General features: G+C 37.3%; 1 protein-coding gene across 1 annotated transcript; it reads left to right on the top strand.

The window, feature by feature from the left end:
- Positions 1-1,422: 1,422 nt before the first annotated feature.
- LOC139710581 (cytidine monophosphate-N-acetylneuraminic acid hydroxylase-like) lies at positions 1,423-63,194 on the top strand. The gene is made up of 15 exons (XM_071622505.1): positions 1,423-1,628; positions 5,021-5,112; positions 6,634-6,743; positions 7,361-7,551; positions 8,082-8,229; positions 8,969-9,050; positions 16,434-16,571; positions 18,206-18,341; positions 24,776-24,913; positions 26,074-26,121; positions 33,765-33,891; positions 49,565-49,687; positions 59,526-59,641; positions 61,115-61,242; positions 63,031-63,194. Exons 1-15 carry the CDS (start codon positions 1,423-1,425, stop codon positions 63,192-63,194), a joined length of 1,947 nt encoding a protein of 648 aa, XP_071478606.1.
- Positions 63,195-121,896: the final 58,702 nt, after the last annotated feature.

Raw genomic sequence — 121,896 nt, 5'->3', positions numbered from 1 at the left:
TAGCTTTACCGTCATCATTGAAGGGTACCTTAAAACGAGAAATGAATGTGGGGATTCTCAATTAAAAGTTGAATTTAATTTACCCGAAAGAGATGGACTTCGTGACGTACCATCACTGCTGGGCGAAGAGTGAACGCAACGTCGTCATCGATATTACTGCCCTTCCAGAGCTTCCAGGCCTCAGATTGATGATTTTAACATATTTCCCTGGAATATGACTGAATGAGTGGATTGAATAAAGGCAAATCTGTCGATATTTTAAAGGAAACCTTTCAGTGCAATTTTACGACAGGCTGTCTAAATTATGATCAAATCACTGAATTTCAGGTCTGAAAATGCAAAATCACCCTCATATGGGAGCCATGCCCTCCCGCTCGATCACTCCGCTCCCTCGCACAAATATTCCAACTGCAAGTTTTGCCCCCCCCCCCCCCCCCCCCCCCCCCACTCGTGAAAATGGATCGGCGGTGCTGTCCAGTATTATACCCGTGCTAACCATATGTCGTCTCAAAATAACTGACTACCTGTAGAACACAATACAAACAACGTATTGATAGTTATCTTGTGCACAAACAGACAGATAGATTGACAAACAAACAGGGAACAGAAAACATAACCTCCGCCAGCCACACATATTTCAGGTGCTAATAGACATAATCAAGTCTTCCGGTTTTTTTTAATTTTTTTTATTACACAACTTTGTGCGGCTTTGGTTTCGCGTTCATCATAATGTTACACATAACACATTATATATAACATAATATTCCAAACCCGATCATGTTCTGCTTGTAACAATCCCGCTAATATCTTTTTAAAGGTAGAATGTTAGAATGGGAGTCGACTATTCATATTATTATACACGGTCTCTTATGATGATCATACTGACATAATCATGCTCATGTTCTCAATCGACTCAGATTTAGAAGAATTAACATGCGCAGTAGATCTAAACTTTCTTATCAGTTTTGCAGATATTAACACACTGCTTTATCTGGCATTTTCATTTTCTATATTTCGTCAAAAAGTCGGACAAGATATGTATTTTTTATGACATCTCACGACCATCAGTATGCACTTTAATGTCATTGGTAATAATGTTAAAATTCTTCAAGTGTCATGGGGAAATTATGTCACTCCTTCTATTCATGATATTTTATTCTCACATGAAATCAATAGCATATCAAAAATATTTTCATAATAAGTATGAAAGAGATTTCATTAATCTATTTATGAAATGAGGCTAAAATTCCCTATGTCGGACATTGCCAAGACCGACATTAGATATTAACTTTATCATTTTTTTTTAAGTCATGACATTTTTGTCTTGCCTGAACAGAATTCTAAACAATTCGGAAGGATAACACCGATTCACCAAAGCAACAGGAGAGTCAAGGGAATTATTTGGACTGCAAGCATTTATTGATGGCGCAGCGTCAAAAGACTGTTTTGAGACTCTCCTACGAGGAGACTCAGACACTCAAAGATGGCGTCAATCTAGTGAACCGCTCAGAAAACGAGAAGTATGTCATTTTTAAAGAACCAGGGAAGGAGGAGTACAGGGCGTGCAGGAACAAGTGCAAACATCAAGGTGGGACCTTCATCAAGGATATTGAAGATGCTGGAACGTGGTGAGTCAATTCTTGCCTTTTTAAGGTTTCACGCCAGTTCATACAGTGGACATGGTGGAATGTGGAGTGTGGAGGTCAAGCGAATGTTCTCACCAAATTAAAACTTTTGTCGGTACATGTATTAAGGCTTCTCTACATATTTGCGTAAAGGGTATTACTGGTGATAAAAAGTTTGGGTAACACCTAGGAAGTTGAAATTTGAAGTCATCTTACAAGGGCACAGAGGGAGTAAAAAAAAGAAATAATCAACTCAGAAAATTGCCATTCATAAAAAAAAAAAACATTAACATTTTTTTTTTGTTATGCAAGGTTAGAAAGCGTTGTTTATCCAGAAACATTTGGCATCATCTTTGTGTTAAAGTGTTCACGCTTGGATGATGATGAGGAGCCTACTGCACAAATGAAAATGCATTGCATAGCAATTATTTTTGTTTTGCCTCGATGTGTATTGATTTCATTCATGAATTAAATCTGGGTGTAGCATAAAAAATGAAACACAAATACAATGCTTATTCAAAACACAAACAATCCATTCTTCAATTTATACTGCAAATAATCTCTCTTCAATATGAATAACTCAGTTATCAATCAATCCCACTGATAATTTCTTCACTAAGAAAATATTGACATATGCCAAACATGATGCCAAACATGATGCCAAACATATATCCCTTAAGTATATCAAATCATATAACTCTACTCTATTTGTAAGAGCATAATTCGCATAAAAAAGAAACAAGAAATTTTATACAAGTATATAATAAAATCCTTTATGAAAATCCAACCAGCCTTCCTCCTTCAAACCAAAACAAATCTTCATTTATCCTATATAGATATTAAAGCCTACATACCAAATATCTTTCTTACAAATTTTATTTATAACTATCCTTCAAATCGAATCCCAATTTCATAAACCCACTATTCACCAAACCCAGAAACACACCTACATCCACACCCACCAACCCACATACACACACACGCACGCACACACACACACACACCCACACACACAGCCGAACCGATACCACCTTCCTTCCTGATGAAGCCACTTCCAAATTAACGCACAAAATACATAAAACATAGTGAACAGTATGCATAAAAGCAACATCCGCCTGCAAGCACCCGCTCCGAATCCAAACACAAACCCTTCAGCAAACTGGGGGGCATTTCATCAACGAGTTCGTCGGAGGTTTTCACCGACAAATTTGCTATCAGCCAATCAGATGCAAGCATTTCAATAGCTTTTAACAGTTGTCAGTGTAAATCACTGACAAAAAGTTTCATGAAACAAATGGTCCCCTGATCAAACTCAAGCAGTTGACAAAAACCACCATTATACCTAGCCCTTCATACTTGAATCCCCTCCTGCCCTGCCCAAACAAAACTCTTACGATTCCAACAAATCGGTTCTTCACGCCTGTGTGCACAAAAAACGAAAATAAGTTTGATCTGATATATTCGATAGGTCATGACATTGTGTGTGCGGCAACATTTCCTGACCCATAGCAGAAATAAAGTATTATGTGGCACATACACACACGCACGCACACACACACACACACACACACACACACAAACACAAACACACCACGGCACACACAAGGAACGCACACACTGACCCACACATACACAAGGAACACGTACACCAACACACGTACACATACACACACTAATACACAGTCACAGACCGACCAGTCCTATGTGCGACTTATTCCTTGTAATGTTGATGTACAAAACATTCATCATTATGTAGCTATATATATATATATATATATATATATATATATATATATATATGATTGATTTTACATTCCATTTTCGAATTAAAGTGCTTATGGGAAATTGTGATTTTACAAAAAATTTTCAAGTCGTAATTGTAACTTATGTAAATTATGTTAAACAATAGCACGTTTTTATCCAAGCGTTTGCCCACACCTTGCACACCATTCAATTGTGATAACGAATGATTCGGATAATTTTTTTTCTTCAAAACATTTATGATAACATTTCGTTCATAGCTGGTTTGAAAAACAAATCGCAATTTTCTGTGTGTGTATGTGTGTGTGTGTGTGTGTGTTGTGTGTGTTTACTCACACTTATGTAACTACCAAGATATGAAATCAAAGTTTTGTACCAGAAGTTAGACGTAGCAAAGTAGCAAATATACTCTCTGTGGACAAGGGAGTCAAACAGTTTTCATCCTAGAATATGCACCGCAAGAGGATGGATTATGTTTTTGAATTGCATGGTATACTCTATAACGTCATCTAAGTTGATACTTTTACACGCTCTGCACGTTGAAAAATCTCTATATTCACGTGATGTGCGTTGTAACCACTCGATGAAAGAAAACAGTGTATGGTAGAATACACAGATATTTGTGGGTATTTCGCTTGGTTAGTGAAATCTATGAATGGTCTGGCATGAAATCTTTCTCCAAATTTTCAGTCATTCAAAAACATGATACGCTGAAAGGATCTTACTCAGTGATATTCAGGGACCGATCCAGGAATTCCGTAAAGGAGAGAAGCCTTTCAAAATGGAAGGGGGGAGACGCACGCCCCCATTTTTTTATTTTTTGTTTTGTTTTGTTTTGACAAACCGCCCGTTGCGCCCCGTCTGGATGCGCCACTGATATTACATACCCAATGTCTTTTTGAATGATAGGAATGTATGTGTGAGTGCTTCCGATTGTAAGATCAATGTTAATACATAGTCGATAATGTTGACATGTATTATTGTGCGTGTACTTCGGTCGTTCCGATTTAAAGTGGAAAATCTAGCATTTCAAGCATTTTTTGTATTATCGTGGCCTTCTTTCCGGTTTGATTGGCATGTGTGAAGGATATAACAACATTACATGTGCAAAATGGAGCAAATTCTTTAACTGCTTTAAATGAGAGTCCACAGGAGATAGGCGTGTATTCGGTTTCATCCGTAGTGTTCCGCCAAATTATTGACAAAATGTGCATTGCAATGAGATAACGGGTCACACACGTGGAGGCACACAATTCAAAGTGCACATCTACAAATCAGCAGTTTGTGACATAATCGCAAAATATAACCTAGAAAGGAATGAATACATCAATTATTCATCCTCGCATAGATACCGTTTTTAAATATAGTTTTTGTTATGCTAGATTACGTAATGAATGTAGACGTCTTGGGTTAATCTTCCTCCCGACCTCTAAAGAGCTCAATAAGAGCGGTGTATTCATAACATTTTATTTCTTCTTTCTTTTGTTGAAATATGTATGTGCCATTATAGATTTAATGTCTGAGATTCAATATCGATTTATTATAATTTTGATGACAATAAAGTCCTTTACTTAGTTGGATTGAGCTACTTGTAGTTTTATGGAGTTAAAGTTGTATGAGCACGCTTTCCCTAGTGTGGTCAAATGTGTGAAACACGGCTGGAAGCTGGACACGAGGACAATGCACTATACCAACCCACCAGAGAGCTTTCAGCAAGAAGAGCTGGGTAAGCTTGCGATTCATCGCGTAATTCTTTAATCGTTGCATGTGGGAATTCATTGGGCATTCATTACGCATCGTCGTTGCTGCTTCCATAACATTATACAGTATGTTATATCGTGAATGGCGATATAGAATTGTATTTTAAGATAGTTTCGTCTACTGTGGTGTAAGTTTATCTGGGGCCATCCTCCTAGTCAAGCTCTGCTTATGAAGATATCCCTAATGGAAAGAACACAGTGTCCCACAGTGTGATCACAGTGTGGTCACATAGTCGACTATGTGAAACCGCTCAAATTTACTAGTGTTGAGATGATTTCGCACTGTGGTTTGGTTTCACAAAGTGTTCACATGGTAATGTTCTGTGTCACACTCTGAATTGATGATTCAGAATGTTTTCACACTGTTAAAACGCTCGAATTTAACAGTGTGAAGAGATTTCAAACTGTGCAAAATGTGTTCACATTGGGACACAGTGTTTTTTTTCCAGAAGGATGGTCCCCTTCATCTCCAATTTCACGTGATATCGTATATATATTATTTACCCCCAATTTGAACTGTTCCTTTCGTACAATTTACATTCAATTTGACATTGTTGTATGTTTTTTCCTATACATTTTCTTCATACAATCGTACCCCATAATCTGTATTGATGAGTTGGAACAATTCATATGATTCATGCCACATCGTCAAATTTTGTTATGCCTTGTAATGAATACGGAATACAGAAATGAACTGAACATAATGTTTACTCACAAGACATGACTGAACGTCTCTCATCTATCATGTCTATTTGATCTCTCTTCCTGGATTTTCTTCCCTGTCACACCCATTTCTTCTTGATTCTCTCTCTCTCTCTCTCTCTCTCTCTCTCCCTATCCCACGACGTGGGTTTATCCTATTCATGTTCACGTCCTTCTTTCACGTATCTACCAAAGTAAATGCTGTTCGGCACCCTTTCTAATCCTTATATTCATAATCCTGTAAAACCAAGCATAAATGTATTTGCACAATCGAATGTGTGCAGTAACGAGTAAGACACAGATACGGACACTCCGTACGCATGAAGCAACATTGGAAACTGCCAAGCCAGTCCAAACGAAACGAAACGAACGAAAATTCTTGACTTAACTAGTGTTCAGGTGGATGTTAATTCATTTTTTTTTCAATTCAATTGAGTTAAATTAAAAATTGTAATTTATTTCAATCCAACTAAACTTGAAATGAAGCAAAATACAAAGCATACATTAAAAAAATATTATTTTATCATTTTGTGAAGCAGCCTACATAATGTGAGGATTATTAAGTACCATTGTAAAGGCCCTACAGATGAAATTACGTAGAACAACTAAGAATAGCAGTATATATACTTAAAGCCAGGAATAGCAATGTGCGTTTTAAAATCTTTGATTTAAAAATCAACAAAACGCGATAAAATTTCCTACCTTTCACCGTGTGTTTTTAATGTGTTTTTTATTCATAGGAAAATGTAGGTGCGTGTTCATGTGGTTTTGCTTTTTCTTATCAGTTCCACAGTCAGAATTCAATGGTGATGTGTCGTTTGTTGAACTTTACCCTCCTCAACCGTGGGAGAGTGACGTAAGGCCGAAGCAACCATTACGTGTGGGTGAGGTGAAGGTAAAAACATGATCTTTTACCATTTGCTAGGTTCCGTGAACCCGCAGAATTGAAACTGAAAAACTTTAGTGGCTGATATGGCAACATTGTCAATGTCGTCATTCCTTTTATGTTTTCCAAGTATATTTGGCCCGAGCATAAAGCAATACAAGAAATATCAAATATCAAATAAAGATCATATTTAATAATTAATAGAAAGCCATTCATATTCAATAGAAAATCACCAGGATGGGACTTTTACTTATTCAGTTTAAAGAATGTTAACTAATTGGACTCAGATATTTGTTAACACTCTTCCAAAGCAGTGCCGAGATCACGTAGATAACGATGCAAAAAAAAAAAAAAAAAAAAACTTCTTACGGGTTTTGACAAAATAACAAATGTGCATATAATCACAGATATATACCGCAGTTGTATGCGTTCAATTGAACTAAAAACCTGACAAACTGTAACCCTAATTCAGAAACGAAAAAAAGAAGAAAAAAAACCCCACAAAAATCACACACACAAAAAGTTCATGTCCTTCATAAATGACAAGCAGGCTCAAAGACCAGAAAAATCCTTTCTTCTCTGCCCAATTATGTGCATATATCTTACTTCTTTCTTTCCTTTCTTAGTTGGCATACTTTAACCATGCCTGCATGGAGTTGAATCTTGGTGGTACAGTCATGTTCACCGACCCGTGGCTGACCGGCCCAGCCTTTGCCAGAGGCTGGTGGCTACTGCATGAACCTCCAGCTGACTGGCTTGGCCGCTTGTCCAAAGCTGACTTCATTTATATCAGCCACCTTCACTCAGACCACCTTAGGTAAACCTAAGTCTTGACTGCTGTGCTAAATTCCCAGAATAATCATCAAAATATCTTCATGTATGTTAAAAATCCGACCAATCATACTATAAGGAAATCACATCGTAGTATGACATCATGAATATCATTGCTGACTATAGTTGAGTAAGAACAATGGCAAAAACGGCAATAATCGAATGTCATGACTTGCTCCAATATGTATTGACAAGAAAAGCCCAGAAAATTGTAATAGCAGCAACGGTCTGTGATATACTTTTACCCCTTTACAAGTTCTATTCATTCTTTATTCATCATCCACAGTTAACACGCAAACGGAAGTTTAGCAAGAACAACGAAACAATACCTTTTATGATTTTTATTGGACCGTAAAGACTATTCAATCGTGAGATCTGTTGGTTTTTTTTACTTTCGCAGGTCATTCCAAAAAGACACTTATGACTTCATTGCCCCAAAACGAAAACAAACAAAAAAAAGAAAACAATGCTTAAATGAAGATGTTATGTATTCTGTGTCCATGTTTAATCTTGCAGCTATCCTACTTTGGAACTGCTGTCGTCTAGAAATCCGGACATTCCGATCTACGTCGGAAATACGTCAATGCCAGTGTTCTGCAAACTTGAAGATAGCGGGATCCAGTTGAACGACATTCGCATTCTCGAAATTGGAACCTGGCATTCGGTGAATAAATATTCACATCACAACATAACACGAACGTACACAAGCAATATATATATATTTGCCCTTTTCATCATATTCGTTTCTGGCTCAAAACGTCTTGTGATTTTCTCCAGAAATCTTTTTGATATTGTCGATGTTTATTGCCGATGTAAAACACGTTTACAATTCTACTCGTTGGAATTATTTTTATTCCCACTATTTTGTGTGTGGAATGTTATATAATGAAGAGAAAATGTGAAGACTGTTAGATCTGACGTCTTAAAGGAGACCTCCGGATGATTTTCAGATTTTTACATTTGAACAACTATAAATTAGATATACTGAGGACAGAGTTTCAGAATTTGTGATAATTGGGATAAAGAATAAGAATATTTTCAAAAATGCATGAGTTGGGGCTTGAGGAAGCAGAACGAAAGAAGAAGGCATGCATAGATTATACACAGGTGAACTCGCAAGCAAGCGGTATTGTAATGAAATTACACTGCTACATTTCTGAAATATGTGAGCCTCCAATATCATCATCCATGTTCAGTGTAATTTGTTGAAGGTTTTTCAATGTATTGTTTCTCTGCTCAAGAACCACAATAAATTCCACAAATCTATACATGGAGTTGTCGATTTATGTACTACATGATGTGAAATCATGAAATTCGTCTGGAATGTCCCTTTAAAAGCTCCGCGATCTGTATTTCAATAATTATGTATACGAGCGTATGCTACTGATTCGATCTCATTCAAGGTGAACAAAGACACTCGAATTATGATCATGATGGACGGAGTGCATCCTGACATGGATACCTGCATCCTTGTCGACTACAAAGGTAGGTCGAAATCATTAAAAACGTGTAATACATATTCGTATTCGCCTTCGTTAAACATCCCTGCTGAAAAGAACACAGTGTCTCACAGCGTGAAACACAATGTGAACACGGTGTGAACATATTGTGATCACAGCTGTTTCAATCTGTTCACATTGTTAATTTCGAGCGTTTTGATAGCGTGAAAGCATTGGGAGTAATCAATTCACAGTGTGAAACACAACTTTACTTTGTGAACACTGTGTACGCACAACACAGTGTGAAATCATTTTGTACACTGGTTAATTCGAGCGTTTTCACATAGCCTACTGTGTGAGAAACACAGTGTGAACACAGTGTTAACACAGTGTGAAATCTAGTCACACTGTTAAGTTCGAGCGTTTTAACAGTGTGAACACATTGTGAATCATCAATTCATAGTGTGACACAGAACATGACCATGTGAACATTCTATGAAAACCAAGCCACAGTGTGGAATCATCTCCACACTGTTAAATTCGACCGTTTTTACATAGTTGACTATTGCGTTAAACAAATACATACTGCTACTGAACATTTTCGACGTGCACTTTGCTCGTTTTGCTTATATTGTTATGTTCGCGCTTCTTGTTTCATACGTGCGGTTTCTACTCCGAAGAGTGCACGTCGAAAACGTTCAGTAGCAGTATGTATTTGTTTTGAACGCAATTTTGAAGTTTTGTACCACCAGCATCTCTTTGTATAGTTGACTATGTGACCACACTGTTAACACACTGTCTGACACTGTGTTCTTCCCAGTAAGGTATAGATAAGTACATTAGACAAGAAGTAGAAAAAAAATAATACGTTGAAAACAGCAGGTGATCTGAACTTCGAATGTTTTACTTCTTATACTGACAATGTTTCGAATGCTTACCTCTTATAGTGACAATGAATTGCAGATCAATGCTGCTTATACACAGTAGTGACCATTTCTTCTTGTACATTATTTCCTCACTGATCGAACAAGTAAAGCCTTCACTTTCCTATTTCATTTTCACAAGAAGACAATGAGGAGAGAGAGGAGGAGGATGAGAAGGAGCAGGGTATAATAAAAGTAAAAGGTTGAAGAAATGAATGTTTGTATTCTGTTGGTTTTCAAGGTTTTTTGTTGTCGTTTTCTCTAGTAGAAAATACGGTGATATGATGGAAAAATTGATTAGTTTTTTTATTCTTCTCCTCATTTCCATTTTGTAATGAAAAAGAAAGAAGAACAAAAAATATTTGCATATACTTACCTTTTATACTGATTGTAAATATTGTATATCAGTGCTGCCTATACACAGCAATGACTACTTCTCTGTGTATATCCTTTCTTCATTGATAAGATAAGTTAAGCCTTCACAGACCCACTCTTATTTGCACACACAAAAAAAAAAAACGATGAAGAGAAGGAGGAGATGAAGGTAAATTGGATTTAGCTTTTACCTTACCTGTTATACTTATCATGAAATAGGTTTATAGTGAAAGTAAACTTAAAGCAGGTTATTTGCTGCGTGACATCATTTTACACCTTTTCTTCTTGAATTATTTCCATTTTGTAATAAACAAGGAAGAGGAGAATGAAGAAAGAAAAATCCTTTTATTTGTTAAAATGACTGGAACCTGTGTCAAAGCTGACTTCAAAGTTTAATACATTTTGTGTTTGTATGTGTGTGAAAATTCCCCAAACATAATACGCATATGAAGTTTTTTCTTTTTCCCTTTTCATTTCTATTTTCTAGTAAAGACAAAGTAATACATACAGTACGCATTTATTCATAATATCTATTCCACAATGTATGTCCATGTTGACATCAAAGTTCTTTATGTTTTGTGTGGAATGCTGATTCTCATGTATGACCTTCAGTTCAAACCCAGTATTGAAACAAAAAATATTCAGATGATAAGGAAGAAAGGGAATAGGAAAATGATCCACATAAACCCCAGTTATTTGTTTATGTAATGTATGATAACGTTGATCATAAATTAAGATATATATGTATTTGTTGTATGAGCCCCCCTTTTCCGGTACCAACCAGGTTTGAATACATGTTTGTATTTGTAATAGTTTCTCGGTAATCAGAATTATCATTTTATTTTTTGTTTTTGGTAACAGTTCAGGGAAAAGTTAACTCATATAATCATTTTTGTATATAATTACAATTAACAAAGATAAAATGTCTGTTTGTAATGTAATACGATAAGATTGATTTATAGCTCTGCTACACGAAGATGCCTCAGTTTATCTTATGGTGTGTTTTTTACTTGTACACGGCCGGAAGTATGCATCCGTTTAACACTAATGAAGTAATGTTTGACAAAATTGTTATATTTCTGGAATGTTGTTATTATGAATTTTGCGGTAGCTGGGGGGGGGGGGGGGGACACGGATCACCTGTTTTGGGACACCGTCGCCCATCAACCTTCGTTGCTGTACTACTAAGTCTTCGGCTTAATTACAGGTGCTCTTTATACTCATGGATAGTTATGGCAATTTATTGTATCATATCAGGTGATGTTGGCCCTTTGACTGCCGTTGGTTGTCTTAAAATTCAAAGCGATAACATATTCAAAATAACTGGAGATTGGGAGGCGTTCTGTTGTCAGAACGTTGTTTTTACGCAAGAGTGTAATGAGGTAATAATTGTGCAAATATTTTTCCCAGGTGACAAGTCGCCTTTATTTTTTCATCTATTCTCGGCTTTGCTTTTTGCCTTCTTTTGCACACACACACACCTGTAGACACATGAAGTCCCACGAATGTTATAAGTTAATTGTATAGCCGTTCTGTTCAGTTTGTCAAGGTTTGTTGTCTAGATTCTCTTTTCATTCCCCCTCTCACTCACTTCTTTTTTCTCTCTCTCTCTCTCTCTCTCTCTCTCCCTCCCTCGCTCTTCTATCTAGGGTACTCACTCCGTGAGACAGATTGGGCTATTTATCATTCTATAAATTATATTTACACATTGTGTACTCGTATTTTGGGCAATTTTGTTTGTATTTGCATAACAGTTTGATGAAAATTTTAACAATAACAATGGAATTGCATTTTTTGTGTGTATGTGTTTTGCATTACTTTGATATAATTGTTCGTACTGCTTATAAATCCCAATGGTATAAGAATTAGTTATTTGGGATAGGCGATCCGACTACCAAAAGAAATACAACAATAACTGGTTCCTTATTTTGTCATTAAGTGGTCGCGAAGTTTAATATGGTCGTATACGTGTATAGTGACGAATTTGTTATTTCTCTCTCTTTTCTCATTTTCATCATCCCATACGTGTTTTTCTTTTCTCATCCCCATCATCATTATCATCTTCATCATTGTCACTCACTTCTCTTTTCATTCATCCTTCACGCACAGAAACCTCTTGTGTAACGTCATATTGAATTGAATTCAAATTGGAAAGATTTCAAAATACAGTTACGTACTGTGTAAATGGATTTAAGACAGCAATCATGCTTTGAGTTAAATACTTCAACTTCTGACAGTAATCATTATACAACTACGGAATTCGTTGAGAATTTCAGAAACTCGAAGAATTTTAGTATGTTACATGTTAACTCTAGGAGTTTAAATAAGAACTTTGATTCTTTTGAAACCTTTCTTCATACTGTAGATGATTTTCCTTTTTCAGTTATTGGTATCACAGAAACTTGGCTGCATTCTACTTCAGCAAATCTATTTAATTTAACAAATTATCATATGGTTAGAGCAGACCGTGAAGGAAGAAGAGGTGGAGGCGTAGCATTTTACATTCATGAAAACCTGCAATATAAAGTAAGAGCTGATATTTGTTTTGAAGAATTTGAAGTATTATTTGTAGAAATAGAACGTTCCAAGAATAAAAATACGATTGTCGGTTTGATTTATAGACCCCCGAATACTAATAATGAATTATTTTTGGAAGATTTGGAAAAATGCTTTGCAGCGTTTTCACGTGAAAATAAGCAGATATATCTAATGGGTAATTTTAATGTTAATTTGATATGTGATTATGACAAAGATAGAAACTCTGAAAAGTCCCTTCAATTGATGTATTCAAATGGATGTTATCCAAATATAAACAAACCAACAAGAATTAATAACATTTCATCCACTTTGATAGATAATATTTTTTTCTAATATTTCTGATAAAGAAATTGTCAGCGGTTTATTATATTTTGATATATCTGATCATCTTCCCATATTTGTTATATGTTATGATGAGTCTTTTGTTGAAAACTCATCCAAACCGGTAATGTATAGAAAGAAAACGCCTCAAAATATTAAATCATTTCAAGCAGATTTGGCATCTGAACAGGGGTTTGATGTTTACAGTGAGTTTGATGTGAACACCTCTTATGATAATTTTAATAGAAAAATACAATATTATTATGATAAAAATAGTCCTTTGGTAAAGTGTAAAAAGAATAATAAACATGGGAAGAGGCCTTGGATAACAAAATCGATATTACATTCAATACATACAAGAAATAGGCTTTATAAGATTTATATAAATGATCCTACTGATTCTAATTTGAGAAAATATAAGATATACCGAAATAGATTAACAACTGTGATAAGAGATTCACGAAAAGTATATTATTCTGATAAGTTGAGCCAAGTTAAATCAAATATGAAGGCCACATGGATAATTATAAATGATTTGGTTGGGAAGAAAGAACAACAATTACCAAAAACAGACTTTAAATTAAACGATTGTATTATTGATCAGGAAAATGTAGCAGATGCATTTAATTCTTTTTTTTTTTGTTAATGTTGGTCCTAATCTGGCAAAAACATTTGATGATGTAAATGAAGATTTTTTGAAATTTTTGCCAGACCCGATTTCCTCATCGTTATATTTAAACCCTACAAATCCCACAGAAATTATTAATATTACGAAAAAGTTGAATTCTAGTCAGGCAAGTGGATGTGACAGAATAAGCACATTAGTACTCAAACAAATTATATATCAAATTGCTGATCAACTTACTCACATATTCAACCTTTCCATACTGTCTGGAAAATGTCCCAATTCTTTAAAAATTGCTAAGGTAAACCCAGTGTTTAAGAAAAACGATTTTTGTCAAATTAGTAATTATAGACCAATTTCTATTCTTCCTAGTATTTCCAAAATTCTTGAAAAAATGATATATGATAGGTTTTATAAATTTTGCATAATCATGCAGTTTTGAATTTACATCAATATGGTTTCAGAAAGAATTATTCTACAGATTTGGCTTTGGTCCAGTTGTATGATCAAATTACAAACGCAATGGCAAATAGAAAACATGTTATAGGAGTTTTTATGGATATATCTAAGGCGTTTGATACGTTACAACATGATATTTTACTTATAAAAAAAGTTACAGTTTTATGGTGTTCGCGGTGTTGCACTCTCGTGGTTAAAGGATTATTTATCATCTAGACAGCAATATGTTATACATAATGACACGTCGTCAAATTTTTTACCGATAAAATGTGGTGTGCCCCAGGGCTCAATATTAGGTCCCCTTCTCTTTTTGTTATATATCAATGATATTGTTAATTCGTCGTCTATATTATCATTTATATTATATGCCGATGACACGAATATTTTTTTTTATTCCCACGATAATATAGAAACGTTGGTATCTACACCTAATGCTGAGTTACCAAATGTATCAAACTGGTTTAAGAATAATACATTATCACTTAATATTGATAAAACAAATTATATTTATTTCAAGCATATGAAAACTCACACAGATGATCTTGTAAATAATATAAGGATTGATAATGTATTTCTTGAACGTAAAAGTTCTTTTAAGTTTTTAGGCATTTTTATTGATGAAAACCTAACCTGGAATGATCACATACGTTATGTTGCAACCTGTATTTCTAGAAATATAGGTGTTCTTTCAAAGATGAAAAGTTATCTTCCTGAACATACTCTTTTTATGCTTTACAATTCTTTAATCCTACCATATATTATGTATTGTAATCTAGTGTGGGCTACAAGTTCAAAAACTAAACTCAACCCTATTTAATTACTACAAAAGAAAGCCATTCGCATCTGTACTGGATCACAATACTTAGCCCACACCAGTTCACTTTCTTATCAGTTAAAAACACTGAATGTATTTGATATAAATACATTACATTCTTTGCTTTTTATGTTTCAGTATTTGAACAACTTAATTCCAAACATTTTTCACGATTTCTTTAAACTGAATCATACCGTTCATTCATATCCCACTCGTAATTCGCAAAATTTTCATTTAGTAAATCCCAGATTATTAATTGCACAAAAATCTATAAGACACAATGGACCAAATCTTTGGAATACACTCCCAGATTATATTAAATCATGTAAAACCTTATATTCTTTTAAGGCTAGATTGAAAACTATATTACTGTCCGATTACAATCTATGAATATAGCATTTGAATATATATATTTTGTTTTGTTTGATCACAAATTGTAAATTGGATTTAAAACTACATTAAATATACGCAATGTTCCTGTGTCTATCATTTCAATTCATTCCCATTATCTTCAGCATCACCACTATCACCTTCATCTTCATTATCACATTTTTCTTCATCATTATCCTGTCAACATCATCATACATCATCATCATCATCATCATCATATTTCACGTTACTCTTATTCGTATCTATGCACTAGGAATATAAAAAACATAATGTATTTACAGTGTTTTATATTTTGTAGTATTTCTCCATTCCGCAAACAATATAATTTTTTGTGTGTATTATGTAGATAGGTCCCTGGGCTGCCACGTGCTCAAGCTTTTGCTTATAGTGGCAGTCCTTCTTCCGCATAATTTCTCAGATAATTATTTGGAAAATTGGTAATACGATTTATAACTTGTTAATGAAATTGATTTACACATCGATTTTCCTTCTTTGAATTATGTACTTGTAATCTGCGTACTGATATTCCATGTGATATTACTGAAAATAATTTTGATTTATGTATGAAATTGTGTTGGAAGAAAAATAAATCAAACAAACAAACAAACAAACAAATGTCGTTTCATTTGCAATGACATGATGATATGATAAACAGAAGCAGTTCCCCCGTAATTTTTTTTCTTTCTTGTTCATTCTTACAAAATTGGGGGTAGGGCATCGCCGGCATTTTCCAGATTTATCTTTTCTTATCATCGCCATACATTATTATGCAAACAAAGTAAGAAATAGAACACAATTAGGGAAATTGCACAATCACCGTAAATCAGTATATAGAGTTATGTTGTAATCTTACCAAAAAACAACAACTAAACTTGTCAATTTTGAAAAATATATGGTGGCCTCTTCAGACTCTAACGTGTAGTTATCATGGTTGTATAAGAAATGATGTCCATTTGTGACCATGCTGTGTTCAATCGAATCCAGGCCATCTGATCATGAACACCGTGGACTGTACGAACCCGAACGGGGGACGCCTCCCCATAGGCGTTGACGTGTTGCTGAGCGACTTCGCCGGTGGTGCCTCGGGGTACCCCATGACATTCTTCGGGGGGAAATACACAGGTTGGACACCAGATTTCCTTTTCCTTTGTCTCATCGGTAAATCTAGCAAATATGTGTACAGGCATGCATCATGTACATAAATACCTATATTCACACAAATCCTTATGTATCAAATATAATGTAAAAGGTGCAAGATATATGTTTATATTCCATAACTGTGGGACCATCATGTCGGACGAGGCATGCAGTTGCTAGGCGGAAAGACTTACACTATATACGTAGGTGTTCTGAAAACCTCGCTTTGTCTCTTTTTGGCAAGCTTTGCTATGCCTTTGTTAAGCTTTCTTTAGAACACACACACACACTCATAATATATATATATATATATATATATATATATATATATATCATACAATTAATGCGCTCAATTGTGTAGCTTAGTTACCTACTTGAAAATTAGTCGCTTCATGCTTTCGTGACGCTAACATGCATCAAAAATATTCTTATTAAAAAAAGAAAATAACTGAACAAATATTATGACATCAAGCAATAAGTATAATAAAAGTGATCTAAATCGCATGACAATCTTTTCATGAACGTATTCTGTTATGTTAAAGGGTGTGTACAGTTCTGGTCGAGGTGAGGATTTAGCTTTTAACATTTTGCGAGATATTCAGAAACCACTCTATGAGATGTCACAGAGCATGCAATTGTAAGGGGTATCAAACGTTTATTTGATGAAAATCGGTCTTGAAGTGGCCGAGATATCCAAAAACAAGGTGAAACAAAGAGATCCTAATAAAGTTGGGGCATGTAATCTTTCATTATTATCACTTTTTTGGATATCTCAGCCATATGAAAACCAATTTTCATCACATAAACGTTCAATCATTCGTAAAATTACATGCTCTTTCATATTTCATAAGAGGTTTCTCATTATCTCACTTAGGAATATTAAAACCATGATACCCCACCTCAACCAGTACTGTATAGCCCCTTTAATTTCATATCTTATTCACATTCCTTTTAGGCAGTATTTAAGAACCTGAGCTCAAATCGGTATGATTTTGATAAGCTAACAAGTGTACACTGTACAACTACAAGAAGTAGGCAATATGTACATGCCATTTTAACGTGGGCACAGCATCAATGTGCACTATAAGCACACAGTGTAACTGTGGAGCGAGAATATAAATGATATCCTTTTGCTGGCGTTCCAAATCTTTGAAGCCTTTCTTGAAAACGAATTCTCTCCCCCTTTTTTTTTTTTTTTTTGTTTACAAAAGCATGCCACAGAAAAATGTTAGAATTGCCTTGAGAATTCACACCGAGAGATACGCCGTTAAAATGTAAATAGCATAAAGGCCCCGGAATGATTGCCCATGCAGCAAGGAAAATCGACTCGAGCGAAAAGCCAGTGGTATTTGCTACAAAAGAATGATTTTTACAATCCAATCCATTGAAGAAAGAGTTTTGCACTGCGTTTCAACCGTGCACGTCACAATACATTCTCGACGTTAGCCAATTGAAACGCACTGCACTGTGCATTTACAATGTGATAAATATGTGCAGGCAGCACATACAGTGTGTATGTAAGTATGCGTAAATGTATGAAAAAAAGATATCGAAAGAATGATCACGTGTTATTGAAATGCATTGCATGCCTTACCTTTGATCTGTTTTGTACTGCTCAGACGAATGGAAAGAGCAATTCATTCGGAACGAACGCAAGAAATTACTCTCCTACAAGGCACAAGTGGTGCACGATGTAAAGCCCGTCGTGTTCTGCCCAATCGCTGGATACTTCATAGAAGCGCATCCCTCCGATGAGTAAGTCACGGTAATGAATGTGAAACACTCACAAACACACACACACACACACACCAACACACACGAACCACACACCGATATATGTATATATATATATATATATATATATATATATATATAAAGGGGTGCTACCCAACACCAGCCACGTCTATATTATGTGCAAGATTTGCTGTCAATAGGTTTACTGTCCTTGCACCGCCATGTTGTGGTTAAGTCCTTTGATGTCAGTATATATATATATATATATATATATATATATATAAATATATATATATATATATATATATATATATATAAATATATATATATATAAATATATATATATATATATATATAAATATATATATATATATATATATACATATATATCTTGTGTGTTTATGAAATCTATACTACATATGCATGAATACATACAGTGTGTATTTACATATATACATATCATGAACATGTGAGATAAGATGATCCCTCGACTGAAATTGAAATTCCTCTTACTGTTCCCCCTCACCTTCTTTTTTTCTAAATAGCACAAGCTGTAAAATTAGTCTCCGCCGGGAGTCGAACCCGGGTCTTTGGCATGGAACGCCAAAGCCTTAACCGCTCGGCCACGGGAGACTTCAAAGCGGTTCAGGCAGACCTAAGCTTGATTACCCAGCAGACCAATTCTTCAACCCTTTATGTGCGTATCTGAGTGACCACTACCTTGTATATTGCACTTGGGGTACAAAGAACAAGAACCATAAACAAAATGTACATATAATAAGGTGTCTCGAAATGCTGGTAAATGCAATAAGAATAATGGAACCACGTAGAAACATACCATAATGTTATTAAATCATATCATGAATTTGAAAAAAAAGAAAAGTTATTAAGTGTGAGGAATGAATTTGTACCGCTTAAAAAGAAAAGCGTAAAGACAAAAAAAAATCTTCTTGGATAACAGAAGAAAGTTTATATATAATGCGTCCAAGAGATCGACAAAAACTCATTTCTAAATCATCTAAAACTCAGAGTGAGTGATAGTTTACGAAGTTTACTTTACACGAAGCTTAGAAATGAAGTTACTCTGAAATGTCGTCAGACGAAGAAAGAATACATAAGTCATGTCATTTATTCCAGCAATGGTAACTCAAAAGATGTCTGGAAATCTTTAAAGTTTATCACTCCTGCAAAGAATACATTCAAGCAAATAGAATACATTGTGAATAATAACACGCAATTCAAGGATAAAGTTGATATGTCAAATTGTTTTAATGCATATTTCACAAAAATAGGAGATGCGATTTGCAAGAGTCATGATCAAAGAACAGAGGAAGAGATTGCAAAATGAGTACCGAAATGGAGCTCCTTGTTCTCGTTTGAATATGTAATTAAAGACACTGTGAAGGTGGTTGAAAGTATGCCAATGAAAAACTCCTATGGAATGGACACTATACATTTATAAAATTGATAAAGCCTGTTATGAGTAAAATTGCAAAGTCACTTCTATATATATTTGATTTTTCTTTGAACAATGGAAGGTCTCAAAAGTTGCGCCAGTGTATAAAAGTGGTAGTCGAAGTGAAATGGATAACTACAGACCCATATCTTTTTGTCTGGTGTTACAAAGAAAATTGAAAAGCTCATCTTTTATCAGTTGTATGATTATCTGAATAGAAATTATATCATTAACCCAAATAAATCAAGCTTCAGACCTGCCCATTCCACTATGACTGTTTTACTTTGTGTCAGAGAAGAAATGCTCCATAAATTAGATAAGGGTAAAATGGTTGGAATGGTCTCCATTGACCCCAAAAAGGCATTAGACACAGTCAATCTGCGACACTTCTTCATAAGTTATCTCTCCTTGGACAATGTTGGACTGAATAGTAATTCGTGTAAATGCTTCTGTAAATTTCTCCGTGATTGTGGTCTGTATACTGGTATTTACGGCTCCATATCTGAGCCTAGGTATGTAACATGTGGAATCCCACAGGGCTCTACGTTAGAGCTCTTGTTATTATGTACATCACCGATTTGCCTGATTGCATTAAGGAATGTAAGGTCCATTATACCATGACGATACGTGTCTTTATTTACCTAGCAAGGATCTCCGTCAAATACAAAGAGGTCTCTCAATAACGACTTGACGTGCTTGTCACAATGGTTGAAAGTAAACTTCCTCGCTCTGAATGTGAAAAAGTGTGAAGTGAAGTTAGTAGGTTCCAGAAAGAGGAATAGGAACAAGGTGTTGAGAGTCAGCATTGATGAATCTGAGGTTCCCTCTGTTACTTGCTGTAAAATTCATACTTAGGAGTTTATCTTGACCAACATCTTGATTGGAGCAAACAGGTGGATAGGGTGACAAAAAGCACAGTGAAAAGTCTGTATTTATTGAAAAAAAAATACGATTTTGTATAACTGAAAAAAAAATGCTCTTGTATTTTACAAGTCCATTATTAGAGTAAATTCATTGTATGGGGTAATCTGCAAAAAACGGATTCTGAAAAGTTGCAAATTATTCAAAATAGAGTTTTGAAAACTGTCCTTTTGGTTGAACCAATGTACTCAGCAATCTACAAACGTCTGTCATTAGATACTTTGGAAAACGAAGATATAAACAATTACTACATGTTATGTATTGATTTGATTGATTTTTATTGTTCCACATCTCAAACACAAATAACATGATACAATCGATTGAACATAAGACTGGACATAGTGTCGTAATTAAAGAATACAAGAGAAGACAATTAAACATGAAATGTGGGAACCTACTAAAAAGCAGAGCTTGTAATTTATAGGTCCCTATATAGATGAAAATGTTGGTCTTCTTACACAACCTAGTAACGAAAACTATGAAAGGAAGGAAATGGACGTAAAGGAAAAGAGAGCAAAAAGAGCAATAGAAACAAATAAAATACATGAGAGCATAACGAAATAGCCGCTGTATTGCGCTTGCAAGATTCCTCGTCACCCGAGCAATTTAGTTACGTAACTGTAAGAATGCGCAAAAATGCATATGATACATAATGGTTCATTAATTCAGGATTAGCCTTGACATAAATGACTCAGTCAAAAGAACGAAAAGCAAACCCGGAATACCTAATAAACAACGAATCTGATAAAGAGGAGGAAGTCCGGATGAAGATTGCATGTTGTATGATTAGACATAAGCCTGCACGAGGATTTTTTTTTTAGTTTGCGTTTGAAGCAATTCAGTAACAACAATTCAGTGATGTTAGAGTCGAGGCTATTCCAGAATGTCGGACCTGTATGAACTAATGTTTTAAGAGCAAATGCAGTTCTTTTGGGGGAAAGTGGAATAAATTTTCCTGTCTTGTAAGGTAGGAGTGTAAAGCTTTATTTTTTGAACAAACATGGGAGTAAAAGCATAAGGTAATTCATCCTTAGTTAACTGGTACATAGATATCCCAAGGGAGTAAGAATATACATGTATATCAAAAATCTTTAGTAGGTTATTACTTTCAAAAGTTGGCTTGTCGGTGCTAAATAATTCGTACAATTGATAATCTTTATAGCTCGCTTTTGTATTCTGAAGATAGATTCCATGCATATTTTGGAACAATTCCCCCATGCCAGTATACTACAATGAAGATAGGGAAGTAATAAAATCGAATATAAACTATATTATACGTAATATATATATATATATATATATATATATATATATATATATATATGGGGAAAACCTGCTTAATCTTGTGCATAACTCCCAAATTTCGTGAGAGTAACTTGCATAGATGTATAACATTTCTAATGGAATGTTTTCAGATTGTGTATTGCAATTTTTTGAAGAACATACAGCAAATTATTTTCTTTTTAGAAACAGTACAAAGAAATTTGTATTGTGTAAAGCAAAAAACAGCAGTTCGAAAAAGAACTCTTGCCTTTACAGGAGTCCAGAGTTAGAATCAGTCAGCATATGACTTGAAATGTAAGCTCTCGAAGATCTGTCCAGTTTCAAACGAGCTCTTGATATATTATTTTTTCTCTTTTTTCTCCTTCTATTTGATATTGTTGAATTAACATGTTACCACAGCTGTACTTTTTCAAATGTATCGTTGTTTTTTTGTTACCTGACACTTGTTCCTTTCTTTATTATAATTGTATATGCCATTTGTATGTATTTCTGCTATTTTGTATGTTGTTCACGGATTGGCAGAAGAACAGCTTTCTTGCCGTGATTAAATAAAATAAACTGAAACTGAAACTAACATTTTTGAAGCGCCATGAGCACTGAAAGGTGGACCTTTGCGTTACACAAGTAGCCACTTTTATAATGATATAAATTATAATTGTGTATATGTGTATATATATATATATTTATATATATATATATATAGGCCTTTACTTGCATATTATACGCACCTCATGTCAATGCGTTTGAATGCAAATGTTTTCAGCCACTTGAATCATCACATTTATGCAACGTATGCGATGATGAAGCAAGCATATTCGACCAACAAAACGCTTTCCATTTGAAATATGGAATGTTAACAAAGTTATGAATTGAGAATGAATATTGTTCATTTTACAGATACTAATAATGTTATTGGCTGTAAATATTATATCGCGTCAAAAATAATGTTTGTGTGCAAGCGTGTTGGAAAGCAAGTATCCATTCGATGACAAGCGATTTCAATGTTCATTATTCTCAGAATGTAATTATAATGAAAATACGACGAATGAAACACCTGCCATGTACTGGTTATTTTTTAATCAAAGTACCTGAAAGGCATTATTTACCATCTTGCAGATGAAACAAAAACCTAGTGCTTCAAAATTGTTCGAAAATGTGAGTTAGGGATAAAAAATTTGATCATTATAGTGTTATGCATGTTTAAATGGACAAATTGTGAACAATAATTATAATAAAATTGTTTTTAGACTAAACCGTCTACAGTCAGGTTTTTTTTTTAGAACAATAGTGATATCTCCTAATATTTCAGACTTTATTGCACATTTTTTATATGGTAGGATGTTTTGTGATACCACAGACCTACACATGCTATGCATCAAATATGATAACTCAAACATTTCTTAAATCACTGCTCCCAATGGTAAACAATACCTTTAACATAAAGATGGTAAATGATTAAAAAATTATGAATTTAAATGTAATATTACTTGGTCACCGTATTCAGTAATTCCTCTGCAAGATTGGCTTTCCATGTGCTAGTTTAGATATAGAACAAGGCACATTATAGTTCTAAAGTGTAATATTGACGGTGTTGCTAGTGCCTATACAAGATTCGACGAGAAGAAGTTCGTTAATCACGTCAGGGAGAATCTCAATTTCATGCTGATACTAAAGCATTCTGGGTTTTTTAGTATCAAATAATGATTATATTGTGAGGGAAAAGTACAATTTTAAGGCGTCGTTTTGCGCAATACCACTGGTATCTTCAATAATTTCTGTTTCGAGGAATACAATCCCCTAACTGAAAACTCAGTGATCATGTACTTGGTGTTCAAAAAAAAAAAATCCCACTATTGATCCTAAATATCTCGAAAACTATATATCAGATAACACCGTCATTGATAGTTGAATCAATAGCTGAATAGTGCACAGTTTACTTGGAGGTGATCTGAATATGAAAACATGAATCAGTTTCATTAAATCCATAGGTTCCAGATTTTGGTCAAATTTTAACCCTCTGTGCAAAACCTGAACTTTATACACAGGAACCAATGATGTGTATATGAGTGTGTTCTTACGACAACCCTGACCAATGTACATGAATACTACTTGTTTAGAGCTCTGCTGACTAGACTTTCTTCGGTCTCTTGCTCTAAGGCACATGAATGCTTTAATTGATAATTCATGATGGATTGCCCTTGCACTGCTAGTCTCAATTCATGGTAAGAAGTGAAATGCATACACAGGAAAAACGTAATGTGCTTGCATAACTTACATTTCAGGATGAATAAAGACTAGCTGTGATAGTTGGGGTAAATACTGAATCTAGAGTGATACACGCAATTAAAAACAAAACAATAACAACAACAACTACAACAACAATAATTGCTCATGAATGAATAATTAAGTATCATTGTCCAGGACCATTGTCTGGGTGTTAACCACGCACTCCCATCATACACACAAATTGACCCCTGTGCAAAGTTACCGTTTTGTACAGAAGTTGAAAATAGAGCACAATCTGAATCCTAACTAACTTAAAAAATGAATCCCGAATATAATGAAACTGATTTATGCCTTCACTTTTAAATAGCCTAAACAATTGTACTATTCAGCTATTGCTCATATCAATGTCAGTGTTACCTGATATATAGTTTTTGGACTATTAAGGATCAAAAGTGGGATTTTTTTTTTGGAACACCTACACGGCATTCTACTGCTTTTTTTCAATATCTACAGTGTTGGTGGTTACATTGTTTGTTGCAACTTCTGTTTTACCCTCCGCTCCCCAAAGATATCTTCGGAAAATCAACATCAGAAACGAACCAGATACCCTCAACGCATTGATCAACAAGCGCTGTCCACTTGTGAAAACATGGACTCCAAAACCAGGGTCCGTCTTGGATCTACAGAAGGCTATCCAAGGAGACAGGTACACATGCATCCTGACTTTTGTGGTTGACTAGAAGTTGACTATAGAAAGGAAATTAAACCCAAATAAACATGTTGATTTAATGAATGCTGATATCTTTGAAGGAGAAGAGTACTACATTTCGTGACGCCACGCCGGGACAATAATCTAATTAGAATTTAAAAAGAATTCCACAATATTTGAATCTTGGGGAAAGGGGGAATATACATTCCTGCGAGGTACTATTGACACATGTTGAGGGTAATGTCATTCCACCTGCTTTTTGAAAGAGCGTTATGCTAGAAAAGGAAAACATGCTGAATTTTCTGTATATTTTCTTCACATCGTTTTTCCTACATGAAGTCATAAACTGTAGTAGTTTTCCCACCCAGCGATGGAAAATTCAAAAATGCATAATTTTTTGAGACATTCTTTTTAGACTTCCCTCAAACTTTCACGTCATTTCATTTATCTTTTCTTTTTTTTGCATGGTACAAAGAATCAAAGAAATCATTGTGACAGAGGACAGAGATATGAAAAGAGGAAACCAAATCAAAGTACCATACATGATTATCCCTAGCAAGCCTAACTTAATATTAGGGCCTCGTTAACTTTGCTGATGACAGTGTTCTACTGATATTGTTTCCTCCCTCAATCCAATTATATATTTGGGGTTCATTCTCCTAGAAAATAGAAAGAACTTAAAAATCACAAAATTTTGATGGCAAAGACAAATTAATGTTTCTCCATGAAAATCGGAACGTCCACTCTCCCCGAAAAAGATTATATATCATTTGACATCGCACCGATACATCATTTTACCTCATCAATGAGACCTTTGAATTATTTTGCTCCGGAAATATGATGTCCGCATTGAATACTATTGAATATTTGACTAAAAATGATTCTAACGCTCACCAATGTGAGATGATGACGTCACCATGTGCAATTGCATAACAAATAATGTGCATAAAGGTGAAAGAACTTTGTTGAAAACAAAAATTAATAAATACACTGGCTTTGTCCTGAATCATGAATTGATTTCTCATTAACATGATTAGCCTAAATGGAATGATAAAGATTTCCAGAGATGATCTTTAAGAATCTGAAAACATATTGTTTTCACTACATCTTATTTAAAGATGTTTTTCTTCTGCCTTAAAAATTCTTTGACGATGCAGAGACTACATTCAAGATCCGCCTGCCAGTACCAAACTATTCAAAGATAGGTAAGAGTTGCGCGTCAAGTCGTGTTTTTCTTTTTAAAAATCTTTAATTTGTCACCCTGAATGACGTTCCTTCTATCTTCTGAGGTCTGTCTTCCGTCCATGTTCTAAGCTCTTAGTTTATTACATGAATCATTGCCTAGTCTTGGATGGAGGTTCTTTTGCAAAAGCAAACCCCACTCCTAGAAATCTTGTGGATATATTCAACAAAGTGATTTTGTTTTCTATACAGTATTCTTAGTTTCAATAAGTACAACACACGAAATATTATTTTTAAAGTAGATCTAAAATCATTTCATAGAATGCACATACTTACACATACTGGAACTTCATATGGAATTCTTTACCCGTTAAAGTTAAAGTTAAAACCAGCTATTTGTGCCCTCAAATTCTGTCACTGTGTCTATGACCTATTGCATTTTCTTCCTTCTCTAAGACATTTGGGGCGAGGTAACAGTTGGTATTTTAATTCCTTCTGCACTGTAACTGGTTGTTGAATGTCTTCTTTTTTTCTGGGGGGGGGGGGGGGATTTGCAGGTGCATGTGTTCCCTCCTTAAAACACGCAATGTATAAATCTTTGATATTTTTTAACCGTATTATTGTTATCATATATTGAGTCATATTGTTATCGCCAGAACGACAATGGTTCATCCGCCTACAGCATGTGGCTTATCCGACCCCAAATCTGTATTAGAGAAGAATTTGCTATATAACTGTATAAATGTACTTTTTTTTCCTCTATGTTTTGGTCAATGTTGTACCCGTGCTCCCTATCTTAATCTTTAACTCGATTTTAACTGGGACCTACGCTCAACAAGCTCGCTTTTAAGTAGGTTCCTTCATATTTCTTTAGCATCCATTCACAGATTCAAAACGTCATAGATCGACCACTATATGTTTTATATATTTGCAATATTTTATGTATGTCTCCAGCTTGATATCATGTACTTCATTTAATTTTGTTATATTTGATGTATTTTTTCATCAAGAAATATGAAAATAAATCGAAATCAAATCGAAATCAAAGTTACAAATTCTCCCCATATTGATATATTTAAGAAGAATCTTAAAAGATATTAATTTGTTAGATGGTTAGATTTTCTATTATGGAATGCATGATGATTATGAATGATTTTGTGGGTTTCTTTTTGTTCTCTGTGCGTTTATAATATGATTAATCACCATTACAAGGGATGGTACATTTTCGGTTGAGATGGTGCAATATAATACCTGTACAAAATATACCAATACTTTCGCAACGAAAACGAAACGAAAAAAGAATGTTGTATTGTAATGTATTTTAAATGACAATAAGGGATTCTTTTTGTGTGTTTGTTCAAACAAGAATAAACATGTAGAGAAAAAAAAATCTCTTTGTTGCAGACAAACACCACTCGCATATTTGTCATTGCCATGATTACAGAAAAAAACTGATGTATAACTTACTTTCATCGTTCAGCTCGATTGAACAATAATTCACCTTCCTGCCTTAACAATTATTTACATTTGTCTGTTTGAAACATGCAGATTTTGTGTCTAGCTTCATGTTGATGTATTCAGATTTTTTTCTTCCGTTTTTGTTTGATCATTATTGGTATGTAGAGTGTAGAAAACTTCAAACATACCGAATCGAATAAATGCACATTGAATTCTTAAGTCGACAATCATAAAGGACGCTTCTTTGTTTTTGTAATGCTGGGGTTACGCAGTCTATATATTTGCATATTTGTATTACTTTGATGCCAAAGTGAATGACATAGAGTTATAGAGAATTTATCTAGAAGAACAATGACACCGAAATCATCCGATTTGGTTGAGTAGTTTTCATTCTACAGATGACTTTGTAAAGACGGGTCGAGCGTAAATTTCTTGGCTCAATTCAACAAATTTCAGCATCGAACAAAAGCCACTGCCTTGGGAGACTAACAAAGAATTGAGGCCGCACATCACAATGTGAAATACTTGAATAGGATTATTGTCGAAAATTGGCCTTCAATTGTTGGGTTACAGTCTCCGTTGCTGAGCTTTGATAAAATAAAGTAAGAAATTAATGATCAACAAAAACATGTCTAGAAAGAAAAGTACTCAAGCAAAGTGGACAATTTTGTTTTGGTTTTGAAAAAAAAAAAATCTTTTCCGTTTTCTGAAGTGCCACCCTGTAGATACCCTCACTTGCCGTATGTATTGTCCCGTTGACAAGAATCGTTCACCTATTATTGTTGAATGAACCTCCTTTTTTGTTGCGGCGTTTAGATCTTTATTGTTCATTGATTGTTGTTGATCGACCATACCCCTATCACATTCACTATTCAAGTAGGTATTGAACATCACATACAATGTAAGTACAATTGTTGCATACCTGGAATGTAAGTGTCATAAGAAGTTTTAGAAGTTTTCAGCGTCATGTTTCAAAAGAAAATAGATGTACTATATTGATTGGAAACTATGATTTTAATATCATGGTCCAGGGACCAGAGAAAGCGAGAGTCCATATTTCTAGAAAATTTATAACCTTGATTAATATGTACTTCAGACATGTAATTGTGAAGATCATGTTTTTCACTCTCAATGTACACACCGAAATCCTATAAAGGAAGTTGAGCATATTTTCCAAAATGTTTACAAAGTTAACTATGCCCAGATGTTCCACATTAGAATACTAAAAATGAGTGAACAAGTAATTGTTGACCCCTAAAACAAACGTTTACACCAGAATCAATCCCCAGTGGGCATCCCGCTTTCATAACACTCGTACGCTATATAACTGGAGGGAGGCCATATTTATTAAATGGCCGCCAAAACAACGGATGTGATGAACCTATTCACTTCGCTAAAACATCATTATATTGAAAACCTTCACCCCAAAACTATACTTGTACACTTGAATCATGATTATGTATCTTTTGAGTTCGAAGATAGCCTATACAATATTCATTATCTGTTGTGTGGCAGCCATATTTATTACAATGGCCGCCAAAACGTTGGATGAAACGATTCATATTCACTTACAGTTGAATTTAACGGAATCCTTGACATCAAAAACATATAAATTGGTACCAGAGTCATGACCCTTTGTCCATACGTTTTAAGGATATGTTATATCTAGCATGGTGGCCATATTTTTTCAAAATGGCAGCCAATATAGTAGGTTGCCATGGTTTTATCCTCTCACAGATTATTTTATTGGAATCCTTGACCCTCAAAACCTACACATTGGTACAAGAATCACGACCATCGGACTTATAGTTTCCAAAATACACAGCATTGCTATATCACATGGCGGCCATTTTGAAAAATGGCCGTCACGGCCACCAAAGGGAGAATCAGAGTGGCTTCCATATCAGAAATTACTTGTATTGGTGTCATGTACATGTGTACCAAGTGCGGTGCTTTTACCATTGAGTGCATGATTTTTCTATATCCGCTGGACTATCTAGTGGTGCATTCTTTAATCTGTGTGTATTTCTCTCTTGTACATCGTATTGTACCAAATTTGGGAGCGATAGCATCTATATCTTGCAGGCTCTGACTTGCGCCAATGCAACTATTGTTGGATAGTGAAGTTGCTATCATTAACAATACCTTGAAACGACGCCAAGAGTGCCTTTATTAAAAGCAAAAAAAAAAAAATGATACATAAAAATCCTCGACTTTTCTTGCAAAACAGTAAAATCCGAAAGGGTTAGTCTGCGTTAAGTGATCACTTTGGGAAAAACAAAACAAAAAGAAATGATGGATTTAGCTATGAATCTTTGATGTTCCTGTACAGCCTTAGCTGGAAGACTAGAACAGTTTGCGATCTCACATTCTTACCACGATATAGAATGAAATAATATAAGCAGAATTCAATCAATTTTCATATTTCTAGACAAACTTTATTTATTCACAAACGAATCAAAATATGCAATTTTTGACTTGTTTGATTCTAAAACATTCATTTCTATCTTCTTTTCTGTCCCTCGTACTAAGTCATTCTCTTATATACAATGTATAAGCAGAACATTTTTGCAATAATTGCAAAAACGTAATCTAATACATGTGATAATGAATAACAAAATAATTAATACAACTATGTTTTCTTCATTTAATGAAGAAAATATAGCTGTATTTTTTCTCAAATATATACATATCAAACATTCTTAGATAAATTACTTTTATTACAAAAGAGGTCACTCCGTATTATATGTCATACTGCATTTCTGTCTCATACTGACCCGTTATTTTTTGAAAACAAAATATTGAAAATGAAGGATTTGTATCTGTATAACCTAGGACAATTTATGTTTAATGATGATAAAAAAAAACCTTCCAAATATATTTGAAACAATGTTTCCAAGAAATCAGTCCGTTCACAATTACCCAACAAGGCGTTCGAATGAGTTTCATTTGCCCCTTTTCAGAACTCTGCTGGCTCAGAACACCTTTATTTACGATGGGCCAAAGTTTTGGAACTCACTTTCTAATGATATTGTAACAGCACGAACTTTGAATTCTTTCAAGAATAAATTGAAATTATTTTTATTGAAATCTTATAACATATTACCGAACTAGGTTTGTTTCATTAACTCAATTAAGTTATCACTTATCTTTATATATATATATATGTTATATATATATATATATATATATATATATATATACACACTCAGCAAAAAAAGTAATTTCCCCCTAACATTTTTGAATATATCTCAAAAAGTGTTTCACGGATTTTCATAATTCAAACGGGAATGGATAGGAAATTTCATTACTCATAACATGAATGGCATATAATTGCCACCAGATATCATTATTGGTGTAAAAAAAAAACGCATTTTATGTCAAAATGCATGGGGAAAAAAGTTGCACTTTAATAGGCTATATGAAGCATATTGTATACATTTCCTATATAAGTTAGCAAATGACCTTTCAAATTGTGTAATTCTCAGGAATTTCTTCAGGTACAATGTGCCTCCCTATTAAACAGATGTTATGCATACTTTTTAAACAATAGCCTTTTCAATATGAAAATGTTGGGAGAAGCCATGTGATTTGTAATTCCAATTTGGGTTGATCACATTAATGTGCCTTTGGCCATTTTGCATCATGCGCTCAAGCTGTAGATCAGTTTGTTGAGGGAAATGGCATCGAAAGTATGGAGTGGCCTACAAGATCCCCTGACTGTAATCTAGTAGAGAATCTTTAGGATATCATTAAGCGGAAAGCAAGCAAGGAGGTGAAAATGACACTTTATTGCAATAATTTCAGCGCATCTTGCAGAGAGCATGGGCCAACATTGAGCAGCGCCAAGTACAAACTTCAGTTAACAGTATGAGGACGAGATGCCGGCTGGTCATTGAAGCGGACGGTGGACATATCAATTATCAAATACTTGACTGTATGCTCATGAAAAGAAAGAGATAGAAAAAATATGCAATAAACCATGCTTAAATGTTCAGAATCATGATTGATTGTTTGATTATTTGTGTAGAAGTCACTGCAAATCGCTAAAGTGCAACTTTTATTTCCATGCATTTTGACATAAAATGCATTTTTTCACACCAATAATAATATCTGGTGGCAATGGTTTGCCACTCATGTTATGAGTAATAAAATTCTTTATCCATTTCCGTTTGAATTCTGAAAATCGGTAAAATACTTTTTGAGATATATCCAAAAATGTTAGGGGGGAACTTACTTTTTTTGCTGAGTGTATATATATATATATATATATATATATATATATATATATATATAATATGCATTAATCATTACACATCAACTATTTTCTATCATGAGAGTAAAATAATCTGTCGAATATAAGTTCTCCTCAAATATGACAGTCATCGAACAATGCATCATTGTGTCTATTCTTTGCTTTTAATATGTCCGCCCTTTTGTAGTCTTTCTGGTATATGTACCATTCCCATCCGTGTAATATGCATATGTATATAGGCCTTATAAATGCAATTGTGTGTCGTTACTCATCATCACATGTATCTTGTTGATGTACGTTTATCGAAATCACTACAAATTTGTTTTGTTTATGCATTGAATATCATTTCTCCTGTTTATTTAATGGAAATGAAAATAAAGTTGAACTTGAACTTGATTATACATGTAGTTAAAATTAAATAAGGATGGGAATGGAAATGGAAGGTTCCACTAAATAGCAAAACTTGTACTATATGGGACCCTCAGAAAATGAATGCGAAAACGAATAATGAATTAAATTAATGAAACTACAACACATATAAAACAAAATCAAATAAACCAATGTCAACTGACAAGAAATCAAATTAGGAAGGAAAAAAAAAGGGGGGGAAAATGAAACTACAACACGTGCCATCGTGGACACAAGCAAACTGGATTCCATGATATAAGAGAAATAATAAAATACTACCTTGATTGAATATAATGCAAAGAATTGTGTACATGATAATACCGGTATAAGAATGCAGAAGAGCGGACATAAAAGAAGGAGAAAATACACACAATGGTAAACGATACTGCAACATCTGAGGACAGATTATTTTCCTCTAAAAAAATATGATTCATATATATATATATATATATATATATCAACACTTGAGAAAGGGCGGCGAGACGCTCGAAAATTTGTGTGAAGAAATAAACCGTTGGTGAATACAGCATGAACTTTGTTGCAGCTTTGTTACTTATCTTTTTATCTTGCCAACACGTGGACTACCTTATCAACATATATATATGTATATATATATATATATATATATATATATATATATATATAATATATACCGATGGACATATACCAAACGGATATAGTTGGTTTACAATGTTTTTACGTATTGAATATGCCGACGTCATACTGGATTCAAGTAATGAATGAATGAACAAATCGATTACAAACACTTCAAAATGACGAAGGAATAATCACACTGAAACCCTGATCACCTATATTATGAAATGCCCAACTTTGTCCAATACGTAATGTTGTTATCCAGAATGACGTTGCAGAGGTTTGTGCTCCTTCCTATATAAATCGGTCCACAGTTTCATCATCATTATTATTACCATTATCATTAGAGTTGTTCCATTTTGACTATCCGTCTTTCCAAGAACATGAATTAGCCCGGACTCCAAAATTTGTCTAATGAACTTAATGTAGGTCATAGTTTATGACGCCACAAACGACAATGATTAATTCTACATCACTTTTTTTCTCAGTGGGCCGTTTGGGCAATGCTCCGTGCTTGAAAATTTATACCATTGACTACATAGTCAGTGATTTAAAGATCTTGAAGGTCGAAATAAAATCCAAAGAGGGAGGGGGGGGGGGGGTTGGAAAATGCTATTTCATCCTGACCCCTGTGTATAACATCCATATCATATTTGCGCTGTTGAGTAATAGGGCCTTGCCTTTTTACATGTTTTACTGCTTCTGCATATCAAGAATTGATGTAAATGAAATTTGTCCTCCATTCGTTCATTATTGCAGTGTTAAAAGAGTAACGACAGGTAGATACGTGAGAAATTTGAGTACCATGGTAATTTTAGGTGGATGGCTTTTACTACTGTCAACAATCAAACTGCATGACAGAGAAAAAAATGACTACGTCACTAAGATTTTGGTAAAGTTTTCGATATTACCCTTCAGCACTTCAGTTTGTATTTTCTTTTTATTTTGTAGCTGGAATTTCACGAAATACGTGAATGCCGTGAATGACAACATTTCAAGCGAAATCTTCTCATACCCGGAATGGATCCATGCATACTACGAGTGGGTCGGGTTTCACGACTACGACCTCATCGTGAGAGTAAGTCGACTCTCTCATCTGGCAAATTTGGGGCTTTCCTGATTATATGTCAAACCGATATGCTCATAACTTGAGTTAACTTGAGTTATTTGAGTTTGAAGTCTATGAAAACAAGGAAACTAAATAAAGTAGTGCATAAATGAATATTTTTTTATAATAATTTCAAAATGTTTCTTGTTATGTATCGCGTATCATAGAAAATATTTATTTTTCTATTTGATGATGACCTTACAACAACAACAAATAATACTAATTTGAAAATGGCATTTATCTGTTTACTCTTCATAATGCATATAGACAGCAACACAATCTATCGCATGCTGTATATTATACTCAAAGGTGTAACGTCTCTCAATCTTTTCATTTTGTTTTTGAGTTGGAGCGCTCATTTATAAAATTTTCCTACGTCTCATGCTTGGTTTTCAATGTTCATGCCCTGGGGGTACAGTAGATGAGGTTGTCTCTGTCGGGTCTATTTGCCTTCTAATCTTTGAATTAGGGACAAGCCTACTGGAAAGAACACAGAAAGCTGCAGTGTGTTCATAGTGCGTTCACATAGTCGACTATTTGAAAACGCTCGAATTTAACAGTGTGGAGATGATTTCACACTGTGGTGTGGTTTTCACAGAGTGTTCACATAGTAGTGCTTTGTTTCACACTGTGAATTGAAGACTCACATTGTGTTTGGTCTGTTAAAACGTTCGAATTTAACAGTGTGAAGAGATTTCACATTGTGTTCACACTATGTATCTCACATTGTGGAACACTGTGTTCTTTCCAGCAGGGATATGTAAGCCATGGCTTGGAATTCTGTAAATTCACAGTAACCATACATCGGGCCTACTTTAATACTTTTTTTCCTGTGTATTTGTGTGTTGTTGTTGTTGTTTTTTTCTTTGGGGGGGGGGGGGTGTGGTTATAGTCTGAGAAATACATCGATATGAACATGAGAGACTCTCTTGAAATGTAGTTGCAACAACCAAAACGAAACCCCTCCCCCTCCCCCTCCCCCAAAAAACAAACAAACAAACAAACAAACAAAACAAAACAAGGAGAAACAGTTGGGTACTCTATGATTATACTCAGCCACAATCTCACAGCAGCTTTGTCATTCCTTTTTTTTTTTCTGTTAAGTTCTGGAAAAAATTTGTGCAAATCTTGTGTAGTTTCTAATCCGTAGAGGTAGAATACCACTTCGAATACAAGTTTCCCTGCAATTTTTATGTCCTGTCATAAATTTCTTTGAATGCGCGTATTGGTCTATTGTATTCGAATGAGACATATTTTGATACTATATCCTTTAACTGCCTGTTACGGCCCCCTTTTTTATAGATCAAACCTGAGGTGAAAGCTGAAATCTATAAAAAAAAAAAAGTATCTTCAGATTCTTATGGCAAATACCATTTTCAGGAACTGCAGCTGAACAGACCAGATTACCTGCAGGAGAAGTCACAAAATGTTTTGGACTTGTGGAAGTTTGACGCAGAGTCACACGACGGGGAGTACCGGACAAATTTTGAGATAAACACGTTTTAGCCAGAGAGCTAGCGACCACTCAATTTACCCCATGAAGCCCAAAAGGTTTGACCCCTCAGAGTTGCTGGGACCACCCTCCTCATTAACAAAATGCGCATCAGCCTGTTCCCCGAGGGTGGGTTCGGCCCCCAGGGACCCCCCTAAAAGGGCCCTTGGCGGGTGTAATTTACCCCATGGAGCCCATGGACCAAACTTGGTCTAAAAGAATGTCCTATGGATGTACATCATAAAAACATAAAAACTGACAAAATATTTGGTTGGGAAAGGGGTTGCCAGACCGGTAGTTTGCAGGCACAAACCCTTGCTGGTCGTGAATGAGTCTGCTCCAAGACTACACTGTCCCATAGGCCCTGTACTGTAGCGTCTCCAAACAGTCCGAGGGACAGTGCCAGTTGTTGGCGCAGACCCCTTTACTCCCAACAAGGGTTTGAACCTGCAAACTATATCATACCCGGTATATCCTGGGACCCAGGGTAGTTTGCAGGCACAAATTGACCTGGCACAATAGAACACACACACACACACACACACACACATACACACACGCACACACACGCGCACACACACGCACACACACGCGCACACACACGCACACATTTATGTTCGCACACGACTCCAAGTACATACTAGTACACAAAACATGTCACTTGAATTGGTAATCTAATTGTACAGCCACAGAACCTGCACATACTAACAGGTCAGACCTAATTAAAGATGTTCATACTTTTTGAATGTTTTACATGGATACTATCAATAAACCTTCAAGCAAGAACTCGAAAGCAAGATCTCAAACAAGATGTTGTTGTTATGTTTTACTGGCCACACAGCCTGCTTATCCTTTATTATGTTTCCATAGTATGTATGTCACAAATACTTTTTGGAATACATGCTGAAACAAGCCCTTTGTTGTCTTCCTTACAGTATGATGCATGACTTGATTTGTAATTGCCAGGGTTAATGGCAACTGAATTATAGGCATGAACTGCATTGTAACTGCATAACTATAATAGTATGTGACACCCTGAAAGTTGATTTTTTTTTTTTTTTGGGGGGGGGGGGGTTGTAGACAAAGTATCTCATAAATGAGTTGACATAAACGTTGATATAAAAGGCAACACAAGAACAATCATGTACCAATAGATGCTCTCAACATGCATGCTATAGTTAAAAGAAATCAAACTAGCATTTCATTCAGTTGGTAATTTGATTTTTCAATTTTGTGTGTAATGTCGAGGGTTAATGACATATGCTATCGTTGCAGTATGTGACACCAAAGATTGAGTTTTGTTTGTGTGGGGATGGGAAACTAAAGATGATTATAGAAATAAGGAGTTGACAAAAATGCTGATATAAAGAGAACACATCAAGTTAACACTCTCAACCTGCATGCTATAGTTTAATAGAGCTTAGCATTTCATTCAAGTGATAATTCAGTGTTTCAACTTGGTGTGTATTTACTAACCAGGGTCAATGGCAGTGTTTGCAGTATGTGATAAAAAAAAAATGAGTTTCATTTGTGTGGGGATGGGAATTATCATAAAGTTATAATGTATCTCCAGAAATATAAGTTATAATATACCTCCATTATAAAGTATCTCCATGAACAAAAAATCGACAAAAGTGCTGAAAATTAATAAGCGTTCTATAGTGAATCTTGTTATTTGAAGTTTCAAGGAAGTTCAGCAATACATCTTCATAGTTTATATAGAACACCATTATTATGTTCATTACTCTTATTAATTTGCAGATATTTGTCCAAGACTAAGAGGTGACACGCACTACTGATTATGAGAATGAATGGATATCATTTCTGAAACCATTTCTTCTTTTTTCATGTTATGCAGTTTATTCTGATTTGGAATTTATTAAAATCAAACAAAGGAAACATTGGCATAAATGTTGTAATCCTTGCCATTTTTCATACATAAAAGGTGATATCCATTAGCCAAAACATCAAAAAGTTATTTTTATGTTTTCAAAAAAAAAAAAATCATGTAAGGATTGAGACTTGGTTTTGCATTTTAAACGCAAAATCATTCATGAGAAAAAAGAAGTACTCCAAGCTATATCCAACTTTCTTTTGTTGACACGAACTTGTGCTTCTGTGGTTGGTCTGAAACTGAAATCTCTACCCACAACAAAGGGTTCATTTCAGCATTTTCTGAAAAGCTATGGTGTCTTATGAGGTGAATACATAATAAAGGATAAGTAGACGGTAGGGCCAGTATAACATAATACAACTTCACACAAATTCTAAATTCTCTGCAGTGTTCCTGCTTAAATGTCCATTGATAGCATTAATGTAAAACATTCAAAAAGTTTGAATTTCTTATAGGTCCGACATTTATTATACATGTGCAAGGTATCATGGCTGTAGAGACCTTTGAGACGTGTTTTGTGTAAAGGTATGTATCAGATACATGGAGGAATATGTGAACGTATGTGCGTGCGTGTGTGTGTATGTGTGTGTGTCTGTGTGTGTGTTCTATTGTGCCTGGTCAATTTGTGCCTGCAGACTACCCTGGGGCCCAGGATATACCGGGTAGTTTGCAGGGTCAAACCCTTGTTGAGAGTAAAGGGGTCTGCGCCAAGACTACTACATGCACTAAACTGGCACTGTCCCTCGGACTGTTGGAAGACGCTACAGTACAGGGCCTATGGGAAAGTGTGGTCTTGGCGCAGACTCATTCACGACCAACAAGGGTTTGTGCCTGCAAACTAGCGGTCTGGCAACCCCTTTCCCAACCAAATATTTTGTCAGTTTTAATGTTTTTATGATGTACACCCATAGGACATTCTTTTAGACCAAGTTTGGTCCATGGGCTGCACGAGGTAAATTACACCCGCCAAGGGCCCTTTTAGGGGGGTCCCTGGGGACCGAACCCACCCTCGGGGATCAGGCTGACTCGCATTTTAATAATGAGGAGGGTGGTCCCAGCAACTCTGAGGGGTCAAACCTTTTGGGCTTGATGGGACAAATTGAGTGGTCGCTAGCTCTCTGGCCATTTGGTCGAGGAGAATCGCTGAAGGTTACTGTACTCCACACGTCTCCGTAAGGGTGGGATTTCACGGAGCACGCGAACGATTTGCGAAGGACGCGAATGGCAAAATCCAGCATTCGTATTTTAGTCTGCAAAAGATCGCCAAACGAACGTGAGGGTTCGGAAGCGTCGTCAATTGTTCGCGAATGTCGTTTTTACTGCGGCGATGATTTCAAAAAAGTTTGAAATTTTTTGCGAACCTTTTCCGCACACTTCGTCGTGATTTGCTCGTGAATTGTTCTCGAAAGTGTCTTTAAAGCCTCGTCATATGCGCCAGACCTTCGCAAGACACGCGCGATGTTCGCAAAATGTTCGTGAAACCCCAAACAGACTCCGAAACTGGAGAATGTCTCGCGTATGTTACGCGAAATTTGCGAGGTTTTTCCGATCATTTTACGACGTAATCGCAAACTGTTCGCGTACCTTTTGAGACATTCTCGCGAACGTTTGGCGCACGTTTGGGGATGTATGACCTATATGTTTTCTACAAATAAAAATCGTACCATACATCTAAACATCAAACAATCATTAACAACTACAGTAAGAAAAGAAATTAAAGACTACCAAAGAAAAAGACATGTTTGATATACAAAAAAAAAAAAAAAACGCAGAATACACTTAATATTAATCTAAAGTATGCAAAATTTCATTTGAACTGTATATAGAGATTACGTGTTGGAGGAACTGCAAAAAAAAAATGAAATGCTTTACTAGTGGAGATAGGTCCTAGGGAAAAAAATGTAGGCAAGCACACGATAGAGAAATGAGAGAAAAAGAAAGGAGAATAGAGGAACGAAAAAAAAAATCAACTTAAGACAGCTTCCACCTCTCCTTGGGTACATTTTCTCCCATGATTATTGAACATTTTTCGTTGTTCGCATTTCCTTCGCGTGTTCTTCGTGTACGTAACATGCTGTACTTTAGCAATGATACATACGACCTTCGCACATACGTCGTGGAAACTTCGCGCAAATTGCGCAAGAATAGTTTTCGGCTTCATTGTCGGAACACATTCGGAGAAAAACTTTTCCGAATGTTGTATTTTGTCATTCGCGTCCTTCTCAAGTCGTTCGCGTGCTCCGTGAAATCCCACCCTAATGCATAAATTCACAATGATTAATCAAATTGAGTGGCGGGCAAGGACACAAAACCGAAACCTATAAAACAACGAGTATTTATATCGACTCACAAAAACGGATTTTAATAATTTAATCGCGTAACTGGATAATTTTACGTGAGAGACAAAACCTTCTGCAGGTTATAACGACGTACAGCAAAGAAAATGTGCTACAGACATCAGATCTGCTTATTAAATCATCTCATTTCATCTTGCATAACATATGTAAGACTTCTCTTCGAATCACTAACACATTCAGGGCTGATGCAGGAAACTAACTTTTATCTCCAAGGGAACTTGCCGTCAACGTAGATCTTTATACCAAGGTAAGTGGAAACCAGTGACAAGAAAGTGTATATTCACGCTTTTCGTACGAACAAAAATCTGATCGAATCGAATCAAATCATATCAAATCAAATCAGATCAAATCAAATCAAATCGTAATTACCAGCTGATGTTAAATTTTGTACAACATATATTACGGTAAACTACGAATGATTGTTCACCTTCATGGACATGTGGGTTGAGAGAATGCAGCAATATTAGTAGAACACATCAGTGAGAGTTTGAGGAAAATCCGACAATCCGTTCAAAAGTTATGAATTTTTAAAGTATCTGCTCAGTCATGGCTGGATGAGAAGACTACTATAGCTTGTGATGTCACATGAGTACAACGGTATAAAGAAAGTATAAAGAAAATTCACCTTATTTTCACTTTTCTCGCATAACAAAAGAACACTCGACTTCTCTCTTTCAGAAGGCAAGGGGAATAATATTATCCTTAACATACATCAGTAACAAGTCCGAGAAATGTGCACTTTTTTAAAGTAAAATTTTGTGAAATTCTCTTTTTATTTTCATTATATCGTTGTACGCATGTGACATCACACACTGTAGTAGTCTTCTCATCCAGCAGCAATTGCGCAGATACTTAAAAAAATTATAACTTTTTAACGGATTGTCGGATTTTCCTCAAACTTTCACTGATGTGTTCTACTAATATTGTTGCATTCACTCAATCCACATGTAGAGAGAATGGAATGCTACTATGGAATTAGGGGAACTGTTCTTCAATGGTTCTGCTCCTATTTGAAGAACAGAATGCATACAGTTCAGATAAAAGATGCCTTTTCGGAAACCGGCAGTGACAAACTAGGGGTTCCTCAAGGATCCGTCATCGCGCCCCTTTACTTTACGATGTATACAGCACCAATAAATGACATCATAAGAGCTCATGATGTGAATGTAATGCTCTATGCAGATAATACTCAAATGTACATAATGTTTAAGAACACCGAGCGTGAAGAGTCTTTGGAAAGATTAAACGCCTGTATTGCTGATGTCAGAGCTTGGGCAATGAAGAACAAGTTGTCTCTGCATGATGTCAAAACGGAAGTGATCCATTTCACATCAAAGTTTTGTTCTCAACCCAACCCTTTGAATGCCTGTGTTGGTGATGGTCAAATCAACCCTGTGCCTCATGCACTGTCATGCTAGGAATTTGGGGTCGTCTTTGATCAGGACATCAGTATGAAGGAACATATAAAAACTGTCTGGAAATCGGCTATGGCAGCAATCAGATGCATCAGTCAAGTCAGAGGTTTCCTCACAAATAAAGCTACACTCACTCTGGTTCATGCATTTGTCACCAGCCGGATAGACTCCTGCAACAGCTTGTTGTATGGCATTCCTTCTACCGACATCTACCGCATGCAGATGCTGCAGAACATCGCAGCCAGGCTTGTCACTCGAACTCCTCGTCAGCAAAGTATAACCCATACCCTAAAAAGGATTACACTGGCTACCTGTTGACAAACGTATAATGTTCAAACTCATATTCCTGACCTACAAGGCACAACATAGTTCTTCCCCAACATATCTGCAGGGGCGTCACCAGCTTTTTTTCAAGGGGGGTGCGTTTTGACACTAAATGTTTATGAGATTTTTTGGACAGACATCTGTAATATAGGAAGCTCTCAATCCCTAGACTTTTACTGTTTTTTTTAGGGAAACCAAGCGGGGAAAGGGCACCGGCGTAGCTAGGATTTCATCTTGGGGGGAGGGGGAGTGGGGGGGGGGGGTGTTAGTATGCGAAGGAGCGAGCAAGGGTGGGGGGAGGGTGTGGAAGTGCCGGATGGGCTTGTACCCCCTATAAATGGATTATGGAATGACGGTGTGAAACGACAACTGGCAGCGATTTCAGGAGAATGGCATAACGACTACATGCGAGCGAGCGGAGCGAGCGAGCTTGAATATTTTGTCATTTTACAGTCCAAAAACTGCCGTTTGTAGCCATATTTTTTTGCTTTGTAAATTAAGGGGAGGGGGGCGCACCAGGCGCAACTACTGGCAATTACTGGCAGCAACATCAGGCGAATGGCATAAAAATTAAATGCGAGCGAGCAAAGAGAGTGAGCTTGGAAATTTTGACATTTTACAGTCAAAAAACTGCCATTTGGAGCCATATTTTTTCGCTTTGGAAATAAAGGAGGGGTTGGGGGCGCAACGGGCGCAACTGCCGGTAATTACTGGCAGCAACATCAGGAGAATTGCATAACAATTAATGCGAGCGAGCGAGCGAGCTTGAAAATTTTGACATTTTACAGTCCCAAAACTGCCGTTTGTAGCCATATTTTTTTGCTTGAGAAATTAAGGGGGGGGGGAGCACCGGGCGCAACTGCTGGCAATTACTGGCAGCACCATCCGGTGAATGGCATAAAATTTAAATGCGAGCGAGCGAAGAGAGCGAGTTTGAAAATTTTGACACTTTACAGTCCAAAAACTGCAATTTGGAGCCATTATTTTTTCGCTTTAGAAATAAAGGGGGGGGGGGAGCACCGGACGCAACTGGTGGCAATAACTGGCAGCAACATCAGGAGAACTGCATAACAATTAAATGCGAACGAGCTTGAAAATTTTGACATTTTGCAGTAAAAAAAACAAACAAACTGCTGTTTGTAGCTATATTTCTTCGCTTTAGAATCTAAGGGGGCGCATCGGGCGCAACTGCTGGCAAATACTGGCAGCAATATCAGGAGAGCATAATGACTACATTCGAGCGAGCGGAACGAGCGAGCTTGAAAATGTTACATTTTACAGCCCAAAAACTGCCGTTCTTAGCCATATTTTTTTCGCGTTGGAAATTAAGAGGGAGGTGCACCGGGCGGAACTGCTGACAATTACTGGCAGCAACATCAGGTGAATTGCATAACGATGAAATGTGAGCGAGCGAAGAGAACGAGCATGAAAATTTTACATTTTACAGTCCAAAAACTGCCGTTCTTAACCATATTTTTTCGCTTTGGAAACAAGGAAAAGTAGAAATTACGCGGTGCGTAATATATGTCCCCGCCGGAAGTAGCATTTAGTAGCAAAATGTACAATATAGGTAAAAAGATGAAGGTCAAAGGTCAAAGAAGTCAAAGGTCAAAATTCTATGTAGAAGTTCTGAAGCCCTCACCTAGTGCCATCACATAAAGCAAACGGAATCGAAATCGGGTTAGAAATGGCGAAGGAGTAGCATTTTGTAGCCAATGTACAATATAGGTAAAAAAATCAAGGTCAAAGGTCAAAGAAGTCAAAGGTCAAAATTCTGTGTAGAAGTTTTGAAGCCCTCACCTAGTGCCCTCACATAAAGCAAACAGAATCAAAATCGGGTTAGAAATGGCGAAGGAGTAGCATTTGGTAGCAAAATGAACAATACAGGTTAAAAATCAAGGTCAAAGGTCAAAGAAGTCAAAGGTCAAAATTTGTGTAGAAGTTTTGAAGCCCTCACCTAGTGCCATCACTTAAAGCAAACGGAATTGAAATCGGGTTACAAATGGCGAAGGAGTAGCATTTTGTAGCAAAATGTACAATATAGGTCAAAAATCAAGGTCAAAGGTCAAAGAAGTCAAAGGTCAAAATTCTGTGTAGAAGTTTTGAAGCCCTCACCTAGTGCCATCATATAAAGCAAACGGAATCAAAATCGGGTTAGAAATGGCGAAGGAGTAGCATTTTGAAGCAAAATGTACAATATAGGTCAAAGGTCAAGGTCAAAGGTCACAACTGAAATTCTGTATAGAAGTTTCAAAGCTCCCATGTAGTGCTATCATATAAAGCAAACAGAATCAAAATCGGGTTAGAAATGGCGAAGGAGTAGCATTTTGAACATTTTGATCACACACGGACGCACACACGGACGGACACACGGACGGACGGACACACGGACACACACACGTACGGAGCCCGTTTCATAGTCCCCTGCTCGAACTCGTTCGGCGGGGACAATTAAGGGGGGAGGGGCACCGGGCGGAACTGCTGGCAATTACTGGCAGCAACATCAGGTGAATTGCATAACGATGAAATGCGAGCGAGCGAAGAGAGCGAGCTTGAAAATTTTACATATTACAGTCCAAAAACTGCCGTTCTTAGCCATATTTTTTCGCTTTGGAAATTAAGGGGGGGGGGGGAGTGGCACCGGGGGAACTGCTGGCAATTACTGGCAGCAACATCAGGTGAATTGCATAGCGATGAAATGCGAGCGAGCGAAGAGAGCGAACTTAAAAATTTTACATTTTACAGTCCAAAAACTGCCGTTCTTAGCCATATTTTTTCGCTTTGGAAATTAAGGGGGCGCACCGGGCTCAACTGCAGGCAATTACTGGCAGGAACATCGGGTGAATTGCATAACGATTAAATGCGAGCGAGCGAAGAGAGCGAGCGTGAAAATTTTGACATTTTACAGTAAAAAAAAACCAAAAACTGCCGTTCTTAGCTATATATTTTCGCTTTGGAAATTAAGGGGGGGGGGGGGCGCACCGGGCGCAACTCACTAACTGCTGACAATTACTGGCAGTAACATCAGAAGAATGGCATAAAGATTAAATGCGAGCGAGCTTGAAAATTTTGACATTCTGTACAGTCCCAAAACTGCTATTTGAAGCTATAGCTTTTTTGCTTTCCAAATTAAGGGGGAGCACCGGGCGCAACTGCTGGCAATTACTGGCAGCAATATCAGGAGAATTTAAATGCGAGCGAGCTTGAAAATTTTGACATTTTACAGTCCCCAAACTGCCGTTTGTAGCTATATTTTTTCGCTTTGGAAATTAAAGGACAAGTTCACCTTCATAGACATGTGGGTTTAGTGAACGCAGCAGTATTAGTAGAACACATCAGTAAGAGTTTGAGGAAAATCGGACAATCCGTTAAAAAGTTATGAATTTTTAAAATTTCTGCTTACTCAAGGCTGGATGAGAAGACTACTTTAGCTTGTGATGTCACATGAGTACAACCATACAAAGAAAGATTAAAGAGAATTCAACATATTTTCACTTTTCTCGCACAACAAAAGAACACTTGACTTCTCTCTTTCAGAAGGCAGGGGGAATAATATTACCCTTAACATATGTCAGTAACAAGTCGAAGAAATGTGCACTCTTTTCAAAAAGTAAAGTTTTGTGAAATTCTCTTTTTATTTTCTTTATGTCGTTGTACGCAAATGACATCATACACTGCAGTAGTCTTCTCATCCAGCAGTGACTGTGCAGATACTTAAAATATTTGTAACTTTTGAACAGATTGTCCGATCTGCCCCAAACTTTCACTAATGTGTTCTACTAATATTGCTGCATTCACTCAACCCATATGTCTATGAAGGTGAACTTGTCCTTTAAGGGGGGCGCACCAGGAGCAACTGCCGGCAATTACTGGCAGCAACTTCAGGAAAATGGCATTACGACTAAATGCGAGCGAGCGGAGCGAGCGAGCTTGAAAATTTTGACATTTTACTGTCCAAAAACTGCCGTTTTAAGCTAAATTATTTTTTTTCGCTTTGGAAATCAAAGGGGGGAGGGATGCCCGGTGCACCCCTCTCCCTGGATCCGCCACTGGTAGTGTGGGTTTATGTTCATGACTGGGGGAGGTATGACCAGCGAGGTGGCGTCGAAGTGACCAAGCGGGGGAAGGATGTCCAAAATCTGCACTTTAGAGCATCCCCTAAACTAATTGTGCGTGTTTGTTTGTGTTTGTGTATTATATACATGGAAAAGTTAGGAATCAGCCCAGGTCAAGTCTTTTTATTGGCAATGCAAGACATCTTATATAGACTAGTATGTAAAGCAACGCTGCAAAATCAATGATCTAGCTTTGATATTACGAAGCGTAAGGTACAAAGGTGTACATTCTACATCACATTGCGCAACATTGTAGCGACTCTTCGTTCGGATGTTCGGAGTACACTGCGCACATCCTGCTTATATGCAGAATGCCAACCAGGAATCACGCTGAATCACAATCTTTTGTCAGGTCCGGGCTTTTTGAACAATGTTTCACACTATATACCTATTTAATTATGGTAAAAAGAAAGTCATAGAAAAATATCTTATTTCTTGATCACCCTTTCATTCAAAAGCAGTTTACTAACACTTGAATTACTATTTCGGTAAGTCTTTTTTTTTTTTACCAGCGGATTGCGAGGGGGGCGCACCCCCCTCCGTAGTTAAGCCACTGCTTTTGGGTGAAATAATTGGACAGATTTCTTGAATTCTAACAAAAAATCAAGAAAATCGCGGGAATTATGATTATGTGGGGTGGGGCAAATGGTGCGCTTGCCTTCTAATACTTTTATGGGGGCAACATTTTTGTTTTCTTTCAAAAGCAAGAAAATCTTCTCATTTCGGGAATTATTAATTATCGGGGGGGGGGGACAAAATTAAAATATGCCTGCCCCTCCATTGTTTTTACGGGGGTACTTTTTGTTTTTCTGTCAAAAAAAAAAAGATAAGAAAATCTTCTCGTCTCTGGAATTATGGAGGGGTGGGCAAAATGATTCGCGTGCCCCTCCATTTTTTTTTTTTTTAATGAGGCTAAGGCTCGCTCTTGGGCTGGCAATATGGATTGGTCAGAAGCAACGTACATAGACCCTACATACTTGTAAGTAGGACACGTACATGCAAACGTGTATATAAGTGCTCCGTATCGTACGGATGTACAGTACGGTCGATAAATAGTAAACACTGTAGAATACTAGTAGATATGTATAAAATCAGTGCTGCCAGAACCAGGGGTGCGAATTGTTTTTGTCGACAATTTTTTTTTTTTTTTTTTTTTTGGTCCCTGGTGCAAAATATAAAAAAGAAATAGAAAAGAACAATTATTTAGCGTCCGGCGTTGAGGTCGCTCGCAGACAGATTTTTTTTTTTTTTTTTTTTTTTTTTTTTTTTTTTTTTTTTTAGGATCTGAAGGGGGGTGCGTTCGCACCCAACGCACCCCCCCCCCCCCCCCCCCTGGTGACGCCCATGTATCTGGCAGATTTGCTCAAGCAGTATCACCCTCCTCGCAACCTTCGCTCAAGCATCCAAGCGCTTCTTCACATTCCCAGAACCAACACTTCATATTACGGGGGCAGATCTTTTGCAGTTGCTGGACCTACTCTTTGGAACAATCTACCACCCAAAAAAAAAAAATTCGATGTGCACCCAGTTTTGCAAATTTCAAATCCGGTCTTACAACTCACTTTTTCGTCTTCCTTGATAAACATTCATTAATCCTTTTGTTAATTATTGCATTTATAATGTTGAGTGTTACATTAAGTTAGTCATTTGTTTGTATGTTGTATCTGAAATGTACAGCGCATAGAGAAGCACGTGCTTATTATGTGCTTTATAAATGTAGTAGTATTATTATGTACATGAAGGTGAACTTGTCCCTTAATTCCATGCGGATACGCTAGTTATTATCGAAGCATAGGAATTTTGCTCGTAAAGGAATAGTGGTCGACCGCATGAAAAGTTTGGGCAGAAGGTGCTATAATCCAAAGGGGGAGCCATATATTCCCAAACGGTCACTTTTAAGCACAATAAGGTACAACTTGATCTCATTTTATCGATGCTGCATGAAAGAATTGACATATTTTTTCAAGGACTGTCTGAGTTTCTGTGGCTTTTGAAATATTTGACCTCTACAGGTCAGTGGACTCAAGAGGCGGCTGACCTTTATTGTTCAAACTTCTTATATGATACGGGTTGGTTGCAATGACTTAAAGGACAGGTCCACCTTCATATAGGCCTACATGTGGATTGAGTGAATGCAGCTATATTTAGTAAATACATCATCCTACTGGAAAGAACTGCACAGTGTCCCATAGTGTGTTCGCATTTTTTTTTTCATTTATTTATTCAAGATTTCATGCGTGTTCACAAAATAGGAATGCATACAAATGTATGCAAGTACATCTCATATAGGCAAGACAGAATATACAATAAGTATACATTGATAAGAAGCAGTTACAGGATATTATACAGCTCCACTAAGAGAGCTACATTATTCAAGGTAACGAACACGCAAAGGAATTGCAACATAAGCTTAAAGCATGAAAATCGTTGCAACCCCCTTGCATACAGTCTATATGCTTGCAAATAGTTTAAATGATACTTGGTAGGAGTTGGGGGGGGGGTATTTACAAAGAGAGCATGGGAACATGAGGGGGAAAGAAGAAATGCATGTGTGGTGCCTATTTGTCCTGTCGGACATTGACAAGAGAGAGCAAGAAAAAGTTTTAAGTGTCAAGTCATTATAAGCAAATTACACTGATTAAATTTCTCATAAATCCCATTCAAATGTCGATTTCAGGGGAAATATATGATCACAGCAAGTTTAATATTATAGTATCCAGGAGTTCAGCGTGAAGCTGATAATAGAATATGCTTGATCGACCTTTTGAAAGTAACTATTTTTTTGTAAATTACGACCATGCTGAGGTAGCGCATTCCAGACATCAGGACCGCTATGCGTTCATATAGTCGACTATGTGAAAACGCTCTAATTTAACAGTTTGAAGATGATTCCACACTGTGATCACACTGCGTTCCCTCTGTGGTTCTCACACAGTGGGACACTATGTTCTTTCCAGCGCGGCAGTGAAAGTTTGAGGGAAATCGGACAATCCGTTCAAAAATGATGATTTTGTTTTATAGTATCTGCGCAGTCACTCCTGGATGAGAAGACTACTGCAGTGTATGATGTCAAATTCATAGAATGATATAAGAAAAATATGTAGGGAATTTCATCAAAAAAAAAAAAAAAATTGGAAAAGAGTGTATGTTTCGTCGACTTGTTACTGATGTATGCTTGTTAAGAGTAATATCATCTCTCCTGCCTTCTGAAAGAGGCAAGTCAAGTGTTCTTTCATTTTGAGAGAAAAGTGAAAAGTTGAGTTTTCTTTGCATTTTCTTCAATATCGCTCTACACATGTGACATCACAAGCTGTAGTAGTTTTCTCACCCAGCATTCGGTGAAGGGGCAATTTGTTAATCAGTTGCAAATAATGCAGTTTGCTTAATTTCTATCAACATCTCTGTTTCTTTTTAACCCCAAGCGTTAATTACTGTCACTCATTGGCTCCAAATCGTATATTTGCCTTCATGTGGTGTTCCGCTGGATGGATGATGGTAATGCTAGAGCTAACCGAAAAATAGGAATGCAATCAAAGGTTCTAAACAACACTGAGCTTTATTTCTTCTTTTTCACAAATGCGATCTGTACATATAGTCCTCATGCCCGTAATGTTTCTCATATTCTTAAAAAAGTGAAGCTATGGCAATGCGATTAAAAGACAACTAGTGTTCACTAAATGCTTGCATGAAGCAAAGAAAAATGTGCATATGTAGTGCTGCGTATTCATAACGCTGTTTTACTACGAGTATACTCCATTGATACTGATTACTGTCCAACAAATATGTCCGATATGCTTTGAGTTTATTTCAGTTCACTTAAACGAGGGTAGCCCTTTGAAAAGGTTAAAACTAAATCCTGTAAATTTTGCGGGATATCCAAAGACAGGAAAAAGTATGAACAATAGCAACAAAATCATAACAGCAGTAATATCTTGCCCGACCAGAGAAATCTTTAAAATGTTATGACCTGTCTCTTTCAGAAATGTTATCCTCCTATAAGTAAGATTACATAAAGTGTGATTCGCATTCGTCTTTTTTTCGTGCAGGTAATTGAGACCGATGATCATTTTGAGGAAATTGAAGGAGGTTACAATTTCCTCGTAGACTTCAGAGGGACAGCACCCACCTTTCCCAAGAGCAGACCAAGTGGCCAACACAATTACCTAGAGGTGGGTACAAAACAACTATAGTTACAGATCTTTCAAATTCGAAATGTTGTATAACGGCCCCTCTCTTTAGACATAAAAGTATAGATTCTTACCTGAAGTCGTACATAGGGATCTTGTTTTTCTGCTTTTCTGATTTAAGGTTGGAAGACCAAGAAGAATAGTATTGGTAGAATTAGTAGTACATTGTATTGATGTTTGCAATTATTGGGGCAATTATCAACACAGCATATGAATTTGTCATATTAAGATCTATATCACAAGTTTGGCAGCAATAATTCCCCACTTTCCAAACTCTGTACGTCCCAAAATAAGAAACCTGGCGTTTCACCTCAGATAGTTGTACATTGAGAGAACACCAAGGTATTTGAGTTTGCAAGAATACAAGGACCCGAAAATGCGACGCATTTGATACCCAAAGGGTGGTATCGCGTTAACTCCCGTGGGTCATTGATACGTCTGTGTAAACACAAGTGAGGGTCGCACACAGCAGGTGCATGCAGCATAGATGCGGCAAGAGCAGTTGACACCTTGATGTTATGAGAGTCGGCCTCTTTGAATATCAACGTCATTGCGGATTTACTTTCTGCGCATGAGCAGATACAGGTCATCTGAGAAAAAAAGGCATACTGAGAAACATTTGAAGTAGGACATGGACGTGGCCTGAATGGTTTCTTTACGTTCAAGTAAAAAAAAAAAAAAAGAAACGCAAAAACAAAAAACCGAAGTACTTCAACACATTTTGCAATACTCAAGGAAATGTTCGGCCTGCCCTGACTGTCATTGTTTTAAATGCAGAGAGAAACTACCGTCTCATAAAGATATTAAGGCAATTCTTTCCTTATCTTTATAGTTTCATGACAAATGAATTGTCCTAAAAATTAGTAAGACACAATGGGCTTGTTTCAAAACGACTGTGTGCAGCAGGGTATTGGTAATTTGTTAAGGTAGATTCTGAATTTTCACTGTTTTACGATTATGTTATTTTTCTAGGTGTTATGTAGACAAGCATACTGTAAGTTGGAAGAATATATCAATACTATAGCATCAAATAATAGTATCTCATAATAACTGATAACAATTTAATAACTTCTGATAATAAAGATGATAACATCTAACAATAGATGCTCCGATGGCTGGCTGATATGTGTTTGTGTGTCAAATATATCTGCTCTCCCAATCTCTCGTAAAATTCGTGTGTGAAAGGACATTTTCTGCGAACTTGATATAATAATGTAGCATTCAGCAACTTGTGAGTATGTAGATATTACATGATTCACCCCTCAAATGGTGTAGTTCTGGAACTGAAATCTTTGGAGTACTCGAGAGCTCCATGAATCAACTTTGAATGTGTTGGTCCCACATACTGACACTTCTGTGACACTTCAGCCGTCTACACTGTATCTGCCAGTCCTCTCTTTCTTCATTGCCTGGGTCATCCTAGAAGGAGACAACAATATACTAATAATGACTGCTATGAGGGGCACAGTTAAAAATATGGCCCAAAGGTACGTGATGTCAAAACCATAACCATAACCATAACCATGATTTCACATCACCGAGAGCCTACATAATTTTAACTGTGCCCCGAATACCAAGCTGTCATTATTGTTTTATATACCGAAAATATAGATTCTTCCTATCTGATTGGTTAAAAGGTTACCTGAATTAAACACAAAAGGACTCGTAATCAACGCTGATCGACAGCGCGGTGGTCGGATCATTGGTGCGTACATATGAGCGATCTATGTGTACGGGGTTGCGACTGTCTCCAAAACTATTTACAGGGCACAGTTGATTCTATGTTTTTTCCGTCTGGTCTCGTTTCTGTTTCTGTCTTGTTTTTGTTTTCCATCGTCCAACCCTCGTGTATCGTTATCTCCGATGTGCTAGTCTTGCTTCCTGTCGTAGCCTCTCTTTTGCGTTTTACTATAGCCTCGTCGATGTCCCAGTGTGGCTTTATGTCCGTTTTATATGTTAATGTTGTCATTATGTGTCTTTTCCTTTTTTGTCTGACTCTTTATGGGCTTCCATTTCTATTTCTATTTTGTCAATGTTTTTAAACATTTTTTCTCTCTATTTTTGTTCTTTTTCTGCTGTTACAACTATTTCGCTGTTGTTGCTTCAGACATTTTCGTTGCTGTTCTGATGCCGATAATTGTTACCAATATTTTTACTGATTCTTTCTCTTCCAAGGGGCCCACACTCTACAAGCTTCGTCTTTTCAGTGGGTCCCTCCGTTTTTCGCCTTGTGTACGTTGATATTCCACTTTATTTCAATTTACTTCAGGCATTGTAATGTATCTTTACTGCAAGTATACAAGTACTGTTTTACTCTGTTAAACTCACTTTGTTTGTTTTTTGGATACCATTTTTATCACTGAAGAAAGAGTGATGTTTGTTATGTTATTTATTTTATCGTCGAAAAACGGAATAAACTTGAATTTGAATTAGAATTTACTAAATTTGAATTTGAATTACTATGCCCCGGGCACAGTAAATCATGACGTCATTTTGATAGAAAATGGGGCACAGCTATTTTTATGACTCCACTTTTAAGCAATCAGATGAGAGGAATCTATATATGAGGTATATAATACACACTAATCCTGTTGCCTATTGTCGAGACACAATGGCCACTACCACTGGAGGACTCGGTACAAAAAAATCTGTAGCAGTGACATGCCAAGTAGTGAAAGAGCTTGTGAGGATTGACGAGTTCAGCTCACTCCTGAAATCCATTGTACGCGAGGCCATGGAAGAAAAGATGGGAAAACTGCTGCAAACAATCCAGGTTGTTCAGGGTGAGATGCTGTACCTGCAACAAAAACTTCACATGAAAGAAAAAGAGATCAATGCATTGAATAAAACTGTGTCAACCCTCAATACGTGATCTGCAGAAAGTAGACAATACAGTCAAAGACCTTGAGCAGTACTCTCGATGGTCCTTCATTCCAATCTTCGGTGTTGAAGAGAGGCTTGGCGAAGACGATGAGACCACTGCAGCAGACGTCATCCCTGACCGGCTTGGCATCATCGTGACGCCAGGAGATGTAGATCACTGCCACCGCACTGGAAAATCACCAACGACAACACCAAAACAGGAAGCTATCGGCCTACAAAAAGCGACGTGAAATACTTGCGAACAGGAAGAAGCTGAAGGGATTTGGAATTTCCATTGTGGAAGATCTGACAGTCAAAAACCAAGCACTCCTGACAAAAACTCGAGAGAACAGAAAGGTTCTGACAGCGTGGACAGTAGATGGCAAGGTCATCGCCCTTCTGCCTGCCAGTGGTGGAAAACTGTGAAAAAGATGATAAGAAATGAAGATGACCTCATTCAATAGCTGTAATCTACCAATATTTCCACAGAGATCTTAATGTTTGTATGTATTCTGGGCTACTTCCATGTTTTAAGCCACATTTTGTTGTACAGATTGTATTGTTTATTCCTTTTCTAGTATTGGTTTATAACTTTGCTCAGTGAATGCGCGCGCGCGCGTGTGTGTGTGTGTGTGTGTGCATTGCAGTACTTCTTCTACTCAGTTATGGCTTTGTATATCTTGTGTTTCAGAAATTCTGCCAATTCGATTCAGCGAATTCATATAAACTCTTTATCAGTATATTCAATTGTCAAAAAATATAGATATTATCAAAACTTTATTCACTTGTAATGAACCCTTTTGAAATAAATCCAGTGAATTTGGATAATGAAACATTGTATGATACAGATACTAAAGATGGTAATCAAATATCAGCAAAACCTAAATGTCAATATGTGTGTGATGAATATTTCCGTTCCAGATTTGCTCATGAGCAATCAGATTTTTCAGTTTTTCACTTAAACGTGAGAAGTCTCCCAAAAAATTGGGATCAGTTTAATATGATGCTTTCATCACTTCATTATAGTTTTAGTGTTATAGCACTTTCCGAGATTGGGTTTAATGAAAGTACAAATTTCAAATTTTAAAATATCGATAATTATTCTTTGTCTTATATGTTTAGAACTTGGTGGATTTGCTATGTATATCCAAAATGATTATCAGTATTACGCAAGGATTTGTAATGTATTACAACAGATTATGAAATGGTTTTCATTAAAATTGTCAGCAAGAAAAAGTCTGTAATTGTAGCATGCATTTACAGGCCACTAAATACTGATATATCATCTTTTTCTGATAAAATGCATAATATACTTGAAAAGGGGGAAAGTTAAAAGAAAGATATTTACTTCACAGGAGATTTCAATATTGAGTTGTTGAAATCTCCCGTACATAATAAAACAATTTTTTTTTTTTTTTGGGGGGGGGGGGGACATGATGTATTCGTTCAATTTATACCCTTTGCTTACAAAACCAACTCGTGTATCTTACCAACCATTCTTCTTTGATTGATAATATTCATACGAATGTTTTAGTGAATAATCAGTTTCAGACTGGTATCATCTATGAAGATCTTTCTGATCATTTTCCAGTTGTTTTTTTTTTTTTTTTTTTGTATACGTAAAACAGAATCTATGGTTGCGGTACAGGAAAGATATATATTCCGGAGAGGTACATAACAAATGAAAATATATCATTATTCAAACAAAAATTGATGTTAACTGATTGGTCAAATGTTTGCAATCAGAATGGGGTAAACAAAAGTTATGACCTTTTCTTTAAAATGTTTTTCTCCATATAGTTGTTTTCAACCGCGGTCTATTCCTTTTGATTTTAGTTCACGTTGTAGAAAGCCTTGGATCAATAAAGGCATATTGAAATCTATAAATCATTAAAATCAGTTGTAATAATTGAGTCTAAAGAATCCAAGTGCCATGTATTATGAGAACTATAAGAATTATAGAAATAGACTTACAAATATACTATATTCAAAATATGGATATTATACTGATAAGTTTATACCGATAAGTTTACTTCTTTAAAATGTGATATGAAGAAAACATGGCAATGTATGAACGATATACTTGAAGGTAAGAAAGATAAACTCACTACCTCAATATATGTATCATGATGATGTGAAATGTTCATCTAGAAAAGCTATTGTGCAACAGTTCAACTCTTATTTTGTTAATGTTGGGGTAAAACTCTCATCATCAATACCGAACACTTCATGTGATTTTACTGACTATTTTTCATATCAAAATGGTAACTCTTTCTTCTGTATAAACCAGTATCTACTCATAAAATGGTAGATACTTCTGTATCTATATTCAAAGTTCAAAGGCAAGTGGTCCTAATGATATCTCCCCAAGAATTATGAAAGAATCCATGCATTGTTTTGTTAAACCTCTTTATTATAAACCTATCCTTGCAGTCGGGTGTTGTCCCTGATAATCTTAAAATAGCCAAAATTGTTCCGTCATTCAAAAATGGTAATGCAGAAAGTATTGAAAATCACAGACGGGTTGCAATTCTTTCTATCTTAGCTAAAGTTTTGGAAAGACTTATGTACAATCGTCCTTCTAATTTTTTTAACCAACAACGAAATATTGATACCAGAACAATTTGGATTTCAAAAAGATTTCTCTACATGTTCTTGCATAACATCCTTCACAGATTATATTTTGCAGAAAATTGATGATGGTAATTATTTTTGTGGAGTATTTATGGATTTGTCAAAAGCATTTGACACCATCGACACAAGGTTCTGCAAAAGAAATTGTATTCATATGGAGTGAGAGGTATACAATTACAATGGTTTGAAAATTATTTGTTGAATAGAAAACAGTACAATGTATGTGATGATCGATGGTGTCAGATCCTCTTAATGAACCATCGCTAACTGCGAACTGGTCTATAGGAGAAGTAATATACACTTTTAGAAATGTCAGGGGTTTTGGTGTGACCTTTGAGTAACTTCTGCGTGGCTTGTGTGACTTTTTTTAGGGTTTTAATTCAACAACTTGTGTACCCACACTGCCAGCGGAAGGTTATGTTCAATAGCTCTGTTGATAGTCTCACGCAGTATGGGCGTAAAGTCATAGTCTCTGACCACAGCACTGAACCGAGTGTGTTTGCTTGCGTTACCAGTTGTTTAAATGTTATTTGACATTCCCGAGCGTCCCCGTCTAATTTTAACATGTTTCTATTGTTTCAATCAGCTTAATTCATTTGTTCCAAGTCTTCGTATTTAATCTTATCAAGGACGATTAGGGGTCTGTCCTTGATGGCAGCCACTGTAAAAATGTTTGCAAGAGGGAGGGCTGGCTGCCTTGAATACATCTTTTTCCTAACTGTTGAATTCTTCTTTTTTCGTCGTTTTCACTATTATTCATGTTCTCATTATTATCTAGCTTCATTGTAATATCAAATTTTCATTAAAAGGAAGGTATGCTGCAGGATATTGGTACTTTGTCTGTTAAAGAAGAATCTCATTATTTGCTGCTTTCATGACTTTGCGATTCTATTAATTTTCTCTGTGTTATGTTGACATAATTTGTACTCTAAGTTGGAAGAACATATCAATTTTTTCTCCCCCTCCCGAATAAAAAATATTTTAAAGAATAATTCACATCGATTGAAATTATATGTTGTACTAAAGCACCCATGCTCTTTATATGATTCTCATGTTGTGTCATACCTAATAAACTGTACCTTTTTTTTTGGGGGGGGGGAACTCATATTCTCCTTATTTACGAAAGTTGACAGTTTTACGACAGAAGACAATACGTATGTGCACTGACTCTGTATATCAAGCACTTAGATTACCTCAAAGTCATTAAAATCAAGGGGGGGGGGGGAACTTTAATTCTTCGCATTCATACAACTTAATAGTTGGACAAAAGAAGGAAATACGTAGTCCACTGGCTTCTCAATCAAGCAACCACATCCAACTTATTTAAATCGTTAAAAACTCTGGAGTTGGTAGATACAAACTAGTTGCAAATTGCTTCTTTCATGCAACGTTATTATAGGTATTCCCGGCCAATTTCGCACTTTTGTCAGTCCAATTCCTAATTACTGCATTCAATTTAGCAAAATTTAGCGTAGATGACATGTTCGGTATTTCAATTTTGTGATCTCTTCATTCAAATTCATTTTGGAGCATTCAAATTACCTAAAGTCTCATTCTTATTAACACTTTTTCAGTTGAAATTCGTAAAACAAGCAAAATTTCGTTATTCGTTCATTCAATTTAGAATGATATCGTCACGTGATCACGGACATGCTGCACTCGTTAACTCGAATTCATTTTTGGACATCCAATTTAACATCTTTCGCAGTCATTTTAGCACGCACGTTTATGCTTTGGTTCTTTCTTCCTTTTTTTTCCAACATAGTCATTGTTTTGCAAGCGTCATTATATTTCATATTTTCGTATTAATTTTAGAGATTTTGGCAACAGTTTTTTTTTTCTATGTGCTTAGTGAAGTCTTCCAGTCCGAAGATAGTGAATGTGGCCACAATTATCTGGCCGTTGAGCGCTTTATTCCAAGTGTGTCGGCCAGTTCTGGGAAGTCAAGGTTATGATGATCAAATGTTCCTACAATTCTTTTTTTTTTTTGGTTGGTTGTCTTTTTGAGAAATACGTCGGTATCTAAGTTGTGCTGTCATGACTGTAAGAAGATGAAGTTAATCTGTAGTTTTGGTACATGTAGGAGTAAAATGACAAGTATGAAAGAAAAGGGGCGTTACAGAACAACAAACTCGAGTTATAAAGGTTCAAAAATATATGATACTTTTACTGCTTAACAGTGCGTGGAAGAAACAAAAAGTCACATAGAAATACGCGTTTAGATGTTCTCACCTTTTCAAGAAAGAAAAAAAAAATAACATGACGTTAATTTGAATGAACATGTTTGGAATTTGACTGCCCATACGCGAAATTGAATGACTGAAATAGGCCCTTCGGCCAGCGCTGGCGACTTTGATTGACTGTTTTACGAATTCGAAAGGCACATGTGCAAATTTCATTGATCGAAATCCTAAATTGAAAGACAAAATGTGCAGTGACGAGGATTTTCGCTAAATTGAATGAACTTTCTATCAAATCGACTGACAAAAGTGCGAAATTGGCTGGGAAAACCTACATTGATTGAAAATATGTGTGACCAAATGCTCATGTGTACACTGATCACACTCGATTACGTCATCAGTTTCTCCATCGGGCTACTTTTAAGGGAAATCTAAATATTCATTACGCCACGCTGGACATGTATTTTTGACTGATTTGAATCTAAAGGGAGCGCACAGTTTTGATTGAGACCTAACTTCAGGTTTTTAAGTTCTTTTTGTGAGATAATGAGAATCCTCTCATGAAATATGATAAAGCATGTAATTCAAGAGGGATTCAACATTTCTTGATGAAAATAAAATGACTGAGATATCCTCAAAAGAGCTTCTTAATAAAAAGAGGGACCCACCTTTTATTAGGATCGCTTTCTTTCGCTTTGTTTTGTATGTCTCAGCAATTCCAAAACCGATTTTCATCTAATAAACTTTGAATTCCTCTTAAAATGGTATGCTCTGTACAATTTCCTTTTTTTTTGTATCTCACAAACAGTTAAAAGCCCAATTCTCATCTCCACCAATACTATACAATCCCTTTAAATAATGATACCATACTCGCTGAAAAGGTTCATCTGATTGGAAAATCAATTGTGATAAAACGAACGCTCATCCAATGATACCATAGGTTAAAAAAAACCTTGTCCAATAAAGTACTTCTGAATTCATACTGATATTCTGTGTCAGCTCTTGCAAACTGGATTATGTAAGTGGTTGATTTCTAGCTTTGAAACTGTTTGGTTTCAATGACTTTAAATTCTGGGCCATCTGACTGAAACATCTCTAACTGTGAATTGGTCTATATAACAAGCAAGATACACTTTTAGAAGTAAAATACTACATTACTGCATTATGTACAAAACAATTCAACATGTGCCGATTACAGAGATAAACATCAGCTTTAGTCTTGTAGAGGCTTTGGCAATTTAAGAACTAGCTGAAAAATATGGCGATTTAGAGACCTCGATATTCTGCGGGAAGGAAAAACAATGAAGGAAAATTACTAAAATAGGGCTTAGAAGAGAGAAGTATTCATTTTATCTTATCAAATCCTTTTAATGAATATTGTAAGTTATTGCATTAAGATACAAAACCACACCACAGAAACGTCGTTTGTTTGTTTGTTTGTGTTTTTGGTATGACTTTTGCGTGGCGTTTGTATGACTTGTATGACTTTTGTTAGATTTTATGCAACACTTGGTTTATCCTTACTTCCAGCGAAATGCTATGTTTACTACCTCTGTCTGTTGTTTCGTACAGTGGGCGTAAAACCATAGTCTCCGGCTTTTTCATTGTTTTCGTTGTTTGCTTACGCTGCCAATTGTTTTAATGTTATTATTGAATCCCCAGCGTCCCTGTTCAAATTGTTAACATATTGCTATGGTTTCCATCAGCTTCATTCACTGTAAAAAATGTTCGCAAGAGATAATTTGCCTTGAAAACATCTTTTTCATATTAAACTGTTGAATTCTAAGTGTCTTTATTCAATTGTTAGCATGTCTCTATTGTTCCCATTAGGTTCAATTATGCCAAGGACAATTTATTACAGCTCTGCCAGAGTGCAGGTAACCATTGCGAAAAAGATCGCAGGAGAGAGGCTGCCTTGAATACATTTGTTGTTGTTGTCATGAGTGTGAAGTTCTTTTTTTTTTTTCGTCGTTATCACCATTATTCATGTCCTCATCATTGTCTAGCTTCATTGTAATATCAAATTTTCATCATAACTGGCATTGCCACTGATATTTTTGATCTATTGGTACTTTAATGGCCATCCGTTTTTAATCTGAATGTGTATTTGCTTGTCTGTCTATTTGCGCGTGTGTTTTCTTCAGACCAGAAACCGCATCGGGGTCCATCGCCAGGTTGTGCTGCGAGGCTTCTTCTGGGACGACCTCTACAACGGTTTCAATAACAACATCTCGAGGGATCCGGACATTTTCCACTTTCAGTAGGTTACACTAGTGCCGTATATAAGGGTGGTTCCCACGTACACCAATTAGCGGGATACAAATCTCGAGATTTGCATCGCGATCGGTATCTCGAGTTTTTTTGCACGTGTGGACAGAAAAAACCCGATAATTATAGCGGGATAAGCATCGCGATGCTAATCCCAAAAAATCTTGCGCTAGTTCATCAATTAGCGGGATAATTGGCCCCGCGCTGGTACGTGTGAACGGTCGAGATTAGAATCTCGAGTTTTTATATCCCATCATACTTCACCTCTTTCACCTCTTTGGCGCACCACAACAATCGCGCGCGAACCACACCACTGACGCGCAAAAAAAAATGGACAAAGGGAAGTGCGCGCAGGTAGTGATAGAGAAGGGCGCTGTGTGACCCAGTTTGCAGGCTTTGCTGTTATCTCTATCGGCAATTAGCGGGATAATTCTGTACGTGTGGATGCTTGCAAAAAACTCGAGATTCCGAGCGCGATCGCTATCCCGCTAATTTGGTACGTGTGGACGCTCGCAAAAAATCTCGAGATATGGAACGCGATTGTCATCCCGCTTTTTTGTACGTGTGAACCCGGCTTTAAAGAGAGTCCAGTCCGGACAACTGCTAAATTGGACGCCATGTCGTTACCGCGCGTATTACCCCGTTACAGGGTAGCGTGTGCACGCTCGTACGTAATAATGAGAGCAAACCAAACAAGGGGTAGTGAACAATGGACACAGCGTATGAGCGCACTTGGTAACGACATGGCTCCATGATGATCACCGGACCTATTTTGACCAACCACAGGCTTCAAACTCATAAGCTAATATGTATTTTAGGGGGGAAATTGGTTTCGTCCTGTCTACAAGGTAAAGTTTTTGAATGAGATAAATACCAATAGCCCGCCCTCACCTTTGCTCGGATTGTAGTGTCCATCAAATTAACCATGGTTATGAATCCTTAACTTTGAAAGTTCTGTTCTTCAAAGGAATGAAAAAAAAGGTATCCCGATAACTAAAATCAGTACGGTATTGGCATCTCAAATTGGATATAGTTATCCTTACTTTTGGAAGATGCCCAGAATAGCTTTTGCAGAACCCAAGGAATAGAATCTTTCTTTCAGCTATAATGTCGGAAAACGTAATTATTGGTATTTTGCGTAAAATTGGGTGTACTAAACTTACACACTTGCACACTGCTGTATCCCAGGATAGACACAAGAAACCAGGGCCTATGCATCACTTCAGTACTATGCATATCATTACACTACGCAAAGTTGAATTAACAAATACAATTTACAAATAACTGTTTATATTTGTTTTGTAAGAAAATTGCCACTGTACTCCCCCTATCTATACACCCTCGCCCACTACGGGGCCTTTTTTTTATCTACATGCAAACTGTGATATCATGGGCATAATCATAAGAAAAGTTTGGTGACGTTGTTGTTGCATTATAGATTGTATCTTTCCTTCATTTCTGGCAGGTTTTGGAACCACATGCAGGTGTTCTTGCCAAGGGAACCTCCAGCTTGGGACGCGTTTCTGCAGAGAATGAAGGCCAAGGGTGCCCCGAAGAAGGCGAACTGGAAACCCCGCCCAGAGCTGATCCGAGGTGAGCAGTCTGTCGAGAGAACGTAGAGGGCGTTACCACCGTGTCTCCCTCTCTTTCGATGTTATAATCCTTTTTTCCCCCATATATTCATATAATCATAATAAAACGTTTATACAATAATCTGTTGCTTTTTTTATACAAAAGAAGTAGAAACACAATTTATTTTTTGATTGTTTAAAAGTAAAACGATTATGGAAGGAGGTAATTATGAAGTTATACTGTCTAATGGAAGTTGATAGTGATGATTGAAAATTAATTTTTATGGGGCATCGGGCAAAAATATTACAATAACTGTAAAAAAATTGTGCGTTTTCTAAGTAAATTATACTATTTTTGAAACAAGAAAACAGCTGATTCTGCAATCTGCGCAAAAAGTAATATTTATTTATTATTCATTTATTGTCTTCTTTAAAAATTAGGGTAGTCCCACTCAGATATAGATATGTTGGTTCAAGATTGTAGAGATGAAGAGAATAAAATAGCCAATAAAAAGGAAAATTGGGTTTATTGGAGGTACATTTAATGGGAACATATCGATATTTTTCATTTTAAACGGATTTTCTTTGTGTGTGTGTGTGTGTGAGTGTGTGCGTGAGTGAGCGCAGATGAACCGGAACTGGATTCATGCAGGGTGCAAGTGTGTTTGGATTTGTATGCGTGTGTGTAGGGTTGTAAAAGCTTAGGTGTATGTGTTTGTGCGTGCTTGCATTTTTTTTTTTTTTTTGTCCGAGTGGATGTAGGAGGTAGGGGTCTATGAATTTGTTTAGAGTGTTGATTAAAGGTGTTTGTGATGGGAGGCAAGTGTAAAAGTCGTGGTTTGTCCTTTGGATTGGTATTGTGGTGGGGGTATGATTTCACACCTTCCTCGACTTCAATTATACGCTATTTGAATGGGGGAAAAAGGACATGATTACGTGAAAGTTTGGATTGCTATGATCATTGAGTGATATGATTTAAGAAGATATTTTTTTTTAGGCATCTTTTTTCAATATTATTTAGTCAAAAAATGAATTGAGTAAAACAATGAAGTGTTTTCGAGACTATATTCTGTACCGAAGATCTCGTTTTTGTTTTTTATAATGTTACCATATTTTGTATTGTGAAATAATCATCATTTTGTGTATTGTGAATGTATGGCAAGATGAAGGAAATAAAACATCACTTAAACAAAAATAATCACAACATTCAGAATATTCACATTCAGTTGTCACTATTATAACATGCTCATGATAGTTTTCACCGGTATTTCAATAAGCATACCAATTTGATGGAAACAAAAAAGGGTAATTCAATTGCCCAGACTTCCAACAAAAATGATTTTGAAAACAATTAGGCTTTGTAGTAGAAATACACAACAATTTTCTTTCTATATTTTCTTATCCTTTCTACTACTATTGTGACATCATGTACAGAGGGCGTCATGTGAATTTTACTACACCTTGAAAAAATTATTACATTTGTACTGACTATCTGATTCTTCATACGATCACGATTTTGTTATTTGAATATTTCACTTTGCTGTACATTCACTGAATCTGTGTTTGGAAGAAAATGCTTGTACATGAGATTTTTTCCTCATATTGCGCTATCCGTTTCTCAACCATAATAAAACATAGTTTTCAAACCTTACATAAAGATTATTCTTAGCCTAATTTTTCTACGCAACATCAAACATACATTGCTTTTTTGTTTATCATGTATTTTGTTTTTACGAGACATGGTTCGAGAAACTCTTCGACAACGATCTCCTTCTTTCTTTCTCAATCTTTCCGCCTCTTCTGCTGACAGATTGCACTGAAGATAACACGTCGAGAGAGGGCGTGGTGCTCCCCTCCAAGCCTCGCTGGTCCCTCCCGTCCAGGCATCACTGGTCCGTTCTGGCGATGCTGCTCAAATGGTTCGTCGTCCCGCTTGCGTCATATGTCGTCACGACATTCGTTCTCGACCGGTGAAAGAGCGCCATCTCATCAAGGTGGTCGACTTTTGACAGGCCCTACAAAACACTTGCTGCAGTTCTCACACATGTAGAATTAATGAATCTACAAAAACGATATTTCCCCAGTTGTTGCATGGGAGGCTTCAGGTTTTCATTTTTTTCGTTGTATGTTTGTTTGAGTCCCTACGTAACGTTGTGTTTCGTAACGTTACTGTTCATTTTACTGTTAGTGGCTGTACGTTGGGACATATTATGTTACAACACTTTTTCCCATGCGCACCATCAGATAGTTAATTGTTTTGAATCCACTTATAATCATTTTCTTTCATTTTTACCTGTGTAATCATATTTCATCCCATGAATTTAAAAATAGTTTAGCGAGAAAAAAATTCTAACGGTTTACCGCGTTATCCTATCTCTACCCAAGTCATCCCTCCCTCCTATTTTTATATCATTTATGTCATTATGTACGAGGGATGCTTGCTAATCAAGCTACGTTTACGCAGCTGTAGCCTTTCTATATTATTCATTTCATTGCTGCTGCGTTTTACTGCACATTGATAAGGCAGTGAAGAAAAATACTTTGTTAACAACTTATGTTTATGCATATGTATGGCACTAACAATGTTTATATCATGTACATGTATGTGCATGTACAATAATACAGGAACCAATAACTCAAATCACAGGGCTCAAGAGAGAGAGAGGGATATACATTATATATATTATATATATATATATATATATATATATATATATATATATATATATTATATAATCTAACTATACAATGAACCATGACAAACAGTGAGTAAAAGGAAAGATGAACATTAAAGTGTAAGATAGGAGTGGACCGAGAAGGGTAAAAGAAGAGGATATTGCAGTACTCACGTACCTTGAGTCGTGTCTTATCATATTCCATTTGGGAATATACCAGCCTACCAACATACTCAAATGCCATCCATCCGTCCAGCCGCCATTCCGATCCAAACCATGCCCAAAGTGACAGTAATGGATTCACGGATTTCATACCTCTGCATGGCGTTCTATAAGAACTGATAAAGTTGAGATCTCGTCGCTGCATATTGAAGAGAATGCATCCAAACTGTGAATGAAAAAAAAAAGTACTGTACCACACTCTTCAACCATGCCCACGGTGACATATAGCCCAGCCAACTAACTATTCAGCCAACTTTAAGATTTTTTTTTCAGTCAACTGGTGGCGTGTTATCTCTTGGTTTCATTTAATCACATGAAGGAGTTATCGCAACCCCTTGGCTCATAAACTTCTTCTGCTACACATATTATTTGGCACCATTGTGTCAAACTTATTATTTCTCGTCAGTATCGGGATATAAAGATATGAATTATGTTACTATCATACGAGAATAATTTTATGAATACACCACTTTTCATTTTTATGTTTGTATGTAAAAGTTATATATCATCAAAACGCATATATTTCATATTACACACATGCATATCATACGGAGCAAATTATAAACAGTTGTTGTACACATTAAAGGCATTATCTACCATTTGCAGATGAAACAAAAACCTAGCTTTAGCGCTTCAGAAAAGTTGTAAAATGTGAGTTAAAGATAGGAACAACCAATGTAAAAATGTTAATCAATATAATTACTGTCAAGTATTGTTAAATATACACAATGTGAACCGATAGTCCTGATAAAATCATTTCTAGATTAAACCGTCTACCGTTATGGTTTAGTGAGAAAGATAGTGATATCAACTTATATTTTAGGATTTATTGCGAAATGTTTCTATGGTATATATGATTTGTGATGCAACTGACCTACACATATGCATCAAATGTGATAACTCGAATATTTTTGAATCACTGCTCCCAATGGTAAACAATACTTTTAAAGTGGAAAGAACAGGGGAGAGATAGAAATATATACATAAAGCAAATGCAACAAATAATCAACCAAACAAGATGAGAACTCATTTGACTTCAGATGCTTTTTAAGTATTTCTATGAAGTCTGCGAATCGGATCCTTATGATAGAAGAGCATTCCAGAAAGATGTTCCAAAAATAAACATTCAGAAACGATTTCCTCAGCTCTTACAAACACTCACGAGTTGACGAAAACCGGTACTGTGTATGAACAAATCCACTTATTGAGTATTCGAGTATGTCTGGAATATCGAAGCCAATATGAACATCAAATCTTGAACATCAAATGCAGACAGTCACTTTACGAAAATCATATACAGGTATTGAATTTCCATTTCCTAAAATTGCAAATAATCCAAGATAAGAGGATACAACATCTTCGAATGATATATCTATAATAGAAATGCGTTGCGAAAAGAGTGTAGCTCAAATTCTAGATATGATCACATGAAACTTGGGCGTTCTTGTGATATTTTTGTGAGCAAACAACTGGCAAACAGGCAAGCAGTTGTCGTCATGGCCACCTCACCAGATTTCATTCAATCCAGTTCATTCATACTTTATTTCCGCCGATCAAAAGGTTATACTTAATACAAAAGTATACATTTGAAAAAAAGAAGAAGCAAAGTTTGATTTAGTACGTCATTGTTATAACATAATATGCAGTTTAGCCATTTAGTGTTCTATGTATAGAAAGCAAATAATTTTCTCAGAGTAAATTTGAATGTAATGGACTTAAAAGATTCTCTTTTAAAATGTTATATCAGATATTCCAAAATCTTGGTACAGTAGTATAAACAACTTTTTCGGCGGTTTTGTTTTAAAGATCCAAATCAAGATAAGTCATTTTTGTAGTCTCTAAGAAGAAGGAAAAGGAGAAGAAGAAGAAGAAGAAGAAGAAGAAGAAGAAGAAGAGAAAATGCATGCTGGTAGTGAGGGAAGCCTCATGCTGAAATGTTCCTTTCTTGTGATCGGATAAAGAATTAGGTTAGTTTACCAACCTTTTTAGTCAGATTTTAAACCAGGCAAAAGCCACAAACCACTGTTTTTATTCGTGTCGAAGCGTTCACATTTTAAAGAAGGGTTGTATTTTTATGACGATGACAAATTTAATAAAATTATTGTATGTTAATACCACTTCATTGTTATAGGCCAGAAGCCTTAGATTATTACATAGTGATAAGTAGGGTCATAGTACCGTAGACGTCTTCATAGTATCATACTCAAATGATATTAGATGAGGACAAAGGCTTTGTTCCATCTCATTCTCAATTTAATTTAAGTATGATAACGAGAGATTTTGTATTGAGACAGATCGAGCTTCTTGGCATAGATAAAGCAACCGGAGAAGATCACATTGGCTGCAAACTTTTAAAGATGACAAAGAATGTTATTGCAGAATCTCTTTGCGATATTATCAACAAATCCCTGTCTACGTTGTTCCACGTGAATGGAAAAAGGCTCGGGTAGTACCAATGTTTAAAGCAGGAGATATTTCTTCGTTGAATAACTACCGCCCCTTCTCAATCTTACCAACAGTGAGTAAAATTATCGAAAGGACCGTACATCAACAACTGAGCGAATTCATGAATGCGAATGATTTACTACACCCTAATCAATCTGGTTTTAGACCATTTCATTCCACATCAACTGCTCTTGCAAAACTTGTGAATCAGTGGTCTTTGAATATAGATAATAATCAAATTTCTGGAGTTGCCTTCATAGATCTTCGGAAGGCATTTGACACTGCAGATCATGACCTACTTTTACATAAAGCGTATAGGGTGTAACAAGACGACTGTAGATTGGTTCAAATCCTATTTAAGTGACAGACAGCAAGTGACGCAATTCAAAGGAGCCAAGTCCCACCCTTCAACTATCAAATTGGGTGTACCTCAAGGGTCAATTCTTGGTCCCCTTTTATTTTCAATTTATGTCAACAGTCTACCCGAGTGTACTTCAGAAGGTGTTATAGATATGTACGCTGACGATACACTGCAAAAAGTCCGGTGTTAAATAGTGAACACCGAGCTGGTGTTAAATTTTCGGTGCTCATTTATGGTGTTAAATTAACACCACCGGGTGTCATTTCCAAATTTCAAACTGTTTTTTGAAGAGTTTCTTAGTAACTGCACTTCTTGTTGATTTTTTTGATTTAAGCAAGACGTTCAAGAATTTTACATTAAAATACTACATTTTTGAAAAAATGTGAAAATAAATTTACACCAAAGTAACACCAGCTGGTGTGGTCTCTTATTGAAGCTGGACGGGTGTTAAACCACTGATATTAACACCAACAAATATCAAATCACAACCATGTGGTGTCATTTTTGAATTAACACCAGTACAGTGTCAAAATAACACCAGGTACAGTGTCAAATTAACACCACGAAGTGTCAGGTGAACACTTTTCAACACCATCATAGTGCATTTTCAACACCTGTGGGTGTGGTCCTTTATTGAAGTTTGATCGGTGTTAGATTTAACACCCGTGGTGTTAAATCTAACACCGATGTTTTTACAGTGTACGACCCTCACTGTCAGTGCTAATGACGCAACAGTTTTAGAAGAAAAGATAACTGTTGCACTAAATAAAGTAATGGGGTGGATTAAGAAAAATCGGCTCGTCCTTAACACTGACAAAACTTCTGTCATGATTATCGGCTCCCGTGCTAATCTCGGGAAAATTGAAAATTTCAGTATTTCATTAGATGGTAGTCGGATTAAAAGAGTTCAGTTCACTAAATGTTTAGGTGTTTTAATAGATGAAGAACTGAAATGGTCTAAACAAATCGAAAATGTATGTAAACGTACCAAAAAAAGTGTCTGCATGATAAAGAGAGCGAAGGCCTTTTTGCCCCAACAATCCCTAAAATTACTTTATAATAGTCTAGTGTTACCACAATTTGATTACGGTTCTGTTGTCTGGTCAAACAGATTCCAATCCCATACAACTAAGTTAGAAAAAAATTCAAAAGAGGGCAGCAAGAATAATTTTGGACAAAACATATGACACACCGTCGGCTGATTTATTCAACAGTCTTAAATGGATGACACTAGACAAACGTTTTGATTTCAGCCGCGTTATGATGATATATAAATGCGTCCATAACTTAGCACCTTCGTACCTTCAGGTGCACTTAGTTAAGCCTAGTGATGTACATGAACATCATACAAAGCTAATAGACAGTGGAAATCTATGTGTGCCAAGATTTCGCTCTGATTGTCACAAGTGCAGCCCAATCGTATCCTCTGTACTTAAATGGAACAGGCTAGATCATTCAATTAGATCAGCTTCTTCCATATATTCATTTAAGAGATTGTTTAAGCAAAGTTGCTATTTGTAAGTAACACGAAATTCATTCTGGGCTTTATCATTCCTGTATAATCAGATAATAGCGTTTTAATTGTTATTTCGGCATTCTGGTGAATTCTTGCTGTGGCATGTACTTTTTTATGTTACTTTGCAATGTACAGTATGCTGGTATGTATCTACACTGTATTATGTCATCTTCTGTATATAAACGTTTTGCTATTTAATGTACATATGTTCATCAACATTATTCAGGGCTCCATGGAAGACCACTATTTATTGGTGAATAGACTACCCTGACAAAAGATTAGAAATAAATAAATAAATAAATAAATGAATAAATAAATAAATAAATAAATACTCAAAGGTAATTTCTCAAATACCACCTTGCTTTTTAGCTTGCATCCATCCTCGTTTCTTGTTTTAAGGATTACTCGTGCATGTCTCATGTCATTGGCATAGTTATGAGGAAAGCAGAAATTGTTAAATGTAAGGCGGGGATTTGGCTTATAATCGGTAGCGCGTCTGCCTCCAAATCCAAAGGACCGGGGTTCGATTCCCAGGTCCCACTGAGCAATGTTGCGTGTAATCATACCGTCACTTCTAGTAAGAGGCAAAACACTCAATCCCTAGGATAGGACATCAAATGGAGGTCCTGTGTGTGAGAGTGTCACATCTCATGCAAGTAAAAGATCCCGCTTCATTCATTCATCGCAAAGAGCAGGGTGTTCAACCCGTTGAATGTTACATGTTACATCCAATTGGACCCCATGGAAGACCAGCTAATGCAGCTGAATGTGGGCTATCCGGCTATCTTATCAGATGGAATAATGAAACAAAAACAAACAAGCAAACAAACAAACATTTTAAGACAAAACAAAAATCAGAGAAAGAAAACTGAATCTCCGTTGGGATGAATTGATCTAAGTGTGTCCCTCGATTCGAAGTGAAATGTGTATTTGTATAATTACTGAAATATCTTTGAAGTTGTAATATTCTTCTTCTTCTTCTTACGTATGAGGCAGCGGCAGCTTAAGCAAAGTCTCTCAATTGTTCCAGCCAAGTTACAGTCTCAGGGGTAGGGTGTGTTAGGGCTATGTTGTCAGGTGGTCGGAGATCAGGGCACTCACTCAAGATGTGTTGAGCAGTCTGTTCTGGTGCACCACACTGGCAGGCTGCTGACGAGCGTATTCTAGTTGTAACGGCACATTATATCAGTGTTAAAAACGGTGCAACATCAAGTCGAACAGTTGTTATATTGCTTTTAACTTGATGTTGCACCGTCTTTAACACGGATGTAATGTGCCATTGGTAACTTCACTGCCCCTCGTGGTGGGCCGATTACTAATAGACTTTTCACTTTTCATGGCAATCTAGCAAGGTAGTGTGGTCCAATTAGAGATAGAAGGACCCACTGCATTGCCATACTTTGAAGACTGAAGATCCTTCGATGAAACTCTAGAAATGAAAAAAAAAACACTGAAATTGTAATGCGCAATAAAAGAAATAAAAAAAATGCAATAAATGAAACACAGTAATGCAATTCTTTTCATAAACACAAAACTTACGTGATTCAACGTTCCTTTGAATATCATGTACTCATGTAAGAATTATGTATATTGTATTATTTTATATGGAAATAAAATCATTTTGAACTGAGTTGAATTGAATACCTCCTAAGACTTATCTCCATCGCTCGAAAACAAAACGGATGTTGAATAATTTTGAATGTATCATAATGCATATCTCTTGATTATAATTTCATAAGTTCTTTCATATCTTGTGTCATATATGGAATGTAATGCCTATGTATGAATACGAATGTCTTACCTGTTCAAACTGTGTTTACTTTATGTTTTAATCCAAATATTAAGTGTAGCATCTGTAGGATACCATGGGTTGAAAAAGAAATATATTCTCTTTTGATGTTTTTAGTAGTACTGCGGTATATTGTAATCATGGTAACTGTCGTTTGATATGCTGTTTCATTGCTCTGAAATAAAACAGTAGTGCGGAACTCGCCGGGTATTTGAGTGGAATAAGCATTATTGGCCAGTTAGCATCACAACGGGTATAGTTACTATGTTGAAAGCCTTTCTGACTATTTCGTCGGTTTGAACTTCTCAATGTTTCACTGATTTTCATATGGAGAAAGCGATTGTTTTTCAAGTTTCTCTTGACCTATCTGTGCCTACGTTGATATAACAGTAGAAAATAGAAAAACAAGGCTTAAAAACCAATACATCTATAATATAGTAATACATCTGAAGGGTTAAGTGAACTTCTGGTTGGTGAGAGTGCATTCTATGATAAAGACAATAATCCCAAAAGGAAATAAGGTTCGTTATTCCGAAGTTTCCTTAATGCGAAAATGGAAAGAAGATGCTTACTAACGAACCTTCGGAACAACGAACCTTCGTAATAGCAAACATAAACAGGAATTTAAGTTTTTCCATAGGATGGAAAACAAAATGCAATATAAATGACATAGTTACGTTGTAGTAATTTTTTAAGTTACGTTTTTGGATTAACAACCCTTCAGAAGTATACAGGAATTAAGATCTCAGTTTTCGATGGAAGGTCATGTACGATGTAGATGAATCTATTATGAAGGAGACCAATTATATCATTCCAGAACCGATCTTGAAGATAAACAATAAGATAGACCTTCTGATCACCTTTTATCCGTTTGCTTTTTTGATACCAACCTGAAATTTATAGTTCTAAGTTATCACCAATATCATGCGTATAAACAAAAAGTAAGTTTTGTGTGTACATAATTTATATAATGATGTAAGACGTGGTAAGTTATAATCATCTTAGTATCGTAGGGAATCTCATATATACTTTCCACAGTGTGTACTTTTTTATTTTTGGCAGCAGATTTTATCATCAAATCGCGTATAGTAGACATGTTTATGGCATACCCTAGGGTAAGTCCGTGCATTTGGTGTGATCTGCAGGGATATAAGCTGGAAGTAGACAACATTTTGGTGTTTTGGTGTGAAGTGAAAGCAACTTTTGATCCTGCACGTTGTTCCAATAGCAAAGGAACAAAGAATTCGTGAGATAAAACGTACACTCATAGACAAGATATTATGAAACTCGATTAAATCGTTATTAGGAAGTTAACACAAAGGTGGCATTATATCCGTCGGTTGTTTAGCAAAATAATCACAGAAACTGAGTTACACAAATCCAGGATTCATGTTACTGAGCCCTTTAAAAATCATACAGTTTCAAAATACAGAATACACTTATTTAATATGTCCACAGTGAATTTGTTTCCCATTATGTTGAATTGATTTGTGTTTTTGTCTCTTTTATAGACAATCCCATATAATTTCTACAATGTATCTATCAATTTTATTTTCGACAGCTGAAAATCACGCGTAGTAAACATGTTTATAGTATTCCCTGTATGGTAAGTCCGTGCATTTGCATTGATCTAGCTGGAATTAGACAAAAATCTGGTGTTTTGATGTATTAAAGGACAAGTTCACCTTCATAAACATAAGGATTGAGAGAATGCAACAATATTAGTAAAACACATCAGTGAAAGTTTGAGGAAAATTGGACAATCGATGCAAAAGTTATGAATTTTTAAAATTTTTGTGTTGGAACCGCTGGATGAGGAGACTACTACAGCTTGTGAGTCATATGCGTACAACAGTATAAAGAAAATGTAAAAGAAAATTCAACATATTTTCACTTTTTTCGCATAACAAAAGAGCTCTTGACTTGCCTCTTTCTAAAGGCAGGGGGAATAATATTACCCATAACATTTGTCGGTATAGAGTCTGGGGAATGTGTACTTTTTTCAAAAGATGGCATTTTGTGAAATTCTCTTTATATTTTCCTTATATTGTTGTACGCATGTGACATCTAAGTTATTCATACACTGCAGTAGTCTTCTCATCCAGCGGTTACTGCACAAAAACTTCAAAAATTCATAACTTTTGAACGGATTGTCTGATTTTCCTCAAACTTTCAATGATGTGTTCTACTAATATTGCTACATTCTCTCAATCCTTATGTTTATGAAGGTGAACTTGTCCTTTAAAGAACTAATGCTTTGTATAGATCAGTATAATTATTTTGTGTGTGGAATGACAACTTGTGATCCTGCACATTAAGGATTATTCCAATAGCAAAGGAACAACGAATTCGTGAGATAAAACGTTTAGCGCCTACACATAGACAAGACATTATGCAACTCAATTAGATCGTCATTTATCAATAAGAAAATTTAGACATGTGTGGCATTTTCCGCAGGTTGTTTAGCAAAATAATCATAGAAACTGAGTTGTACAAGTACATGATTCCTGTTAATATCGAACCCTTTTACAATCAAACGGTTTCAAAATATACCAACATGTACGCAGTGTATTTGTTTCCCATCGTGTGTAATAGATTTGTGATTTTTCTCTATCATATAAAGTATATAATATGTGAAGAGCTTGCTTCCAAAGGGTGCTAAATCCATTGAAAAATGATGCATTTAGCGCCTTTTGGAAGCAAGCTCTTCATATATATATATATATATATATATATATATATATATATATAATGTATATTATCATTATTACTATTCCGCTGTATTTTCTTTACATATAGATATGAAAATAAACTAATCTGAAATTGAAACTTATTTTCGTTTTAATTCAGATCTCCAAAAAGTAGACAGCAACAAATTCACCACCACCACCACAAACACAGAAAAAAAAAAACAGAACTCGAAGAGTAATACACGCTACGAAAATGACGATGCTTCTGAAGTCTGGGTCAAAGGTTAGGCGAAATGTGGTAGCTGCACAGCTAATGGGTGTAGACTTTGATGTACGGTTTCAAAATAGCTTTCACAGGTTTAGTCTCTACAAAAGAAGACAATCAGAGACAGTGAAAGGTGTAAAGAAAGAAATATTTCAGTTCAATTCAATTCAATTCAATTCAATCTATTAAATGAAATAAAATTAGATTCATTTTATTTCAATTCAATTCAATTCAATTCAATTCAATTCAATTCAATTCGATTGTGTGTTTCTTATTTCCATCCAACAGAAAGGAAATACAAATACAAAGTATACATTACAAAAGAATATTTGAACTTATTTGTATACGCAAAAAGATTAAAAGTGTAGAACATAAAGACAGATATTTGTAATTTAATAGATGTGAAAGAAAGTGAAGGGAATGATCGGTAAATCAAAGAAAGCAAAATAGGATTTTAAAAAGAGACCGGCGGGGAGTTGTAGGAGAGAGGAGCGACAAAATAAAAATCAGGGACGTCATACAAGGCCAGTTCGTAATTAGCTCATGTCATGTGCACACTGGTACAAATGACCTCTACTTTTTTTTCAGTTGGTTAGGCACTTCACTCATTCCCAAAGAGACATAATACGTAAGCTTCCCGACGTGACAATTGTTGCAATTCGTGTTATAAACAAAGAATGAATTTTCGTAGACCAGTGCCCTGTTTAATATAGAGTTATAATTGATTATATAGTTGATTTCTATCATAAGTGTATGTCACCCTGTGTGATAAAGAAATGATATAAACGACTATATCTTTTGATAAAACGGGACCCAGATGACCAGAATGGTCCGTCAATCAACACTTGGAGAATCATCCAATTTTTTTTTTCTCTAACACAACATCCAATTCATTGTTTTTCATTAAATGCATAAACAAACGGTTAATATTGCCAAATACCAGGCTTGATGTCAGGTGGATGTGTAATCTAGTACCTTTTTATTAGGACTCCATGAATAATCGTTATATGACAGATGCTTATATTAGTGAATTTAAAAACAAACATGCCTGTTGGTACAAACTAATGACCATTATCTGCTCATGCGCAAAGGGGAACTCTGAACTGGCTTATTCATGGTCAATGTGTCGCAGGCAGCTAGAATGATATAGGTGCACTCTCCGCTACAAAATGACAAACACTCACGGTTTAATTTAAAATCATTAGGCGTCAGACTCTGAGAGCCTTTGAATGCAGCCCACAGCTGCAAGAGGTGTTTTAAAGGTTGATAGAGGAGGGTGCCTTTTAGCCTCCCATTTGTTTTTCTTATGTCATTGCTGAAGTTCGCTCGCCATTTTACAGCCTTCTTTATTTGCAGGATTTAGAACCGCAGAATGCCGCCTACTTTTAGGTCCATTACGTCGACTGGCGGAATTTGGAATCTGCTTTAGAGCATTTTTGAAACTGTGTGAACCCAATAAGGTTAAACTGTCGAGATTTCACCGCGAGGGGACGGCACGCACATTATGCCGCATCGTCGACGTTGTAAGTGAAGAGCGCTCATTACGCTGAATGGGTGTTTATCCGCACTGCTTTGTTGTCTCTGCTAGCACTCGCCGTAGATCGGGTCTTCGCCGTGGATGTCAGCTTCCCGCCGTCCATCACACAACGTCTTTTCAGTCGCGCAGACGACCCCTTCGCTCACAGTTAGAGACTCTTCCCATCCCGCCTCCACTTGGGCAGACCAACTTCCCTGCGGATTAATGACGACGGGCACGTTAAGGCAAACGATTAATTCAACGACGACGATCCCGAGGTTGATTTCGAGTAATGTTACCGAGACTGACGGGCAGCTTCAGTGCCGTTTGATCTGGTTTGATCCATCGCACACTTCTCGGTACGTAGTAATTCTCCGCCACCAGAGGTGGTAAGTTGACCACGACAATCCTTTCTAAACTCTCTCCGTGCGATTTGTGTTTATGTGCTACTTTTATAATACATCGGATAATGCGAACCAGACAAGTAAGGAATCTCTTCCTCCAGTTTATCACATTTAGATAATCATTCAAATTCCTTCGCGAATAAACCAAAACAAACACCCCCTCAAAAAGTCCGTTATATTGTTTCAGACTCATGAACAGAAAACTAAACAGGTAAAGATTACATAATAACAAATCAACTCGTTAATGGTGGTCTTAAAACCCCTCCAATCAATTAAGGCCAAGCTGAGACTGGCATCTCTCACACCAGAACGAGATGATACCGAGTCGCTCTGTGGATATCAGAATCTAACTTGTCTCGCTGGTTCAACTAATTGCAGAAAGAGCTCAAAACTTGGGATCTAAGACGACGAATGTAAAATCTTTTGTAAATTTTAAACAACATAATCCTAAAAATATCTCACTTTTAAGGGATAGATTAAAGACGGTGGCAGCTTTCTGCGGACCCGTAATTTCGCCCTTTGTGTACTTTTAGTGCCGATTGGCATGAAAAAAGTCCAAAATCCTCAGCATAGAGAGGGCTAAAATGCTCAAAACTTCTCCACATGATAATGACATACATTCACACAGTAGAGCAAGGAAATGAGAGGAAAAATTCAAAACTATATACTGTAAGAACTTTTTACGCAATGTAGCAGCCGAGGATGACAAAGGTAAGGGAAACAACAACAAACAAACTAGAAACTTCTAAAGTTTGTACAGTAGACTTTCCAAAAAGACAGGCATATTCGTTTGCTTTTGAAAAAGACACTGCACTAGAAGAAAAGTTCACACTGGTAACGAAAACTTGAAATTCTGTGTATCAGGCAATGACAGTTTACATACTTCGGTGGCAGCCGGTTAGAGAGACTTTGCTTGTGCGTAGAAAATATACTCTTGATAAAACAACCTTACGTCTTATGAAGCAGGACGTGGTATTATGGGTCACCCCAACTTAAAATTGATATCGTGTATATTCGGGCCAGTGGCATTTCTTAAACTAATAGAAGAGTCTTCCATATCCATCAGGAGTTAAACGAATTACCCCGAGTTTGTTATGCCAACATCATAACCAGTCGGTGTATAATGTCTTTCCAATATCTCAATATCTGGCACAAGGAAACGCAAACTTCATGTACGTCCCTGCCGCAGATATTGGGAAAATGTATGTCAGGGCCGAGTAGCAGGAGTTTATGAGCTAAGTCTCTAGATGCGATAGCATGAAATATAAATAAATGAAGACAAGGAAAATATGACAGCATTAATGTATTTCACGGTCACGTGGCCAGATGGTATTTATAGATAATAATAATAATAATTGACAGTGCTTATATAGCGCATAACACATAGTGATAATGTCCCTATGCACTCAATTCCTATCAGTTTAATCTTATTCTTTATTTACCATAACAAATTTGAAGAATCATTTAAATATACATGGTTTATCAGAAGATAAGTTGCTTACTGAGTTGAAAAAAAAAACCAAACAAACCCGAACGAATTAAATGATATAGAAGAGCAACATGATAGTGAACACCGGAAGAGACAGGTAAAAATCCCTTAATGTGAATATATATATATATATATATATATATATATATATATATATATGCGTGTGTGTGTGTGTGTGTGTGTGTGTGTGTGCTTTTGTGTGCGTGTGCATGTGTGGGTGTGAGTGTGTGCAAATTTATGTTTTTGATGAAGAAGTTACGCAAAAAACGATGGAAAGATAAAAAGATAGGGAGTAAAGTAGGAGAGAAAAACAGTTGAATTGAAAGGAAAAAGATAAAAGATAGAAAGAAGGGTACGGGCGGGGGAGCTAAAGACCTGGGGCCCGTTGCATCAAAGTTACTATTGTGGTAACTTTGCCATCCAATGGGAACTACCATGGCAACAATACTCAACAGCCAATCAAAATCAAGAATTCCATGGAAGTTACTATTGGATGGCAAAGTTACCATAATAGTAACTTTTATGCAACGGGCCCCTGGGGCCTGTTGCATAACACGTTTAAGTTGAGAAAAATCTGGTAGGAACTGAAAACTCGGGTTTGAATAGTATGATGCTGCCATTGTTAAATATCAATGCAAGCTTTTCTCAGGCAAAAAGTGCAACAGGCCCCCATGGTTGCGTTGGGAGATTTAAAAAAAAAGAATCCGTTTGGATAGAAGGCCCGATTGAATAGATCTTCATTCGCTGTACATTCGAAAACCACGAATGATAGGCAACTTTTCTAGAATAGAATTGCCTGTGAGCGAATGTGTGCATCGAAGCGTACACTTATCTGTAACGTTCGACCCCAGTCGAGATTCTTCGGCTGTGTGTGTGTTTGCATAGAAATCAGTGATAAAGCTATACACAATTCGTTACGAGGATTCTCGAATATCTCCGAAACGGACTAGCCTTTCCCTTGCACCAATTCCCACGCTACAAGGCCTTTCAACTAAGGAGTCTGACAAGATATTTGTAAGCTGATGTAAGAAGTAAAGACAACAAACATTCCTTCTTATTGATAGAGATAAACATTCCTTCATATTGATAGAGTAATAACAATAACAATTAATCCGTGGACTCTCCCCAGATTGGAGCAGTTACAAAGATGAATCAATAATGTTAAACTGTACTTTTTTATGTCTTCTTGAAAAGTATTCATGATTTTATAAATATCGCCTGAAACGAATTTTGGGCAAAGACCCTGTGCACATTTCGTTTTTGTTTTTGTTTTTGTTTTTTTGCTATATTTGTCGGAGTGAAATTATGAATGAAAATTGTTTATGAGAGAAATATCACCAAGCAAATATGCAAATGTTTTAGATGGACAACGTTTTAATGAAATATAAACATTCGCAATTGTAAAATGTTTCATAATGTATTGTCTATGTCAATGTTTTCACCGATCTCTTCTTTTTCGTTACTGTCTTCTCATGATATGACGTATTTATATTCATGTTATATAAGGGACCATGTGATATAACAAACAATGAACAATATCTTGCATTCTTTTCGAGATCAGTAGGCGGCAACGGTGTGATTTCTATAATATAAAGAACTTATATGCCTCCAGGAAAATAAAGAGAAAGTAACAAGTAGGGTCCTGAATAAAATCTGCTTCTCATTTAATATCTGTTTCGGAAGCACCGCCGCAAGTAAAGGGAAAAATCCATTACCCTGTCGAATGCGTTTACGAACACAAACCCCTCGGGACTGTCTCTATTACATTGCTGTTACATATGTGTACGACCCAACCAAAGGAATGTGCAGACTTCAGCATGAACAAGTATGTTAATTACAAATTCGAAGGATCAATTTGAATGATTCGCGGGCGAATTTAGTTAGCAAAGGTTTGAGTGAAAAGGACAATCGAGGAATCGTCTTGCACTTGTTCACCAACACTGTACTTCTTTCTCGCATCTTCTCTGTTTGCGTCGGGGGACTCGCCATCGGGAGTCATTTCACTGGAAAATCAAAGGTAAACATGGCATATGAACTGACGCGTGATAACATGCATTTTACACATGTTTAGCTACAACTTCCGCTCACACATACTTGCTCGTTGGGAGAAGCGAAATGTATTTGCAGTGTCAGCCAGGCAGCCAAAAATCCATGCGTGGCGAAGGGTGAGCCAAGTAAGAGACAACGGCTTCATTGGCTACAAAATACGTGGCCGTATGACAGGTTCGAATGCAGTAAGCGAGATGCGTAAGATAAGAGGGGTTGTCCCTTTGGATGAAATGGTGAACCATTAGTTTCAATATACAATCACATGGAAGAGACAGTTTTCCTTTTCAACAAAGTGCAACAATGTAAGCCAAGGCTGTTCGGAACGCATCTTGAGACCGTTCTGTCAATTTATTAACCGCTAATGAAAATGACTCCGTCAATCTACAGCGGTTGCACAGCGGAATCGGCGCGTTGCATCTCCAAGAATCAGTGTCATCTATGTGATAAATAGATGGAATGAATCCGTATTACAACCCAGACCTCTAGTTGGTGTAAGAGAAGTCTACTTCCTCAGTGGTTGTTTCCTCAAGCGCTGATTACACAAAAGAGTTTATTCTATCATTTATTCTTAAAATGTTCGTCTTGTCCTGTTTGACAACACTCGTCATCATGGATCCCCTTAAAATGCACAGGCTCTGCTGGGGACATTGACGATGCGATCTAGTCACAGTACTCCAACACGTGGGTCACAGTTCAGTAGTTCTGAAGTCAAACATTGCCGTGTTTGAAGCTCACCATAATTTGCTGAGATCCGCTCGCCTCTTGCAGATCTTTCACTATGTGATCTTAGAATACTTAATCTGTCGATTCTCATCACTTGCCAGACCCTGTAGGTATACATAGCAGATATCTGGCTGATTGTCCAGTTCCGCATGTGCATTATTAGTCCCCAATGGTATCATCATTTCCAAGTGACGTCATCAACCTAAGTGACATCGTTACTTCTAAGTAACGTCATAATTCCGTGACAGCCCATAGCAACAATTATTTAAAACTCGATAGCTCACGGTGAGCGCATGGTCATGTCAAAAATCTTAGACATTACAATGTAAACTCGCAGCTGGGAACTACAGTGTTGCGATGTCAGTATCTGGCTACGTTATGCATATTCTTGTCCATAAGAGGCTGGCAGCGATGGATCTTAGCAATGTTATAGGATGCGATTAGGTTTTCAGTAACTTTACCACACGCAAATTGATGTAAACCTTGCTACGCGTTGCGGAAAAAGTACGACACATGAAGAGTGCACTGTGGAACTGCAATAACATTCTACTCTCACCAGTTTGTGTGGAGTTTATGTCAACGGGATTACATTAATTTCAACGTCTCCCTTAGATGTCCTGTAGTAGCTGCGTTGTAGGAAGGATCGCGTATGCTCTATCGCATCGGTGCAATGAGAATTACCGTTGGATCGTTGCAGGCATCAAAACATTACTAATTAGATCAATACACTTTCATTTGCCTTACAGTCATCTCTCTATTTGATTAGTTTCTGTGAGGACTTTAGGGTTTGGAGTCGGTCCTTGTTGGCCACTTAATATATTCCTCACGGTAGATCACTGCATCTTGTGCAATGATGGGTTTCCTCTACGGGTAACTCTTTGATTCACACTCCGTCCTTAATCACGCTGTATCACTAACTCAAGCTCTACCGAGAGCTCTTCTTCAATCTCCTCCACTCAGTCAAATGTCAACAAACCCTCGTTGTCTAATAAGCATGAGGAGGACAAGAAAGTTCCTTTAAAGTGCGGCATCGTGCCGTTAGCAGTCCAATGCGGCCAAACTAACCTAGAGACAGTACCATGCACAGTGCTCTAAATGTCATACTCCAATCCTGATGGAACTCCAATGTAATCTTGGAGCTACACAGTAGTTCCATGGTACGATAAGGAATGATTTTAAATACGTGAAAGCATTGTCGCTTTGTGGTGTAATCATCAAACCGCTAAAAGTGTATAGAGTACAGAAGTGTTAATGTCACAGTCTCTTGTTTGGAGTCTTTTGTGTTTAGTTTTGTTTTGAACCAGGTGTGGACATAAACATTCGGACCAGGTGAGGTTGTTTAGAATCAGTTTCGATGGCGATGAATTGATATGACATCACACTATGGTACTCTCTTGAAGTCAGATACATTGCACACGAAAGTCTTAGCTTTAAGTCATCACAGCAGTAAATAAAATGGACTAGCCAGAGTCCGATCGCTTTGCCGTACCATAGGTAGTGAGGGGACAAGCTACACCAGCTTGGTAAGAACTAATTATCTATCCTGATCTTTAAACTTATTGCCACATGCCATATAGAATAATTAGTTGTTTCAGCGTAGGTTTGGACAACAAGTGCAATATTTAAGTGGTGATACCGCAAGCTTATACTTCTGAGCAGTATGTCATCAGAACCCCCCCCCCCCCCCCCCACCCCCACAAATTCCAGACTGAAATGAAGCCAGTGTACTGGCAAGATCTGAACCACGAAGGATTTTTCATCTTTTGTAAATTTCTTAGAATTTTCTGAAATCTTATCCTAAAACATGTGTCATATAAAAAGAATTATTAGGTGTGAGCTCTTGTACGTGCGGAGAGACTTCGCCTTGTTGATTTTTTTTCTAGAAGGCTCGCTAGGAACCAGACGAATGTGAAGAGAACCAAAGTGCATTGTAAAGGAAGAGAAGGAAACTTGTTGGAAGTTTTAACAAGTCGCCTACAAATTTGTATTTGCCTTTTACACGAGGATGCAAAAGCAAGTTTCTACAGAATCTCCTTCTTGTTTTCTAGTTCCGTAAAAAACACCCAAGCGAATCTTAAAAAGTTGCTTTCTTGGCTTAGACGGAGTTTCAACAAGTCTCCTCTTTGCCGCGTATTTATGTATCTGTTTTTTTAACAGATATGAGTACTGGTAAATTTTTCCCCAAATCCTTGTTGGAAAAGTTCATCAATCATTTATTCAAATTCATGAAATTCATCAATCATTCAGTTTACAAATCTATTTACACAAATGTTCAAAAAGGAAATAAATATTAGACGAATCTGACATATCTCTGATGAGTGCAACTTCAAAGTATTGCTTGTGTGATTCTATTCTGGTATTTCAAAAAGAATCAAGTTTTATGATTATTGTTTGTAACATTTTTATTCCGTAGCGTTTAACAAATACAAACGACAGAGAATAACAAGTTATAAAGATGAGAGCATGAATGCCATGAATGTAGTTTGATATGATAGTTACCAAAGATATTGTTATTCGATGTCTTTCTATTAATTGAAATCGAGGCTAAGTATAATCAGTCAACGATTTGGAAATCGGATTCCTTTATTTTGTTTTGTGCTAATTTGCCTTTAGCACTCGCCGTTTGTGTTTCGGTAAGAGCGCAATTGAACTCGTTTTAGTCGAATAACGAACTGAAATAAAATCGGGGTTCATTTGCAATAGTTGAGGCGGCTGGGTCAGACTTTGGCTTTGCCAGATAATTCGAATTGGGTCAATTTCTCTAGCTGCCAATTGTGATGTAGTTCGACGAGAACAGAGAGTCTTTTAAGCGACCCGTAATTGGAAGCTCTTGGAGACGGTCCCGTGACGCGAGTCCCCTTCAAACCTTCGAGGTTGAGTAATTCTGGGCTGGACTGCGAGGACCTGACGCCATGTTCCTCGGAGTCAAAATGGCGTCTGTTCTCTCTTTCAGAACATCACGTGACCTATTCTTCACTTTTACTAAATCACCTTTTGCATGTAACCACGGAGACGAGCTCCCGGTGCATGGTAGCAATGTGTGGCATTCATCAGGTAGGCGTTTAGTCTGCTACCATTGGTCATCGTAGCGTTTCAAACACACACAATTATGGACGTATCTACAATTGATAAAGTCCTTGTCAATTAGATTCAACTTGCATTTAATCATTGATATTCAAAATACTTTGGGAGCTGAAAGGTGTTTTCTGGTCAAATTGCTGATGCTCAAGGCTTCTCAGTAAGGAGAATTAAAGGAGTAGTAACAAGGAATTGATGTTACAAGAAATCAGATTAAAAAATGTGGAATAGATCTTCATTTGCTTGGTGCTCAGATCATTTTAAAGGGATCGTATAGTTTTGTTTGAGACCTAACTTTAGGTTCCTAAAATTTTGTTGGTGAGATGAGAAACCTCTTATGAATTATGTAAAAGCATGTAATTCCAAGAGGATTTCAACGTTTATTTGATGAAAATTTGTTTTGAAATGACTGAGATATCCAAAAAAGAGCAATCCTAATAAAAGGTCGGACCCACCTTTCTTTACGATCGCGCTTTGTTTCACTTTGTTTTCGGATGTCTTAGCCATTTCACATTCGATTTTCATCAGATATGCTTTGAATTTCTCTTAGAATAGTATCCTCTGTGCTATTTTATAAGTGGTTTCTTGATATCTCGCAAAAACTTAAAAGCCCAATCCTCATCTCCACCAATACTATCCCTTTATAAGGTACAAGATAGAACAAGGTATTTCGCGCAGTTTAAGAAGACACGAGAGTCGCAGTAACATGGATGAGTGTTGCTTTCAGAGAAGAGATATGATATATTCTTCAAAAATCTCTCGAAGGCAATAGCTTAGATCAGTCAATCAGTGGTTTTTCTTTCTTCCTTGACCCTTTTGTTTTTTCTGAACTTCTTGCAATATGGAAATACTGCCAAACTCAGACAACATCTACACACTTAGTCAACAATCACAAATTTCGGACGAATATTCAAAAAATTTCCCTTACGAATAATATTAATGAATTGGAGAAGAAAAGGCTGGGCTTACGCCATTCCAGTCTTTCCCCACAATATCCTCAGAATTACTCTTCAAAAATAGAAAGCAGCTCGACTCTACTGAATCCACTCCCTAACATAGCGTGACTCTGCGGTAGGCGAGCTCTTCCGTCCAGAAAGATTATTTTTATCCCTTGGCTCTTCTTTAGCATGCGACCTAATTCGTTAATCTTCTCGCACTTTTACGCATGGCGATATTCTATCGATTTGTACATCTCGCCTAATGCATGTGGCCGATGAGCGAAAAAAAAAAATCCCAACCCAAATGACCAAAGACGAGTCACGAGGAAGACGAGACCAAATGGTTTACGTTATAGACGCCACCGGATGCAGCAGTGGGAATGATTTCTCTTTTTCTTTCTATTTGTTTTGTTGTGTTTTCAGGCCGACATCTGCAAGCTTTGTAGGACAATCTCAGAAAATAAATCTGGGCTTAAGCATTTTTTTTTTTCAGTTTGACCATTGCAAACTGCTGTTGGATATTAAGGAATATAGTTTATCATTATTGTTTTTGATTTGGGGTGCACATTACTGAACACATGCTGAAAGAAGATGCTTAATGGGTAACACATGATCATGTGATCGGTCCCATACCGGTTGTCCTTTTTCCCTTGCAAAAACGCCAGCTTCAGTTGTCCAAGCATTAAGATTTGTTTTCAGAGTGAGGGGCAAGATAACAATACACTGTTTGGGTTGCTTCGGTCTGGAAATGATTATAAACGGTCACGTGACCATGGAAAGTTGGGCTATTTTTGTACACCCACCCTAATTAGTGGGCAGTGTTGGTGCTCTTGCTTTCTTCAATCTCATTATATTCCTATGCAAAGAATATTTCTCTTAACCGCTATCCTTGGCTATACCCACTGAAAATAGACACTTTGAAAAAAATGAACGAGATGTGTTTTTCTCAAAGGAGCTATAGATTACGACACGCACACACACACACACACACACACACACGCACACACACACACGCACACACACACACACACGCACGCACACATACACACACACACAAAATGCAACATGCTTGCTAAACGAATGCGAAATATATGGAGAATCTGAAGGCGGGGGGGGGGGGGCGGGCGCACAGATGGTTGACGATAAATATTCAAAGATGGCAGTGACCGATAAATTGCTGGACCATCAAAGTAAAGCCATCTCCTCTTCTAGTCTGGCGTGAAGCCTTGCTCATATTAGAGTGATGTCATAAAGTATAAAAGGAGGACCCTTTTGTTGCTTGGAAGCTTAGAGTCAAAGAAGAAGTTGTCCTTCAACTAAAGTGTGTCCCCTTGCTAGATTATTCGTCGTGTCTACATAAGAGTAATCCACGTGTAAGAGGACGTCCTTCGCGGACGTTTATCTATAGTTACACCCTAACGAGTCACTTCACTCTGTCCCTGCCCTTTTTTGGCTACATTGCACACATACACTTTAATGTCGGGTTGTTGCCCTTCGACAAGTCACCCAAAGCAAAGATTCTTGTGAGCTGCTACTGCCTTTACTCAACTCCAACATCTTTTCCAATAACATGTGACCTGAAGTGCATCCTATACCTATGAAGCTATGAATCTAAAACAACAGAAGTAAACCAAAGACGAATCGATAATACATGGTCTTCTTATCCATGGTAGCCTCTTCAGTGCTACCACTGTTCCACCAGAGAGTCATGCTATTAGTCTTGTCCTAGCGTTGCCAGGTAGCGGATTATCATCGAATGTATCAAGTTGTAGTCTATGCTGTTATCTAGAGTGGTATCCATGTCTGCATCCAATTTTCTCATTTCATTTTGGCAAAGTAAAGTAGCTAATATTACAGTCTTATATCATTTGAGCTATAAACTTCCAAATTATATCATAAACGGTGAAAAGAAGAGCAAAGTCCAGTTTGTCTGTTACACACTTTTTACCAAGGGGGGATTACATTCACATATGTACATATGAGGGTTGCAACTGTAATTTTCGATTACCAATATCTATTTCCATTCTTGAATGGTTATATCAACATAATTCTTCCCCAGATAAAAAAAAAATTGCTCTGTTCCTATCTTTATCAACTACAACTTAAATTCCTATTCCATTTTCTGGTTCAGTGTCGGAGAACTGCGTTAGGTGATGTGAAGTGGGTACGGTAGAAGTGCACTCTAAAAAAATGAAATGGTACAGCAACATTGGGAATGTTGTCACTACTCCAACCTTGAATTAAATTAAACACCAAAATATTAAATTTAACACCCAAAATGTTGAACTACTATTTCAGCAAATGATAAATCTGTTATTTTGAGTGTTAAATTTAAAACTCAAAATGTTGAACTACCATGTCAGAAATGGTAAAACTAACATTTTGCGACTTAAAGTCAACATTTACAAAAAGGGTGGAGGAGTGGCAACTTTGATTTTTTTTTTATTTACCATATCATTTTTTAGAGTGAGAGTGAGAGTTTACAATTGACGTCATCAGGTTGATTCGGTAAATTTTCATTTTGATCCTACATTACATTCTTGAATACAATCGTCAGCATAATTAGAATAATGAGTTTAGCATTTCAGTTTTAGCGTTCAGATTTCATCTGAATTGATTTTGTACATAGTCGAAAGAATGAAACAATTAAAGAGTTTGTTCGCAAAAACCGTTAAGTCCATTTTTGAAGATTTTGAAGTACGGTCTCTGTCATAAAGTACAAAATAATACCTTTTAAATGATATATTGGTCACTACATATAAAGGTACATTTTTGAAGTTATGGTCAAAAGAAGCAAACATTTTCTTATTATTGTATTTTTCTTGACCTTTAATCGCAAACATCTCCATTTGGCAAATATGGACTTATTGGTTTTTGCGAACAAACTCTTCAATTGTTAATAGAATTAAATCATTTTGAAGAGAATCACTCAATGGAAAAGCCGTCTTAAAGACAAAGTATGATTATTACTTGGTACGGTGTCTCGACGTGAAGATGGGTATGGATATGCAGAAGAAGTGTGTAATTCGAATGATTCCAACATTTTCAGTAGTTATAAAATGTTGTCTAAGCCAAATCTATTGATCTGTGAATATCTCTGAATTAGTAGTAAATTATTATCATCAAGTTATGTTTAACCCTCCGTGTGCCACGTTTATTTCCCGTTCATATGCTTGTGTGAAATTTGTGTACGTTTGACTTATTGACACAGAAAGGGATAACACTGATCTCATGAAAAGGAGGACTAACTCCCGCAAATAGTTTGGCTCAAGAAACTACCTCTGAACACACGCACACTTATCTGTTTGTCCATATGGACGCCCGTTTTACCGTCCATTCAATTCATCGATTTGCCCACAATTTCGCTATTTATTTTGATAAATTCCACTTAATGTGAATATGTTAACTTTGCCGACTGTCTATAATGTATCAGAACAATCAGGGCTAACATGAGGCAGGGCATTCTTTGAACAAAAATATTCCGAAAGTTTGTTGTTGTTTGCTTTTTTGCTTGAAGTACTCAAGCACAGTATAAGAAACTTAAATCAAGCAATATGCAACCAAGTTTCGTCAGAATAAAACAACTAGAAAAGAATAAATTTTTGAAGTGTAGTAACCCATGACCCATTTCGATCAAGCCTAAGTTAACAGAATACACTTTTTTTAATGAACACATCTACTGACGGAACATGAACCCCAGAGTAACAAACACATATTATTTCATTTTCCACTTGAGGCCCTGAGGCGTGTTTCCATTTACCTCCGTTTAAACTTGAATTTTGCTTTTTTAGCTGCACGACCTACAACATTTTGATAAGAGAACAATATCTTTAAGAAAGGGATGTTTCAAACACCTTTTGGCTTGGTTTGGTTTTTATTGTTCAAGTCAAAGCAAACAAAATCACCTTTTCAGTATATATGGGCAAAAGCGTTGCGGAATATACATGCTTAGTTCAGCACAGTGATTCACCCAATTATCAGCTATTCAATAGTATTTTTTTTTTTTTTTTTGCTTGAACTGCCAAACTACCGCTATTTGTCTTTAATGTCAAAATAAGCGGTGTAAGTTGACAAACTTTGACTAATCAAGGTTTTTACAAGTTTTGAGTAACTTTGTCTTTCATCACATCATACTTATCTCTTAGAAATCTGTGAAATTATTTGATTTCCTCGTAATTCCATAAGAAAAGTGAAAAGTGCGTTCAGAATGAAGAAAGTTAGGGCCCCCCCCCCCCAAAAAAAAAAAAAAATCAAGGCAATTTGATAACAAGAGATTTTTTTTTTTTTTTTTTTTGTAAAGGGTGGTTTAAGTTTCGATTAGGGTTATACTCTACTGATAGATTGTATATGTCTCTGCTTGTGGAAAAGAACTGTGTTCTGCAAATCTTGACGAATAGTGCATAAAGCACCTCTTCTCCACAGCAGAATATGCGATTTGCAATGTGTATCACATGCATTACTTCCTAGTTCTAAGGATGATCGTGATGAAAATGAGTGCCTGGGTACAAATTGACTCTTGGAGAGGGTTCAGACTTACATAAGAATCCGTATGCAAACGTGTTTAGAAACACGTTCTATAATAATCGAGTTACTTTGGAAATTTGAGAGCTAAATGGAATCACGTACGTTCCTCAGGTGCACATTTCTAAAGTCACGTTCGGCCAAACGTAGTCCGGAAGTGTGTTCTCAAATCGAGTTTTGTTCGATCTCGGGTGTAAAGTCTGAACAGCGTGACCTCTCAGACTCGATCCGTGAGGTGAGCTGAGCTTGGCAGTGTTATCATCTCCGCCTTGATGCAGCATAATACATTCATAATTTGCCGTGTAGGTTAAATCCAACAGGTGCGATGTTTGATCGACAGCTAGCCACGGAGACTATTAACACCTCACTTGTTTGGGATATCCTTTGTAGTTCGAGGTCAGAGATGATACTCAATTTATAGTGTCTCAAGGGCTTGCTACTCTATGTATGACTTCAGAAACGAATTTCAGAGACGCGATTAGGAACGAGATTTTTTTGTCATCTGAAACCCCTCTAAGTATTACCTTTTATGTCCGAAGTTCACATAAACAAAACAATGCTTAAAGTCGGGGAGAGTTATGGGGTAGATCAATATCGCCTTGAGTAGCGGGTCATAGCCAGCGGCGCTGGCGTACCAAACAACCAGCCACGTTCGTTGTTTTATTGTTTTTCCGAATTATCGTTAATTGCGTTTCCGTGGAAACATCTCGCAATCGACCGATTCGACAGATAAAAGAGATGGTACGGAGAGTGGTGCGTGGAGCTGACACGAAGCAAACCCTTTCATTGAATCGCCCTGGGTGGGGAATCGAGAACATTACAGACCGATCATGACAAAATTTCGAAATGAATGAGAGACCCGCATATCGTGTCATCTTGGGAATGCTTTCAGAACGCGATTAGGCCTTCATCTTTCTTCGTGTATCGCTTAAGAAAGAAAAAAATCGAAGAAATCACATAAAAATAGAGGTGTATTCCTGCGGTATTATGTCGACGAGAAATGTTCGATGTGTTACTGCGCTGGGTCCATGTAAGGAAACCTTTGAAATACTGTATAAGCATTTTATTGTTTATTTGTCTGTTATCTGTATAGCAGCACAATGTGCGTGAGTGGGTTTGTGCATATCGTGGATGAAGTGGCCTGGGACAGGTTGCAGGCGGGAGAGGCGTGGCTAGATAACGGGAGGCTCACGTGAGGATTTTGTGCCGATGATAAGGACAGTTCCGTCTGCCAACTCAACAAAAACCACTCCACATATTATCGCATTGAGACATTTGGCCTGCTTCACGAATTGAAATAACTAAAATACAAAGGATGGTGGTATAATGGTGAAGGGTTTGAACGCAAAAACAAGAGTAATGTCATTTTTCAAGTGTCTTAAGGTTAATCCATCATCAAAATAAATAGAGAAAGGGAGAAAGCGATATACTCAAAGTAAAAAATTAATATACATATAATTTAACAAGGCACCATTAGAAACGTTCTATCTTTCACGGATAAGCATTTAATTTTAGGTAAAATAATCACTGGGTGTGTGTAGTACAAATTTGTGAGTAGCAATCATGATCTTGTCTTCTCATAATGCATCAGTTACTGATGCAGCCTACTCCAAGAGGATCCATTTTTTGTTTTGTTATGTATTTATAACTTTCTTCCATGAGTAGACTATTCGCATTCCGTTTTCGATCTGTATATTCTGCAATAATGGCGATGATGAAACGAAACAGAATCCAGGACTGCGATAAACTTCATGAATTGATCCATCGTACCTCAGCAAATGCAGCCTCCCTGACAACATTGTCCCCCACTGCGTGATGTGCAGGTAAACCCTAATAAATGGATGAACATTTCGGACCGAGACATCCAAAACGGGAATAGGCACATGTCGGTGAAGATCAAGATACAACATTGGTCGCGTGTCTGGGATTGTGCGTGTGGGGACCATCCCCGAAATAGACTCCATATTCACCGCGGACACTGTGGAATGTTTGCCGCAATGTAAGGTCAGCTGTTTAACACCTGTTCTTTAAGTAACAACAACAAGTAATGTTAAGATAGACCGGTCTGCTACTAACGTTCTATTGTAGTTTCGATATGGGAATTTATCGATTCACCTCGAGGAATGATCAACGTCACGTTCAATTCAGCAGTTCCTGTTGTTGGTATTATCATGGACCTAATATACAAGGACATTCACCGTATCGTTAATTAATTCATGCACCTGTACATCTCAAAGGCCCCGCAAAGATATTTTTAGCATGCTTCACTGCTTTGATCTCATGATCGTCACCGCCAGCAAGCCGGAAGAAGAGGCGAAATGGCAAGACGGAGGCCAGACGGAGATTCGAGAAATCTAAAACTAAATGAAAATGTGCGAATCAGCAATTGCCCATCTTTTGACACAAAATTTGTCATGATATCAGGTTTTGCCGCTCCTCATCATCTGTATTTATTCAAAGACTTTTCCGTCTGAAAAAGGCACATCAGCGAAACAAGACTGAAATGAGGGAAACGCTTCATTTGTTAGTGACGATACATGATTACACAATGGTTAAATTGTCAAGACACCTGAATGTACTCATCAAGATGCACATAATCATGTGTTGGTGACGATTATAAAATGGGTTCAAGAATGTAGCCAATTGGAAGCGCTGAAATGAGTCACGTGTGCGTGCATTATTTTCTTCAGGTAAGCACTAAGAAGAGTCTCTCTTCCACCTCCCTGGCCTGACGTACGTCACAATGTTTTACACTAGCAGTGCGCACTCAATCAGTTGTTACAAGTGCGTCACGCGCTACTATACGCGCTGTCAATCCTGTAAACAACTTCTAGTTCGGGCCGCGGGCTGCCACAACAGCCGGCGGCCTTTCTTGTGCATAACAGTACGTGGCGTACGTATACTCTTATACGTACGTACAGTACTTATCGTGTAGTGTGCGGGATTTCCGAGTGCGACGTGCGTAAATGTTTGGGACGAACATCTTCGGACATCTTGACTTTTGAGCGAGTGCTACATGTAGCTGACTGGTATTGACCCACAAAGGTACGTGAATAATGCTGTTAGTTTTCGACCCATTTTATAAAACTAATGATGCACAGGATTATTTCGTGGCGTTAGTGAAGGTGCGGCTCACTCTCGAGTATTGACAACGGTTGCAAACATGCACTCGGCTGCGCCTCGTGCATGTCGCACCATTGTCAATACTCTCGAGCGCGCCGCACCTTCACTAACACACTCTATCCTGTGCATCATTAGTATATCATTACATCAGAGAAAGACTGCCGTGAATAGTCCATATTATTAGGTCCATGGTATCATTCAATATTTTGAATACGTTACTCCAGTACAGCTGCAAGGAGAGACCACTTTCGGTATTTGTTCAGTCAAAATGCGTGCCGTTGTGTATAGGCTGTTCCTGACAGACTAAAAGATTACGCTAGACTTGCCCGTGTTTCATGCCCACTTGATTTCTAAGTTTTGAAGTTTACTTTAAACGATCAGATGAGCTGGAAAACTGGTTGCTTGGTCCCAAATGATCATTCATTAGTTCTTTGAAAAGATTTTGGTCCGTTAATTTTGGTTCCTTGGGTAAACAATGAGAAAGCATTTATATCTTTTCGGGTTATGATTTGCGAAGCTTGAAGAAAAGTGTATTTCCAAAATTGTTCAACTATTAAGGAAGTCTCAATTTGTTTAACCATAGAGGGGTGAGTTCCCTTTTTAAGCTCTTTTGCAAAGCTTCCCATGCCAAAGTTTCAACAAAACGCAGTTTACATGTTGTCATATTATTTCATTGTCGCAAATCATAAAATTAGGGTTTTTTTAAAGTGATAACAGCGTCCTGCAACAATCGTAACGACCTCGGATTATGCTTTGACATATTCACAGGTGCCTACACCTGGGGCTTTTTGCAATTCATAATTGATATCGTCTCTTATCACAAATGGCCTTCAAGCAACTGCAAACCTGCATAAATGGCAACCAAGCTTTTACGCCAACGTCTATCCCAGCCGATAATTTCCATAAATTGACACTTTAACAGCGCCTGATATGAAGTATCGCTGTTACTTGTCATGGTAACGCCCGTGAGGACACCCATAAGACAAATACGTTTATAATCTTGCTACAGAGGAAGTGAATTTTTTTTTCTCCCACACTAAAAGCCTGATTTACAATTTTCTAAGACTAATCGCTTCTGCATCCATAACTTGTCCGTATATGTTTACGTGTGACAATTGAAAGATTACAATTGCACAGGTACCCTATGTGTTTCGCAATAGCGAGCTTTAAATCTGCTACGCGAACGATAAGACGACGAAGCTTCCCCGGTTGAACAATGGAAATAGCTTCCTCGTGCATGTGCAGAACAGTATTAGCGTTCGCGTCCCAGATGTATAAACTCGCTGATTCCGGGCTTTAGTCTAGATCTACAACGTTAATCCTACGGAGCTGCCATGAGGAAAATAAGAAAAAAAAAAGAGAAAAAATGTTGTTCTGCACATGCGTGAAACAGCTGTTCCCATTGTCCAAACAGAGAGGAGGAGGCGCGTCAATCAGCGTCACAGATCTAATGCTCGCTATTGCTGTTTATAATAAGTCTCGAAACACCTCAAATAAATTCCGCCACTGGTTTGCGTCTACACAGAACAAAAAAAAAAAAATCAAACGCTGCACAATCCATCAAAGAATAACAGTTTTGAAACAAAAGTAGGCCTATCTTCGATAATTTAATTATGGCCGATTTTTTTTTTAATGTTTTTAATGTTTTAACTTGTTAAATGTAATGCGATTATACGATCATTTATTGAGTCTTCCAGTATTCGGGATCGAAGGCACAAAATGAGCTATCACAGATTTTTTTTCTGCATGAAATTATCAAAACGTCTGTACGTGGTGAGGAATCGGGAACTAGTGCATGAACGGTCCGCATAGAAACTATTATTACTGAGACAAGAGCCTTGCTCTCTAGTTCGACATGATCATGATCATGTTCGTGCCGAAGACATAAATAATTATTATATTGAATTCGTTCATTATTGAGATGGCAATGTAATGTGACAAGAAGTGGAGTCGTATCATGTCATGTATGTCTCTGAGTGTGCACTCATGTTGTGTTTGTGTGTCTGTGATGCAGTGTATGCATTTTCATGTCCTTTGCGCGTGCTACCAAGGCTACCGCGCGTACTACAGGGGTCAATATAGGGACACGATAGCTTGGGAGATATTCAGTGTTCTAATGTTTGGGTTTTTTCGTAATGGTAAAGAATATGTGCATGTTCATGTTTGAAAGTATGGCATACGAGACGATGGGCTCTGCATAAATGATCTGCCGTATCATGATTGTTATGGTATCCAATGACATGTTGCGCTTTGAAGGCCAAAACGTGACCAAAGATAATACGTTTTGCTTGGTTGCTGCCATTTTTTGGTTTGCAGAGGTAGCTGGGGCCACCAAAGTATTTGACATATACACAATTCTTTAGCAAGTCACAACGTGCTAATCAATACGTTATGTGTACGGTTAACTATTCGCTGTTTAAACGTTTTGCACGCTATAAGGTTTTACTTTCGTTAGTTCGAGCGTTTTAGGGAAGTTCGGAATAGGCGAAAAGTTGTACGTGAGGCATAAACCTTGCTCTATGCTCTATTATACTATATAGAATAAGTGATGCTATAGCCATGTACCATGAATCTGTGGTATATCGTAAAAAAATACTGCTCACTATTTCTGATATCTTTCATTTTGAATGTTACTAGAGCAATGTCTCGAGCCTGAAATGAGCCTGTTAAACTTGAATTTTTATCACACCATGAATATTGGATATTTTCAAGATCCCCTTCATTGATCAGATGTGAACAGTCTATTGTTCAATCTCCACTCCATAAACTGATGACAGCAAATGCAATCTGATAGTACAACAAAATGGTTGAGAAATTCAGAATGATGTTAGGTCTTTGGTGAGTTCCTTTTGCGAATTTGACAATACAACTTTTAGTCATCAAGTCGGGTGCAAAGCCCCCAGAAAAGTAAATGTCTTTTTTTTAGGGTGATAGTATATAATTATGTGGTTTTCTTTTTTGTTTTATCGCGATATAGTGCTTGCAAAAGATTTCCATGTAGTGATCAAAACCACAGAAACAGCATTACTCCATATCATTACGAAAACTTTGCAATGTGTGCAAATAACACAAAAGAACAAGATCACAACTTTTATAGATACAGCAAAATAGCCAACAGCATTTAAAAGTCGCTGTGAGGCGAAATGGAAATTGAATGCAGATTTTCTTTTTTTTGTAGTATAAACCGTGATAATCTTCAACAAGCGAACTTTTTTATTGCACGAAATAAAAAAAAATTGAAGTGTTTCATTTCATCTTTTCTCATGAAGTGTGATATTATGGAAGAGTCAGGAAAAAACACGTACAAATCAAGAAAATTCATAAAACAAGGTACCATTCCAGCAGAGAAATCATATTCCAATGTCTTTATTTGTGACTAGCGTTCTGACCTTCTCTTCTGTGTTTTATGGGTCACCATGGTTACGTTCCATTACACTCCTAATACAAAAGTTTGTTAAAGAAATGTCAAGCTGACACCGTGACAAACATGTCCATCATGACAAGCAGTAAGTCTAATGTGTTTTCGCGCCAAGTCCTCCCATGTGATTATGAGAAACAGTCAAAGTCTCTAAGGTGACTATTCAGTCTTGCGTCACAAGGTCATGGCATTTATTACATACTGCTTCTTATAGTCCGCGGGCCTGCACACTCTGCTATTGTATTCTCTTTCCAGTCGCCCGCTCTCTGAAAAGAAAAAGAGATAGAGAACGAATTTGATTGTGCGATCTGTCTATGGTAAAGGGAGCAAAAGAGATGTCATTGATTTGAGATGCAGAAAGCCTTAGCTACATATTTTATAGTGACCTTGTGATCTATTTTTCTGCTCATGCTTTTAAGCGACATACACTTCTTCACAATCGCTGTGATTCGCGCGAATGCATGCATCCGCCCTTGAACGTTCGCCCTCTTTTTCTCTTATATTCGACAAATACAGCGCTGGTGTGGTCTGTAAGTGTTAGCCGTATTTGAATAGACATATCGCCTACTGCCTAGCAACAGCTAATGTGAGGAATAGTTTGAGAATCACTTAAGTGCCGAACCAAGTGTTGAGCAAAATGACGCTTTGGTGGAAGCAAATCAATTCGCATTTCTTCAACCGCGAGGTGCTCGAAGATAGTGGTCTTCACAGCCTTGCGGTATTTTCCGATTTACATTTTTCAAAGATTTATTCTAGGGCATGATAAAGATAATATAAATTGTATAAATGTATGTATTATTTTGTTGTTGACTGAGACACTCCTGGTGGCGCTATGCACGGTGTAGCGATTATGTAATATAAAATGATCCAGTTGCGTAACATGTTTAGCAATATGAAGCTCTAAAGAAATCGACTTCCTGGCAGTCACATTAATCTTTACATTCAGGCACTGTACATTGGATTTAGGCTCTTGAACAAGACATACTGGCCCGAATTCACGAAGGTGGTACAAATGAAACCATGGTTTAAACCATGGACAAAAACCAAGGAGCGCCAAGTGTCGCATGGAATATTTCGTTACGAAATCAGTCATTTCGTCGATGAAATGATTATTTGTAAGTAAATGAACATTTCGTTAACGAAACGGTCATTTTGCCGACGAAATGACCAATTTCGTAACGAAATATTCTGTGCGACACTTGGTGCTCCATGGTTTTTGTCCATGGTTTATACCATGGTTTCATTTGTACCACCTTCGTGAATTCAGGCCACTAAGTACAAACCCTGTATGGTGTGAACATCTGAGACAAAATGATGGACGCAAAATGTCGATCCCCATCCAGGGTTGCACTGGGGACCGGACGTTGCTGAGGTAGAACTGCCTATTAAAACATCAAATTAAAATGGACAGGGGATTTTTTGCAAGGTATTGTGCATTCGATCTTTAATGCGCAGTAGTTGCAGTAATAGTAATAGTATACAAGTAGTAGCATAGTAATAGTAGTACTGGTAGTAGTAGTAGTAGTAGTAGTAGTGCATATAGTAGTAGTAGTAGTAATAGTAGTAGTAGTGGTAGTAGTAGTAGTAGCCGTAAGTAGTAGTAGTAGTAGTAGTAGTAGTAGTAGTACATAGTACATAGTAGTAGTAGTAGTAGTAGTAGTGGTAGTAGTAGTAGTAGTAGTAGTAGTAGTAGCAGTAAGTAGTAGTAGTAGTAGTAGTAGTAGTAGTAGAGAGTAGTAATCTATGTATAATAAATGAGACATTGGCATACATTATCATTATTAGTGGGCGATAAGATCGGAGTGTAAGTTTGGAAGATTCGAGTCATGTTTGACGAGGCAGTCAGGAATCATGCTTTCACTGCAGTCAAACACAGAATCGTGTCTTGTATCATGAGGCCATCGAGTACTGTAATGTGTACGCGAGGTTTAGTCTAACCTTTCAGAAGTTAGATACAGTTTTTGCTTCATTTTCCTCACGTTGAACCATAGTTGCTTTCGGGAATCTCATGAGTTCCGTTCAAAGTCTAAGAGGACTGCAAAATCTCGTAGAAAACAGGTTGATTAATGTTACACATGCTTACGCACAAAGAAAAAAATAGATCTTACATTGGATTAACCACCGACATACATACACGCACATACATTACACACACACACACACACACTGCACACGCAAACACTTCTTCACGACTCGAACGCACACGCACATAAACGTGTTCTCTTTCCTCAATACATATGAAATTATCTTTCCACGTAATCTTTCGATTCCCGCCTTTCGTTAAAATATAAGAATGATACTAATATCAATTATAATATTCTACTTGCGAATGCACAAGCACACACACACACACACGCACACACATAAACAAAGAAACAAACACACACACACACACACACACACACACACACACACACACTCACACACACATTATAGTAGTACATCGATCCGACTTTCCCCCTCTGTCCTAGCACCTATGTACTGCGTATGCTTTTCGAAGCACGAGCATATCCTTTAAGTTCAAAGCGGTCTATCTTTCCCTGCAAGGTCACTTTATTCAATCACGTCTATCATTCGATTTACAGCCAATAATCCCCTAATTACCAAGCCACGCCCCTTGAAGAAAAAAACTGTGAGTGCTGTATAGTGAGGTCAGTCGTCTGAGTGACGTCATTATGCACACGAGTTTCTTCTAAACTATATTATTTTCCACTTGCTTACAATTTACGAACTGTCGCTGTGCATCATGGCATTTGTGCGTGTTGTTATTTTAACAGGTGCAATCGTTATAATCATTATCATTTTTCCCCAAACATGTTCCGTTCACAGGGGCGTCACCAGCTTTTTTTCAAGGGGGGTGCGTTTTGACACTAAATGTTTACGAGATTTTTTTGGACAGACATTTGGAATATATATAGGAAGCTCTCAATCCCTAGACTTTTACTGTTTTTTGAGGGAAACCAAGCGGGGAAAGGGCAACGGCGCGCCGGTAGCTAGGATTTCATCGGGGGGGGGGGGGGGGGAGGGTGTGGAAGTGCCGGAGAGGGTTGCATCCCTTATAAGTGGATTATGGAATGACGGTGTTAAACGACAAATTACTGGCAGCGATATCAGGGGAATGGCATAACGACTACATACGAGCGAGCGGAGCGAGCGAGCTTGGAAATTTTGACATTTTACAGTCCAAAAAACTGCCGTTTGTAGCCATATTTTTTTTGCTTTGTAAATGAAGGGGGGCGCACCGAGCGCAACTGCTGGCAATTACTGGCAGCAATATCAGGTGAATGGCATGATAATTAAATGCGAGCGAGCAAAGAGAGCGAGCTTGGAAATTTTGACATTTTACAGTCCCAAAACTGCCATTTGGAGCCATATTTTTTCGCTTTGTAAATAAAGGAGGGGTGGGGCGCAACGGGCGCAACTGCCGGTAATTACTGGCAGCAACATCAGGAGAATTGCATAACGACTACATACGAGCGAGCGAGCGAGCGAGCTTGAAAATTTTGACATTTTACAGTCAAAAAACTGCCGTTTGTAGCCATAATTTTTTGCTTTGTAAATTAAGAGGGGTCGCACCGAGCGCAACTGCTGGCAATTACTGGGAGCAATATCAGGTGAATGGCATAATGATTAAATGCGAGCGAGCAAAGAGAGCGAGCTTGGAAATTTTGACATTTTACAGTCCCAAAACTGCCATTTGGAGCCATATTTTTTCGCTTTGGAAATAAAGGAGGGGTGGGGGCGCAACGGGCGCAACTGCCGGTAATTACTGGCAGCAACATCAGGAGAATTGCATAACAACTAAATGCGAGCGAGCGAGCGAGCGAGCTTAAAAATTTTGACATTTTACAGTCCAAAAACTGCCGTTTGTAGCCGTATTTTTTTGCTTTGGAAATTAAGGGGCGCACCAGGCGCAACTGCTGGCAATTACTGGCAGCAACATCTGGTGAATGGCATAACAATTAAATGCGAGCGAGCGAAGAGAGCGAGCTTGAGAATTTTGATATTTTACAGTCCCAAAACTGCCATTTGGAGGCATATTTTTTCGCTTTGGAATTAAAGGAGGTGGGGGGGGGGGGGGGGGGGCTCACCGGGCGCAACTGCCGGCAATTACTGGCAGCAACATCAGGAGATAAATGCGAGCGAGCGAGCTTGAAAATTTGACATTTTACAGTAAAAAACAAACTGCCGTTTGTAGGTATATTTCTATATTTAAGGGGGCCCATCGGGCGCAACTGCTGGCAAATACTGGCAGCAATATCAGGAGAGCATAATGATTACATTCGAGCGAGCAGAACGAACGAGCTTGAAAATTTTACATTTTACAGTCCAAAAACTGCCGTTCTTTTCTTAGCCATATTTTTTCGCTTTGGAAATTAAAGGGGAAGGGCACCGGGCGGAACTGCTGGCAATTACTGGCAGCAACATCAGGTGAATTGCATAACGATTAAATGCGAGCGAGCGAAGAGAGCGAGCTTGAAAATTTTACATTTTACAGTCCAAAAATTGCCGTTCTTAGCCATATTTTTTCGCTTTGGAAATTAAGGGGGGGGGGGGCGCACCGGGCGCAACTGCAGGCAATTACTGGTATCTTGCAACATCAGAAGAATGGCATAAAGATTAAAGGACAAGTTCACCTTTATAAACATAAGGATTGAGAGAATGTAGCAATATTAGTAGAACACATCATTGAAAATTTGAGGAAAATCAGACAATCCGTTCAAAAGTTATGAATTTTTTAAATTCTTGTGCGGCAACCGCTGGATGAGAAGACTACTGCAGTGTATGAATAACTTGCGTACAACAATATAAGGAAAATATAAAGAGAATTTCACAAAATTCCATCTTTTGAAAAAAGTACACATTCCCCTGACTCGTTACCGACAAATGTTATGGGCAATATTATTCCCCCTGCCTGTAGAAAGAGGCAAGTCAAGAGCTCTTTTATTATGCGAAAAAAGTGAAAATATGTTGAATTTTCTTTTACATTTTCTTTATACTGTTGTACGCATATGACTCACAAGCTGTAGTAGTCTCCTCATCCAGCGGTTCCAACGCAAAAATTTTAAAAATTCATAACTTTTGCATCGATTGTCCAATTTTCCTCAAACTTTCACTGATGTGTTCTACTGATATTGTTGCATTCTCTAAATCCTTATGTTTATGAAGGTGAACTTGTCCTTTAAATGCGAGCGAACGGAGCGAGCGAGCTTGAAAATTTTGACATTGTTACAGTCCCCAAATTGCCGTTTGTAGCTATAATTTTTCGCTTTGGAAATTAAGGGGGGGGGGGGGGCGCACCAGGCGCAACTGCCGGCAATTACTGGCAGCAACTTCAGGAGAATGGCATTACGACTAAATGCGAGCGAGAGGAGCGAGCGAGCTTGAAAATGTTGACATTTTACTGTCCAAAAACTGCCGTTTGAAGCTATATTATTATTTTTTTCGCTTTGGAAATTAAAGGGGGGGGGGGGGCGGACGCCCGGTGCGCCCGGTGCGCCCCTCCCCCTGGATCCGCCACTGGTAGTCAAGGGTGTGGGTTTATGTTCATGACTGGGGGAGGTATGACCAGCGAGGTGGCGTCGAAGTGACCAACCGGGGAAAGGATGTCCAAAATCTGCACTTTAGAGCATCCCCTAAACTAATTGTGCGTGTTTGTTTGTGTGTGTGTATTATATATACATGGAAAAGTTAGGAATTAGCCCAGGTCAAGTCTATTTATCGGCAATGCAAGACATTTTTACATAGACTAGTATGTAAAGCAACACTGCAAAAGCAATGATCTAGCTTTGATATAACGAAGCGTAAGGTACAAAGGTGCTGTACATTCTACATCACATTGCGCAACATTGTAGCGACTCTTCGTTCGGATGTACTGAGTACACTGCGCACATCCTGCTTATATGCAGAATGCCAACCAGGAATCACGCTGAATCACAATCTTTTGTCGGGTCCGGGCTTTTTGAACAATGTTTCACACTATATACCTATCTAATTATGGTTAAAAGAAATCATAGAAAAATATCTTATTTCTTGATCACCCTTTCATTCAAAAGCAGTTTACTAACACTTGAATTACTATTTCGGTAAGTCTTTTTTTTTTTTTACCAGCGGATTATGAGGGGGCGCACCCCCCCCCCCTCCCCCCGTAGTTACGCCACTGCTTTTGGGTGAAATAATTGGACAGATTTCTTGAACTCTAACAAAAAAGCAAGACAATCTTTTCATCGCGGGAATTATGATCATGTGGGGTGGGGCAAATGGTGCGCTTGCCTTCCAATATTTTTATGGGGGCAACATTTTTGTTTTATTTCAAAAGCCAGAAAATTTCTCATTTCGGGAATTATTAATTATGGGGGGGGGGGCAAAATTAAAATATGCTTGCCCCTCCAATATTTTATGGGGGTAACTTTTTGTTTTTCGGTCAAAAAAAAAAGATAAGAAAATCTTCTCGTCTCTGGAATTATGGAGGGGGGGGGGGGTGGGCAAAATAATATGCTTGCCCCTCCATTTTTTTTTTCATCTTTTTTTAATGAGGCTAAAGCTCGCTCTTGGGCTGGCAATATGGATTGGTCAGAAGTAATGTACATAGACCCTACTATGTACTTGTAAGTAGCACACGTACATGCAAACGTGTATAAGTGCTCGGTATCGTAGGGATGTACAGTACGGTCGATAAATAGTAAACACTGTAGAATACTAATAAAATCAGTGCTGCCAGAACCAGGGGTGCGAATTGATTTGTGTGTGTGTGTGTGTGTGTGTGTGTGTGTGTCCCTGGTGCAAAATATGAAAAAAAAAATAGAAAAGAGTAATTATTTAGCGTCCGGCGTTGAGGTCGCTCGCAGACTGATTTTTTTTTTTTTTTTTTTTTTTTTTTTTAAGGATCTGAAGGGGGGTGCGTTCGCACCCAACGCACCCCCCCTGGTGACGCCCATGGTTCATATTATTACGTCGGGTAAGAATAAAAAGGGCGTTAAGTTGCCAGTAAACCCATAGTGTTCGAGACAACTTAACGCCCTTCTCTTTTTCAACCGAGTCTGTGAGTCGATTCATTGACAAAAAAAATGGTCGTACAGTAAATTATCCATATCAAGTGTAATATATACATTGGTACATAAACGTTTATTGATCAGAATATTCATTTGTTTCTCTATTTTAACTGTAAAATGAAACATCATCACACTTTGCTGTCACAAGCTGAACCCAGAAAATGAATAACTCTCTGTACCAGGCATAATGAGGAGAAATTCGTAATGTCTAAATAACACTACAGATACTTCCAAACAAGATTCCAATATTTCAAAATGTGCTCTACCTTCTATACGGAGTGTAATCGAATGCACCAGTATTCATAAAATGAGGAGGGAGAGTGGGGCATGAATTGGGTAACAAAAACGCTGCTACCAAAGAGAGACAACTGGTAGCCGAGTCTTGTCTAATCAGTAAACAAGTTCCACTGACAGGATGATTTGCATAGGGCATCACTCAGTCCTCAAAATAGTTCTATTTCCGAAGAACAGAGACAAAAAAAAGTGTCTCCATGGAGATAACAAAGCTCTATCTGCTTGGGGAAATTAGAACGTTGCAATCAGAAAATGGACTTAAATCAAATATTGCATGCTTGCTGTTAATGCATTTTGCCAAATGTAATGTTCTTTTTTTTTCTGGCCGAGACGGCAACTTCATTTTCATCTAGTATCATCAAACGTTGATTGTCCATAACTGAATTTGTTATCTTGTAACATTTTCTTCGTAAACATTAAACAAAAAGCAAAAGTCACTGCCGATTCTGATCCTGGTTAGATGAGATTGATCGCACACTCACATAAAGTAGATCACAGTTTTGCACAAAGGAATTATACTGGAGTGTGCTCGAAGCATCTGTAAAGATGCCAAAAAGTGGTGTACAAAAACCACAATCACTGCCTTTAAGTCTAGATGACTTACTACAAAATGGTTTCTGGCTAAAATCTGGCACGATCGGCTTGACCTTAATGAGACCAGTATTGGCAACAATTGATACAGCTTTTCTGCTAGAATGAGCCACAAATTAGAGTGATTAAGGGCCGAAGCCACGGGGGGACTGGCGGCTGAGACAACGTTATCCCTCCTGACACCGCTGCAATTACCCGTGCATTACCTTTGCGACTGAATTATACCGCGTAGGTCGGTACTTCGACCCCCCAATCAGCGGGGGTCTTATTTCACACTAGTGTGTCACCGGATACGAACGTGCGCTGCCGCCCTGAACTCGAGCCGACCAATCCGAGCTAGCAAACAGGCGGCGCTTCCTCCATTTACGTGATCAGCCATACCTGGCTAGAAGCTTCTCCTTCTAAAAATTCGTCACGAAATGTATTCCATTGCCACACATCCCACAGATTCCCCTAACTCAATCCTTGTTGTAAGCTCAGTCACTTATCTTTTAAGCCAGAAATGGATTTATCAATATCTATCTCTGTATAGTGAACAAAATGGCGAGGGGTAACTGGTAAGCGTGACAACGGGAAAACAACGGGACAGAAAGCCTGTACATTATTGGCATTCTCCCCACGCCATGTCAATTAGGCAAATGCCTTTTGTAACAAATACATGCGATGTCATGTCTGAGACAGAGGAGTGTCAGGAAAGATAGATAGAAAGATTGACTGATGGCTAGATAGAAAGATGGATTGAAGAATGGAGAAATAGCTGACTATGCAATTAGAAACAATCCCCAAAAGTTGGCCTTCAACACAAATAGAATGACAGTCCAACAAGCAAGAATAAGTTGGGTAAATTCATTGGAAGATAGTACACACATATCGGCAGAAAGAATGTATACAGATGAAAACAATGTATATAGACAATGTACAAAGACAGTGTATATAAATGATTGACAGTTGTCGTGAGAAAGAATACGAAGAAATTGACAGGCAGAGAACGAGAGAATGCGAAAGAGGGAAGAGTCTAGGAATCATTAAATCTGCCTTAAGATTCTAAATTGGTGATCTGAAGAGGTAATGCTATTTTATGTTGTTTTATTTTTCACTGACCAATGAAGTTTATCCACTGGGCGAAGTAAAAACAGTACCTCCTGATCACTGTTGTAGTGTTGTAGTTGTTGGGTTTTTTTTTTTTAGTTTAAAGGAAGGCATATAAGATCTCAGTGTTATCAAAAACTTATTCTTAAACTAGATGCGGCATATAGTTACAACCTGTTTACAACAAAGCGATAAAAGAAAATTCAAATACTACCTTGTATACTACGTCTGGTTTCACGCAATACAGTGAAATTATTCCAGGAAGAGTAAGATTTGGTCATTTTCAAAGAAACATTGAAATAAACAATTGTAGCAATGCTCTGTACGAAATGCTCCCGAAATCGCCTTTCCTTTTACAGATTATCACATTCTATCCGTTTTGCAAGAGTGATTTAGAGCCTGTAAAACCATTGAAATGAGTTCTACGCAGACTATACAAAGCACTAAATCAATGAGAGCCACACTACAGCCTCTCATCTACGGTAGATATTAAAGTACTCCATGTGAATAATGCATGTACTCAACGATTTGAAACAGAAGTGGGGTATTTATTGATTTATTTCTGTTAGTGAATACTGGTGCTTATTGGCAAATACCTACAAGCAGTAGGGAAAAGCCCGAACTACAGACAATATTTTGTCTGAAACGTAATCCATGGTCGTGTCATTAAAGGGACAGACATATCGGGTGCTTAATACACAACCCATATCTCCTCTCACTTCTCTAATAGATAAACAAACAAACAAACAAATAAATAAACAAACAAACAAACAAACAAACGAAAAGCCAAAAAAAAAAAACGAAAACAAAAGAGGCATGAATAAGGGTAGATCCAGCAAGAAGGAGTATTAACCCTTTCTCTGCCAGGGACTATGGACAGTGTGTACAATGCCATGGGCTTTTCTGTGCCATTCGGCAGTCAAAACACACACAGGTTAAATCGATATTATTACCTTTCTAGCACAAACTGATACAACTATAGTCAGAGTAAATAAAACGAAAGAACCGTAAAATCTTTAATAAGACTGGACCGCAAATAATTATAAAACTGATGGAATGTTAACATTTTCACGAACAATGATGTCCGTCACACTCGTGTATTCAAATAAGATCAGGTGATGACGTCACTGGGGCACTTGTCTTCTGTTGACTCGGGTGAAATTACATCCTACATGCATGGTTTTATATATATATATATATATATATATATATATATATATATATTAGTCTGTAACTGTAACCTTTTTTATAGTTAGTGAATTTGTTATGGTCATGTGATGCGAAATTTAGACTATCATTTGTAGATCTATTTGTACGGTTTCGAAAATTTGCAAGATGATGAGCGTGTCTTAGGTCATTTTATGGATATTTCCGTAATCATTATCGATGTCACTGCTTCTTAAACGAGTGTCATTGCAATTCTATTATTTCCTTCTTTACCCAGCCTGACCTGACAACGGATTTTTTTTTGCTTGTTTTTATCATTATTTTACCGCCATTCATTTTATTTAAGTTTGATCATTGAGTGTCTGATGTTTCCCTTTAATCACTATTTAGCTTAAGTGAGTGACAAGTAAATACCGATCGAGAATACAAGATCCAAGGATATTGACGATTCAAGAATAGATTTCTGTCCTCCGCGTTTTGAAATTAGTTTAGAGAGAGTGACATCTACTCCACCACTGACCGGAAGACTATTATGCATGTCGCTTCTAGTGTAGCTGTCAATTTGGTGGAGTGTTAATATAGGAGACAGGATAAACATTTACCGCATACACTTTGGCCTGTCCTATCAGGAATAAATCTATTGATGTCTTTCGATCTAGCTATGTCTGTTTTGTCTCTCTGTCTGAATCCAGGGGCGGATCCAGGAATTCCGTAAAGGGGAGGCGCCTTTACAAATGCCCCCTTTTTTTCTTTTTATTTCTTTTGTTTTAACAAAAAATAAAGAGGGGCGCGTGCCCGGTGCGCCCCCCCCCCCCCCTGGATCCGCCATTGGAATGTATCATTTTTTTTCTCTCTCTCTGTCTTTGTCTTTCTTTCCCTCTCTCTTTGGTTGTGTGTCTGTGTGTGTTCGTGTGTTTGTGTGTCCGTATTCAATAGCAGAGCTGTCATCAGCAAAACGCTTTCCATGCCATGAAATATGCATAAGCCATACCTGTTCATTGGATTCGTCTCACAATCAAATCTGGCTAATTCCTTCACGTGCGAGACGTCGGATCGACGTTTGCTCATTTTGATTAATTTCATTTGTGATAATAGGGAGCTTTAGATTTAGACGCGCGGACGTTTGAACCGACGCTTGCGCTGGACGTTCTCCTCTCCCTGCGTCGTGTGGAAAAGTAGCTTTAGATTACGCTGGGACGCAACGTATAAAAAATAAAATCGTGCCCCCATATGGTCAGTGCATGAAGAAGCTCTCTACGTCGCAAACTGTGCGGACGTGAAAATAGCCCAGTACGCGTAGTAAACAACTCAGGCGACGCAAGCTAAAAATAGATTGACTTTACGCGCGCTACTGCGCAAGCTCAGATCATGTTTTTTTTTCCTTTGAACGTCCGCGCGTCTAAAATCTAAAGCTCCCTAATGACAATTGTCACTCAACAGGGAAGAGGAAGGCGGTGGATCACATCTATCGCGAGACTAATACAGACTAATACAATGCTAAAACTCATATGTATTGTCTCCCTGAATGAATAGATATTTGGGCGGTGGGGGTGGGGAGGGGTACTTCTGCTCCTGTCTGATGTTTTGTGTAGCTGAGGACTTAAAGCGATAGCTGTTATTTTACTAGTATAAAGCTATCACTGCTTATGTCCGCAATAATTCAAGAAAACAGAAAATGAAATGTGGAGGTCACCTTTTGCATTAGAGATCTATAGAAACATTCATACTCAAAAAGCAAAAGAAAAATACTAATTACTTTTGAATTATGACTTTCAACAACCAAAACGATTGGGTAAGTGTTAATTTCTTCATATTTTGACAAGGATGCTAAAAGAAGAAATTAGAAGCCAGCAAATTCCACCATGAAAAAATCAATATGAATGCAATGTTTTATATTTCTTTGTTTGTCTGTAATTATGTGGGTGGCCAAAGCTCTTGAAATGCATTCTGCAGGAATAATGATCAAAGTCATTAGATGTTGAATTATTTGGCCAAAGCTCTTGAAATGCATTCTGCAGGAATAATGATCAAAATCATTAGATGTTGAATTATTTGGCCAAAATGATTGGAACATCAATGCCCAATTGTATTACAATGTTCGTCTCATCTTCAAAGAGAGGAAAATCAGATAACACTTCTCAATTGCCGTCTTATTAACATCACAGTCAAGCGTCTCGGCGAGTAGAGCTGATATGGAGATTAAACCACCCTTTTTATTCCTTTTGTTGCTCGTACACTCGGGAGCATTTGAAGTCTCTCCTCACTTCATGCTGTCATCTCCATCGACTAATTCCGAATCACATTCTTCCATTCGTTCCTCTCCTGGCTGGTCGTTCATGTTGGTTCTCGAGAACTCGATGCCAGCGCTGTACTGTGTAAGAATTACATCTTTATTACCTCCAAGTGAAAATCATTTAACAATCTCTCTCGCTTCAATTATTCATTTTTTTTCTCTCTCTCTCCTGCAACATCACTTGTAAGACTCTCAAGGCCACACGCCATGCTAGACTGAATTGCGACGATATATTGTGAGGAAGGGTGGAAGAGAGGAGAGGAGAGAGAAATACGAAAGAGCGGGCTTCATGGGTGTATTGAAATACATAATGAAAATGAGAATGAGAGAGGGGGGGGGTGGGAGGGGGAAGGCGGAAGGGAGAGGAAAGACATGTACACAAGAGAATACTATGTAAACGAAACATCGGACATACAATAGAAAATAAGATTGATAAGGTTGATTTTAAGAGCGGAATAATGGAGCAGAACAGTATTTTGGCGGAAGGCTTTTTCTGATAAGAACTTTTCTTTTTTTATACAGACTTAGAACGCCGCATGCCACAGTCATCAGAGAATCAGTGTAGGCAAAATTCTTCATCTCTTTCTTTCTCTCTCTCTCTCTCTCTCTCTCTCTCTCGCTCTCCATCTATCTATCTCTCTCTTCCCCCCAAAACAAAAATATATGAAATGTATAATATTTGTGTGTGGTATTTCTTGTGGTATCGATATCTCTCTATAAGATGAGGAACCAAACCATGATATTCTGACAGAACTAGAACGCAGCTGACGCGACGACAAGTTTGATGAATGTTTGATTTGTAGAGTGTCTATCAATATCTCGTGATGACATTTGAAGGACCTGTGAATGATTGAAAGTGATGCGTTTCCAAGACATCTATGGCTACATTACGTCCATCAAGTTATTACCACTACTACTATTTGAGCAGGACGATAGGGCTACCCCATCACTTGTCTGCAGTTTGTACGAGAGACATAATAAATTTGGAAAGAAAGGAGCAGACAAATGTAAACATTCTACTGAATGTATAACACACACACACACACACACAGACACACATACACATACACACACAGACACACACATGTATACATATATATATATATGAATATATATATATGAATATATATATATATATATATATATATATATATATATATAAACGTATAACAAGTCTAATTCTGTGCCATGTTGCACTTCAAACTCTGCGATCTTGGAAGATTGTATCCTATCCATTCTAGTTATTTAATTTCCAACATTCGCATGCTCAGTGAACAATTTGCATGCTTAGAATGATAAGAAATTGACAACAAAGGGTATATCTTTGGGCGCCAACAAATACGTATGGGTATAATTCTACCCCAAGAAGATAAACAGAGTGAAATCATACAGATCAAATTGAAATTTTTACTGGCGATTAATTCTGCAATAAAAATATATCAAATTGTGAGCTTTCGCATGTTTTTCAAAAGTGTTGGTATTATACACAATGGCGTAGTACAAACAGGTTATCAGGGATTAGAATGTCCACTTAGTTTGTTGAAGCTGTATGTCAAATCATGGTAGACACCTTAGAAACAATATACTACCCCCGCCCCCCATATAACTTCCCATATAACATTTGCCTATTGATTGCTTGTCAAAAAAGGAAATCCAAAGGATTTGTGTGTAGGTAATTTGAGGTATCATCGTCTCATCCTAATGGCATTTTGTGTCTGCTACTAATACCACTGATTCTCGGAAACACGCGAAGAATTACAATTTTATAACTGTACTATATTTAGGGTCGATATTGATGAAACCCGACCACTCAGGTCGCCAACTGAACATGGTGTGGATTACAATTTAAAGCGTTCACACGATGTGCTCCTTTAATCAATCAAGTTTCACTCAAATAATCATGCGGGCACCGGATATCCTAACCTCTTCCCTCAGAGGATTTTGAAATCTTGATGGACTTTCCGTGAACACATTATGGTCTAATAGAGAATGACTAATTCTATGATAAAACAAGCTACATGCTGTTAATATTCAAAGCTTTCAAAACTTTCATTTCGTTTGGCTCCTTCTCCAAAGTAGATTGAGGTGTGTTTGATAGTAGGGTATAAGTTTATCTTTCAGAGTACAGGTGTTTCTCATTATTCTTCAATAGAAGATTTCAGACATTTCAGCTCATGTCTGTCGACAACAAAGTTCTATTTTCCTCGATGTTCATTAATTTCATTAAGATCATTCCGGGATCAACTCATTCTGGGTATAACATGAACAAAAACAGTACAAATACATTTCAAAACACAAACAAATCAATTTTCGAGATACACTGCAAATAATCTCTCTCTTCAACATGGATAATAACTCGATTATAAATCCATCCCACTGATAATTTCTTCAAGAGAAAATATTGAAAAATGCCAACAAATATCTCATGGATCATTTCATTTATATTCCACTTATGAGAGCATACATATGAAAAAAAAAACCCAACCAGCCCTTCCACTCAAAACCAAAACAAATCTTCTTCATCTATAGTTAATCCTACCAAATAATATCATTCTTACAATTTAAGAAGGAGGTGTGAGAGAATAAATACAGCATGCTACCAACAACTACAAACTTGTTTCACTGAGGTCTGTATTGCATGCTTTTGTTAAAAGAACCATTTTCAGTTTAGCTTTTAATTGTGTGTTTCTGGCGATATCTTTCTCAATGTTACGGTCCTTGTTTCCTTCTGCCTAAAAATTCCTCCGCCGTTCTACTTCCATAGTTCCTTTGTACTTTCTTTCCATCGTGTGGTAAGAGATAATGTCTTGCATCGATGTGTTTACTGGGTTAACGAATGGTTGTACTTCGGCGCTCATTTACTGTGACAGACAGACGCCGTGACTCGTTGTTGGCGTATTGTCGAGGGAGGCGCTTTTCATTCGCGACATTAATTCTATACGTATTGCAGTTTCGCACGCCTCTGCGACCCAAGTGCAAACAGCCTTGTCTATGTGGTTGCAACCAGCCAAGAGTTTCTTCAGAAGTGCATTACCACGCGACCCATGTGCGCCCGCTGGCGCTTGATTGTAGGGATCACGGCTATAATCCAGAGTCGCATTTGAATGATTGCAAGCTTAATGCAAGGAGTTTCTTTCATCAATCAGGAGGATTAGGCACGCCGAAAAGCATATTCCCTGCACTCAGGTATGCAAGTAGGCGAACTTGACAATGCATCGCGTGGAGGAAAAAGCCGCTATGCATCTTGTAGAAGGGAAAAGAGCATCGCAACAAAGTAGAAAGAGGAATCACCTCGATTCTCAGCTTCTCTTTGAAGTTCATCAGTTTGCGGTTGACCTTTACCCAAGGACCAAGATAGTTTAAATCTCTCTCGGAAACTATCGAGGTGATTCAGATGAAACTTTTCTCCTCTCTCCCTTTCTACAACATATCTCTACCTCTCTCTTTCTTTGATTCACTCACCCCCCCCCCCCCCACACACACACACACCTGCTTAGAAAAAAAGAAACCCACCAGACCCATTGACCATGCTTTTACACCTAACTTTTCGATAGAAGCAATTAAGATGCATGAGCATGCTCAAACCATTTCCTTTCTCTAAAATAGAGTTGTTTGGAATGTATTGGCAATATCACAAAATAACGGGTATAATTGAGATATTAAGTATTGACTGTCACGACCATTTGTTGGTATGTCATCTAATATGGAAAAACAGTGCGTTTCATGTGTGCACAATCATTGTGAAAAATGAACGACTATCTATATAGCAACAGTCACCATTGTGTGTGGTTGTTTATGTGTGAGTGTGTGTGTTTGTCTGTGTGCGTGTGTCTGTTTCTGCAAAAATTGTAGCAAATATGATGCGTTTGTAATTGGAAAAACTAAGTTCCTTCGTCATGTGGAGTGTGCCATTTTTTTATATATTAAGGAAACGAAGTAAAACAATGTCTGGCAAAGTGAAAGTAAACATCGATGAATTCACGCCAACACACACACAAATACACACAAACACACACAAACGAACACACACACATACAAACACACACACACACACACACACATGCACATATAAGCGGTTGATATGCCTGTCACAATTTCGAATTATAATTTCTTTATTCCACTACATGACATGCAAGCGGATGCCTTTTAAACGGTGAAACGTTCTTGTAAATTATTGCTGACCTATCCGTTTGGTGTTCTCGTCGTTCACAGAATCTCAAAACACCCCTCCTAGAGAGATATTCTCCTTTAAATCAGATGTAAGGACATCCATATACACCAACGATGTTCGTCACCCCATTCGCTACCTCATTTCATCGTGGTCTTTATTCTTTGTGGAAAAGCTAAACCCGCAGCCAAGCCTTGTCAAAAATAGTTACCATCATAAGCAGTAGCCTTCTCTATAAAAAAGGCGGAGGGGAAAAAAGATGATTAAAATCAGAAATCGAGATCGGGAGATTCTCTCCGCTCTCCGCAAGGTGGAATAAAAGTCCATGCATTGATCAGCGCGATCGCCTAGCAGTCACGTAATGTTAGACCTTGGCAGCTATACACAGCGGGGTTTTAATCAAACGCGGTCAAAACTTCAAGAACAAAGCTCTACCGATAGTGACACATTATTACGCCAAAGAAATAAAACAAACCAAGTCTCGTTCGTAGACAATCAAAGATTCTTTTCGTTTTAACTGTTTCGAGATGGCTAGAAAGCAAATCAATAAACTACCATGTGAGAGTTGAAGTTCGGAAATTGCCCCAGAGGCATTCTTACATTGTTATTTCGGTTTGGTTGCTTACCACGAAATCAAACAAGCAAAACAGAATGATATGGCTTTATACAGCAAATCTAATATTGTAAATTCTGCTATTGTGCAGTAATGTCAATTCCATTGCGACTCATGCGTCTTTATCAGCAAGTATAAGAATTGATCAGCCACCAATAGTCATAACATTCTTATTCCATTTGAAAGAATATGGTGAACGTTGTCATGGTATAGTCGGCCTGAATATGAAATACAGTAGAAAAAAAAACAACAACCCAACAACAACGACAAAGAGAAAGGACGTCTTTCATCAACATTCATAAACAAATCCAGCATCTCGACTAACACTATAGTGCAATTAAAATTCACTTTCATTAAACAAAATATGATGCCAGTCGATAATGAAATGATAAATGCCCATAATTTAAGCATTTGAATACACAAGTTCTGTTTTGATCAGTCTGCAACATGCATTACGGTACAATGTCTGCATTCGTAGTCTATTTCATAATTGAAATGTTGCAACCGCCAAGGCCAACCCATGACATATTATTGATTCAAGCGATTGATTTTTCTACTCATTTAATTGTGTTTTGAGTGTAGCAGACTGCATTAAAACATAATAAATCAGTTTAAAAAACAGCAACGAAGTCATTCAGAACTACAGTGTACTATTGCATAAAGAAAGAGAATCTACGCATACATCGGTTTATTCGAAGTACGATGAGTCCTTTAATTTTATTTGAAATAATTGTCAGTCTCATAATTGATTGTGACTGCGCTTTCAAGCAACAAACAAATCGCTAATTCATACTAATCATGCACAGTTTGAATTTGTACTATAAAAAAAAAAAACCACAACAGTTTTTACTTCATTTTGAATCTTGAAATCTTTTATCTACCTCCCATGACATACGCAATGGAAAAATGGAGAGTATTCTTTCGGAATGTTTTCTCCGACTCTTCTTTAAAGGCCGAGTTACAAGAATCACATACTGCTTCCAACTATCTTCGCTAAGATGTGTTTCGTTCATAGTTCATAATAGTTCATAGTTCATAAAAGATCTAAATTGTCTCGTAAAATCCGTTTGTAGCTGAATGATATGGTAAAGCCATAAGCTCACAATAATGCGTTTTACATTTTTGCATTTATCGTTGCGGTCATCATAAAACTCGCGGCATCGTAAACTTGTATTTTGATCGATGACATTATTATTCTCGAAGCCGAGAAAAGAAAATGAAAACCAAATCTTTCACGAGTGACCTTTTCTTTAACGATCAGAAAAATCTCAGTTAACACCATTAGAAGAGTCAAACTAATCGACCACGTTGGCCGACATGTTTATATGTTCGCAGTGAAGAGCCCAGAATATGCAGAACGTGTGGTGTAAGGGTATGACAAGCACGTTGTGCATTTGCCACTCGCTCCCTCGCACGTACCGCCCCGCTAGTGCTCCATGTGGGCACTGTCACGTGTTCCAAGCACTAAGTGGAAGAGCTAGCCATGTGCAGCGTGCTTTATTGAGAGTGTTGTTTATTCTGAGCAATGTGAGAGATCAAATCAGTATTTGCCTTACCTGTCTAAGCACACTCTGCCCGGGCATCGTGTTAGGGCGCTGTATTATTGTCATTTTCAATTAGCGCCATGTATTTCACTCACGTCGACTGGCAGGTGGATTGGAGGCGACCAGGCGAAAGGAAGCCGAGTCCTTGTAAATGCCTTTACTAACAGTACCATTAAAGGAACGTTCATATTTGCTCGTAAACACGCACTTCCAATTGACAGCATGAGACGATGAAAATAACAAGGAACATTTAGATATTCAAAAATTCAGAAAGAGAATGTGGACACACAGGGATAAAAATGTCACTTTATCGAACCTAGGGCATTTTTTTTTTTGTGCAGCACGAGATTGGCTAACAACGTTATTTTCAACCTTACAGGGCAAAATTTCTTTGCAATTACATTACACGACCTCTTCCTTACAAACACTCGGCAATCAGGAAATGGAAACATGGTAATAACATTGACAATGATAATGCAGGTAATAATATGTTTTGCTTGCTCGCATAAGAATTACCAACAGTAACAACAACAATTTGTTAGTAAAGTCAGAGAGAACCGAGGGAAATTATGAATGAGATGAAACGAGATTGATCAAAATGCGCTTCTGAATTGATTATGATCGGTTCTTTTTGACTCCATTAACCTTTGTCTTTGTTCCGTAATACAACACAGCCAGCCACCGCTGTATCATATCCTGATCGGAAAGAGGAGAGAATTAAAACGACCTTTTATAATGTTCAGTATTTAGTCAGATTTAATGATAACCGCCCCCTCTTTCCGGATTACTCAATTCACTTCCTTCGGCTCTAGCTCCCGCTACATGTATTGTAGCCCACTGGATAATTGTTATTACATTAATCTAAAATTGAAATTAGGGCACATTCTCGGAATGCTATGAGTTCCGATGTCTGCATAGACCCTGCCTCAATATCATATCATTACAGCCTGATTACGTTAGAAGCCAGTCTCCACGGTTGCTGTAATCACGTCCATTGTGCTTTTAATATTTAGTATTTATTTCATACTGTTATTTTCCCCGATGTGTACAAATTTTAGCTCTTAAGTTTGAGATACTTCTTGTGTTTCTGGGTGTGTTTGGGTGTGTGTGATTCTTTTACGTAACTCGCCGTAGGATTGGTAAGTTTAAAGACGCAAATCAATATTCGTGAAGGAGAAAGTGCACGACTGCCTTTAATGAACGCTTTTAACTAATGCGTTTCGCAGTCTGAATTAACATCCACGTTTATTGCACGAATAGTCACATGTGTCTTTCTTCATTCCATATAAAACTGCTGTTCAAATGTCTTTGGATGTGCATGGATGTCATGAAAACCCCATTATATCACGGAGAGGGTACCATGTAATATAATAGTATAGGCTCGGGAGACATGTACTCGATCCTGTAAGCATACAAAGACGAACACGTTGTTCGGACGGGCGGAATTACTTGAAAGCCATTCTCATTTAGGTCTTGAGAGACGGAAATTGTGTCTTACTCACTGATGTAAAAAGATTACGCTTTTCTCTATGATACGACAGTTTTTCAATTTCGCATTTTGGTGTTCTTTTCAAGCCATCACGTGGCCCTATAGTCATACATAATGTGATTTGTTAATTCATACGTGCTTCAATCTCACGGCGCTGGATTGAACTGTTTAAGGCACTGCCCTGCCCGGAGAAGGCTTATAAAGCAGCCACCCAGGAGAGGGCAGACCCTGTAAAGAACGAAGTCGTGGAATGCACTCAAATATTCCCAACAAGTTTAAACATTAGCTAAGCATAGTTATGTGACGTGTTTTCAAAAAAAAAAGACACTTAATCTGCACAAGTCGTATGCATTGAAATCTATTTCAATTCTGGTTAATCATGACTCTTTCGTTAACGTGATCTGAATTGTTTTGAGTAATAGGATATTAGACATATCAGTAATGAAATGATAGAAGTAATAAATAGGGGAACATGTAACGAACACGGCTGAAGTTGAAATTAAGTCAAATGATTTGTTTTTCTTTTTGAACGAGTAATCTCCTTTATAATGACTTTTTATTTTAGACAAATTGAAACTAGGGGAGATTTCTCCATTACCGGCAGCTATCCACACTCTACCTGCTCTTCAACCCCACTAAAGGGAGGAAGGAGGGAGGAGAAAAAAAAGATAATGATAATATTGGTGATATATCAAATATTAATTTGCAGCCAGAAAATTGAAGTGCGGAATTTTGTACATTTCCATTGGGTAATAACACAAATAATCATAAATATAATCATTCTTCTATTAGAATATAAAGTCGTCAATAATGATAGCGACAAACCAATACGTAAAACTTGAAAGATTGATAACATGTCGCACAAAAATGACAAATATGATATTTATTCTGTGAGTTTGGTATCCCATATAAAAACCCTGACAGTTATCGACTCCCAAAGTGCTTAATCAGCAGTAGATATGAACTTTGATGAACTTGTTTGTCTTGTGATTTTAACATCATTTTTTCCCCTGCAAACCAAGTTTTGCATCAGAGAGTTGTGTGTGGAAGAACATATGAGATTTTATTCATTCTACTTGGAATGCATGAGGTAAAATGAGTGTTGAATCAACTTCATGAAGTCAAGTGCGTAATCTATGTTAGATATGAACCTTGAGGACGCCATTATTCTCCAGGTATCATTGTTACTGTTTATGATACCATATCATGTACATGAGCCTTTTTTCAAGTCGAGAGGATGAGCCTTATGAGTTTTATTTGAGACGTGTTTACGTCTATGCAAGTATAATGTTCCTTTTTTCCGTCTCTCTTCCCAGAATTACCAAATTCAAGTTGTCATGAGCTCATGCGATTAGTAGACACTTGATTAACTTAAACAGGTCCTATCTACTTACCCGAATGTTACGTATGGGAGAAGATTACAAGTAAAAGTGGTTTTGTCATGGACGCCAGGATATCTGTCGACTCACTGTATACATCAGCGTGTTATTAGATGATAAGAGAACGGCATTATAACATTCAAGGCTAATGTACCTGGGATACAAGAACTGGATTGAGTATAGAGTATCTGTTCACTTTCATATCAGTCAACTTATTGTAAACATATTGGATGAAATGTACATTACGAATAGCCGACTATTGTAGGGAATACTTCTGTCTGACATATATAAAGTGTTTTTGAAGCAATGTCCGCCACGTTTGTGGAAATATATAGGACATGTAGGACTGGAACAAAGAATAGAAAGTACGTGACCGCGCACTTAAGTCTGTAAAGCTATAATCTGTCAATACTTTTACTGGTGATAATTCAAATGCTGTTTGCTTCGTTTAAATGAGCACAAACTGTATGAGGTTTGTGAGCATGAATTCCAGATTTATGAACAGCATAAAGCCTAAACACCATGATTTGTGTCTTTCTGTGGTAGATATAGGTATAGATAGATAGGTTGACAGACAGATAGGCAGAGAGAATGATAGATGAATAGATAGATAGATAGACAGATAGATAGATAGATAGATAAAGGGCGAGAGAGAGAGAGAGAGAGAGAGAGAGAGAGCGAGAAAGACTGCACGTGACAAACGTAATTTAAAGGAATCAGTCTGTCAAATAAAATGGAATTTAAATTGAACTTGACCCTCGAAGGACACCTTACATAATCATTACCCCGCTTTGTCTAAACATTGCCATGATACCTCCCACTCGAGCCCGAAACCTTCCGCGAGGCCTTGAGAACACAGCGTGTTCCAGATCTGTCCATCTGAATCGCGGAGTATTTACGATAACAAAGGCGCGGCGATCTACTGATTCGATACGCGCAGCGACATACGCCGCAAGCGATCCACGGTGTACCGCACATTTCGACATACATAGTCAATACATGATACGAGTCAACATGCCCACGAATCCACACATGATAAACTTAAAGAACATACAACATAAATTGCTGCGAACGTAACTGCAATGTTACAAATTTGTACTGGGTTAGTGGTTTCAAAATATCATTTGCGAGATTTGAAATTGAAATATACACCTTGGGGATTGACTCCAAGGAATAGCATTCCGTTTTTAGTTTTTTGTTTGTTTGTTTGTTTGTTTGTTTGTTTGTTTTTTGTAATGATTGTCTGTTGTTCATAAGATATTATGTGATATTTTAGCTAACAACGTTGTGAGTTGAGAATTGTCAAATACCAGTCTTTTGGGCATGGAAGTTCATATGTGTATACGTATTGTCTTATAATTATATCTATATCTATAAATCTAAATGTATAATATTACACAAACATGTTATGGGAGTCTTTGTTGTGACAAGATAAACGCAGTGGGTAGTTTTGAGAAATCTCGATTTTTTTTCATGGAACAGATTGATTTTGTATGCACTTTAATCGGCTCTATACTGTCGGTGACTTTATGATGGTGATATGTAAATATGTTCGCTTGTGTGTGTGTGTGTGTGTGTGTGTGTGTGTGTGCGTGTAGATTTCCTTTCCTATTCTTTATATATTTGATCTGTTAACCTGTGTATTCCGTATGTTTTTTGTTTTGTTTTTTTTTTCTGTATTTTTTCAAATTCTGCAAGCAAGGATGACAATAGCGAAACTGATAATTACATTAGCGAACTGAATACTGATGAAGGTGATGATCACGATAATATGAAAATAAAGATACGATAATTTCACAGGGTACGATCCAAGCATCAGATCTCATTGTATATTGAAACAGCTCATTAGAGACAAGGAGTAGCCATCAACGCAGTCAGGTGTAAACTGTTATCGAAATATTCCCCGATCGATGAGTAGCAATGATAGCCGCGGAGCACTCAGTGAGCATCTTATCAGATGAACCTTCAAGGTCTTAGCTTTTCTGCCTTTTGGCTGTAATCAGGGTTACTGTAGTGGCTATCATAAGTATCAACGAAGCAGTCGTACACACTGTAAAGACGCTTTTAAAGAGTCTTTTTTAGGCTTATCGCGTTAATCGCGTAACCCTTACAGTTGACGAGGTTTTTAGAGTGTATTTGTCGATGCGAAAGAATACTGTGCTCGGTGCAGAATTCACTGTCTATTTTTCATTCCTTTTTTTTGGGGGGGGGAGCAAGAAGTGCTGCGAGATATAGAAAAAAGTCTGGAAGAAGGTCATCAGGAAAAAAAAGAGAGAGCAAAAACAAGCGATCACTATGACTAGTAGAATGACGGCACAGCTCGTCTTGCTTTTACCTCGGGGTATACATTCGCCGAGACATGGCTTGGTGGAATGTCAGAACATTATCAATAATCAGTAAGAAGGAATGCAGGCTAGATTTTACTTGAATTTGTCCTACGATTCGTTTTGCCATTCCATGTTACTTCAGTGCATTTTGATAGAAACAGCCCCCTGTCACGGGCATTACTTCACCTCATAAACACTAGTAACCGCAGCAACAACAATCATAAGTAGACGTGGGGGGGGGGGGGGTGGGCATAGATAGAATGGACATAAAATCATTACGGAGAGAACGGATTACCACAAAGGTTGTATGTTTAAATTAACTACTATAATGGCGTTTTGATCGGCGGTAATCTTAGATGATGAAAATGCTAAAAATAGTAGCAATAATGACGACAAGACGCCTTAGCTAAACCAAGTAGCTTTTGTCAATGTTTGTAATGATTTTCCCGAGCCTCTGCCGTTTTACCCTGACATTTATAAGTAGACCAGGTTCAAGGGGGATTTAGTGAGTGTCCAAGGTATCTGAATCAGATAGGATTCGAAACAACGATCTACTGCCTGAAAGTTCGGACCCTCATCCTCTTCTCCACATTGCGTACAATGACTATCATAGTACACAATCCCAATACAGATCCGGTAGCGTGGGATTACAATGAAGTGGGAGGCCGGCCCGACTCTGATAAAAGAATCTCAGTGTTTAGCTAATGTTGCGTGTCTTTATGTACACACACAGCCGAAGATTCTTGACTGGACTCGACCGTTACCAACGAGCGTATGCTTCGGTGGACATATTAGGGAGCTTTAGATTTTCGCGACGGGGACGTTCAGAGGGGAAAAAAAACATTCGATCTACTTTTAATAAATAGCACGCGTCGTCTGAGTTTTTTTCAGTACGCGTTCCTGGCTATTTTTACGTCCGCTCAATTCAAGACGTAGAGATTCGAGCTACTTCATGCACCCGCTCATAATGGGGGCGCAATCTTATATTTCATACGTTGCGTCTCAGCGTAATCTAAAGCTACTTTTCAATAACGACGCATGGGGAGAGGAGAACGTCCAACGCACTCGTCTCAAACGTCCGCGCCGCAAATCCAAATCTCCCTATCCAGTCGCTGACGGGAGCTACAGTATTCGTGGATTTCGAATGTACCCTGGTAGGCAGCAAATGGAGATCGATTCTTTTTTTTTTTAATCGGACTATGTTTCCCCACAATACAGTCCCTTTAAGGTTGCATACATAAACATGTGGAAAGTTGATATTGGCCGAGACGGCAAAAGAACCAACTGCATTTTAAAGCCTTACAATCGTGGCGAGTGGTTTGTGCAGCACGGAGACGAACGCAGCACGCTGCCTCCCCCATTCTGTATCAAATGTAGTGACACCGAATGAGAATAGCGCTGGCTCAATGGGTCAGCGAACAACACTTTAGACTACAAATCTCCTGACCCAAAATGGCTGCCCGAGCCACGAGAGCTTCCGAATGGACGCACACTCTCAGTGCGCATGCGCATGAAGAGAGGCCAAAAGAGCCACGCGTCTTCTGGCCTCTCTCCTCCAATCACCGCAGCTCGCGGTCACAATGCTTGTGTATGATGCGTATGTACACACACACGCACACACACACACGTGTCTCAGTGGCAGCATTGTCCCTCACGTTTATGGATAATTCGATAGCACCGAGTCTGGCATTGCGCAATTGCATGCACAAACTTCGGTCGTTCGGGAGATTACGAAAATAAATAACGCACCATTAGGGGTGACGATTTAAAGGGACTGTACAGTCATAACAGTACTGGTTGAGGTGGGAATTCAGGTTTACAACATTCCTATTAAAAAGTGAGATATGAAGAAACCTCTTATGAAATATGAAAGAGCATGTAATTTTTAGAAGGATTCAACGTTTATTTGATGAAAATTGGTTTTCAAAAGGCTGAGATATCCAAAAAATTGAGAACAATAAAAGGCGACAGGCCACGTCTTTTATCAGGATCTCTTTGTAACACCTTGTTTTTGGATATGTCAGCAATTTCAAAACCGATTTTCATCAAATAAAGTTTTAAAGTACCAGAGCAGAGCGGGCTCTGAAAAATTCGAACGAGCCGATAGTTTGACTCTACGCGGTACCGCGACAATCAATATACACGTATTGTACGAAACCATTTATTGCATGATTACTAAGACATGAGAGCACTTTGGGGCGAGTAAGTCTCACAGTGTTAGTTATATGAAAGGTACTTTAACCTGAAACACAAACTAAGACAAGGAAACTCAGGGAAACTTTTGAGGTACCAAAACTTTACATTATCTTTAAACACACAACACCATGAAATGTACATTGGAAAACTCGAGCCGCTTAAAGGACAAGTCCACCTTCATATACACGTGGGTTGAGTAAATGCAGCAACATTAGTAGAACACATCAGTGAAAGTTTGAAGGAAATCGAACAATCTGTTCAAAAGTTATGAACTTTTAAAGTATCTGCGCAGTCACTGCTGGATGAGAAGACTACTACAGTGTAGGCTGTCACATGCGTAGAACGATATAAATGAAAATATAAAGAGAATTTCACAATTTTTTTTTAAAGTGCAAATTCATTAACTCGTCACTAACATATGTTAAGGGTAATATTATTTCGCCTGCCTTCTGAAAGAGGCGAGGCAAATGTTCTTTTATTATGCGAGAAAAGTGGAAAAATGTAGAATTTTCATTGTATTTTCTTTATATCGTTGTACACATGCGACATCACAAGCTGTAGTAGTCTTCTCATCCAGCAGTGACTGAACAGCAACTTCAAAATGTCATAACTTTCGAGTGGATTGTCCGATTTTCCTCAAATTCTCATTGGTGTATTCTACCAATATTGCTGCGTTCATTCAATCCACATGTCTATAAAAAATGTGTCATGTTTTTCAAGTTACTGTAAAATAAATCAACTTGTCACGTTACAAGCACTTCTGAAAATTCGAGTCAGATCTCATCCCGTTCTTTATATGTTATCATATTATTTTCTTCAATTCAAGAGGAGTAGTGCATCTTAATTCCGTGAATATTATTCCATGTGAATGACTGAATTCATTATGCACTTTTGATTTATTTTGCTTTCATTCATTTCTATCTATTTCTTCTTCATTTTCGTGCGGCATTTTGATTATTCGAGCAAAAAAGAAAAAATGGCAGTGGAGATTCCTGGCGCTTATCTATGTGGGAGGAGAGTGATAAAAACCCGACAATCCCCCCCCCCCCCCTTTCCCGCAAATTTTAAAATCCTGAACTGATCAATTAAAAGCAGGGCGAGCTAAGAGCCTCACTCCTCCTTAGAAATAACAAATAGGTACGATGTACAGCAGACGTTCAGTCAGAAGGGAAATACCCCCACTTTAAAGTACACACTCTCATTCTCCTTTTAGACAAAAGGAAGTTCATCCTTCGTAAATTCAACAGACCAT

Source organism: Diadema antillarum, unplaced genomic scaffold (genome assembly GCF_040938485.1).
Source record: "Diadema antillarum isolate AM-2024a unplaced genomic scaffold, OU_Dant_1.0 seq00001545_RagTag, whole genome shotgun sequence".
Taxonomy (NCBI): domain Eukaryota; kingdom Metazoa; phylum Echinodermata; class Echinoidea; order Diadematoida; family Diadematidae; genus Diadema; species Diadema antillarum.
This window is presented reverse-complemented; position numbering and strand designations above follow the sequence as displayed.

What these genes read in the sequence shown, in the direction of transcription:
- LOC139710581 (XM_071622505.1), top strand. Translation starts at nt 1,423, where the DNA reads ATGGCGCAGCGTCAAAAGACTGTTTTGAGACTCTCCTACGAGGAGACT. An exon ending in TACGTGTGGGTGAGGTGAAG is followed by an intron (nt 6,744 to 7,360) that starts GTAAAAACATGA and finishes TTCCTTTCTTAG; the next exon opens with TTGGCATACTTTAACCATGC. An exon ending in CTTCACTCAGACCACCTTAG is followed by an intron (nt 7,552 to 8,081) that starts GTAAACCTAAGT and finishes TTAATCTTGCAG; the next exon opens with CTATCCTACTTTGGAACTGC.